Source organism: Cannabis sativa, chromosome 3, assembly GCF_029168945.1.
Source record: "Cannabis sativa cultivar Pink pepper isolate KNU-18-1 chromosome 3, ASM2916894v1, whole genome shotgun sequence".
NCBI lineage: Eukaryota > Viridiplantae > Streptophyta > Magnoliopsida > Rosales > Cannabaceae > Cannabis > Cannabis sativa.
Genome location: NC_083603.1, coordinates 42,532,622 through 42,676,800, shown reverse-complemented (window position 1 = coordinate 42,676,800; position 144,179 = coordinate 42,532,622). Strand labels below are relative to the sequence as shown.

Genomic DNA, 144,179 nt, shown 5'->3' with positions numbered 1-144,179 from the left:
TTGTTGGTTCATTGACTCTGTTAGTGCTTTCTTTTTCTATATTTTTGTATACTTTGATTGACCCATACATAAATCCTAAGTAGAAAACGGGGTGAAAATTAGAATCAAGGGCAACAACATGTGGATCAAAACATCATAACCAATGTTTATTATTGTTTTCTTTGAAGAAACTAAAATGTGAACCAATTAAAAAGAGAAAATGAGTTCAAGAACAACCTCTAAGTCTCCACATACCTATAAGAAAAAAATGATTATGTTTCCATAGTAAAAAATCAATTGAAAATTTCTCTCTTAAAGAAAAATCAGTATGAGTTGATGATGGGCATTGGAACAGTCAATTTTAAGCTTTGATGCAAATTTGAGATGAATAAGTTTTTTTTTCACATATTGTTAACCAAAATTTGTACACTAAAATCAATAATTTTAATTGTTCTTGTTCCCGAAAGATGGGCTAATTACATAAATTTGTTAGCAAGCATTTTCATATATTCCAAATCAGGAAGGAAATGTATTGTATTGTTTCTAATTTATATAATAAACTTTTACTAAATAAAAAAGAATTGATCTTAAACAAATGTGAATCTCCTCGTCAATGACTTGATAATAAAAATGTGTTTTAGCTCTATTATTTTCACAGGCAATGATAAAAGATCACAATCATTTACTTTTAAGGTTCATTTAGCACGCAGTATTACACCGTATTGTATTATATAGTATTATATTTTATACAATATTTTTATGTAAGATTATATGAGGTATTAATTTTTATCAATGTCTAAATATATAATATTTTAGTATAAAAGAAAATTCAATATAGTATTATATAAAAATATGATATATAGAATCTAATTTAATATAATACAATACAATACAACTTAATACAACGTTCCAAACGAGCCCTTATAATTATAATCAGTATAAATAGATTATATGTTGGCCTAATTAGTTCTATAATTTATAATTGTTTAGACATCAATATACACATTTTGGTATTAATTTCAACACTATCATATATTTGATCATAAAGCTATTTAGAAAAATACCACATCATAAAAATAATACAAAAATCTCATTTACTTTTGCATATAAAGATTATGATGTTGGTCTAATATTCCATGACTAAAATTTGCTAGATAATTATATTATTCTTTTATTAAGAAATTACACCATTATCACAACCCACAAAACTCCAACATGGAAAATAATGATGTCAAAGTGTTGGGTTTTGGAAACAGTCTCAACCATTTTCAGTGTTTAGTTTGAAAAACAATTCATGGAAAATTAAGATCATATCAAATAAATAAATTAAAAAATAATAAAGACTTTCTTTGTATTTTTTTTAAAACAAAGAAAAAAAATTCTTCTATAGTAATATTTTGAATAATTTTTTTTGTTAATGGTAAATTCATTTTTGATTCCTGTTTTAAAAAATAAAAACTAAAGAAGATAAACGAATTAACTAACTAACTTTTCCCTTAATCTTCTAACGGACTAAACTGACCATAACTAATATAAAATTTAATAATAATCCAATCGAAAGAAAGAAGTTATGACAAAACTAGTTATATATTCTGTATCTGTTTTTATTAAAAATTGTCTTAAAGTTGATTATATTAAAAAATAAAACTATTCAAAATTGAGCTCAAATACTATTTTTACCATTTAACAAAACAGAAAGTCAAATTAATAACTTTTGCAAAAGACAGATCCAAAATAATATTTATTCTATTTTTCATTTCCTACCAAAATCAAACATAGCTTTTAGTCATTTTGTTTATAAAAATGTGAAACTCTTCTTTTTTACATAGAATAGAGAATATTGTGTTAGACTTTTATTTGGGCTTACATTATATTTTATTGGTTTTATTAAAACTTGGGTTGATTGGATAGTTCTTTGCTGTGTTAGCCCATGTTGTTGGTGATCAATTGTTAATGGGCTTAGCATCTGTGAGTAAAGTCTAGGTGAAGCAGAAGTGTGGGCTTTTCTAGTTGACTGAAGCCTTTGATGAGCAGGCCCAGCCCAACTAGGGTTTTGTAGCTAAGTCCCCTCCCTAACTCTATAAATACCTAACTCTATAAATACATATTGTCTCATCACAATTGTATACTTTTGATAATCAGAGAAAATAAACTGCTTCTGATTTAGAGATCTAGGGAGGAAGACTTAGTTGATAGTATTGCACTATCGAATGGAGTAATTGCTGTGGATCAATCAGAGATAATTGTTATGGATCAATCAGGTACACATACCTAATTATTATATCTTATTATTGTGTTCTATGTTATATACAAATAGATCTTGGGTTAATTGTTAATTTTATCTAACATGTGGTATCAGATTGCCTATTGTATATGATTTAGAACCTATAATTAGTATAATTAATTTGTATATGTTAATTATCCATAATTTCATATCAATTTCGTTATTATTTTATGTGCAATTTTTTGTTTATAAATCTTAAAACTTTAGGGGTTTTATTGATCGTTAAATTCTCTTTCAATTGATATATTATATGCATAAAATCATTGTGTATATTAAGAGAATTTTAAATTTAAAGTTTTAGGGTTTATATGATTATAATGTGAAATTATATTTGTGTATTTTGATTTTATTGTTTTTGATCTAAAATTGATAATAGATTTCTCATAATTAATTATTTATCAATGTTCCTACATAATTAATTTCGGATATAACTAAAGTTAGCATTACAATTTTTTTTTCTTTTGTGTTCTTCAATTTTGGGAGTGATTTTAGCCATAGATCTACCCATTTATTTTTTAATACTCGAAATTAGTAGTGTAAATCAACTAGAAATCGATTCCCCATCGAAACCCATCCAAAATCCCCAATTTTTCGTCGAATTTTGGCCGGAATACGCTTGCAGACCCGACTGGGCCAAACCGGGTCGCGTGACCCGCCTCCAACCCGGCTGGAGGAAGAAGAAGAAGGCCAGCCAGCAACGCCCACTCGCGCAGGCGGCGCGTGGGGGCGCGTGGGACCCCCTCGGAGGTCGTTTTTCGACGATTTTTTTTTTCCAGTGTGATTAGAATTTAATTTCTGATTTTTCTATGATTTTTAATTAATTTTTTGACTCCGTTTAATAATTATTATTATTTTAATGATAATTATGCAGTTAAAAAATTATTAAAAATAATTTTTGATGATTTTTCGAAATTTGTCAATCATAGAAAATTTTTTGAGTTTCTTCTCGTTCCATAAAACATAGTCACTCTCTTATTTAATTTATTTTGACTATGTAGTCTCCACCAATTTTCTTATATTCACATCTTTTGATTATTTGTTGTTCTAAAGTTATAAAACTTGGTTGTTTGATACAAAAATAATGTGTTATGGTGGACACTTTATTTTTTGCTTATCAATATAATAAAAGCAATTATATATCTCTTTTGGAAATTTGGTTGAAAATTATTAATTTTCAATGATTGTTTTATCACCAAATTTCACATGTTGAAGAAAATATTATATTTTTGGTTGACTATATGTGTAATTACTTGCCCAAAGGTAGTATTTACATATATTAGTTCACATTCCATGAAGTGAGTTAATATTAAATATATATATTTTAATTATTTGCCCAAAGGTAATAATTTAAATATATAAATTTATTATTATTTTTTTTGCTTGAATTAATACATATTTTTTAAGAAATTTATTTGCCCAAAGGTAATAAAATTCTTAAATGATATGTATTTTTTCTTTGTTGTTAACTTCATGAAGGTAGATCATGTGTGTGTTATATTCTCACCCCAAAGGGGAGTTTATAATGACCAGTTGATTCTACAATATTTTCTAATACATTGCTCATATTGCTTATTCAAGTTTTAATTTTTGAATTTTTCAGTCTCCTTTTCTGTGAACAACAATAATGCTTCCATCCATATTTTGAATGCTTCCAACTACAAGACATGGAAACGAGATGTGGAATTTACTTTAGGCATAATGGATATGGACTTGTGCCTACGAGAAGAAAAACCTGCTGATCTTACTGACTCCAGTACAGCTGCCGAGAGAACTCATCATGCACAATGGGAAAAGTCAAGTCGACTTAGTCTTCTTACTATGAAAAGATCCATTCCTGAACATCTATTGAGTGGTTTGCCAGACACTACAAATGCCAAAGAGTTTTTCAATGTTGTAGAAAAATTATACGACACTGTTGAAAACGCTGAAGCTGGACATCTTATGGATGAAATGACAACCATTAAGTATGATGAATTAAAAGGAGTGCGTGATTTTATTCTGAAATTGGTGAATGTTCAGTCCAAGTTAAAAGATCATAATATTCCTCTTCCTGACTCTTTCATTATTCATCGAGCTCTTCATGCTCTTCCTGCCTCTTTCAGCCTTATCAAGACAGCCTACAACACTTACAATCAAACATGGACTATCAGCGACCTAATTTCTCAGTGTGTAGCTGAAGAAAGCAAGCTTAAAAGGGAGAAGAATGAATCTGCTAACTATGTTTCTCACCTCAAGCCCAACAAAGGAAAAGGAAAATTCAAGAATAAAAATGATGGTGCTACTAAACAGAATGGTAATGGTAAGGAGCATAAGAATAAACAGAAGAATAACAACGGCAAGTCCAAATACTCTAATGTGAAGTGTTACTTTTGTGAAAAATTGGGGCATCGGAAAACAGACTGTCACAAATTTAAGACTTGGTTAGAAAAGAAGCAAGCACAATCAGGTAATCCATTGGCATGTGTTTGTTTTGAATCTAATCTAGTTGATGTTCCTATTGATTCTTGGTGGTTAGACAGTGGTGCTACTGTTCATGTTTCTGCTTCCTTACAGGGGCTAAGGGATCTCAGGAAGCCAAGTGAGAGGGAGTCCAAGCTTAAAGTGGGCAATGATGTTGGAGTTGACGTTATCTATGTTGGAACATTTATTCTTGAATTACAGTCTCGTGATAAGATTATTCTGAACAATACTTTTTATGTTCCTACTTTTAAAAGGAATTTAGTTTCGCTTCCGCTTTTGGTTAAACAAGGATATTCTTTTCATTTTGCAAATGATAATGTTGACATTATGCTTGACTCTCGAATTATTGGAAATTGCTTTTATTCTGATGGTCTTTACAAGTTGTCATTGGCTCCTTTAGATTCCTCTTTTAATGTTGTGAATACTGTGGGTAAAAGACCTCATATTAAGGAAACATCCTTATTGTTATGGCACAAAAGATTGGGTCATATTTCCAGAGAAAGGGTTGATCGTTTAATTAAATCTGAAATACTTCCTCCTCTTGATGCTTCTGATTGGGATACTTGTGTTGATTGTACTCGTGGAAAATTGACTAAAACAAGAAAGAAGACTGCAAACCGCAGTCAATCTTTATTGGAAATTATCCACACAGACATCAGTGGTCCTTATTCCACCACGTTGTGCAGAAACAAGTATTTTATCACTTTTATCGATGATTTTTCTCGTTATGGATTCACCTATTTAATTAAAGAAAAATCTGACGCCCTTGATAAACTCAAAATTTTTCGAAATGAGGTTGAGAAACAATTAGGAAGAGTCATCAAAGTTGTTCATTCTGATCGTGGAGGAGAATATTATGGTCGTTATACAGAATCTGGACAACACATGGGGCTTTTTGCAGAGTACTTACAAGAAAATGGTATAGTTGCTCAATACACTATGCCTGGTTCACCTGAGCAAAATGGCGTTGCTGAAAGGAGAAATCGCACTCTCATGGATATGGTTAGAAGTATGATGAGTAGAACAAATCTTCCAGAGTTTTTATGGGGTGAAGCACTTATGACTGCAACTTATATTTTAAATCGTGTTCCCAGTAAATCTGTTCCCAAGACCCCTTTTGAGTTATGGACTGGGCGGAAGCCTAGTCTTAATCATCTTCGAGTATGGGGTTGTCCAGCTGAAGTAAAGATTTATGATCCTAATTTGAAAAAGTTAGATCCGAGAACAAATCGCTGTTATTTCATTGGTTATCCAATGCGCTCAAAAGGCTATCGCTTTTACTGTCCCACTCGTGGTACGCGAATTGTTGAATCTCAGACTGCTAAATTTCTGGAATTTGATGTTGCTGAGAAAATTCCTTCAACATCTCTTGAAATGGGGGAGTCCTCTAAAGGAATTTGTATTCCTATGTCATTTTCAAGAGATGATAATAGTAGTCTTCATCCTACTCCAGTTGGTAATGCTCCCATTGTTGATGAATACATTGCTCCCGATATCGAAGATGATGAAGGTCCTATTATTGATGAAGGGCCTATTAATGATGAAGCTCCTATTGTTAATGAGAATCCTGTTATTGAAGAAATTCCAGTTGTGGAAGATGTTATTCAAAACAATGATCAACAAAGAGAAGTTATTCCAGAAGTACCTCCTCTAAGAAGATCTCAGAGACAAAAGAAGTCAACAAAGTGTCATGATAATTTTGTTTATCTTGGAGAAGGAGAATATGATATTGATCATTTTGTGGATCCTGTCACTTTTAGTGAAGCACTTAATAGTCCACAATCTTCAAAATGGTTAGCAGCTACGGATGATGAGATCGACTCCATGAAGAAAAATGGTGTATGGGAGCTAGTTTTATTACCTGATGGTTTCAAACCAATAGGTTGTAAGTGGATTTTAAAGGCTAAAAGGGATAAAAAGGGACAGATTGAAAGGTTTAAAGCGCGTTTAGTGGCTAAAGGCTTTACTCAAAGAGAAGGTATTGATTACACTGAAACTTTCTCACCTGTTTCCACTAAAGATTCATTCAGAATTATTATGGCCTTAGTTGCGCATTTTGATTTAGAGTTGCATCAAATGGATGTTAAAACTGCTTTTCTGAATGGAGAATTGAATGAGGAAGTCTATATGTCTCAACCTGAAGGCTACAAGGAGAATGGAAAAGAACACTTAGTTTGCAAGTTGAAACGATCCATTTATGGTCTCAAACAGGCATCTCGCCAGTGGTACTTGAAGTTTGACAAGGTTGTGACATCGTTTGGTTTCGTAGAGAACAAGTTTGATCAGTGTATTTATATGAAGATCAGTGGGAGTCGTTATATTTTTCTTGTTTTTTATGTAGATGACATTTTACTTGCCAGCAGTGATTTGTCAATACTAAATGAGACCAAAAATTTTCTGTCTTCCAATTTTGATATGAAAGATCTTGGAGAGGCATCCTATGTTTTGGGGATTGAGATCCATCGTGACAGGAATCGAAAAGTTCTTGGCTTATCTCAAGAAGCTTACATTAATCGTGTGCTCAAAAGGTTCAACATGGATTTGTGTAAAGCTGGTTCTGTTCCTATTCTGAAAGGGGACAAGTTCACTAAGCAGCAATGTCCTAAGAACGACTTGGAAAGAGGAGCAATGAAGAACATTCCTTATGCAAGTGTAGTAGGGAGTTTGATGTATGCTCAGGTTTGCACTCGACCTGACATAGCTTTCGTAGTCAATGTTCTTGGGAGATATTTATCTGATCCTGGCCTTGATCATTGGGTTGCAGCCAAGAAAGTTTTGAGATATTTGCAAAGAACGAAGAGTTTTATGCTTGTGTATAAGCAGGTTGACAATCTTCGAGTTGTTGGTTATTCAGATTCAGATTTTGGTGGTTGTGTAGATGATTTAAAGTCAACTTCTGGCTATATTTTCACCTTGACAGGTGCTGCTATTTCTTGGAAGAGTGTCAAACAGACTTTGATCACGTCATCTACTATGTATGCTGAGTTTGTTGCATGTTATGGGGCATCTTTGCAAGCTTTGTGGCTGAAGAATTTTATTTCGGAGATACGAGTGGTTGATTCTATTTCCACACCTATGCTAATCTATTGTGATAATAATGCTGCTGTTTTCTTTTCAAAGAATAACAAGATTAGTAGTGCTTCTAAACACATGGAAATAAAGTATCTCACTGTCAGAGACTTGGTCAAGAAAGGAGACATTGTTATTGAAAATTGCAAGACCGAGTCGATGTTAGCTGATCCTCTAACCAAAGGGTTAAGTGTCGTGCTGTTTAATAAACATGTTGTTAATATGGGCATTTTAGAATCTTTTGATCTTTTGGGTTAGTGGGAGTTTTGTTTTCTGTTTGTTTTTAGAAATTATTATTTATAATTTTCTGAATAAAGTTATGAACTACATTTTATGTTTCAATATTTTATTATTGAATGGATATGTTTTCAATTATGTTTTGTTATATTCTCGAGAATGATTGAATTGAAAGCATGTGGTTCATATTGTTGTGATCATTGTCTTTTAAATTTATTTGCTTATTGACAATGATATGTTGTTGGCTTAATTCTTTAAGCAAGTTTAGTGACACTTACTTATTTTAAGTGGTGTATGTTTAATTTCACTGGCTTATTTATTAAGCATCACGGTATCAGTGAAATTGAGGACTGATAAGGATATTATGTTATTTTAAATTGATCACATGTTGAACATAATTCCTTACCACACTACTAGACTTATTGACCATGTCGATTTAATACTTTGGTATTTGTGATTATGAATGTCTTTTGTTGAGCTAAAAACAATATGACTGTCATAGTTCATTATCAAAGGTTAAATTGGACCGGTATGTTGAGATGCTATCAGAGAACTATCAGTTTTTAAAGTGGCCACAAATGTTTTCTTGTTGTTCAACCCATGAGTCGTTTTCAAACAAAATTATTTTGATATATAATATATATGTATTAAAATCAATGTAGCCCAAGTGGGAGAATGTTAGACTTTTATTTGGGCTTACATTATATTTTATTGGTTTTATTAAAACTTGGGTTGATTGGATAGTTCTTTGCTGTGTTAGCCCATGTTGTTGGTGATCAATTGTTAATGGGCTTAGCATCTGTGAGTAAAGTCTAGGTGAAGCAGAAGTGTGGGCTTTTCTAGTTGACTGAAGCCTTTGATGAGCAGGCCCAGCCCAACTAGGGTTTTGTAGCTAAGTCCCCTCCCTAACTCTATAAATACATATTGTCTCATCACAATTGTATACTTTTGATAATCAGAGAAAATAAACTGCTTCTGATTTAGAGATCTAGGGAGGAAGACTTAGTTGATAGTATTGCACTATCGAATTGGAGTAACTGCTGTGGATCAATCAGAGATAATTGCTATGGATCAATCAGGTACACATACCTAATTATTATATCTTATTATTGTGTTCTATGTTATATACAAATAGATCTTGGGTTAATTGTTAATTTTATCTAACATATTGAACAAGTTTAATCTCACATATGTTGTTACCCAAATTCTACACTAAAAACTATTTTGTTAGATCAAAAACTAATCTAATAACAAAAATCAACAATCTTTAACTATTCTTATTCCCAAAAGAGAAGCTAATTACATAAATGTATATTACAATATATAAGCAAGCAAGCCATATCCCTCTCTTTCATATATACCAAATCAGGAAATGTATTGTATATCTCTGTTTTATATATACTAAATATTTAACTACATAAAAATTGTTATAAAGGATTGATCTTAAGCAAATGTGAAGGACTAAGAAGCTTATAACTATAAGAACCATAACTATGGTTATAATTTGGGCTCAAAATTCGTTTAGCAAAGCCACTATTTATACAACCATAACCATTATTATTACTCAACTGATCATAATTCTCCATCTCAGCCAAGACATTATAGAACAAAACGACGTCGCAAGGAAGCACAATTGGACCTTCACTATTAAACCCATATTCCAGCTCAGCATCTTCTAAAAGTATTCTGAAAAGTGGGTGATTAGCAAACTCTGCTCTCACCACAAACCTTTGCTTTTCTGGGCCCACGTACACCCAGAAACAGCCTTCTGGAGCCACGTGGCTCCTCCTCCTTCTCCGCCGCCGACTTTGGTCTCCCTCGGCCCGCGGCGGAGGAAATGGGCCCACTGTGGAGCTCCTCCTCAATGAAGACTTAATAATATTATTATTAGTAGTATTGTTAATATTTGTGAAGCCAGTTCCAAGAGACTTGCACCTTCCCCATGCCTTGGCTATCAAATTTTTCTTCTGCTTTTCCTTCACAATATCCATTTCTCTTCTTCTTGTGGGAAAAAAATGATGATAGAAATGAGAATTTGACAAGTATATAAGAGATGATTATGATTTATACATGTGTGAGAAATATATGACTTTAATAATATGATGTTATAATAATAATACAAGGTAGGATTTGGAATAGCTGAGAGGGCAAAATGTTAAGCTTTAACTGGGAAATCTCTGAGTAGGAGAGGTGGTACTCTTAACTATTTATTTGCCTTAAATTAGAAATATATAAGCATGCCAAGTATAAATTATCTATAGAATTTAAATATGTAATAATGTGAAATAAATAATAATGGAAAGAATATGCATTAGTCAACTACACCTATTGGCCTATGGATTTTGAATATGTTAAATTAATTTTGTTAGAAAGTCATATGAGCAGACAAAAGAGGGCCACTTAATGTGTATTTCAACTCTCTTTTGTGTGTATAGAGTGGACCAAATAAAAATAATGTAGTATAGTATAGGTTATCAACTTGTTCTATACATGTGTTGACTCTTTACATAGTTATATACATTATGATTACATATTATTTCTAGAGTTATTTATTAGTTTTTAACACATGGAAAAAATAAAGTTAGGAAGGGACAAGTGGAAAATGCATATTTGTGTGATAAAAGATATGTATGGGCTTAATTGTTATAAAAAAGATTTATTTATTATAAAAAAAAATATTTTTAGTTACAATAAAATTTGTGACTAAACTATTAAAAAAAAAATTGTGACTAAAAAAGTTTATAGGTAAAAGTATTAACCATAAAAATCACAATTTGTTGTGACTGAATGTGTTTTTAGTTACAATACTTGTTGTAACTAAAACTAAATTAGTGACAACTTGTATTTAAATAATATGTTTAGTCACAAATAATTTTTTTTTTTATTGTAACTAAAAAAGTCATATTTGTTTTAATAAATAAAAATTATAATTATTTTTAATAAATTTATTTAACTTTGTAGGAACTTATTCGTTTGTAGTATAATTATTAGTGGGAGAAGCTTCCAAACCTCTTTTTTCTTTAAGAATATTTATTTTAATGTTAGTTCATACTTCATAACGTCTTAAAAAAACTTGTTTGAAAACTTATTTAAATTTTATTATTTATTTAAAACTTTGCTTCACACCCCATAAAAACATAAGATGGTTTGATATTAGAAGTCATACTGTGAGAGTTGTGAGAATCTATCTAAGCTAAATTATAGTGAGAATTATTGTTATTAATAGTCTAATTTTATTTTAATTACTTTTATATATTTTAATTTAATATAAATATAAATTATTTCAACACTAATACTAATTAATAACAACAAATTAAAATAAAATTGGTAAGTTGATGAAGGCTTTCCTAAAGTCATCTTGTAGACTTGTAGTCAAACTTATTTTTTTCTTTTTGGAAGTGTGTGGTAGATATATGTTTATATATTATGTAATGATTCAATCTTGTCTTGTGTTAACAAGTAGTAGTTACATAAAATATATAATCGAACAACTTTAATTATTAATTATAGCCACATTAAATAAATTGTTAGAGTATGTGGATTAGATATGAGAAATGTTAATGGGGACCAGTAGTGCTAAGCATCTTGTTATGTGTTAGTATCGTTATTGGTCTAACTAAGTATCGGGTCCCACATAGTTTAATATAATAGTTTTTAGAAAGTATTGCTAGCCAATCGCAACGTGACATATCGAGAAAGTGCTAAGTATCACTGTGCCTAATAGCAATGTTCATTATATATTACTACTAATTAATTGTGACAATTATAGTTCTTCATGCAATGTACCTTGGAGTTGGATTATATTTAAATATACATTAAACCATCTTTTGCACAAGGCAATTAGGTTTCATATATATCATTATTATTACACTTGAGAATTTAATGACCAACCGCTTTTGAATTTGTCTTGCCCTTTATTTATCATACTTTCTTCGTCCTTTCTAGCTCTAGATGACATTAATTAATTATAATTAACCCATATAAATACTATTCAAATTAAAAAAAAAGATGACATACTATTGTATTTGTATATATGTGTATACATAATATGTAAGTATTATGTATTTTTATATATAAAAAGTTGTTATTTAATTAATTATTTTTGTTGGTTTAACATAATATATTTTAAAATTAAAAAAATATTCTGTTAATAAATATTAATATTATTTATTTTAAATTAATTGAAATATATATAAATATTAATATATTATTTTTAATATTAGAAGTATATTTAATTTTAATATTTTTAAATTTTATATTTATTTTTTTGAAATTTTTAAAATTTTAAATATTTTAGAAAAATAAAAAATTAATAATTGATTTTCTTTTAATTTATAAAATTTTAAAATACACATGACAAAAATATAACTATAAGTATATGTGCATTCAATAATCTTGTATAAGTATATGTATTTTTGGTCACGTGTAAAATTTTGGATGTGTTTCGTTAAATATTAATTCTAATAATGAAAAGTATTAAATTATTGAATACAATTATCAACTTTGAGCTATTTTTTTTTTATGTAATTTCATTGAATAAGAAAATAGCAATCTTATTGATGATAATTAAATTTAGAAGAAATGATTTTTTGTAACTTTATATTAAAAGATTATAAATTTTACAGGAAACTATATTGTGTGTACGTACGTAATAGATTATATTGTATTACTGAGAAGAGATCACTTATTAATATGTAATAAAGTGACATCATGTGGTGTATCTATCTTTCATTTTCCTATAAAAATATAAGATAAAATATGGTTGTAGATTTTTTTAAAAAAAAAAATAATAATTTATGGTTATATCGTTATTTGATTTTCTAAAAAAATATCACGTAATCTATTCTTCAATATGAATATTTTAAGATTGAAAAGCATATATATGTTTTTTTCACTATTTTTAAAAAAGAAACTAGTTGGTTACTAATATAATAATTAATTATTATTTTATAATTTTTTTAAAATTTTAGTTAATATTTATTTTAGATTTTTGTTAAATAAAAAATTATATTATACAATAATTAATTAGTTTCAAAAATAATAAAATTATATATAAAATAATTGGTATATAAAAATAGTAACTTGTTATATATTACATGGCAATTTATTGATTTCAAAAATAATTTTTCAGATTATTTAAATGTATTTTGAATTATAAACTACCATAATATAAGTTAAAAATAACTAATTAATTAATTACTAAGATGTATATAAATAAGTTTTAGAGGTAACCAAAATATATCTTAAATTATATGGTATGATATAAAAATAAATTTTTTTATGTAATTAACTAGTTTCTTATCAAAATCATTAATATCTAAAAAATTATTTTTAAAAACGCAGGATTATAAAAAAAAACAAAAAACAAAAAAAAAAACAAATGTGAGAGATTTTAGAAAATGTCAAATTTATTTAGTTAATATGGCAAGTCAATAAAAATAATAATGTTATTATTGTAAATTATATATTATTATAAACTTATAGTTGTATGAATAGTGGCTTTGCTTTACGAATTTTGAGCCCAAATAACCATATGTATAGTTCTTATAACTTATAAGCTTCTTAGACCTTCACATTTGTTTAATAATCCTTAAAATAGTGACAACAAGCAAAAAAAAAAAAATATGATCATCTAAATAGAAATTTTAGATATATTACTAATTATTTTATTTATAAATGGAGCTGGATATTTCATTTCATTAGTCTAATCAAGCCAAGTATAAATTATTTAAATTGCTAATATTAATTTGAATATTCTCCTAAAAAAATATATTTAACTACACTTCAATGCATTTCACTTTCTAAATTTTTGATAATTCAATCAACTTTTTTTGAATGAAATGGAGGATATCTTAATTGGGGAAGAGAATGAAAAAAATACTATATGACCCAATATATCTAACAAGTCGCACTATACGTCAATCTACGATGCATCTTCGTTTAAGAGAGAGAGAGAGCATAAAAGGAATAAAACTAATAAGTGTATATATTTCTATTTTGAATTTTTTAGGATAAATATCATTTTGGATCCTGTATTTTGTAAAAATTATCAATTGGACCACCTGTTTTATTAAATAACAAAATAGACCTTGTATTTTCCAAAACAGTATAAAAAAAGACCCTGAACTGATTTTTTGTCAAAATAAAATTTAGTAATAAATCGATCTAAATGTGTTATAACAAAACTGTTTGCATTTTCTGTATCTATTCGTGTTAGGAATTGTTTTCAAGTTGGTTATATTAAAAAAAAAAAAATCGAAAATTAAGCTCAGGGTCTTATTTTTACTATTTTGGAAAATAAAATGTCTATTTTGTCATTTAATAAAACAGGGGGTCCAATCTGTAACTTTTACAAAACACAAAGTCTAAAATAGTATTTACCCTTTTTTTATTTTGGATTTACTTTAATCTTTGTTTGGAAAAATAGATTTTGCGACATAAATGAAAAATAAAAAATAAATTGGGAAAAATTAAACTCAAAACTATTGAATAAACGTGATACCTTTTAAAGACCAAACTAAATGTGCCAAGGTTGTATAGGGAATTTTACAAAAATACTGTTTTTGGACCAAAACTTTACAATTATACTGGGACACGGCAAAAATAACATTTTTACTGCCCCAGCCCAATTTCATTACTTTTGTACTGCCCAAGCCCAACAGCATAACATTTATACTGTGTGTGTGGGGAAACAACCTTCTTCGTGTGTGGGGAGACGCCGGAGACGGAAATCACCAAGAAAAAACCATTAAAACCGGCAAGAATAAACAAAAGCAGTAAAATCGACGTCAATAAATAATCATGGCAAAACAACAGTAAAACAACACTAAAACAATCAAACAAAACAAAAGAAAAAAATGATTAAAAAAAACAAACAATCTGCTGCACAACCTCAACACCAGATGCAAAATCAACTATATTTGCAAGTCTATTCCTAGAAAATTATAAAAAAAAAACTACTAAAACAACACTGAAACAACACAAAAACAAATGAAGCAAATATAACTACTTAGAAAAATATAAAAGAAACACACACCTCAAAACTCTCTTGTGAGTGAGCTCGTCAAATATATTTATATGAGAACCAAAAGAAAAAAACCACAAAAATAGCCAAAGAGAACGAAGAAGAAATGTATTTATAGCCTCCATCTTCCACACTCACAGACATAACCATCACAACAACACGAGAACACCCAGAAAATACCTATTAATTCAAATAAATAAATCATGAAAAACAACAGTAAAACAATACTAAAACAATACTAAAACAAAAAAAACAATAAAAAAAAATGATCAAAAATTAACTATGTTGTGCACATCCTCAATACTAAATGCACTATATTTGCAAGAAAAGTTCTAGAAAATTAGAACAAAAAAAAAACCACACTAAATCTTATATTTTTAAAAAAAACGTAAATAATAACTTAAAAAAATTAAAAAAAAAAAAAAGAAGAAGAAAAGAAAAGAAGATGAAGAAGAAGAACTAAGAACTATCACCTTCATGGTCTTCCTTCCCCTCATCATCTCAGCCATAAAAACATAGCTTTTATTTGGGTAATATTATAGATTTGGGAAAAAAAAAAGAAAAAAAAGAAGAAGAAGAAGGTGAATAGTAGAGAGAAAGCTCAAATAGAATGAAAAATAAGTAATAAAAGCTATTATACTTAAAAAGAAAAAAGATAACGTGTAGAAGATGTATATTGCTCTTCATGATTAGTTTTTTTTTTAAAAAAAAAAAAATTCACAAAATGACGAAACCATCACATCAAAACTTTTTTACTATTAAATACAATAAAAATTTTCATAATTAATTTTTTTAAAAAAAAACAATATATTTATATATATATGAGGTGACAATCAAATTTTCCATCAACCTTTATTAATTTATTTTTTTTTAAAAAAAATAATAAAAAAAAACATATCTTAAAGTGACAAAAAACATAAAAGGGAAAAGCTTCATACTAATTCAGTATACAATATGTAGATTAAATAGTAAAAAAGCTTCATATCTATATTGTTGATTCAAAAAAAAAAAAAAATTTGGCAGCCGAAAAAAAAAAAAAAAAAACAGTACAAAAGTTATTTTTGGAGTGTAACAGTATAAAAGAAAGAAAATGGGAAAACACAGTAAACTGTGTAAATTTCCCGGTTGTATATCCTAATACCCAAGCCCAAAAGTCTAACATTCAATTGCAATCCGTTCATAATATTGTTCATCAATTATATGTAGAAATTATATATATATATAACTATTAATGGAATTATTATATGAAAAATATAAATTAATATTTTATTGGGTGTGTTCGGAAAGCCACAATATAATTGAATTCGTGTGTAATTAGAGGTAATTATACAATTTGGCATGTTTGTCTGACCATGTAATTACACTGTAACTGTGTAATTAGAAGTAATTTAGGGTTCTAATTACACTCTCCAATTTTCATGGCCCCCCATGAGAATTGAATGTAATTAACTGTGTAATTACTAAAAACTTTCCATATTAAACATTAGCTACTAAAAAATATTGTTTTTCTATGCAATTACAGGGTGCGTTTGGAAAGCCACAATGTAATTGGATTTGTGTGTAATTGGAGGTAATTACACAATTTGGCAAGTTTGTCTGACTATGTAATTACACTGTAACTGTGTAATTGGAAGTAATTGAGGGGTTCCAATTACACTCTCCAATTCTCATGGCCCCCATGAGAATTGAATGTAATTACACTGTGCGTGTAATTACTAAAAACTTTACATATTAAACATTAGCTATTAAAAAATATTATTTTCCCATGTAATTACTAACTATTTTGCCAAACAAAATATTAGGAATTCATATGTAATTACCACCTCATATCCAAACACATCTTGCATTTTAAAATATAGTGTACTTACTAAACTGTGTAATTACTACCCTAGTAATTACCCTACCTAGTAATTACACAGTTACTTCCAAACAGACCCACTATTTTGCCAAACAAGATATTAGGAATTCATAAGTAATTACCACTTCATATCCAAACGCACCTTGCATTTTATAATATAAGTGTAATTACTACCGTAGTAAGTAACCTACCTAGTAATTATACAGTTACTTCCAAACATTTGGAAAGCCACAATGTAATTGGATTTTTGTGTAATTCGAGGTAATTACACAATTTATCATGTTTGTCTGACCATGTAATTACATTGTAATTGTGTAATTGGAAGTAATTGAGGGGTTCCAATTACACTCTCCAATTCTCATGGCCCCCATGAGAATTGAATGTAAATACACTATAATGTAATTACACTGTGTAATTACTAAAAACTTTCCATATTAAACATTAGCTACTAAAAAATATTATTTTCTCATGTAATTACTAAACTATTTTGCCAAACAAAATATTAGAAATTCATATGTAATTACCAACTCATATCCAAACACACATTGTATTTTAAAATATAGTGTAATTACTAAACTGTGTAATTACTACCTAGTAATTACCTTACCTAGTAATTACAGAGTTACTTCCAAACACACCTAGTGTAATTACTAAACTGTGTAATTACTACCCTAGTAATTACCCTACCTAGTAATTACACAGTTACTTCCAAACATTTGGAAAGCCACAATGTAATTGGATTTGTGTGTAATTCGAGGCAATTACACAATTTGTCATGTTTCTCTGACCATGTAATTACACTGTAACTGTGTAATTAGAAGTAATTGAGGGGTTCCAATTACACTCTCCAATTCTCTTGGCCCCCATGAAAATTGAATGTAATTGCACTGTGTAATTACTAAAAACTTTTCATATTAAACATTAGCTACTAAAAAATATTATTTTCTCATGTAATTACTAACTATTTTGCAGCATAACCTCCTTAAGTGGCCAGGTTTTTGCAACTGACCCCCAATTCTAAAATTTTAGCCGTAAAACCCCTTAAACTCGTGTTCTGTTAGCATTTTAACATTTCCATCCATTTTTAGCTGTTAACTGCCATGGTGGAATGTCTACGTGGACCCAGTGTACACATGGCACAATTTTATTGGTCCACATAAATAAATATTTTAAAAAAATAAAAAATTACAAAACTATTTACAAAAATAAAATAAAATAATAATTAAATATTACAAAAATTATTTAAAATTAAAAATAAATAAAATAAAATAAGTTATTATTTTTTCTTTTTCTTTTTCTTTTTCTCTTCTTCTTGGATCTATCTCTGGTTCATCCACCATCATCACCATAACTATCATTTGCATCACCATCCACAACCGACCACCATCATCACTACAACTGCCCATCTCCATTACCATCCATGATCGACCAACAGCCACAATCTATTCCTTTTATCCAAATCAACACCAAATTAAAATTAAAAAACAATTCTATTTTCATATCTAACCTAAAAAAACTCAAATCAACTAAATAAAACTCCAATCCCTCATTTACCTTTCTCTCCCCCAGCCACCCACACCGCTGCCTCCCATCACCGGCGATCAAAACGAAGGCCACCACTATCCCGCCTCTTTCCGTCGAAGCTCAGCTTGAAAAGAAGGAGAGATTAAGGGAACCTAGCCCAGATCCGACTGACCCCAGTCTAGATCTGACCGGACTCAACCCAGATCTTCCCATATCCAACAGCCACCTGCAAGAAGAAGAAGAAAAAATACAGTTAGACGGGCTGGGCGAGAAGAAGAAGAAGAACAGAAAAAGAGATGAAGAAGAACAAAAATAGAAAATAATGAAGAAGATGAAGAAGATGAAGTGGTGGTTTCGGAGGATGTTGGTGGTGGTGGATGATGATTATATGAAGAAGATGAAGAAGAAGAAAAATAGAAAATGGTGGTGGTGGTTTCGAAATTGCTGGTCTTCGTGGGTTTGATTAAGGAGGAAGAAGGGGAAGAAGTGGTGGTGGTTTCGAAATGGTGGTGGTGGTCAGTTTCAGTAAAACCAAAGGGTTTGATTAAGGAAGAAGAAGGGGAAGAAGAACCAGCGTTTTAGGAGAAGAAGAAGAAGAACGAGAGAGAGGGTGAAAGAAATGGGTTTGATTAAGGAGGGTTTTTTTTCTTAATTTTTATTTTTTAAAAATTATTTTTTTAATTTTTTAATTTTTTAAAAATAGAATTTTTTTTTTTATTTTATTTTTTATTTTTGAAATAATTAATTTTTATTTTTTTTAAATATTTATTTACGTGGACCAATAAAATTGTGCCACGTGTACACTGTGTCCACGTGGGCATTCCACCATGGCAGTTAACAGTTAAAAATGGATGGAAATGTTAAACTGCTAACAGAACACGAGTTTAGGGGGTTTTACCGCTAAAATTTTATAATTGGGGGTTAGTTGCAAAAACCTAACCACTTATGCCGCAAATAACTCTTCATATGTAATTACCACCTCATATCCAAACACACCTTGCATTTTAAAATACAGTGTAATTACTAAACTGTGTAATTACCACCCTAGTAATTACCCTACCTAGTAATTACACAGTTACTTCTAAAATATTATTTATTTTAGTAGAACTAACACTGTTTTAACTAAATAAATATTTAAGAAAATAAAAATTAATTATGTATTCATAATATTTATAGTTTAATTTGTTTAGTACCCATTAATAGGTAATACCCATTGAGAAGTATTTCATATATATATGAAAACTCCCATTTTTCATATATCATCTTATGCTTCTCTATCTTTATTGTCAAAAAAAAGCTTCAAAAATAGGTCATAAATTAGTTGTTAGCAAGGCTAAAGGGAAACGCCTAGTCATCGACGATGATGACTCCGATTTCGCTCTCCCCGTGGCTAAAGGTGATCATTGTCCAGTGAAGAAGAAGTCGAAGGTGTCTTTGCCTGAAAAAAATTTCAACTTCGACGGCCAGAAGAGAAAGAAGAAGTGAAATTCAAGGCAACTGTGATGAAACATTAATGCAACAATTATATCTGTTGCAAGCCAACTAACATAAAACTACAAAATAACTAATAATTTCTTATATTTAATACAAAATATATTACAACAATCGTATTTTATCTGTTCAGATCGCGTATTTGACAATTCCGAGCTCTGTTTTTATAATACTATAATATTGTAGTAGCAAAATTATTATTCAACTAATGTGCAACTTTATTGCCACTAAAAATATTAAATGTGAATGTGTATTTGTAAGAAACTATTGGTCAGTATTTTTTTGTCACTAATCGATAATTACTTGTAACTTAATAGTAATATGTGGAGAAATAACCGTTAGCAAAATGTTTATGCAACTGTTATGAAACATTAAAAATCAGAACAGTGTTTCCACGTACGTAATTCTATTTACATGTCTCTTCGTGATTTAATATGAACAAATTCACCATTAAAAATTTGGAAAATAACGAAAATGCACCAAGATAAATATTTTACTATAGTATTGATGTAATTTTTTTTTTGTTATACTTGAGTTGGATTGTTTGGGAACTCCAGTTCAACTTTTTGAGATATGCATTTCATAGATATAAAAATTAAAGTCAGGACATTAGTTTAATGCGAATTAAACTAGATCTCTTGTTGAATTTTAGTTTCGTAGTAGTTTTTTTGTATTTTTTTCATGAATTCGAAATAGCTCCCTATTTTGATTGATTTCGGCCGTCTTCTCAAGTGAAGTCGTCAGAATTAATAGTTGTTCTCTTTTGGTTGGATTTCGTTTCGGTTGTGTTAGGTTGGCGGGTGGTTGATCGAATGTTGCATCACACGAAGGTTTCAATCCCATGAAGCGTGGATCGTAATTGAAGTTGTGTGTAAGAGGTATTTGTATAATTTTTTTATTTGAATTGTATATTTATTTATTTGAAATATTGCTATCTTTTTTTGGTTAAAACTAAAAAAAAAAAACCCTTATTTTATTGGTTATAATTAATTCATGTTTGTTCTAAGATACAACTTAAGAAAAATATAGAGAGCAATCTTGATAGTTCACCAAAAGGTAAATTTTTTGTTCACTATTTTTTATTTTTTATTTATAAATATATATACATATAAAAATCCTTGGAGTGGTGCCATGATAATCATTATAAAATAGTTCTAATGCATACATGATTAAGTACCTAAAAACCAATAGGAAGAGTTTGATTGGTGATGGCCAGTTAGCACCGGCTATAGTAAGACGAGGCTACTAAGAAAGCAATACATGAGAGAGTGGGAGAGAGAGAGATCCAAGCTAAATCTGAGTTACATTTGAGAGTCGCAATGAATGTGTATGTGAAATTATTTTTTTCTTTTTAATCATGTGTGGGGCATCGGTCTGTGATATAACTATAGTTATCTGGTGTTGATAGGCCAAACTTGGTCTCATGCTTTCATTGTAGAATTGCAGATTGTAAGAGATTAGTTCATGATCCCATTGATGTTCCATTGTTTTTTGTTAAACGATTTGAGAACCAAGCGTCAGAATGGTTAACACATTTTTCTGGTTCTTTTCTTGGTTATAGTATTATCGATTGCGGTTATGTCCCCACTAGTTCGAAAGCTATTGTATTAGCTGATTCTTATTTCTTCTTATTAAAAAGAAGAAACAAAATTTGAAATAAATTATTATTAATAATAATTATACAAACATAATGGAGATATTGATATATATCTTATAGCATAATTATTAATTATTTTCTACAAAAATTTAATATATCATTTTAATTGGTTAAAGATAATTTACAAATCTATAAGTGTATCAAATATGTGATATTTATTGTTGAATCATTCACCCCATTGCATCTTTTTAGTCTTTTGCTCTTATATATGGCATATTGGGTTCCTGCTAAAACCAACTAACCTATAATAAAGTTTTGATAACTAGGAAAACCACTCATCATATACCATTTTACATCAATTTATATATTATATTGTATACTCTCACTCTAATTAATAATAAAAAAAATTGGTTTTTGATAGATTTGGCAATTAAAAAAAGTTTTTAGTGTTTTTTTTTTTTTTTTTTTTTTTTTTTATAATCATGTAGTAACTATTTAGAATTATCACTTGTAATTTTTTTTAGAAAATTCTGAATAATTTACTGTACTGAAAATAAAGTTCAAACAATTACTTACTACATTACACTTACCTCTCACAACACTTTAACCTTCATATTTCTTCATCGTTGTTCGTGATCGCATCCCCAGTACTTGCTTCTCCATCGTTCTGATCCTCCAACAAACTATCACGGTAAATATCTCTCTCTGTTTTTCTTTTTTTCTTTTTCGTCTACTGAATTCATTCCATTTTATATAGTTGTATTTCAATATTATGTAAATTGTGATAGTATTTTAGTTGGTGTATATACTGTTTGATATAATGTCTGTGTGATTCGTGAAAGAATTGGTTATATTAAGGGTCAGTGATCACGATTCTGAAGCATCTTTTTTGTAGTTTAATACCTCTTGATCATATTCATTGTTCAAGTTACCTTAAGAGTTCTCTATTTTAATTTTCTTTGTCTATCGTTTATTGCTGTAAATGAGTTCAATGTTTTTCTTTCTTTTTTTGTTTCACAACTCTTTTTTATTCTTTCTTTTTTCAATGTTTTTCTTTTTTTGTTATAGGTTTGTTTTATATTGATTTTGTTCTATTTTGCGCCATTATTTATGGCTTTGGCGCCTTACTAGGCTTTAGCACCTATTATATGGTTGGGCCCCTAATTATTTAGGGTAGTTTGTTTAAATTTTTACGTTTTTCGGTATTTAATGTATAAGAAAATTTTGACACAATAATATTTTAAAGTTAATAAGTTATGCACTATACAGATTTATTAGTCGGAATAAAAGGATTATTTTGGTTAAAGTATGATTTAAGGAATATTTTAAACTGAAATAAGGTTTAAGAGGGTTTACTTTAAACGCTAATTCCTATTAGCTATGTTTTGGTTTATATTTTTTTAGGAATTTTCAACATAAAAGGAAAGTGTTTGGAATTTTAGTATTCAGATTCTAATATTATAATTAATTAAGTAAATTGAAGAATAAGAATCTTGAGGATCTTGTAATAAAGGGAGGTGGAAACACTAATGGTCTAATGAGAATATATTGGTTCAGATATATTTGGAAAGTCAAATTATTATGAAAATTTAGTTTGTTCTCAATATTATGGGAATGTACCAAAATTATTATATTATTTGTATTTTTAAAGAATTTCTGGATGAGTGGTATTAGTTTTTTATGGAAGAAATGGACATACAAATTTGATGGATGAGTTGCGTCATGGTTTATGGCTTTGGTGCCTTTTAAGGTTTCCGTGCATGATTTATGGCTGGCCCCTAATTATTTAGGGTAATTGGTTAAAATTACAAGATATCATGAATTGTAAAAATATTATAAAATTTAATAGCTAACAATTATGGTATATAATTATGAGATTACTGCCTTATTAGTTTATTATAGATAACATAATATTAATTTTGGGTATATAAATTATAAATATGAGTTTATTATAACATAATATTATAGATAACATAATATTAATTTTGGTGTATAAATTATAAATGTGAGATTTTGTAATAAATTGGAGGTAGGGACATTAATTGTGAATTGAGAATACTTTGTTTTATTTTATTTTTTATTTTTGGGAAGATATTGAAATAAATGGAAAGTAAATGCTAATGAAGTATTGAGATTATTGACTTATTAGTTGTATAGGAAGATACTAATATGAATAGTTTTTATAATAATTTGAATGGTATAATAATTAGGAGGTTATCTATTTAAATAATAAATAAGGAAATATTATGTCATAATAACGAATTGGATTAATTAATATTAATTTAATATTATTAATTTAATGTATGATGAGGTGGTATTAGTAAATGGTACTTTTGAATGTGAAAAGTACAATCTTAAGTTTTAAGGATATTAATACAATTTTAGTTTAATTTAGGTTGAATAAAGATTATAGATACCATGTTTTACACTATAAATAAAATAATAAATAATTTGACTTATTAAGGATTTTGACATGTTTTATTCTATAAATAAGTAATATTTTTAAGAGATAAAATGAAATAATTAGTATATAATATTTTGAATATTTAAGGAATAATGGGTATTAAAAGGAAAATTTATTTATGTTTGATTTTAAAAGGGTAAAAGTAAGGAATAAGGATCCTTTGAAGGTTATGAAGAATGCTATAATTTAATTGTTACTAGCCAAAGGGTAATCCCTTTGGCTAGTTCTAGTATTTTATAGGGAGATCTAATTGTCTAGTCTTGGTGGTTGGTTGATTCTCTTCAGTTTGAATAGTTTTCTAATTAAAGATTTATGCTGTTTTTTTAATGTTTTTTTCAGGTGGAACTTCAGTAGTTTATTGAGTTAGGAGTGTTGTTTGAAGATGTTATAGCTTTATTGTCTAAATTTTCGGGGGCAGTTTTATCCCATGGGGCTCGCTCTAAGATTTTAGCGGCTCATGGTTGGCAAAGCATGCTCTGCGGTTAGAAGATGAGTTATCATGGTTCGAGGAGGTTCCAGCGCCGGTGGCGGACGTGGGCGTCGTAAATTCATGAGTGATTTTAATCACTTTGTCAAAAAAAAAAATATGTGATATTTATTAAAAATAAAAAAAGGTGATATTTACTAACAAATATCTATTTTGAAACCTATTAAAAAATTATTTTAAGAAATATTACCTCAATAATTAAAAATTTGGGGAAAAAATAAAAAAGAAACATTTTAACCCATAATAACCTTTGAGATAAAATGCAATTAGTTCTTTATTATAATAAATACACATATTTAATTTTTATATGGAATATCAATAGCCTCATAATTACTATTAATAATATTAAATGCACACATTAAATTTATATTGATAACATAATCTCATATTTTTTTTTTGTAGAGTGATACAAATTCATACATTTAGAAACAAAGGAATTGCGGCAAAATTCTTAATACTTTTATTTTACTTGTACTGAATCTCCAATACTCAATTTTTGACGGTAAAACCTTCAATACTCGTGTTCTGTTAGAAATTTAATATTTCTATCCATTTCAAGTGTTAAGTACTATGTGTGATTGTCCACGTGTATATCTACATGGACACAATGTACACATGACACAATTTAATTAGTCCATGTAAAAAATTATTAAAAAAACTTAAAACAAAATTAATTTGAAATTTAAAAAATTGTAAATTATAAAAAAAACAATTTTTTTATTCTCTATTCTCTATTCTCTATAAAAAAAAAACAATTATAAAAAATAAAATAAAATAAAAATTAAAAATTAATACACCAAATTGAAACCCTAATTTTCTATTCTCTATTCTCTATTCTTTTTGTATTAATTTACAGTGTAGTTATATAGTTGGAGGTAATTAAAATGCCTTAATTACTATAAGAATTATATATAATTACATGTGTAATAATTACAAAATCCATTACATTTTAAATATTAATTATTAAAGAATATGTACAATTTTTCATAATCTAATTTTTTTTGAAACATTTTTTGTAATCTATTTTACCAAATATAACAATATCAATTATTAATATGTAATTTTCTATTTACATCCAAGTACAACTTTCTTTTTTTTGACAAAGTGATTAGAATTACTCATGAATTTACGACGCCCACGTCCGCCACCGGCGCTGGAACCTCCTCGAACCAGGATAGCTCATCGTCTAACCGCAGAGCATGCTTTGCCAAGCCATGGGCCGCTAAATTCTCAGAGCGAGCCACATGGGACAAAACTGCCCCCGGAAATTTAGACAATAAAGCTATAACATCTTCAAACAACGATCCTAACTTGTTGAAATATATCTCCCCATTGTTGATAGACGTCACCAAAGCTAACGAATATGAATAAACTGAAAACAAATCAAAAAACCAAAAAATTTTATTAGAAAATAATCAATCCGATCAAAACACTCAAAACTCAAAAATTGAAAAACTAGATCCCCATATAAAATACTATAACTAGCCAAAGGGAGACCCTTTGGGGAGACCCTTTGGCTGGAGACCCTTTGGCTAGTAGCAACTTAACTCTTGTATTTTACTTCATCATCATCTTAAGATTACTATCTCTTACTAAGACCTTAAAACCTAAAAATTTTGATATGTAATCTGATAATAACAAAAATCCTACAATGCTTCCATCCATAGGATATCAAAAGTTTGGTTTAAAAATTATCGCAATAATAAAGTAAGCAACGAATAATGTACTTCAATAACCTTGATTATTAATGATTAATGAAACAAAATAACCTTGATTATTAAGCATTAAGGACCCTTTAATTCCATAATCCTTCCCAAAATAGACAAAATCAACCATATTAATGTCCCCATTTCTAAAATATTACAAATTACTTTATTGTACTTATCCCAAAAAAGCAATTTTTATACATATTTATTTGGTAAAACTTTATTATAATCAAATCAATCTATATTGAATTGAAATTACTTAAAATAATCCAATTTAGTTATTATGACATAATTATTCATATTTTAATTTCCAAAAGACAAGTTGTAAAACTTCCAAAAATTGTATCCTTTTAAGTTACCATAAAAACATTTATAATGATACCTTCCTATACGTCGTAGATTACAAACCAAATTCCATAAAATTTGACTTCCCAAATATATCTGAACACAATAAATTCGCAACAATTAGTATTCCCACCTCCTTTTATTACAATATCTTCGTATTTATTATTCTTTAAATTACTTGATTAATTTTAAATAATAATATTAGAATCTAAATACTAAATTCCACCACTTTCCCTTTTTGCTAATAATTCCTAAAAATATAAACCAACTATAGCTGAAAGTGTTGACCGAGGTTTTCGGCAACTAATAAAATACGAATATAATAATGAGCTGTAAGAAAGCGAGATGAAGACTTTTTACGTGGTTGGGGCGTTAATGAGCCTTAGTCCACGAGCCACTGATATTTATGGATATCTTTAATACAGATTCTACACTTGGGAGAATGTTTCTCTCTTTAATACAAAGAATGTTCTTGGTGAGTTTTTTCTCTGTTTGCTCTTAAGCAGCCAAGATTCTCCGACCCCATTAAATGAGCTTTGAGGGGGTATTTATAGTGTTTTAGTGGGGCAATCCCTAGAATTGTACTTACACATGTGTCTGTAAGTATCCATAAAGTTGGGCATTTCCGATGAATATACCATGGGTGATGCATGGTCAAATCCCTAGGTGCTGTAGGGTTTTTATGGAGAATGTCCTTTTTGTCTTATGATTGACGTGACTCTTCGCAGAGTAGCCGTCGCTAGACTTAAATGATCATTACTGTAGCGCTGCTGTTTGGGGGATGTGCCGTCAGACTTTATTGCGTGTTACAGTCCCAACACGCTTCCTCCCATGCAGCATTAAATGCGACTTGATGTCTCGGGAGAGACCTGACACATCCCGGAGTGCCTTTAAGCTATGCTCGCTTCCGGGAGTACCTTGTACTCCGGGTGCATCTTCCGGGACCCATGCGAATAACGCTTCCTGGTGTCATACAAAGACTTAGCAGTTCTTCTCAAGTAATTTGATCCACGTGTCCCTTCCTGACTGGTCCACGTATATTGGGCGATTTTAGGAGCAACATTTACCCCCCAAGCCTTGTTTACTTAGTAAAAATAAACCAAGGCTTGTTCAAGTGTCTCCAGTTGACTCCTCGTTTCCCCAGCTCGAGTCTCGAGCGCGTGGGGGCACATTAAATGATGTTATTTAATGCGACAATACGCTTGTTCGTAGGAATGTTTCCCGCCGCCTCCTCGGTCTTATGATACGACTTGGGGGCGCGTGAAGATGTGTCTAATAATGGCATTAAATGCAGTGATTCACTTTTGCAGAGGTCGATTCGTTTCACGCCCCATGATTGATGCGGCGCATTGATGGTGTCAGGCGGATACTCAAACGTTTGCACCGCCTTAATGGCGGATTGATCTGGCCCGTTGATCTGTTGGGAATTCGAATCGTGCGTTTCCCCTACCGTACGATTGGTAGGTGAAGACGCCTGTTCCTCATGCACTTTTGCCTATAAAAGCCACCACCTTTCCTTCATTTCGGTTACTTTCCATTCCTTACCACTTTTGCTTGAATTTCTCAGAGAGAAAAATTCCTCAAAGTAGCACAAACCGTCTTAACACTTAAACACTTTCTGTAATTTTCCAGTGTTTGGTTTTGCCAGTGCTTCTCAACTCTCGCTCAATCATACCCAGTACCCCCAGTTCAACAATCAACTGTAAGTTTTTCGCATCTTTAGACACTAACATGCTTACATTTATTTTGTTTGTTTTCTGGGTTCGTACTCAGAGATTTCTGGAGTGTGAGTGTTTGAGTTCTTTGAGTTCTGCTTTTACGTTGTACTGTATTAGTTGTAGGCGTACAGTTTTGTTTGAAGAAGGCCGTGTATCCTTCGTTTAGCAATTGCTTAGGGCATAGGAAGACTTTTCTTTTCCTTTTTGCAAAACCACTTTTACTGTGATTTTACTGCACCCGACACTTGTTCAGGGATTCTCTTTCGAATTTCCCAGGTGACACGTGTCCGGAGGGGGCCTCTTTCCAGCGGTTAGGGGACCCCCACTCCCTTTTTTCTCTGATTTAGGGTTTGATACGGGGCCTAACTGCTGGGTTTTCTTTCCTTTTTGTTTTTCTCAGAGCATAACATGTCTGCTTCTGGCTCGAAGTCTTCAAAGAAGAAAGGGAAGAATATTGCCACCCTGGAGGAGGTTTCTCTGGGACCTGTCGCCCAGGAGGGGTACAAGTCCCGCGCTACCGGCTGGGAAGCGGCCGAGCTTCGATCGACCCTGACCTGCCCTCACCAGCTGGAGAACATCATTAATGTGGCTGGAATCAAACCCTCTACCTCAGGGACCTTCCACCGGCCTCCCCGGGACTCGGAGACGCCCAATCTCAACTATGATGGCTTCGGGGCTTGGAGTCAGACCCATCTGATGGCCGGTGCAATGCTCCCGCTCCAGGATTATTTTGTTAATTTTCTCGTATTTGTCGGCCTTGCGCCATACCAACTTATTCCTCAAGCTTACCGCCTGCTCTCAGGCTTATTTATTTTTTACTCCGCGCGCGGCTGGGGGTCTCCCAGCCCGGCGGAGATTTTGTATTTTTACGAACTTGTGTCCGTCCCCAAGAAAGGGGACAAACTTAAGGACGGTTTTTATGGGTTCCGGATCCACCCTGCTAACGAAGGGGTGGTTCCGTATAATAGGCAGACTCATGTTAAGGAGTACCGCCACCGATTTTTCTTCTCCTCCGGTTTTAGGGCCGTGGACCATCCGGAGCTTCTCACGGAGTGGGTGCGGATCCCACCTTACCAGCGGACGCTCACCACTCAGGCGTTCCTTCGAAGGGCCCAAGCCTTCGCCTCTTACGACCATGCCGATCTTGATGTCGGGGGCCTGGTCACCACGGAGAATTGCAGAAAGGCTAAACTTATCCTTTCTCACCAATCCGTGGATGACTCCAACCTTTCCAAGGTTATCTGCCCTAACGTGAGGGCGCCAGTCGCGGAGAAGGCCTTCCGGGATGAGCTTATTGCTACGGCAGAGAAGAAGTACCAAGATTATCTCTACCGGAAGGCCCAGGAGAAGGCGTATTCCAGTGCCCAGGCTGCCTCTGGGAGAGGGCTTCGCGTGGGGAGCCCGGTGGTGCGGAGGAGCCAAGCCATCGGCGGGAAGTCCGAAGCAAAATTTTTTGACAAGATACTTCAAGAAGAGATTGGAGGTCCTTCCGCCGGGGGACCCCTTCGTCTTGAAGGTTCTTCTGAGAACCAGACTTCCCGGCCCCAGCCTTCAGTCCCCGAACCAAACTCGGGCGCTCCCGGTGCACTTCGAGTGCTTTGGTGGTAAGTCTCCTTTGATAATTCAATATGTCCCTTCCGTTGATGAATATACCAGTCGTAGGCCCATAGGGTTCGACGAGCGTCTCCGTAGGTTTAAGATGCCGTCGACCCGGTGGGGGGATCATTTGAAGGAATTTTATTTTACAAACTTAGGAGATTACCTAGGTCGGTCCCGGATGGGTCTCGGCCCTCCGGAACCTATTCCCTTAGGTCCGTCGGCTTACATAGCGTCCAGCTGGTTTCGGCCCTCGGACAGTTATCTTGGAGATGATGCTGCCAGCATTAAAGTTCGGGACTTTGCTAGGGCCGAACTAGGGAGTCCGGGTAGGAGTAGTTTATTTGCTGCACCTTTTTGTAAGTAGTTTCTCACGGACTTTTAACACTTGCTTGTTTTATTGGAACAGGTACCTCCATGGATGCCATCCTGGAACGGCTGGCTGGGGTCCATACTCCGGTGGCTCCTCCGGCTTTCACCCCCTCTCCCCCGGCCCCTTCCTTGAAGGTTTCCTCCGGCGCTCCTCCCGAAACCATCGACTTGGTGGATGACGAGGAGGTGCTTCCGGGAGAAGGCCAGGGGAAAGGGTGGGACTTCTCGGAGGAAGCCGCCGAGGGTGCTGGAGACCCTCAAGCTCTTCCAGTGGTAGCAGAGGAGGACGAGGAGGAGTCTGAAGTGGCTCTGATTCGCAAGCGTAAGGGCAAGATGATCGCCCAAGACGAGCCGAAGAGGCCTCGGAGGGCCGACACTCCCGCTCATGGCCTAGACGGCGGGGTGTCTCCGATGGAGGAAAATCCTGCTCCTCCTCGCATTGAGCTTACCCCGATTCCGGGGGATGAGGCAAGGCAGGAGCTTCGCATAGCCAAACACAACTACGCTATGGACGAGTACTCCCGGGGATATGCCGATGTGGAGGCCCTTAGGAGGATTCTGCGAGCGGAGGTTGAGGCGAGCATTAACCATCCGGACTATCATGATCCGTGGAACCTCAACCTGGATCCTTTGGCAGACTGGTTCCGTCCCCTCCTAGGGCCCACTCTGGCTCCCTTCGCCGCGGAAATGACCGGTGAGTTCGCCTCTCAGCTTACACGCTGTGCGCCCAAGCGGTTTGCCACTTGCGCTTCCCTGAACTCCATCTTCCAAGTCCAGGACCTCAGCCATTCCCTCACAGTGGTAAGTACTTTGCAACTTCTTGCGTTTCCTTTTTGGTGTTTGTATTTTGTTTTCTTCCTTTGAGAAATTTTTCCTTACATCCCGTTATGGTTCAGCTTGCAGCTGAGGCTGGTCGCCTCTCCAAGAACATCATAAGCCATGGCTTCGCTCTGTCCGATTTTGGGGACATGAACGACGTCAAGAAGGTCCTCCAAGACCTTACTGCGGAGAGGCAGATCTACCAGGAGGCCGCCGAGCGCCAGGAAGCAGCGGCCAAGGCTAAGGAAGAGAGGGCCAAGGCCAGGGAGGAGGAGGCCATCCGGAGGGAGGCTCAGGCGGAGGACATGATCCAGGCCGAGGCCCAGCGGAGAGGCAGGATGGAGGCCCATCATCAGGAGGAGCTAAGGGCTCAGACTGAGGCTGCCGAGAAGGCTAGGCGGGACCTTCGGGAGGCCAGGGAGGCTTTGGACGAAATGGCCGCCAAGGTGAGGTCTCTAGAGGAGACTCACCAGTCGGATATTGAATCCAAGGCCGCTCTGGCTGCGGAGTTGAAGGAGCTTCGGGACTATAAAGATCAGTCTATTAGGAAGGCCAAGAGGGCCGAGCTCCTTTCTCCCGTCTCCTGTGCCCGGTGCCCGAAGCGCTTTGATGATGGTGTCTACATGGCTTGGGCCACCAACGATCAGAGTATCAAGCTTTCCTTCTATCCCAAACCCGAGGACATGATTGCCAAATTTCGGGAGAAGAAGAAGAGACTTGATGCTGAGCTTGAGGCACGGATCGGACCTCGTCTTCCGCCGCGGGCTGACTGAGCTGCCATATTACTGACCCAGATTGTACCCGTTCTCTTCATAACTCTTTTTTTTCTTTGTACATACTTGCTGCTGCCTTAGAACAATTTACTTACAGGCGGCAGCTTTTATTTGAAGGGGAGACAATTTAAGGCCTGTCCCCGGGCCATTTATATGTGTATGACCTAACCTTCGGGCTAGGATATTTTATTTTTTTTTTATTTATATATATGTGCGATCTTTTTTCCACACTTTATATATTTCAACCTGTCCTTTGGCTCAGGATTTCATACTTACGCTCTTTATTTTTGCGCATGTTTTTGACCTGCCCTTTGGGTCAGGATATTTTACTTAGCTTGACCTGCCCTTTGGGTCAGGATATTTTACTTAGCTTGACCTGCCCTTTGGGTCAGGATATTTTACTTAGCTTGTTTTTGTTTGTCCGTGCGGTATACCCTAGTACCCCCCTGAGTGGCATAGAAACTTTGTTTTTAAGGCACTCAGCTTTATTTAATATAGAGGAGGCATACATTTGGACGGTACAAACCCTTTGAACAAAAGCTAAGTTTAATTCGCTACTGGTAGTATTTTCTGAGGTGATCGGCATTCCAGGCTCTTGGGACAGTAGTTCCGTCCATTCTTTTCAATTTATAAGTGCCAGAGCCGATTTCGTCCTCGATTTCATATGGTCCTTCCCAATTTGGTCCAAGTACCCCCACTCCGGGTTCTTGGGTGGCTGGGAAGACCCTTCTTAGGACCATGTCACCGATAGCGAATTTTCTGTTTTTAACCTTGGAGTTAAAATACTTGGTCACCTTCTTTTGATAAGCGGCCATCCGTATTTGGGACTCATCCCGGAGTTCTTCGACTTGATCCAGAGCTTCTTGGAGCAGGGCCTGATTGGTGGCCGGATCGTAGGTCGTTCTCCTGTGGGATGGGAATAATGTTTCCACCGGGACCATTGCCTCACAACCGTATGCCATTGAGAACGGCGAGTGACCGGTTGTGGTTCTGGGGGTCGTCCGGTAGGCCCACAATACCCTTGGCAATTCTTCAGGCCAGTTATTTTTACAAGCCAGCAGCTTCTTTTTCAAGGTGACCTTTAGGATTTTATTGACTGCCTCCGCCTGGCCGTTTGTTTGAGGTCGGGCTACCGCGGAGAAGCTTTTCACTACTCCGTGTCGGTTGCAGAAGTCAGTAAATTCCTCGCAATCAAATTGCTTTCCATTGTCTGAGACTATTTTGTGAGGTAAGCCGTATCGACACACTATGTTTTTGACAACAAAGTCCAACGCCTTCTTAGCGGTTATTGTCTTCATAGGCTCAGCCTCTGTCCATTTGGTGAAGTAGTCTACTGCTACTATTGCATACTTTACTCCTCCTTTTCCCGTAGGTAGAGACCCGATGAGATCTATGCCCCAGACCGCGAAGGGCCAGGGGCTTGTCATCAGCGTGATCTCATTTGGAGGAGCTCTCGGTATGTTCGCGTACCTTTGGCACGAGTCACACTTTTGGACATAGTCTATACAATCTTTTTTCATTGTTGGCCAGAAGTATCCCTGCCTCAATATTTTCTTTGAGAGGCTGGGTCCTCCCGTATGATCTCCACAGAACCCTTCGTGGACCTCCAGCATGATTTGTCTAGCTTCAGGGTCCGATACACACCTTAAATAAGGCATGCTGAGTCCTCTCCGGTAGAGAATTTGATCCATCATTACATAACGATGAGCCTGATACTGAATCTTTCGAGACAGTGCCCTCTCTTGGGGCAACTCACCTGTGGTTATGTATTTTATGATGGGGACCATCCAGCTGGGTTCTTGCCCAACCGTTTGTGTGGTCTCTTTTATTTTGATGCTTGGCTCTGCCAAGCGTTCCACGGGTACTACCCCCAGCTCTTCGATCTCACTATCCGAGGCTAACTTAGCCAGACAGTCCGCATGAGCGTTCTTTTCTCGGGGGATTCTTTCTATTTTATAGTCCGTGAACTCGTGGAGCAGTTCTCGGACTATTGTTACGTACGCGGCCATCCTTTCGCCGCGGGTTTGGTATTCTCCGGATACTTGGTTTACGACCAGCTGGGAATCACTGTAGATTTCCACCCTCTTGGCTCCTACAGCTTTAGCCAATTTTAGCCCTGCTATCAGGGCCTCATACTCGGCTTCGTTATTCGAAGCTGTGAAGTTGAATCGGAGTGCTGCCTGGAGCCGCAACCCAGTGGGTGATATCATAGCCACTCCGGCTCCCGAGCCGTTTTCGTTTGAAGCTCCATCCACAAATACTCTCCAAGTGGGAATGGGTGGCTCCGGAGTATTGGCTGTTGCCTCGGCTTCATTACATTCGGTGATGAAGTCTGCCAAGGCTTGGCCTTTTACAGAAATCCGGGGCACGTAATGCAAGTCAAACTGACTCAGTTCCATTGCCCATTTGAGGAGTCTTCCGGAGGCTTCAGGTTTCTGGAGGACTTGCCGGAGTGGATGATTGGTCAAAACTCTGATTGGATGGGCTTGGAAGTATGGTCTCAACTTCCGCGATGCCATCAGGAGGCAGAATACTAGCTTTTCAATGACCGGGTACCTTGTCTCGGCCCCTATCATGCGTTTACTAACATAGTACACGGGATGCTGGATCTTTTCTTCCTCCCGGACCAATGCAGCACTGACCGCATGTTCGGAGACCGCCAAGTAAAGGAACAAGTCTTCTCCGAGGACGGGCTTTGATAGTATAGGAGGTTTGGCCATATGGTCTTTTAGCCTCTTGAATGCCTCTTCGCATTCGTCCGTCCATTCGAACTTTTGGCATTTCTTCAGTATGTTGAAGAAGGGTATGCACTTGTCCGTGGATCGTGAGATAAAACGGCTCAAGGCGGCCACCTTCCCGGTCAAACTTTGCACGTCCTTATGTTTCTTGGGGGATGGCATGTCCAAGAGAGCTTGGATTTTCTCCGGGTTTGCCTCGATCCCCCTCTGGCTGACTATGAAGCCCAGGAATTTTCCCGACTTGACTCCGAAGGTACACTTCTTCGGATTGAGCTTCATGCCGTATCTTCGGACGACTTCGAAACATTCTTCTAAGTCGTTTGCATGGCTATTGCATGCTTTGGATTTGACGAGCATGTCGTCTACATATACTTCCATGTTTCGTCCCAGGAGGCTTTTAAACATCCGGTTAACCATTCTTTGATAGGTTGCTCGGCGTTTTTCGGTCCGAAAGGCATGACTAGGTAACGGTATACCCCCTTATCGGTCCCGAAGCTAGTGCACTCTGGTCTGCCGTATGCATCTTTATTTGATTGTACCCAGCATAGGCATCCATGAAAGATAGCAGTTTAAATCCGGAGGTGGCGTCCACCATTTGGTCAATCCTGGGCAGCGGAAAGCAGTCCTTTGGGCAGGCTTTGTTTAGATCTGTGAAATCTATGCAAACCCGCCAAGTCCCGTTCGGCTTGGGCACCAGGACCGGATTGGCCAGCCATTCCGGATAGTATACGTCGCGGATCATGCTGTTGGACAAAAGTTTATCCACCTCTTTCTCTAAGGCCTCGGCTTTCGCCGAGTCGAGCGGGCGTCTCTTTTGTTGTATAGGAGGCATGTCCGGTTGACGTTGAGGACATGGGTGATGACATGAGGGCTGATGCGGTCATGTCCTCTTGGCGCCATGCAAAAACATCAATGGCGCCCTTCGGTTTTTATTATTTTATCCTTTTCCTCCGGATCTAGGCCTCTCCCTATCCGGAGTACTTTGGTGGAGTCGTCGTCGCACACTGGTATCTCTTCGACGTCCTCCATTGGTTCTACGACCCTTTCGGATCCTATACGAGGATCCAACTCGTCTTCTTCAGCCTTCTCTACTTCAGGGGGCCCCCGGACCATGAGCACTGGCAAGTGGGTGGCAACGTTGTAACACTGCCTGGCCTCTCCTTGGTTTCCCCTCACCGTTCCGACTCCGGCTTCCTGGGTAGGAAATTTTAGGCATAGGTGTCGGATAGAAGTTATTGCACCAAAGTCGACGAGGGCCGGTCGGCCTAAGATTGCGTTGTAGGCTGTTGGACAGTCTACCACCACGAAGGTGCAATACTTAAACGTGCTCTGTGGAGTGTCCGGGCACAGGGTAACTCGGGAGCCCGACTTTTCCCATCGGGATTAGAGTTGTCCCGTTAAACCACCGTGAGCTGCGATCCGCTAGGAGAGAGGTCCCGGTCGGTCAACCCTATCACAGTGAAGGCCTCTTTGAAGAGCAAGTTCACGGAACTTCCATTATCAATCAGGACCCTGGCCACTACTTTATTTGCAATGGGGGTCTCTATGACCAGCGGGTCGTGATGAGGAAAACGCACCGTCTTGGCGTCTTCTTCCGTGAACGTTATGGGTTGGTCCATTAGCCGAGGCCTTTGAGCTGGGAGTTGAGTGACCTCCCACACCTCACTGTGCCTTGCAGCCTCGGCATATCTCTTTCGCTCCTTTCGAGTGTTTCCTCCGATATGGGGACCTCCGGAGATCATGGCTACCCGTCCATTAGGCCGAGGCGGTAGTCCGGGTATATGCGCGGGTGTCACTGCGGGAGCAGTGGAGGCAATACTCCTGCTGTACCCCCGGTGTTCCCGAAGGCATGCCCCGGCCACCGCCCCGGGTTAAGGTGGGGTAACCTATTCTTGATCCACTCATAGAGGTGGCCCAACCGGATCAGATTCTCAATCTCATCTTTGAGATTTTTACACTCGTTGGTGCTGTGGCCGATGTCGTTGTGATATTCGCACCTTTTGCTCGGATCTCTCCGGGAGCTGTCCCTGTACAATGGCTGGGGTCTCCGGTAATGCGTATTCTGCCTTGTGGCAAAATAGACACGTTCCTGAGAGTCCGTGAGCTCTGTGTACTGGGTGTATTGGGGTGTGTACCCCTTCTTTTGGCGCTTCTCTCCCGTTCGGGTGCTGCCTTTGGAAGACCTCTTGCTTCTAGACCCTTGAGTAGGGCCTGTTAAGCTAGCGGTTGGGGCAGCCTGTGAAGGAGCCCGTCCATTCACCCCGGACGGATTGCCGTAATGGGAAGACGCCGGGGGCAGAGCTTGGCCTTGGTTGTACCCGGGAGTGGCAGAAAACTGTATGCCACTAACCGGAGGGGTCGCGGTCGGGACAGTACCCGAGGGCGATACTCCTGGCATGTACCCTGCTATCCCGGTGGGATAATAGCCTCCGTAAGCCACGATCTGGGCTTCTTCGAGGTTAATATATTTTTGGACTCGCTTCTGGAAGTCCTGAAGGCTAGCAGCGCCTTCTTGCTGTAATTCGTTCCAGAAGGGAGTCCCAGTACGGATTCCTGCTTGGAGAAGCGCAAGCTGTTGTCCGTCGTCAACCTTCTTGGTCTTCGAGGCCTCCTCTCGGAACCTCTTGATGTAATTCTTCAAGGTCTCGGTGGGTAGTTGCTTGATGTTAGTCAAGGCACTAACCTCCAAATTGACCTTCCTGGCGGCGACAAATTGTCTCCGGAAGTTGGTTTGGAGTTTGTTCCAACATCCCACCGATCCTGGTTCTAGTTTCTTGAACCACTCCTCCGCCGAACCGCTCAGGGTGAGGGGGAAGCATAGGCATTTGGCGTCATTGTCGGCCCGCATGACTGTCATGACTCGGTTGAATCGTGACAGGTGATCACTGGGGTCGGAGTTCCCAGTATATGCCGCCATTTCGGGCATTTTGAAGTTTTTAGGGAGCTCCGCCTCCAGGATATGCTTGGCACAGGGCTCCCGGTCCTCACTATCCGAGTCGGAGTCATCTCCCTTCTGCCTCCGGGAGACTCGGGCAATATCTTTTCGGAGGATGGCAAGCTCCGCCATAATCCCTTCGTTTACAGTACCCGAGGAGACTTCGGGTCTGTATCTTTTTTGATCAAGGTGATCCGGAGGTCACCTTGATTCCCATTGATTTGATTTCTCAAATCAACGGGTGGACATCTCTGTCCTCCTCTCGCCTCTACCCCGGTTCTCGGTGCATGGAAACGCTTTTTCGGTCCCCTCGATCCTGAGGGCCAAGACTCCCTCTTTGGGGCTTGCCCCTCTGCGGACCTTTCCCTTTAGGGAAATCTGAGCGGACCTTACGCGGATCCTGCGCCTTTTTCTTTCGACCAGGGGCAGAAGTAGGGTTTTTTATTTGGTTTTCCTCAGCAGGGTGCCTTATAGGGCTAGGTTCCCTAGGCCTTTGCTGCTGGGAATTGGGCGAAGACGTAGCTGGCTCCCCATCGAGTCCAGCGGCCATTGCCTTGGGATGCACGTGAATGCCAGCTGCCTCCATGGCTTTTTGCATGGCTAGCATCACCTCATGCATCTTTTGATTTTGCACTTTCTGAGCTTCGATCTCAGCTTCGTGATCGATGGCTTTTTGTCTGAGGAGCATCAGCTCTTGGTAGCTTCCGTCATCGTAAGCGTATTCGTCTAGGTGTTCCTCGTGGTTTTCATCTGGAACTTCTTCCTCGGACTCCTCTGCTGCCCTTGAGGCTACATCCTCTTCATTGGGATCTTGAGCGTCTTCTAGAGGGCGAGGGTGACGTGTAGCTCTTGTCTCCACCATTGTTGTGAAGTTAAATGCTTGTTGTGAAGCAGCTTTCCTCAGCTCTCAATGAAAGCACCAAAATGTTGACCGAGGTTTTCGGCAACTAATAAAATACGAATATAATAATGAGCTGTAAGAAAGCGAGATGAAGACTTTTTACGTGGTTGGGGCGTTAATGAGCCTTAGTCCACGAGCCACTGATATTTATGGATATCTTTAATACCGATTCTACACTTGGGAGAATGTTTCTCTCTTTAATACAAAGAATGTTCTTGGTGAGTTTTTTCTCTGTTTGCTCTTAAGCAGCCAAGATTCTCCGACCCCATTAAATGAGCTTTGAGGGGGTATTTATAGTGTTTTAGTGGGGCAATCCCTAGAATTGTACTTACACATGTGTCTGTAAGTATCCATAAAGTTGGGCATTTCCGATGAATATACCATGGGTGATGCATGGTCAAATCCCTAGGTGCTGTAGGGTTTTTATGGAGAATGTCCTTTTTGTCTTATGATTGACGTGACTCTTCGCAGAGTAGCCGTCGCTAGACTTAAATGATCATTACTGTAGCGCTGCTGTTTGGGGGATGTGCCGTCAGACTTTATTGCGTGTTACAGTCCCAACACGCTTCCTCCCATGCAGCATTAAATGCGACTTGCGTGTTACTGTACCTTGTACTCCGGGTGCATCTTCCGGGACCCATGCGAATAACGCTTCCTGGTGTCATACAAAGACTTAGCAGTTCTTCTCAAGTAATTTGATCCACGTGTCCCTTCCTGACTGGTCCATGTATATTGGGCGATTTTAGGAGCAACAGAAAGCTATTATCGTTTAAACTTAATCCTCCTTAAACCTTATTTCACTTGAAAATATTTTTAAAATATCATTTTAAAATTTTCTTTACATCATACCTTAACTTAAATAACCCTTATATTCAAACTAGTAAAATTTGTCTAGTGCATAACTTGTTTATTTTGCAATTTTATTGTGCTAACATTTTATTATATTTTCAATACAAGAAGCCGTGAAAATTTTAAACAAACTACCCTAAATAATTAGGGGCCAGCCATATAATAGGCGATATAGACTTGTAAGGCGCCAAAGCCATAAAAATGGCGCAAATATAGAACAAACCAATAACAAAAAGATTATAATATATCCCATTATAACAATTCAACTTTACAAAACAAGAAATTTTCGGACAAAATGACATTGATTATAACAGAACAAACCTACACGATTTCATTGATGAAAAAAATGACAAAAAGACTAAAGAGAACTTAACTCTAATCTTATTATAGAGAGAACAAGATAAAAGAATGCCGAATGAACCTTACTTCCGGTGCTGAGAAGAAGATATCTGTCACCAATTTTTATCTAAGGTAACGTGTAAAAATTTTTCTAGACTGATTAGAAAATGTTTTGATTTCTGATGATTATAGATACTTTTGGATCAGACATGTGATAACGCATATAGAGAAAAGACCAAGAATTTAAAAACCATAATTATCTGTTGGATATTATTTTACCAGGATCTTAGATCTACTCACAAGTATGTTTATTGACATCCTAAATATGAACTTTCTAAAACGATAAATTAAACACATATAAAGTTTAAGAAACCTTACATTGGGTGCAGCGGAATTAAATGACTCCTTCCGTTCAGATCTCTAACCCTTGATTCCTTTCTGTAGTAGAGTATTATCAAGATCTGAACCTGGATCTTCTTCTCTGAATCCTTGATGCAGAATCTCCTTTGCTGATGATCTTTCTTCACGATCTTCCTCACTATGATTGAGGTACTGCTTGATGTGTGTGGGCACTACTCTAATCACTAAGAGAGGTTCGAAATATGAAGGAAGAATAGAGAGAGAGAGTGGCGGCTAGAGAAGAGAGTGGAGGCTCAGGTTTTTCTGATTCAGAAAGTGTGTTTTTCCTGAAGCCTTCACTATCTATTTATAGCATTCCACTAGGGTTAGATTTGAATTATATGGCATTAAAATAATGAAAAAATCAATTTAAAAAGATAAAATAGGTGGCGGCCCTGGCTAGGTGGACTGGGCCTTGATTTTTGTAATTTTGCAATTTTAACACCTTTTGTATCTGATTTTCTCAAAAATGCCAATTTCCTAATTCAATCATTTAAATGCCAATTCTAACTATTTAATAACTATAAATAATTATTAAATAATATTGTCATTTATCATATTTATTAATTGAACCATACAAAGTATCATAATTAACAAATATGCCCCTATTAACTCTTTCTTTACAATTTCGACCTTACTTAGTGAAAATTTCACAAATAGACATAGTCTAATTCGTGAATTATAATTGATTAATCAAAACCAATTACATGAGTCTTACAAGCAATATTATCTCAACTAGTGGGGGGACCATGGGTCTATATAACCGAGCTTCCAATAAGTAGATCAAGAATTTAGTACTAAAATTCACTAACTTATTAATTCTTCGTTGAATCCACGCATAGAACTTAGAATTGCACTCTCAGTATATAGAATGCTCTATATGTTCCACCATATAGACACATCATTAGTTATCCATTGTTATAATCCTAATTTGATCAATGATCCTCTATATGAATGATCTACATAGTAAAGGGATTAAATTACCGTAACACCCTACTATGTATTTTATCCTTAAAACACTTGACCCCGTATAAATGATATTTCAGCTTATGTGAAATGAGATCTCCACCATTTATTTTCGTTTGGTCAAGCTCGAAGGAAATCACCCTTTGCTTACTATTTGCCAGATAGAAGCTATAGATTCCATGTTTATGCTAGCGCTCCCACTCAATTGCACTACCGTGTTCCCAAAATGTACGTATCACCCTGACCTAAAAGTAGGCTTAACTAACAAATCAAAGAACACGAATAGCCTTTCAAGATTGAGCCTAATCATAACAGGATTAAGATCATTTGATCTAGGATCAACTTGGCGATATTGACTTGAATAGATTTTACGGTAAGTTTAATTAAACCTAAATCAAAGTTCAATATCGGTCCCTTTCAATGCATACTCCATGCATCCAACCTGAGCTATACTTTAACCAATGTTCTGGAAAGAACATAGTATTTCTCCAAATACAAGTAAACTCTTGTTGTAGATTATCATATCAGTAAACCCTGTGTCTGATAAATCTAGGAAACTTTATTCACATAGTCATGTTTACTTTCCAATGTGATGACAGCACAATAAACATGATCAAGTATGTGAAAAGGGTTTAAGATGAATTTATAAATCAATTAGACAAGCAATTGATAAAGTGAGCCAAAACATACACAAATGAATGAAAAATACTTCTGTTTCTTTATTGATGTTGAATAAAATAGATTACATTGAAATGGAGTTTTATTTAGGGCATAAAACCTAACAAACTCCCACTTGCACTAATATAAAACTAATTAGTACATATCAATTAATCCTAAATTCTGACGGTGCTTTTCAAAGGCTGTCAAGGCCAAGACTTTGGTAAATGGATCAGCTAGGTTGTCCTCTGTGTCAACTTTCTCTACTAGTACGTCCCCTCTTGCCACGTATTCTCTGATAATGTGATACTTCCTTTCAATGTGTTTGCTTCTCTTATGGCTTCGAGGTTCTTTGCTGTTTGCTATTGCTCCATTGTTATCACAGAGTAGTACCAGAGGCTTTTCCATTCCAGGAACAACTCCTATGCTGGTGAAGAACTTTCTTAGCCAGACAAGTTCTTTAGCAGCTTCGGCTGCTGCTATGTATTCAGCTTCCATAGTTGAGTCCGATATCGCGGTTTGTTTAGCACTTCTCCAAACCACTGCTCCACCCCCAAGAGTAAACACCATCCCAGATGTTGATTTCCTGTCTTCAAGACTTGCCTGGAAATCTGAATCAGTGTAGCCTATGGGATTTAAAGCACCACCCTTGTAGACTAACACAAGATTACTTGTACTCTTTAAGTATTTCAGAATATACTTAACTGCATTCCAATGTTCTTGTCCTGGATTAGACTTATACCTGCTCACGATTCCAACAGCATAACAGATGTCAGGTCTAGTGCATAACATTGCATACATTAGACTTCCAACTGCAGAGGCATAGGGAATTTTCGCCATGTCCTCTATCTCTTGAGGATCAGTCGGAGACTGTTCCTTAGATAGACGAATACCATACCTAGAAGGCATGTTTGCCCCATTGGTGTTGCTCATGGAGAATCTCTCTAAGACTTTGTCTATGTAGGTTGTTTGAGAGAGAGCAAGAGATCTGTTCTTCGGTTTCTGATAATCTGAATACCAAGAACATAGGCTGCTTCACCCAAATCTTTCATATCGAATTGAGTGTTGAGCCATTCCTTAATGTGAGTCATTTTCTTGACATTGTTTCCAATGATCAAAATGTCATCAACATAAAGGACCAGGAATACTACTATTTGGTCTCCTTGAGTTGGTAAACACAAGGTTCATCTTCATTCTGAAGAAAGCCGTAGGTTTTGATGATTTCATCAAACCTCTTGTTCCATGAGCGAGAAGCTTGCTTAAGTCCATAGATAGACCTGTTTAACTTGCAAACTTTCTTTTCTTGCCCAGGAAGAACATAACCTTCTGGTTGCTCCATATAGATGGTTTCTTCAAGTACCCCATTAAGGAAGGCAGTCTTGACATCCATTTGCCAGATTTCATAATCGAAAGCAGCAGCTATGGAGAGAAGAATTCGGATGGATTTGAGCATGGCAACAGGACTAAAAGTTTCCTCATAGTCCACGCCTTCTCTTTGGGTATAACCCTTGGCTACAAGTCTAGCTTTGAAAGTTTCGACTTCGCCTCCAGCTCCTCTTTTCTTCTTGTAAACCCACTTGCATCCTATCAGATGATAGTCGTCAGGTGCGTCTACATATTCCCAGACTTTGTTCTTTTTTATGGAATCCATTTCTGAATCCATGCCGGCTGACCATCGTTTCCGTTGCGGACTAGCCATTGCCTGTTTATAGGTTAATGGATCGTCATCAATACCGTCACCTACGACCATATTGATTTCACCATCTAAGCCATAACGAGCAGGTTTTGTTGAAACCCTCCCACTACGATGAGGTACGGTTGTCTTCTGAACAGAAACTTTAGTAGTAGATTTCTCAGTTTGTTCAACTGAGGGAGTGGGATCGTCTTCTTCACGAGTGGAAGAGGACGGAACATTGGAAGGACTTATATCTGATAGCAATTCCTCTAGAACAACTTTACTTTTCGGTTTGTAGTCTTTAATATAGTTCTCTTCAAGGAAAGTAGCATTTGTAGAAACAAACACTTTATTATCCTTGTGACTATAAAATAGTCCACCCCTAGTCTCTTTAGAATTTCCGACAAACATGCATACTTCGGTACGTGATTCAAGTTTGCCTTCTTTCTTTCTTAATACATGAGCAGGGCACCCCCAAATTCTGTAATGGCGTAAACTAGGTGTTCGACCATTCCAAAGTTCGACGGGTGTCTTAGGGACTGCTTTAGATGGAACAACATTTAGAATGTCATTTGCCATCTGTATAGCATATCCCCAGAAGGACATAGACAGAGTTGAATAACTCAGCATAGACCTAACCATTTCCAAAAGAGTGCGATTTCTTCTTTCTGCAACTCCATTTTGTTGTGGAGTAGCTGGGGCAGTGTATTGGGATTCAATTCCAAGTTCAATTAAATGATCTTTGAACTGCATATCCATATATTCTCCACCCCTATCAGTTCGCAAGATCTTTAATGATTTACCTAATTGGTTTTGGGCCAAAGCATGAAATTCTTGAAACTTTTCAAACGTTTCAGATTTCTTTTGCATTAGGTAAAGAAAACTATATCTAGAGAAATCGTCAATGAAAGTGACAAAATACTCATAACCACCTCGGGCTTTGACATTCAAAGGTCCGCAGACATCGGAATGTACTAACCCTAGAGGGATTTTGGCACGCTCTCCCTTTGCAGAGAAAGAACGTTTAGTCATTTTTCCTTCTAGGCAGGACTCGCATACTGGCAGTTCACCTAAGACGACATTTTTCAATGGACCGTCTTTGGTGAGCCTATTGAGTCTATCAAAGCCTATATGACCTAAACGTAAATGCCATAGATAAGTTTGATCATCATTATCAATCTCTTTTCTTTTAAGGTTTCTATGTCTAGCTACACTGAAAAGTTCACTATGTAGTGAGATTTGAGTACTCGGTCTTAAAACATAAAGCCCTTGTTCCATTATAGCAACACATATTTGAAATCCATTACGAGAAATTGAACAAATTGTACTCGAAAAATTCAATATATAAGATTGTGTTTGCAAACATGAGACACTAATCAAGTTTCTACTAAAGTTTGGAATAAATAAAACATTTTCTAAAATTAAAAATCTTTGTTGAAACTTGATGCGGGCTTTTCCTCTAGCTTTGACCGATACTAATTCGCCATTGCCAACTTTAAGCTGTAACTCTCCTGGAAGTAGATTTTCCCAAGTTTCAAGCAACTGCAGTGAAGAACATACATGGTTAGTAGACCTAGAATCAACAATCCAGATGGATTTGTCGTTCTCTAAAACACATGATTCAAAGACAAAAGCATTACCTTCGTTTGAATTGTTTAGAAGCTTGGGACATCGTTCTTCATGATGACCCTTTCCATTACAATTCGAACATAGAAGATTATGTCTGATAATTGTACTTGAAGAAGCAGTTTTGCTAGATCCTTCATACCTAGTCCTTTTCCTTCGATTATTGATTGCAAACCCAGGGGGGCCCATTGCAATCAAGTTCCGTTCATGGGCTCGTAATTCTGCTTCGAGCTTGTCCATGTCGGAGGAGTTAGAATTGTTGATCATGTAAGAGATAACAAATTCATTATACTCCGGAGGAAGACTATTGAGGATAAGTTGGATCCATTGTTTTCTTGATAAATCAATTCCCAGTAGATTTGCCTTTTGGAACTTCAGATTCATCATCAACATGTGCGAGTTAATGCAACTACCAGGATGCATTTTCACACTATAGAGTTCTTTTGCTAAGATAGTAACTAAGAGAGGATCGGGGGGTGGGTTATTCATAATGACACTACAACACATCAATAAAACAGAAGTAAGGTTTTGGCTCATAAATTCATACACAATTCAGAAAATAACAAGTAATGACATATGTTATAGAAATACTAAATCTAACATAGTTTATTTTCCAAGGTATTTCAACGAACTGATGCAGTGTCCCGTTTAGGCGAGAGTCAAAGCATCATCCATTGAATAGAGTTGTCAGCTCATCTAAAATGATAAACATTCTAGCAACCTTTTATTCGATCAAGATTGGAATTCAGCGTTGTCCCATTTAGGCGAGAGTCAAGGCAATTCTATCTTATGAGCTTCCACCATTGTTTCATAACTTGCAAGTCAAGTATGGTCGCCACCATTAGGGTGATCTATACAATACAAAACACTTACAAATTACTTATCATGCGAGGTTAAACGGTGCGAAATTGCTAATGAACGTTCCTCCATTAGGGAGGATTACTCACTAAAACAAACGCGGTGTAAAACCTACAATGGAGATCGAATGTCTCTTGATTAAAAGCTCATTATTTAAAAATAATATATGTATTTTGTATAATCATTTAAATTCGATATTATAATAATGAAAAATTACAAACTAAAGTTGGTTTAAATAAAAAAAACAACTTTAATTAATTTTCAATTATTATTTAAATTTGAAAAATAAATTCAAATAAATATCGAACTAGTTCCATAATATAATAATGAAAAAATTAAAAATCAAAATTGATTTAAATAAAAAAATCAACTTTAATTAATTTTCAATTATTAATTAAATTCAAAAAATAATTTGAATATAAAATGGAACAAATTTGAAAATATCTTGTTTAAGTTGTTTCAGAAGAATCTAAAAAATCAACTTAAATATCTTTCAAATCAGATTTAATTAAATTCAAAATTAAGTTGTAACCACTTAATTTTGTAGATATTTTAAGTTAATATTCAAAAAGATATTAACCTAAAAATATCTAAAATATTCCATTTTAAGTTAATATTTGAAAAAATATCAACTTAAAAAATATCTAAAGAATCTTAATAACCAATGCCTAAAATTCCTCAACTTAATTTTGAAATTTTGAATTCAAAAGATATTCAGATTTAAGTTGGTTAGTTTTAGATAACTAAATATCAACTTAAATAGGAATATTTAATGAAAAATTTAAAATAAGTTCCAGAAAGAATCTAGATGGTTATAATTCTATATTTAATTAAATACAAGAAAATACATATAGTTTAACTTAGAATATAAAATTCTTTAAACTATGATTTTCTAAATTAATTTCAAAATAAATGAAATTAATTATGTTGCTAATTCAATTTTAATTAGGTTAAACTAGTGTAATTAACCTAGTACAGTCATTCAAATCAGGCAAATGGGCCTTCACAATTGGGGTGGTTTGTGTGAGGGGGTGCTGGGTTCAGTATGTCGTACCCACTTCTATGGCTCCCAACTCTCACACAAGGCCCAAAAGAGAGGAATTTAACCTTAATAAGAACAACTGTTATTAATTGAATAGGCCCAAAAACTAAATGGGCCTAAATAAATCCTATCAAGAACTATGATAATTTATTTTAGCAACATTAACCTATATGCATCTATAATAAAATTAAACACATAGGCTCACACAGACACACTTTGGATGGGTCCTAGATTATACCTGTTACAAATTATTATCTTGACCAAGGGAGCCATCAGATCATTAGATCTGGCAAAAGGTAACCATGGCTATTTGCAATCAAGTAATAATAGGTTTTGAAAACTTACACATAAGTTAAAACACATACTCCTGCAACAGTGTTAGCTGGATAATTGGAAGTAGGATTTATTTAATTTTAAATAAATAATTTCGAATAAATAAATAATTAAATTAAAAAAAATTTAATATTCGAAACATAATTTTAAAAAAAATAATTTCGGAAATTAAAATTAAATTTCGAAAATAAAAAAAATTTAAAATTAAACCTACTTTTATCTTATATCTATTTAAAATTACATGATTATAAATATCTTATTTTAAATTTAAATAAGGTCAAAATATCTAAAAAGATTTAAAAAAAATCTTAAAAGATAAGATATAATTAAAAATCTTAAAAGATAAGATATTTTTAAATATCTTAAAGATAAGATATTTTTAAATATCTTAAAAGATTTTATAAATATCTTAAAAGATGTTATAAATATCTTATAAAATCTGACCTTAAATTTAAAAAAATAAAATCAAATTTAAAAATAAGATAGATTTTTAAGCAAAAAGATAAATACTAATTCTATTCAAATTCAAATTACACTAATATCTTGAATTAAATTAAAAAAAATTAAATTAATTCAAAATGATAATTAGAATTGAATTAGGAATAGTAATAGTATATATACAAAACCATACAAAAAATTGGAAGTTAATTCCATGAAAAAGTATGAAAAATTGAAGAAAAAAGAAAAAATTCGAAACTGTACGGACAGTTCTGCGATCGCAGGAAAATATCAGCACAGCCCCGATTTTGTCAAATCTTCAAAAAATCATAACTAATTCAAATAAAATCCAAATTGAGTTCTGTAAAAGGCTAACTTGCTTAATTTTTTCCATACTATCCAATAAAAATAATTCCAGAAACGAAATCACAATTATTTTTCACGAAAATTTCACAAACATCAATCAATCATCAAATAACACTCAATACAACATGATACCATCCAAAGAACATACAAATAATCGTTTTAAAGTCCAAATTTCTTGCAAGTAAATCAATTACCATGGCTCTGAGGCCAGTTGTTGGATATTATTTTACCAGGATCTTAGATCTACTCACAAGTATGTTTATTAACATCCTAAATATGAACTTTCTAAAACGATAAATTAAACACATATAAAGTTTAAGAAACCTTACATTGGGTGCAGCGGAATTAAATGACTCCTTCCGTTCAGATCTCTAACCCTTAATTCCTTTCTGTAGCAGAGTATTATCAAGATCTGAACCTGGATCTTCTTCTCTGAATCCTTGATGCAGAATCTCCTTTGCTGATGATCTTTCTTCACGATCTTCCTCACTATGATTGAGGTATTGCTTGATGTGTGTGGGCACTACTCTAATCACTAAGAGAGGTTCAAAATATGAAGGAAGAATAGAGAGAGAGAGTGGCGACTAGAGAAGAGAGTGGAGGCTCAGGTTTTTCTGATTCAGAAAGTGTGTTTTTCCTGAAGCCTTCACTATCTATTTATAGCATTCCACTAGGGTTAGATTTGAATTATATGGCATTAAAATAATGAAAAAATCAATTTAAAAAGATAAAATAGGTGGTCGGCCCTGGCTAGGTGGACTGGGCCTTGATTTTTGCAATTTTGCAATTTTAACACCTTTTGTATCTGATTTTCTCAAAAATGCCAATTTCCTAATTCAATCATTTAAATGCCAATTCTAACTATTTAATAACTATTAATAATTATTAAATAATATTGTCATTTATCATATTTATTAATTGAACCATACAAATTATCATAATTAACAAATATGCCCCTATTAACTCTTTCTTTACAATTTCGACCTTACTTAGTGAAAATTTCACAAATAGACATAGTCTAATTCGTGAATTATAATTGATTAATCAAAACCAATTACATGAGTCTTACAAGCAATATTATCTCAACTAGTGGGGGGACCATGGGTCTATATAACCGAGCTTCCAATAAGTAGATCAAGAATTTAGTACTAAAATTCACTAACTTATTAATTCTTCGTTGAATCCACGCATAGAACTTAGAATTGCACTCTCAGTATATAGAATGCTCTATATGTTCCACCATATAGACACATCATTAGTTATCCATTGTTATAATCCTAATTTGATCAATGATCCTCTATATGAATGATCTACATAGTAAAGGGATTAAATTACCGTAACACCCTACTATGTATTTTATCCTTAAAACACTTGACCCCGTATAAATGATATTTCAGCTTATGTGAAATGAGATCTCCACCAGTGGCGGACCCAGAATTTAAAGTGAGGGGGGGCGTAAATAAATTTAAAAAGAAAATATAAAGTGTAGTTAGTGGGGTTTGAACCTTTACCCTCTAACCTATTTACCAACTACCTTAACCATTACACCAAAGTTACTATTATGTCTATAAATATCATCTTTTAATACAAATATATGTTGTAACTAATTAAAATACATATACATTTTTTTCTCGATTTTTTTTTTCAGGGGGGGCGACTGCCCCCCCTCGCTACAATGTGGGTCCGCCCCTGATCTCCACCATTTATTTTCGTTTGGTCAAGCTCGAAGGAAATCACCCTTTGCTTACTATTTGCCAGATACAAGTTATAGATTCCATGTTTATGCTAGCGCTCCCACTCAATTGCACTACCGTGTTTCCAAAATGTACGTATCACCCTGACATAAAAGTAGACTTAACTAACAAATCAAAGAACACGAATAGCCTTTCAAGATTGAGCCTAATCATAACAGGATTAAGATCATTTGATCTAGGATCAACTTGGCGATATTGACTTGAATAGATATTACGGTAAGTTTAATAAATCTAAGTCAAAGTTCAATATCGGTCCCTTCCGATACTAAATATTGGCGATATTGACTTTGACTTGTTGCCACTCCAGCACAGCAAATAATGTGCAATAATATTGGAGTGGGTAAGCTACTCTATTTTTAGTCCTTAATAATCAATAGCAAGTTACTAAATGTGAAAGACTCTTAAGACTATAAATTAACTTATTAATTATTTGTTAAAAAGAAAAAATCTGTTGCATTTTTTTTTTTTTGAGGAAATTATTTATTATTATTATTTTGAAAAGGCTTTTATTTAGGTTATTTATTGAAAAATTTGAGGTAAAATTTCCATGTTTTAATTTTTATATATTTAATTTTTTTATTTTTTTGTGGCAAAATCTCTCTAAATTTATTTTTTTATAAATTTAAAATTTCAATTAGATATTTGAGATTTTATTATTACATATACTTTCGCTTTCGCTGCAAATTACTCTTATTTATTTTGAGTTTTCTATTTTATTTTAGAAGGGTTTTTTTTTTTTTTTTTTTTTTTATAAGTCGAACAAGTGAACGGTCAAAAAAAATGAAAGGAAACGTTTGACTTGACACGCAAGTCGAGATAGTATACAGTACACAGTAACGGTAGCGTGTACCTCTCCACACAGAATTATCAAACCGCCCTTAATTCGAACCAGGCTATAAAAGAGGTCCTAAATTATCATAATTCTCGATTTTTTCTTATTATTATTATTATTTGATTTCTTCTTCAATTCTTTATTCATGGAGTTTCCCGTTCTTGTCAAAGAAGAACAAATTGAATCAATCGGAGAACCTTTACCAGTCAAGCTCAAGCTCAATCCAAACCCATCTTCTTCTTCTTCTTCGCCAATATTAATTAACTTAGATTCCGACTCCGATTCCGATATGGCGGAGAAGGAGGACGATAATGCTTTACCGGTGGGGTTTTTTAATCCAGAACAACAACCATTGTTGTTGCCGTCTCAATCTGGTGGTGGTTTGAAGCTTGCGCGTAAGGGGGGTTGTAAACAGTTCTGGAAAGCGGGGGATTACGAGGGCTCCCCCTGTAATAGTGACTGGACATCTCCATTAGGTAATTTCTTTTCTTTATTTCTTCGCAAACTTGGTTATGTTGTTCTTGTTTTTTATTAATTTTTTGAGAAAAAATAGAAAAAGTGAGTTCTTGCAATTACTGCAGTGATAAAGTTTCAATTTTTTTTCCCATTATGTGAGACTTTTTCCAATTTGGGAAATTTTTTAGGTATTCTAATGATTGTTTATCTGTTTGGACTGTCATTGAATAAATGCATGTGATGGTTTCTGAGTTGAGTTCATACTAATTAACAGTTTTGCAAATTGGTCCGTACCTTGCACTCTGTTTATTCCCTTTTTCTTTTGGGTGGTTATGTAATGCTGTAGTTTTGACTTTTGAATGTTGGGCATTGTCTCTGGGTGGCATAAAAATAGCTTTTTGTGCTCTCTCAGTTGTTGGAGAAGTATAAAGTTTCCCACATGTTTACTGACTCAGTAGGGTGTATCCTATGAAAGGGGTTTGTTTGGTGTGATTAAATCTATCCAAAAGAAAAAAACAGATCACTCGTGGTGCTTATAAGATTTTTGACTGTGTATTGTATTGTAGGTGGCATGGATCACGTCAGGGTTCATCCAAAGTTTCTTCATTCAAATGCAACCAGTCACAAGTGGGCTCTTGGAGGTTAGTATAAGCGCATGTAACTAGGCCATTTGTATGTGACTCTTGATTATTTTCTTATACCAATTTGTTATATTTTCGATTTTGTGCAGCTTTTGCTGAGCTATTGGATAATGCATTGGATGAGGTATTTCTTTCACATTTGCTGAGCTTTTTACAAGAATACACCCCCCTTACACCCTAGATTGAGTATTCTGAAACAAAAATTATTTCAATATCAGGTCTGCAGCGGTGCTACATATGCAAATATTGATATGGTGACTAATAAGAAAGATGGGAGCAGAATGTTGCTAATTGAAGGTAACTTCTTCTTTGACTTTGTTTCCTTATTACATAATTTGGGTAATTGTAATTGTAATGTTGTGCTGTGTTCTTTATCTTTAAAACTTGTGATATCTAAGAAGTATTAATTTGATTTCCTTTTGCAGATGATGGTGGTGGCATGAATCCGGATAAGATGCGGCATTGCATGTCATTGGGATATTCTGAGAAAAGCAAATTAGCAAACACCATTGGACAATGTAGAAACTGGTCTTTGGCAAATTGTGTTATTCTTCTTTTCACTTTTTTTCTGATTATAAGATGGATTTTGCATTGTCTTTGTTACAGATGGAAATGGTTTTAAGACTAGTACAATGAGGCTTGGTGCAGATGTGATTGTGTTTTCTCGTTGCCAGGGAACATCTGGAAAAAGGTTTTCCTTTTATCTTCATTTATGCTTTTTTCTTGAACTCCGGTTTTTTCATGTTTCTTTATTCTGTATTGGATTGTAGCTTTAACAATGTATTTTTATATTTTTTCCTCATTCACGAAGCTTAGTTGAAACCTACCATGGTCGATCAGTAAGCTGTAGTCAACTTGTTTCTTTAACATCTTTATGATTTGTTTACTTTCAGCCTCACAAAAAGTATAGGCCTATTATCCTATACATTTCTGAGAAGCACTGGGAAAGAAGACATTGTAGTTCCCATGGTAATAAGATTTATTTATTCTCCTCAATTTTTCTGCTCATTATTTACATTGGCATTTTTCGATTATTAAATATGGTACTAGACTTATTCAATGTGGGTTCTTGTTTAATTTATATATGATAGCTTGATTATGAAAGCGAGGGGGAGGGATGGAGGAAGATGGTGCGTTCTTCTCTCAGTGACTGGAATAAAAATTTGGAGACTATTGTAGAATGGTCTCCATTTTCTACTGAAGGAGAGCTTCTTCGCCAGGTGATTTTTGTACATACATAAAAAGTTTTTGTCATTACTCACTGTATTTCTTATTCTTACTTTCTTCTCATAATTTGCCACATACACTCATTGACTTTATTGCTTTGCCTAATTTCAGTTCTCAATGATAAAAGGCAATGGAACAAGAATATACATATACAACCTTTGGGAGGATGATGAAGGACAGTTAGAGCTTGATTTTGATTCTGATCCACATGTATGCCTCAAGATTCCTACTCTCATTCTTTCTTTTATAAAGCAGAATTTTATCTATTAAATTTGTCTAATATTATTTTTATTATACAGGATATACAAATTAGGGGGGTAAATCGAGATGAGAAGAATATACAGATGGCTAAACAATTCCCCAATTCCAGGCACTTCTTGACTTATCGACACTCATTGAGGGTATTGTCACAATTTTAGTTTTTGATTTTGGTGATTTATCATCCTATGCTCTTATTATCCAATTTTTAATTAATTTTGCTTTAAATCCAGAGCTATGCATCAATATTGTACTTGAGGCTTCCTCCTGGTTTTCGAATTATGCTTCGAGGGAAAGATGTCGACCACCATAATATTGTAAATGATATGATGTTCTCTGAAAAGATCAAATACAGGCCTCAACCTGGTCCTGAAGGGATCTCTAAAGATGTCAATGTAATCTTTTATAAGAAGAAAGTTTGCTTAGTTTTAGTTCTCCACATATTGTATGTCATTCCTAATTACAGGCTATTGATGTGATTAGATGGTTGCTGATGTCACCATTGGGTTTGTTAAGGACGCAAAGCATCACATAGATGTTCAAGGATTTAATGTTTATCACAAGAACAGATTGATTAAGGTACTTTCTCATTTAACCTTTTTTCTAAATGTTTTACATTTATGATATAACAATACTACTCACTCACTTTATAATCGACAAGCTTCTTTGTACTTCTCTGTTCTGTTTATTTTCTGGTACTTTTCTTTAATAGTTCCATTCAATACGGTTTTTTGTTATGATGCTGTGATATGTTTGGCTGTTATAAAAGGTTACCTTGATGCTGGACAAGGTTAACAGTTTACAACAAGTGCAATTTTATTTATAGTGTACATGGTTGGAGTAAAACGACTGGAGATTTTCTTTTCTGCACATTTCGTAATGTGTAGAAGTTTCATCTTATGATATTCTTTTTTATGTTTAATTTGCAGCCCTTTTGGAGGCTTTGGAATGCTGCAGGAAGTTCGGGTCGTGGAGTTATAGGTGTCATTTCTGTTGAAGACCCAAAGCTTTCATATCGATGTTTTGTATAGCCCAATATCTGATTTTTCTTAATGTATGTTGACAGGTGTATTGGAAGCCAACTTTGTTGAACCTGCTCATGATAAGCAGGGATTTGAGCGTACAACCGTTCTTTCAAGACTCGAGACACGCCTTGTACAAATGCAGAAGCATTATTGGTTAGATTTTCTAAAAGCTTTTAATTTTTTTTATTATTATATTTATATAGAGGTGGTAATTGATATATTATGTATAGGTCTAATAATTGCCACAAAATTGGCTACCAGTCTCAACGTAAGCACCTCAATGGAAACGATAGAGGTATTAAATTAAAACTTTTCGTTTATTATTATTATTATTTATTATTTATTGCATTTTTCTTTACATGATTTCATAATTTTGCAGAAAAATCTCCTGATTCTATAATAAATAATACTCTTCCAATGAAAAGGAGAAGTGATTACTTAAGTGATAGAACTCCAGCTCATAACTTCAGTGATAGAACTCCAGCCCATAACTTAAGTAATAGAACTCCAGCTCCAGCTGCAGAAAGGCACTTTAATCAGAAAGGAACAAGTAATTTAAATTCGTCGATTCCTCATGAGCAAATCAGCGATAATAGTGATGATAGCTCATACACTCCTATGAGCGAGAAGTACAGTAATGGCGGTAATGATAAGACAATCCCAGCTGAGAGAACATTTAACACCCCCAGCCCACCCATGGCTCGGAAAGATAGTAGTGTATTCGGTGGAAGAAGTTTTCATTTCACTCCGGTGAATGTACATAAGGTAAAAAAGACTTCTTCCAATAAATGGTATAAGAATGACCTGCGACTAGTTCCTCTTTTTTAGTTGAAGTTGAAAACAATCACATGATATTATTGATCAGATACAATCATGCAACAAGTCTACCTTTCTTAATGTGCATAACTTAATTTATACGCGTTGCTAACATGGTTTAACCAATGGCTTTTTTATCTTTTCCAGAAAAGTTCTGTTGATCATACCAGGCATTCTCCTTCAGAGTCAGAGTCAAACTCCCTCATTGTGGAGCAGTTGAGAAAAGAAAATGCTGAATTAAAAGAGAAGTACTACTCGACCTTATAAAACGCTACTATATCAAGCTGTTTCACTTTTGTGTATCTTATTTTCTTTCTCACTTTGTAGATTGAATAAAATCGAAGGAGATGTTTTAGGTGAAGTACTGCAGGATTTGCAGTACGAAAAAGACAGATGCAAGACTTTAGAGATTCAGGTATGGATCTTGGTTTTAACGAACATGATTTGTTCACTATTATACTCAGTTTTTGTTAATCACTGTTTTAATTTATGATCAGCTGGAAGCATCACAACAAAAAATCGACGAGTTGAACAAGGAACAAGAGAGCCTTATCGATATTTTCTCAGAGGAAAGGGATCGACGAGACACTGAGGAACAGAATCTGAGAAATAGGCTACAGGTATGTTAATTGACTTAGTGGTTCACCTGGTATTATTCTCTGATTATATTCCTCAACAATAAATCACTATTTTCTGCAGGAGGCATCAAATACCATCCAGGAGTTGCTTGACAGAGTAAGGATTCTGGAAAGGTGAAGACACCATTTAATCGAATCTTATAGAGAGCAGTGATAGCCATGCCATGTACATACGACATAACTAAATTTACGTTCAAGATTCTGTTGGTTATGGGGAATTCCAATTGGGGGGTTCATCTTTGGTATATGGATGGCTTTCCAATCCTATTTTGAAGACTAATCTGATTAGAGAGAGAGAGAGGATCTCAATAGCTGTATAGTTTAGTCATGTCTTTTAGTTTTAGTACTTTTGACCATTATTTTCTACTGTACAAAATGAAGAGTTGGGAATGAGGAGCTACTAGAGGCCTATTTTACTAATTGGCTGTTTTGCCATTTGACCTTTTGGGATTAAAATTAGTGGTCCAATCCAATGTAAATGATTCATTTTTTACATTACAATATATTTTTATTAGCTACGAATCTATGTGTTTGGTGGTGAAAAGGAATGGATGAGAAAGTTTCTACATTTAACTTGAGACTTAGTACTAGAACACAAAAAGATTAATTGCTTACTATAATTGAATGGACATAATGGAACATCTAAAACTGTGAACTTCCTTAAATAAATGGTGTTGTTCTTTATAGTTTGTTGTTTGGTGTTACAACATGTTGACCATCAGCTTCTATAATTGTTCTTTTTAAATTATAATATTAATAATAAAACAGTCCAGATTATTATGGTTTTTTTTTTTTTTCTTTTTTGACAATTTTTTCTTTGTTGGGTTTCTTTTTCTCCATGAGGTGTCAGGTGTGGAAATATTTTGCTGTTGAGATTTTATTAATATTTTTATCCTTTAGATTAGTGATTAAATTTTTTTTGTGTTGGTGGTGGTGGGTGTTTCATGTTGTATCTCAAGTTTAGAGACCGATTCCCTATTTTTCTGAGTTTAGAGAGAATAACATGTCATTTATAAAATTTTGACTAAATTTTCAGGTTCTCATTATCAAACAATTTATTAGAGAAAAAAAAAAAAAGTAAACCTCAATTACATAGAAAAGCATTTTGAAAAAAGAAAAAGGAAAAAAGAAGATTGAAGAGAAAAACTAATACAATGTTTTCAGGATACAAGCTATATTTATTATTTAATGAAGTATGAAATAAAGTCGTCTTTTGAAGGCATATCCCGTGATTACATCTAATATTGGTTCCTTTACTACTGGTTCATTTTTAACAAAATTCCTTTACTACTCGTCTTTTAAATTGTCATACTTATCCTTGTAAGTTTTTTTATTTTTTTTTTTTTTTTTTTTTTATAATAAAAGCGTTCTTAGATTAATAGATATCAGTTAGACCTCAAAATCATTACATAATAAGTCAGAGGGAATGAAATCAATAGGAATAATCCCAAATCTCTGGTGGGAGAACGCCCACTTAGCTACATTATGGGCTGCGCAATCACAAGTTCTATTAATATTAATAAAGTTACAGCTAGTAAAAAAATGAGAGTAACTATTATAAAAAGAGACGTAGTTTTCTAATACCCAATGAGACTCCTTCCCATTAAGAGCATTGATAACTACCCTCGAGTCGCTCTCCACAATGACAAACTTGGAACCCAGCTCCTTCGCCACCGATAGAGCCAAGCAGCAGGCCGCCGCCTTACCACATAACGCATCAGAGAAGTCCAGCCTAGCCGATTGAACCCAAACCACTTTACTAAGGTAGTTTCTGGCAACAATTGCACTGCACATGCTAACTAATCCCACTTTTACATCGCAATTCAACTTAATCCAATCCTCAAGGGGAAGGGACCAGATCTCCTTCTGGCATAAGTCGGGGGGAGGGGGGAAATAAAGAAGCATAAAAATCTGCAAAAGAAGTACAAATAGAGTCAATACACTTCTTCACATAAACTGTAATATTATTGTGAACTTTTTCATTTCGGGTCTGCCAGATCGTGTCAACTACAAACGAAACATAAAGGAAAACCGCATCAGCATCAATTCCCTTGTGTTTCAGGTCCCAGATGAATTTCACCCAATCTCACATACGGATACCAGTGTCACAAATAGGATAAATGCCCCAAGGCGAGGACCTCCAAGCATGTAATGCCACATCACAAGAGAGAAATAAGTGTTTCAAAGATTTCTCGCCCGTCCCGCACAAAGGGCAGCTCGCATCCTGAATAGGAAATCTCTTCTTGATAACATCACGAGCCGAGAGAGCTTTGGAAAGGATAAACCACCAAAAGACTTTATGGCACTCCAAAATTTACTGTTCCATAGCTTGTTCCAGAGCGACGGAACAACCTCACAGGGGAGCCGTTTCCATGACCTGGAAAAGGTAGGCCGATTTACATGAAAACTGACCATTGCTTTCAAGAGTCCAAACCCACTTATCTTTGCCTTGGCCAGAGGGGGGCCCACTTTTTAAAATTGCATACACGACCCACTTATCTTATCCTCGTAAGTTAATTATATAATTAGACACACTCTAATAATTATTCGTGATGGTATGGATATTAATCCGTAAATTATTGGGAAAAAACTATAGTTAATAGTAACTGTTTTTGAAAAAAAAAATTACAATAATTTATTTTAATTTTAATAAAATCTAATCAAACACCATTCTCAATACTTTTCAAACTCAATTTCCTCAAATCCAATTATATGTATTGAATAATTAAAAATATTAGGTAAGCATATCAAAACATTATTAACAAAAATCAAACAATAACCGTAAATTAATAAAATTCTAAAAAAGTAAATTAAAGATATTAAGTATCAATTAAATTGGTTTAATATATTTTGAGAATTTTTTTTTTCTTCTGAGACAATTATTTTCTTTCTTTTTCCAGTCATTTCCTTACAACTTCTTTACTTCTTCGACCACAATGCTTTCGCCTTTCTCTTCTTCAACTCTAGCCTTGGTTCAGACGGTTCCCTCACTGACTTCCATTCTTTCCGGCATCACCACGGCTTTGACCCCACCATACACCGTTCCACCTGCCCAGAACTCCCATTCGTTCTTTACTGGTAACAATCCCTTTCTTAGAAATCAAGGCCATATGCTTTTAATGATAACTCTTGTTTTCTTGCAAATTAAGGCCTATCTCGAGCCTTTTTCAATCAACCTTCTCAAAATGATCGATATCGCTTTGGAATTGGAGATCAACCAAACATCATTTCTTTGTTTCTCTTAACTGGCCAAGATAACTTTTAGCCTTGGAAGCGAGCGACATTGATTAATATCGCTGCCAAAAATAAAACTTCATTCATTGATGGCACTTTACTCCGTCCATGATTGAATGATCCCTCTCTATCTGTTTGGGATCGATGCAACAACACTGTGATGTCATGGATTTTTCAATCTGTGTCTCGTGAAATTGGTGCTAGCATCATGTTCAAAACTCTTGCCCGTGAAATGTGGACAAACCTCCATGATCATTTCAATCAGAGTAACGACCCTCATATTCTCCAACTTAACACCTCTGTTAACAATGTTAAACAAGGTGATAACTCGGTCACTACTTATTTCACCCAGTTATAAGCCCTCTGGGATGAACTCAACGAGTATCAACCAAACACTCCTTGCACTTGTGGTGCTATGCAAAAAGTTTAAAATTACTACACCAGACACCAAATCCTTCAATTCTTAATTGGTCTCAATGAATCTTACTGGGGCATTCGGGCTCAAATCATTCTCTTTGTCTCAATGAATATGTTGGTGCTTGCGTTCAACAACAACGTTCTGTTGAGGTCTACCTACACATGAATTGTGGTGTGTAGTGCCTTTCAAGTTGTAAAAGTTAGTGAGTGTTAATTCTTTGGCATTATCACTTCTAATAGCTTTGATATTACTTTTGTATTGGATATTGAGAAAAGTAAAGAAGTTTTGGATAATGGTTGGGGCATCAGATTTTGCCTTTAGCAGGTAGATCCATGTATATCGTGAATGGTCATCGATAATAGTTAGGAAGTACCTGTATCCTTCAATTAAAGGTATGGGATATGGTCCCTAAATGTCAATGTGAATAAGATCAAAAACAGCAGTAGAAAAAGTTTGATTAGATGGAAAAGGTAATTTTTTTTACTTTGCCATATGACAGATTGGACAATGAAATGGAATAGAAGAATTTGTGGAGAAATGTAGCTGTTTATTGATTTTATTAGTAATGAGTACAGAGGGGTGACCTAGGCAATTATGCCATTGATGTTCGTCTAAGAGAACTGTTATAGTGAGATTTCTCTCACCTAGAAACTCGAGACCAGACTCCTGTTTAGAGGACATGTGTACTCAGATTTCCAATGAAAGTTGAGACGTCCATGAGAGACTCCTCGAAGTTTAAACCTCGCCTGAGATAGAGTCAGCGAGATAATGCGAGTATGACCAAAGTCTGATCGCATAGCCGTAACTCGCATTATGTGGGACTAGAGAATGGATCCAACTCGCATGTATCAGAATATGTGCGAGTATCCTTTCCATACTCCTGCGAAAGCATAGAGATCGACTCTCTATAATGTGAGTTAGTCCCAATGATCTAACAGCCTCGATAAACCAATATAGACTCGCGTGTCTAGGTTCTATTAGCCTGTCATACGATGTCCATAAATGCGACTATAAAATAACGCCGACATCCTAAACTTAATTAAATGATAGGTCTGTCTTAAGCCCACGAGCTTACATCAGAATATGAACAGTCAGCTCGCATGTTAGAAGACGCATACGTTGCTGTATTTAGTGAATAAAAACTGCTATTCATTTATTGATGTTTACATTTTTTTAGTTTAATTGTTGTAATTCAATGTGTAAACGGATTGACAATGAATGCAATCTTTGTATAACTAATTGGACACTTGCTTTGTATATAAAGGGGTGATTCGCCATGAAATGAGACCTAGGAAAACTCTTGCTACAGTGGACTAAGCAGACCGTGATCTGACTGAACCACTATAATCCTCTGTCTTCCTGTTGTTTTCCAGTTTTCTGTTAAGCATTCACGTTCCCAGCTCGAGTACTCGCCATTATAGATTGAATACTCGCAATTGTTCTTCAAGCAATTTCTTCTTGTCAATAATATTATTACATACTTTTGGTGTTGCGAATTTTGCTCGACAACAAGAACATTACAGGAAATAGAAATAGGAAGTATTTCTTGTTCTAAGTAATAGAGGTTGTCTTCTCTTTTAGCTATCCCAATCTTCATTTGCTGAACGTTTGACATGTGAAACATTTACATTAGGGAAAAAGGATAAAAGACTAATAACATCAACCATTAAATCTAAAAAAGATGAATTTGGATTGAAGGGAGCTTTCAATGCATTTGCCACCATGAGTGCATATGTCTCAATTTGCATAATTGATATTTGTTGTTGAATAGCCCAATTGAGACTGTGGAAGAGTGCTTTGGCTTCCATTTCATGGGATTTGAAGTTACCTACAATTGGTATTGACATAGCAACCACTACATGTCCATTAGAATATCTAATAACAGCCCCAACACCAATGGTACTCGTTGAGGAATTGACAGCCGCATCTACATTCAGTTTAAGGGCGCCTGGAGCTGGTGGAGACCACGGTTTTGATGATGCAGTAGTTGTACATTGCTGGTGCAAGTGTAGAAGCAGGAAACGTGTGTTGCTGGTGCAGGAATATCCGAAGCAGTAGGCTTTTGTTGAGCAGCTCGGAAATTCTGGATAAACACAGTGGCAATAGTAGCTAAATCTTGGGCAGCTCTTGCTTTAGAACCATGTACCACTTTGTTACGTTCTGTCCAAATGACCCACATTGTACAAAAAATTTGTTCCATCTCCAATTTCGTGTAGGTTGCTGAAAGATGTAACAAGTAGTCTCCACAATGCATCGATGTACACGCGTTCTAATTGAACATATAGTTTCGAGCTCTCCAAACAGCCTTGGCATATTTGTAGCTAAAGAGAGCATGTCTTGTTAATTCCTAAGCTTGTCTACAAATGGAGCAAGTGGAATCAGTAATGATATTTCTGCAAACAAGTGAAGTAGCTACCGGTAAAGCATCATGAATGACACGCCAGATAAAGATTTTGACTTTTTGTGGGATTTGTAGAGAATTTTAATCACTTTTATTAACGTTATAGAAATTACTATTATTGTTTTTAATCACATATGGTATTATTATTAATTTAAAATTAAAATTCCAAAAAGTCATAAAAAAACATATGTAAGATACTTATGTGGGACCCACCGAATTAAACTTGGAGACAAAGACGTGGTATAATTGTTTGTGGTTCGTTGGGGCAATTCCCACGTCACACGCTTGTTTTCCTTGATTGGTTTTGTCAATTAACACCCGCACGTGCACTTTAACTATTCCTTAATTCTTTTTTTTTCTTTTTTAATTCTTATATTAATATAAAATTATTTGTCAAAATATATTTATAACCGTAATAATAGTAAAGAATATTAGTTCTTTTCCAAAAAAATAGTAAGGAATATTAACGGTTATAGTGTAATTAAATTTGTATATAAGTAAAGGTAATTATGTAATTTGATATATTTGTCTCACTATTTAATTATTATAATTGTGTAATTAAAAGTAATTGAGAAGTTTAAATTACACTTTTCAATTTTTTTTGCCTCTATGAAAATTAAGTAAAATTACACTGTGTAACTACTAAAAAAATATCATTTTTTTTTGTGTAATTACTAACTATTTTGCCACACAAAATATTAATAATTTATATGTAATTATTACTTTTTGTCCAAACATACTTTATATTTTAAAATATAATAATTTTTTTTTTCAACATAAATACCAATATTTTTTGAATTATAATTTTCGTTAAGTTTCATCATTATAGAGTTTTGTTAGTGTGTTAAACAAGACACTTGTACAAAAACGTTATTTTTCATCAAAAAAAAAAAAAAAGTCTATTAATAAATTTACCTCAAAAAAAAAGTCTATTAATAAATTTAAAACTCCCAAAAAGTTCATATTAACAACAAAAAAATTACAATTTTACTAATATTGAATACTCATAATATTGAATACTCATGCCAAAAAAAAAAAACATTAATTAAGTCAATGTCATTTTTACAAACTCAAAATTTGATATTTCTCTATCTCTTCAATTCCATCAATTTGTTTAGATATTCCTTTTTCTTTTTTCTAAAGAAATGGAAGGAGAAAGATATCCCCTCTGTTATTTTTTTCTTTTCTTATAAGAATTCTTTCATTTTTTAGTAACAATTGATATGGTATTATTTTGCATAAATAGTTGATATAAGTAAAAGAAATAGGTATACATATTTTTTAATATTTTAATATTTCACAGCAGAGATCTGAATTTGAAACATTCTATTTTGAGAAAATATAGTTGCTAGTTATATAAAAAAAAATCCATATTAATTTTATATATTATATTAATGTCTACTAGTAAAATAACAAAAATATTTTATTATTATTATTTAGTCATATATTAAATTAATTAATACACCGAAACTACGGATATATAAGAGAGCTTTCCTCCTTGTCTATATTTCACTTTAATTAGCTCTCTTCTCTTATCTGAACTAAAAACACAAAAACCCTAATTCGATCAACACTCAAACATTCAAATCCCAATTCCAAAGGTATTATGTATAGATCCGTAATATTTGCTGCTGTTGTTATTGTTGTTTGTGAAATTAATCCTTGGGAATAAGGAGATATAGGCTTTTGCGATTGTGGTAGTGCTTTGTCAAATATGGCTTTCCGCTTTCCACCATTTTTTTTCTAGCTAGTACTAATTCTGCCATTGTTGTCTGATCATTAAGATCAATATATATATATATATGTGTCTGCAACTTGTGCGCTTTTCTCTCTTTTCTTTTTTTTTTCGGTTTGGTATGAATGTGGTCGTATGTAGAGAAAACATGGCAGTAGTACAATAGTACTAATAGTAGTAGTAGTAGTACTGTTACTGATCTCGGCTACTCGCTCCCTAATTTGTCCTTTTATCGAAATTTTCCTGGAAAATCTCTATTTCATTTTTCTTTGTTTTCTCTTTTCTTTTTGGCAACGCTTCGTTTTCGAGAAATATTTTATATCCGGTAAAATCATTACGACTTGATTGAGATTTTCGAGATTTGAGTTTATTATTTTTCATTAATTAATTTCTCTGTCTAGTTTTTAATGGTGTCTTCGTTATTTATCTATTCTACAGTACCACTAATCTATATATATATATAGTTATATACTGGCGGTGTATATACCTAAGCCCCGTGAGTCTTCTCAAATATTAGAGAGAGAGAGAGATTTTCCATAAAATCGACGGCTACTGTTATTCTTCTGAATTTGATTGATTGATCCGCCATTGATGTGATATATTCACAAGCAATAAGAACACGGTACTATTCACTTTCATATCTAACATTGTTTCTCTCTCTTAAAAACAGGTTTTAGAGAGAGAAAAAAAAATATGGAGATGATTTCAACACAGTCGTCATCGAAGAAGAAGGTAGCCGCGTCGGTAGCCGCACTCTTCACCGTATTACTACTCTTCACATTTCGACCTGGTAATCATACACTCTTTCCTTTCGATTATTTTTTGTTGTTCTTTCAGCGACCGCCATGGTTGATTTTCATGCTTTTTTTGAGTTTTGTATTCTTCTTTTTTGTTTCTCCTTTAATAATTAGCAATATTATTATTATTTAAACTTTCTGAAAAAGTTGTCTTAATTTCTGGTCTCTTTTTTCTTTCTTTCTTTCTTAAAGTTTTGGGTAACGAACACGAACGAAGCTCCATTAATGGTGAAGGAGAGAACATCCTGCTCATGAGTCGAGGTACAACTGAAATTCACCGCAAGCTCCTTGGTGGTAAGCACAATTGTCAGTGATTTTATCGTACGCCCATTTTTCGTTATGGTTAATGCTAACGTGCGCCTGTCCTAACTGTAACCTTTTTTTTTAATATATATATTCTTATAGTGAGTACAGATTGTGTGTATTATCCATTGAATTTGTAGTACTAGACTAATTAGTACCCCTAATTTGATAGGTGCATTCCTCTTTTTGAATAAAGAAAATGTAAAAAAGCTATTTTAAGCAATAAACTAATAATTAATTCAATATGATTAGGTTATTGTAATTTTCAAGTGTACAAGAATTTAATGTAATAGTTGAAAAAGTGGAAAGATACACATACATGTAAGGTGGTAGAATACGCAAAGCAAAAAGAAAAGGAAATAAAAGCAATATGAGTCATTTTTTTTTACACACTTTTTCTCATTTTTTTTTGTCTGATTAGTCGTATAGAGATATCAAGAATCACGTCCTAAAAGTATGTTTTGTCTGTAGACCACCTCTTCCCTATTGTTGGTCTTTTTATATGAATTAATGTATTGTATATACATTATATTCTCATATTCACTCTTACGTGTTTAATTAAGTTAGTTGTAAAGTGGAACATCATTAATGTAATTTATGCAATACATATAACCTTTTTCACTGTTACAATTTATTGCTCTCATGTTCATTGTGGAGGGGCTATTTTGTTTATTTAATTATTTAATTTGATTTACAGGAAAAGAATCTGGAAGAATAGAATTGGACCGAATTAGAGGTGGTGATAACTGTTCGAACTCTGATATAATAGTGAGCCAAAGTCCCACGTCCTCTATGCCACATGGTATACCAACCTTCTCAGTTGAAATTCTAAATAACTGTTTTACTGGCTGTAACATCTCAGGCATTCACCTCAAATGTGGCTGGTTTAGCTCGGTAAATCTCATCAACCCCAAAATCTTCAAACGTCTTAAATTTGATGATTGTCTCGTTAATGATGGGAAACCTTTGCTCAATGGTTCTCTTATCAATTTCAAGTATTCCACTACTAGGCTTTTTCCTTTATCGGTTTCTTCTGTTATTTGCGGTTGATTAGTTTTAAATATACCATAATACATAGTTATTACATAAATGATATGAAAAGGGATTTTTTTTTTCTTTTTTTCTACTGTAAATGGGGTTATTTGATTGGTCCATAGACTTGGGGATTACTACTATATATACATAGTTATTATATATGAAATTGTGAATGAAGTGATATGTTGAGTACAGTCATTTTGAGACAAAATTTCGAGTTTGAAATTATTTGTAATTTTCAGAGACAAAATTCACGCATGAAGCACACTGCGTATTATTACAAAAATCATTCTCTCTACTTATTATTAACAAAAATTATATAATAGAAAAAGATTAATTAAGCCAAAATGAAAAAGAAGAGAATGATTTGTTCAAAAATAAAAAAGAAGAGATTTTAGGATGGCAATTCAGGGTCACTATCATTCTTTTCCATTCTTTTCCAGCAGCTCAATTTTGATGATTCTAAAACCTCTAATTCTTAACTCCTCAGCTACTGAAGTATCTTTATAATCAACCTTTTCGATGTTCCAACCCTTATTATGTACCGAACCACCAACTCTTACTTTTGCATCTTCTTCAACTCCATCATCATCAATGACAAGAGCCCCATCCAAGGATAGATTTTCCAGAAAAACATTGCGACCCTTAACAATCATAGTGGACCTTTGAGATATTGAGCAACTACCACTAACTTTCTTTTTGATATCATTAAAGGTGAGACCCCATTTAGGCTTCCATGTGATACGAGGCCACACTTCAACCTCCTGTCCATTGAAGACCTCTAGTACAGGATCAGCTACATAAACACCAGCCTTTCTAAGAATGTGACTATTAGCACGGTAGATGGCCATTTCTCCCGAAGTGGCACTATGATACGGATTACCCTTTGGTACCTTAGCAGCATCCTCAGGGTTATTTTTCACCGGTGCATATGCAAACCATGCATCCATTACGGTAAATCCCACTCTAGCTGTTGGAGGCAGTGTTTTTGGGTAATCCTGCATCATACATTCCAGCCTTGTTGAAGATTTAAAGGAAGTTTTGCTTGCATCTTTATACTTTGGATTAACAAACTCCTTTATCCCACCTTTGGTTTTTGTGAGCTCCTCAATATAAGGGCCGAGTTCTAATATAAGTTGATTAATATTTCCCGGGAAAGGAGAATAGCCGGTTTCAGATGAGTTCACATCTCCATCAGGATATTCAGAAGAAGCTCTAAGCAGAGGATCAAGCTGGTTATACTCCACATTTATCACCATTGTTCTCCCATCATTAATGTGAGTAAGTTTAGTAATCCCACCAATTGCTTCTTTTGCTTTTCTAGGAACAGCTAAAGAGTTGACATGGTATTGTCTAGTGGCACTTACACCTATTGCTGCTGGAATTGCATTGAAAAGAAGCCCATTTGTGTCTTGGAAAAATAGTACCCATCTCAAACCAGCATCATGCCAAACATTGAGTAAGCCACTAGAGAACAGAAGGGAATGCACATCACCATGGCCATGAGGTTTAGTCTGAATTCTATACTTGTTTTGGGGATCCAATGCAAGCCTTGCTTCATTATCGTTTAAACAAGCAACTTTTTCCTGTAGTTAAAAATTCAAGTATATTACGAGTGCTCTTTCATCAGTAACAGTAGTAAGGCATCAATAATTGAATGTTTATACCTGCTTCAAAAGCTTTACTTGCTTAGGCTCCATCCCAAAATAAGAATTCGACTCCAAAAGTTGCAGCGTACGAGCATGAGTGTCATCAGAGGTCATTATTACAAATGGAATAATCTTTTTTTCACCTTGATCTCCTAAAGATGATTAAAAAATTACATCATTACTCAATATGAACATTAAATAGACTTTGATAACAATAATTGAGTTTAATGTATCCAGGCAAGGTTGTACTTGTATCTGACCTTGTGAGAGATTATAGGCATAGCTAGCTTCTTGTAATGCAAGAACAGATTCAATATAATGTTGTAGAAAGCAAACTCCTGTAGTAGTCTCTCTAGGAAGAGCCACCTTAATTCCATTATAGCCTAAACGTTCACCAAGTCCACCGGCTACAAGGACAAATGCAGCTCTCCCAACTTCTCTAATACCCATTTCCTCAAATTTGATGAAGTTATCATCACCAAAAGTCAAGATATCACCTTCTGGAACTGAAGGTGTGAATCCATCAAATGGGTTTTTCCCAGCTTTTGAATCTGCTAAAAGTTCTCTAGCAGTCTCAATGTATGATTCCAAACCACCTGGGTAATTTGCATTGAGCAGAGTAACCTGATCAAATAAAGCTCTCTTTTCATCGTCATCGACTCCTGGTTCAGCCCAATGCTCGAACAAATGACTCTGTCCCAACTCCAACAATGTCTTGGCAATCTCAACTTGGTGAGGAGAAAGCAGGTGGAGATTTTTCTCAAGATTAGGCACAGATGCCAAATCTCCATTGGTATATAGGTTGGAAGCCATTGATGATGAAGATCTGGTTTTCAAAGAAGGTTTAGAATTAGAATATGTTAGTATTATACTATACATGGAATCTACTATTTATATGGTTGTTATGTTGGATTCAGCATCATCATCATCATGAAGCTTAGAATTAAAATCAATATCATAAACACAAAAGACATGATCCCCAATTTATTATAAAGAATTTCAACATTGAAAACTTGTGTCTGATTTACTTTCTTCTAACCCAACTTTACAAATTGAACACTTTTTCGAAGCCCAAAAGATTATTTGGCATATCCCCATCAAATATAAACTTACATATAAATAAATTTACACCACAGAATCATACATATATATATAAACCGGATTTAGAGTTAATTACCTGATTTGGTAGGTGGCAGAGGAGAGCTAGATCTGAAATTGTAGTAGACCAGCCAGTGGATGGGTTCTGGAGAAAGGAGCAGAAGGAAGGAATGAAAGAGAAGAGATTTGATTCTGTTTTAGAAACGTAAATTGGTTCACAAATGTTGAGTCTTTGATTAAATTTCCCTATTTTTGCTCAACCAACATTATTCGAAGATTTCTTCCAAAAGAAAAAAAACATTATTCGAAGATGAAGATGAAGAACTGGAAAAAAGATGTCGCATCGTATCAAATCCTTTCGAATATATATAGAAGTACGAGGGTGACGTGTCATTCTAATATTACTTCAAATAACTTTATCTTTTATCTCCTTAATCTTATCTTTTATCTTTAATTCTTTCTTTTTCTTTTTTTTTTTATTTTTTATTAAGTTTATAAATATTTATTTATTTTCTTATATTTTTTTTATCATTTTATTATTAATAATTATATTAATTAATAATTTTAGGTTGATTATTGTTGATTATATATATACTAATCTAACAACTAACAACTAACATCTTATTATCTTTTTGGAAAATTCTACAATGCACATTCTTAAAATAGATATATTGATGCACTCCTATCTGTTTTAGCATCCGAAATAATTTTTAGTCAAATTTTTTCTCATAGTCATGTACGTTATAGTTGTTTAAGACATCCTGCAAAATTTTAAAAAATTTAAAAAAATTTAACATGTCGAAAATTATGTTCAAATACCGTGTTGCACGCGTGACTATTTTATTTTATATGCGTGTAAAATAGACTGTCTGAACATTGTTGTACATGAATATGAAAAAAGACTAGACTAAAAAAATTTTCTGGATGCCGAAACAAGTTAAGGGTGCACCATTATATGTAAAATCACCCTATCTTTTTTTATACGTTCAAAATATAATTTTTTAAAAATATCTAACCCCACTAAATATTCCAACCGTATGTATACCATTATATCTTAAAAAAAAATTGTTTATCTAATTCAATCAATTATTCAAATTATAGAAGAATATCGATTATTAATATTAATATATATTTTTATCTTTTTTTCTTCATTCAAATATTTATACTCTCTTAGTCGTTCTTTCTATTTTTCTACTATATTTTTGTTCTATTGTTGAATGTTTTATGCAGATAGTTAGGTTTCGTTTGAACAACTTGCTGGAACTGAGATTCAATAATTATTAATTGCTTGATGTACGTGTGGGCACTTCAATGAATGCGATGAGCGGTATCGATAGACGACAGATAATTTTTTATTATGATTAAAAGAATATTATTTTAGAATAAATTGCTCATTATATTTAGGATAAATACTATTTTAGACCGTCTGTTTTATAAAAGTTATTAATTAGACTTTCTATTTTGTTAAATAACAAAATGGACCATGTATTTTTCAAAATGATAAAAATAAGACTTTGAGCTTAATTTTTGACAATTTTTTTATTAAATCAACTTGAAAACAATTCTTAACATAAACAGATAAAAAAATGTAATCAGTCTTGTCATAACATCTCTAGATCAGATTATTATTAAGTTTTATTTCAACAAAAAAATAAGTTCAGGGTCCTATTTATACTATTTTGAAAAATACAGGATCTATTTTGTCATTTAACAAATAGAGAGTCTAATTAATAACTTTTGTAAAATATAAAGTCTAAAATAGTATATTTACCATTAAAGATGAATTTAACAATAAATGTTATAGTGTCAATTTAAGCATAATCTATATATATCTATATTTTTTTTTTTTTGACAAAGTGATTAAAATCACTCATGAATTTACGACACCCACGTCCGCCACCAGCGCTGGAACCTCCTCGAACCAAGATAGTTCATCGTCTAACCGCAGAGCATGCTTTGCCAAGCCATGGGCCACTAAATTTTCAGAGCGAGCCACATGGGACAAAACTGCCCCTAGAAATTTCTCATAAACCAAGAATTCTGTTATATAGCCACATTTTATATAGAATAGATATGATTTTTATTAATATTTGTGTTCTTTATAGTGGTAAAAAAAGTTACTGAAAATATATATTTTTAAATCGTATCATATTTATATTTCTTATTATATTTTTTTTATACAACTAAACATTAAAATTTTGATATAGTTTTATGATTGAATGATCAATAAATAATACACAAACGCACGCAAAGCGCGGTTTGTTTCCTAATTTATTTATATATATTATAGTTTAAGAAAAAAATATATCAATATGATAGATATATTTTAATTTATTTATTTATTTATAGGGTATAATTTTTTATTTTATTCTATTCAAAAAAAAAAATATTTTATTTTTTTTTATAAATGGATTTCTTTTTTAGAATATGAGGTATAATTTTTTTTTTAAAAAAAATTTGAAATAGTAGATTTTTCTATTGAAATTATTATTATTTTCACGAGATTTTTTTTATTAGTTTTTACAATTCTATTTTACAATTAATTTTTCAAATATGTAAAGAAATAATATTTGTACGTATTACGGTATGAGCACATATGTGCTACCATCGAATATCTTTTAGTATCTTTTTTTTTTCTTTAAAGAATATATGCTTTTTTTTTTGTTTGTCCTTTCTTTTTTCCACTAACTAATTTAATGTTTTTCATATCTGTTTACTTTTAATTAATAAAATCATACTTTTCAAAAAAAAAAAAATAATGAAATCATACATAAAAATTACAGAGAATTTATGTAGAATGTAATATAAAAGCTTGGTGTAAAATAAGATAAAGTTTAGTAATGTATTTTACTTCATCTATATTTTCTAAGTATATTTTAAATGATGAGTTTTTTCAGTTTTAACAAAAAAAAAAAAAAAAAGTAACAATATTACAAAAATATTTTTAGTTGGTCAAATAAAAAAAAAATACACAAATACTTCTTACACACACTTTTCAACTCACGATACATGCTTCCTGGAATTGAAACTTGTATCTGATGCAACCTTCAACCACCTACCTACCCAAAACAACTAAAGCGAAATCCAACTAGAAAGAGAACCACCATTAATTCCGGTAATTTCACATGAGAAGAGAACTGGAATTAAACAAAATAGGGGTTGTTTCGAATTCATGAAAAAAAAAGTACAGAAAACTACTACAAAATTGAAATTCAACTAGAAATCCAGTTTAATTTGCATAAAACTAAGGGCATTTTACATAAATGTATACATTTTTTTAAATAATTACAAAAAATGTGCAAAAAAACACAATTTTAAAAATGCACATATTTGAAAACATATTTACAAAATTTCATACAAAGTCTTAATTAAATTATAATAGATATATTAATGATTCAACTTTCTATATTTAGATTTGTATAAATATTTGTATAACTATTTTCTTATTATGTTTTGTTGTGTATGGTATTGTAATATTTTTTTAATATTGCTTATATGTTTTTAGTGTTTTTTTTAAAAAAAATTATATATGTTTTTGTTAAACTTGATGGGTTGTTTTTGTTTATTTTTTTAATGTATTTTTTTGGTGTAAGAATTATTCATGCTCCATCTATAAAGGTCCTTTTTTTTTGGTATTTTTATCTTTGTTAGTTGTTTTTTTTCTTTTGTTTTTTTTGTGGTGTTTCTTATTATGTTTTGTTGTGTATCGCATTGTAATATTTTTTTAATATTGCTTATTTGTTTTTAGTGTTTATTTTTTTTTTAAATTTATATATGTTTTTGTTAATCTTGATGGGTTGTTTTTGTTTATTTTTTTAATGTATTTTTTTGGTGGAAGAATTATTCATGCTCCATCTATAAAGGTCCTTTTTTTTTTGTATTTTTATCTTTGTTAGTTGTTTTTTTTTTTGTGGTGTTTCTTATTATGTTTTGTTGTGTATCGCATTGTAATATTTTTTAAATATTGCTTATTTGTTTTTAGTGTTTTTTTTTTTAAATTTATATATGTTTTTGTTAATCTTGATGGGTTGTTTTTGTTTATTTTTTTAATGTATTTTTTTGGTGGAAGAATTATTTATGCTCCATCTATAAATGTCCTTTCTTTGGTATTTTTATTTCTGTTAGTTGTTTTTTTTCTTTTGTTGTTTTGTGGTTTTTTTATTATGTTTTGTTGTGTATCGTGTTGTAATATTTTTTAATATTGTTTATTTGTTTTTAGTATTTTTTTAATTTATATATGTTTTTGTTAAACTTGATGGGTTGTTTTTGTTTATTTTTTTAATGTATTTTTTCACTTTTTATTATTAATTTAAAACTGTTTATTATTTTTAATCGTTAATTATTTTTTATCTTATATTTAAAATATTACATCTGTATATTTTAAATATTATTGTTTATAATTAGAATCTTATTATGTTTTTTAATTATTAATATATAAATTTTGTTAATTAGTAGGCTTACTCATTAATACCATATCAATTAGTTATAAAAAAATAGTTATACAAATCTAAATATAGAAAGTTGAATCATTAATATATCTATTATAATTTAATTAAAAATATGCATGAATTTTTGTAAATATGTTTTCAAATGTGTACATTTTTAAAATTGTGTTTTTTTGCACATTTTTTGTAATATAATTATTTTTGTTGTACACTAATGAAAAAACCCCTAAAACTAATGTCTTGACTTTAATTTTTAGATCCATAAAATGTAAATCTAAAAAAGTTGAACTGGAGTTCCCAAACAATCTAACTCAAATATAATAATAAAAAAATTACATCAATACTATAGTAAAATATTTATCCTCGTGTATTTTTATTGTTTTTCAAATTTCTAATGGTGAATTTGTTCATATGAAATCACGAAGAGACATGTAGATAGAGTTACGTACGTGGAAACACTATTCTGATTTTTAATATTCTATAACAGTTGCATTACAGTTGCATGAACATTTTGCTAACAGTTACTTCTCCACATATTACTATTAAGGTACAAGTAATAATCGATTAGTGACAAAAAAATACTGACAAATAGTTTCTTACATATACATATTCACATTTAATATTTTTAGTTGCAATTAAGTTGCACATTAGTTGAATAATGGTTTTAGTATTACAATATCATAGTATTATAAAAACATGGCTCGTTATTCAAATATGCGACCAGAATATATAAAACACGATTGTTGTAATATTTATTTGTATCAAATATGTTGTATTATTAATTGTTTATGGTTTTATTCAGATATAACTGTTGCATTACAGTTTCATCACCGTTGCCTTAAAGTTGACTTCATCTTTCCCTTCTGGTCGTCAATGTTGAAATTTTTTCAAGCAAAAGACACCATCGACTTCTTCTTCACTAGACGACGACCACCTTTAGCCACGAGGGAGCAAAATCAAAGTCAATATTACAAAAAAATTTCAGCCGGCCAAATGAATAAATATACAACCCAAATAAAAAAAAAAATTAAACAAATACCTCTTACACCCACCTTCAACCCACGATTCATGCTTCCTGAGATTGAAACCTTTGTCTGATGCAACCTTCGGGCAACCACCCAACAACCTAAAACAACTGAAATGCAATCCAATCAGAAAGAGAACCACCATTAATTTCGGTGACTTCACTTGAGAAGACGAACGAAATCAATCAAAATAGAGGTTGTTTCGAATTCATGAAAAAAAAAAAAAGTTAATAGGTGGTATACACATTAAGTGATGGTGATTGTATGTGTAAGTGATAGTGTAAGAAGTATTTTGGTAATTAAAAATACATAAAAAGTATAAATGTTGTCTACACTTTATAAAAATATTTTTGTAAATAAAAGATCAATTTGTATTAACCGTTAATGTATTTTAAATGATAGAAATCTTAATTATATAAACCCCCACCTAATTTAGTGTTGATATGATTATTAGTTGATGTGTAGTAATTTAGTAACTTACACTCAAAAAATAAACCTCAATTATATTTTTATATTTTAGAACGTTAATTTTGTTAGCAAATCATATTAATGAATAACAACTTCAAGTGCTTTACTGTACACAAAGAAGAAGGGAATACAACGTCAACATCTTTTTCTGTGAGGGGTTCAAGAGCAGTCGTCTGAGAGTGGTTTGGCTCAACGACGTCCTCCGTTTCAGATTTTTGTTTTCATTTATTAATTTACTATTATTAGTTTAATTCCAATTAATGTTTTTATGTGGTTAGAATTATAAGGAGTTCATTCCTTAATTAATTTTAATGCTGTGATCGTGTTTATGTGTTGAAACTAATTTAGTTTTCCCATTATTAGTCTTGTCTTTTGACATGGTTCTTTAGTCCTTTCCTTTTAGTTTGTCCCATTAGTCTTGTCTTTTGACATGGTTTTTAGTTTTTTCCTTCGGTTCGAGTCTTGTCTTTTGGCATGGATTGTGTAGCTCAGAATCATCATGGTGTTATGGAAGAAGCATTCAAGAAGGGAAAGTTTGGATGTGTTTAACCTGACATTCTTGAGATAATAGGCATTAAAGAAGCATTGAGTTGGATTGCAACTCATTCGTGGGATAGAGACATGTTGAAAACAGATAGCTTGGTGTGTGTCCAAGCGATTCAGAGCGGTATTTTTATGCCTTCACAGTTTGGACGTCTTATTGTTCAAGATGTTTCAAATTTGCTTTTGGCTTTATCTTTTGTTGATTTGTGTTTTGTAAAATGATCTGCAAATAAGTTGGTTCATTGCTTGGCAAGAGACTCTTGTTTCTCTACAGGTCGTGTGCTTCAGTTGGAGGACTGTTCCTCTAAAGTGCGTTCTATTATTTTGATTAAATTTATTAATTAATAGATCTTATGATTTTTATTAAAAATAAATAAATAAATAAATAAATAAATAACAACTTCAAATTGTACATGCTCTTCCAGCTTTGCTCATGTATGTACTCTCACCTCTCATCTACTAAAAGTGGCTACATATATAACTTATATATTATCACTATATATACAATATCAAATATACATCTAGTAAAGTTCAACAATGGCACAAGGAAGGTGATGAAGGGTGGAACATACCAGCTAGAACAATTTATTTTATTGTTGTTGCTGGTTTTATTTTGATTAATTTTACATGTCCTTTAATGAGATAAGAGTTATATTTTTTTGGGGCATTTCTTGATATACTTTAATAATATGATGGCATTTTTTATGCCAATAAACTTCTTGAAAGAAGTGTTGGGATTTGTTCTTTTATTTTGTTGGACCGCTACTTTATTATAACTCTTACATTAGTATGATATTGTTTGCTTTAGGCCTAAGCCTTCACGATTTTATTTTTAGGCACATTCTTAAAAAGCCTCATACTAATATAGTAAATGAAACACTTATATCCAAAACAACTTTTGCATATTCTTCTAATGTGGGAATTGAGTTGATATACCGTAACAATCCTCCCCTCAAACCAAAGACCGCATGCTCGTGGCCTCTCCTCTAGTGAAACCCCTTATGTTGCCGCTAACATCAACGGAACTCGCTGCCTAACTATCACCTTTATCAGGAAGACTTTCAATACAGGTCCTAACACCGATCTCGATCTTGTACCGCCGTAATCATCAACGGGACACGTCACCTGACTTCCTCAACATCAGGTAGACTTTCAATTCAAGGCACCATATAGATCTTTAATCACGATCACATTGAGGGCCTCTCCCACACATTGCAAATGCAACCCACTATCCCAATACTCCTAAACCTTTGGCTCTGATACCACTTGTTGGGACCCGTTCTTCCACCTTATTGGACCGCTACCAGGGTCGACCCTAAGTTGAAATGGGTCATAGGAAAAAAAAAATATTTTTGGACCCTTACTATAAAAATAAATGGTATTTTTAAAAATTATTAAAAAAATATGTATGTTTTTTTTTTTATTTGGGCCCCCTAAAATCAGTGTGCCCAAGGCGCGGGCCTAGCCCACATTAACCTAGGACCGGTCCTAACCGCTACCTTACTTGACTTCCATATTAGTATAATATTATCCGTTTTGGGCCTAAACCCTCACTGTGTTGTTTTTGGACACTTCCTAAAAGGTCTTATATACTAATAACGTAGATTTAACACTAATATTTAAGACAACTCTTGTTTATTCTTCCAATGTATAACTTGAATTGATAATTCAACAAAAAGTTCTTCCTCTGTTCCAGTAAAAAAAAGTAAATTTAAGTTATAGTTTTATTGAAATTGGTTGAAAAGGTTTACAAAAGTGTCAAATGACAAATTTTGTAATTATTTTTTGGCCAATGGCCAGTCCGAAGATGTTATGTGGCTAGAAAAACCTTATTCAATCGTGATATGAACAACATACTTTAGTTAATATTTTCCAAGAGCATTACTATTAGATACCAGTAGTGTTTAACATCTTCTCGACATGTCGCATTACGATTGGCTAGTTATACTCCCTAAAAACTATTGTATTAAATTATATGAGACACGGTACTTAGTTGAACCAATAACGATATTGATACATAGGAGGGTGTTAGGCACTACTGATGCCCTTTAACATTTCTCATTTACTAAATCTAAATATTGAATGTTTGGCTTGGACTTACCTTTTATAATATATATTTTTTTAGAAAATAGAGTTGCCTAATCAAGTTTATTTTCCTTTGGCTGAATGAGTTGCCTAATTAAGTTTTTTTTTTTCTTTTGAATTTAATTATAGCAACATATATAATTCATTAAAATGCATAAATAACTTGATCATAAGTTGATAAGGATTTTTTCTTTTTGTTGAGTCCTTTATGACTATTTAATAAATACTCACACTTTTCTTTTAATTCTTTCCTTTTTTCGGAAGGGTATAAATGATATTTATCATTTCTCTCAATGTTTTTTTTTCCAAATAATATATATTTTTCATTTTCATGGATATAATTGATTTTCCAAGTAATATTGCGATATCTAATATTTATTACACTGCATATCTTAAGGTATATTAAGATAATTATATTCTCACACAAATTAATTAATATCAAATGTATTCTTCCCTAAAAAAAATCAATTGTATTTCCTTTTTAAAATTATCATAATTAATTCTAAAATTAAATACAAAAAAAAAACATGTGCAATTTCAAGAGTAGTTACCTTTTTCTTTTTCTTCTCAAGCTATAAATATATATATATATACAGAGACTGAGAAAGAAAGATATCACCATCTTCACCATATCATTATTATCTTTCTCCATTACCGATCAGTTATATATGAAAATGTCTTCATCAACTCAGAACCTACTTCCACGACTCAGGATTTCAGCCGCCTCGGTAGCCTTCATCTCCACCCTATTACTATTACTCTTCACGTTTCTACCTGGTAATAATTGTACCAAACCATTTTACTTTTCTTTCAGATCCTTCGTTTGTTATTATTTATATTTTTGTGGTAATTAATAATTTCTGATCCTGATCTTTTTTTTTTTTTAAAAGCGTTGGAGGGAAGGTCCATTAATGGCGGAGCAAAGTGGTCTGAAGAGAAGAATACGGCGTTGTTGAAGAGTCGCAGTAGTACTGAAATTCATCGCAAGCTTAGTAGTGGTACTGGTAAGTAAGCACAATTGTCAGAGGTGCGCACGCCCCATACATTTTCGTTATGCTTCAATGCTAACGTGCGCCCTATGCCTCACTGTACCCCCTTCTTTTTATATATTTATATATATTTTAAAATAATAATAATAAAAATAAAAATGATTTAAGGCAGTTTGATGGCTTGGCATTGGCATAATTTGGGTAATCAGTATGCCTAATTTGATAGTTATACAGAAATAATAATATGTGAATTTAAAATGCATTGATTAATTTTAATATAGTTAGTTTTATTTGAAATAAATTATTGTGAATAGTAATATATATTTTTAGTGTATGTTTCGGTTACACATATTAATATTATTTTGCTCATATTCATTCTTGTTAGCATTCATATTGGCTACAATTTGTGTCTGTCACTTTTTATAGGTGACGTTTTATGATTGATTAATAATATTCTTAAAAATTACATTTTTAAGTTATATAAAATTCGATATTTAATTACACTAATAATAGTCTAACATGAAAGAGGATGTTAGATACTTTTAGTAATTCTCTTTGGAAAAAGAAAACTTGAATAAGGTCATAATTAATTCATATGATTAGCTTATTTTAAGAGAAATACTAAAGGGTAGCACTCTACTATGTGTCAATATTGCTATTAGTTTAACTAAGTATCGGGTCTTATATAATTTAATATAATAGTTTTTAGTGAGTATCGCTAGCCAATCGTAATGCGACATGTCGAGATAGTACTAGGCACCACTAGTGCCTTATAGCAATGCTCTTATTTTAATTACCCCAAGTACAAGAATGTAATTAAATAATTAAAAAGGTTGAAAGAAACACATACATCATACATAATACATACATGTACAGATAACAGATATACCATCTTTTATTATTTCTGTTTCGTACGTGTTTAATTAAGTTAACTGAAAAGTTGAACACATATACCATTAATGCATATACAGTTCCTTTTCTTGTTTCTCATTTTTGATCAGACACAATTCATTGCTTTTTTATTTATTATTTTGTTGATTCCACAGAGAAAGAATCTGCAAGAATTGAACCCCACCGAATCAGAGGTAGTGATGAATCAGCTAACTGTTCAACCTTAGATATAACAGTGAGCCAAGGCCCCACGAGCCCTCTCCCAAGGGGCATACCAACTTTCTCAGTTGAAATCATAAACAACTGTTTCACTGGCTGCACCATCTCAAATATTCATCTCAAATGTGGATGGTTCAGCTCAGACAATCTCATCGACCCAAAAATCTTCAAACGCCTTAATTTTGATGATTGTCTTGTCAATGATGGCAAGCCTTTACTCAATGGTGCTATTGTTAGTTTCAAGTATTCCACTACTATGCAATTCCCTTTATCAGTTTCTTCAGTTGTTTGTGGTTCATTAATTTGATATATAGTACTATAGTATACACATATTATAATTAGATATATATAGTTACTACTTATTTGGGGCTATTTGCTGCCAATTTTTGGTGTTTGATTGGAAATTTTTTGTTCTAGTTATTATAATAGAAAATGGTTCAGACTTACAATTTTGTTGGGAGTATAAAGTTAAGAACAATAAAGGAAAAATGATTCTGAAATGAGTGGGTGGGAAAAAGCTTCTGCTTTAACTTGAGCCTTAAGTAGTAGACGACAAAAAGAGTTATTGTTTACTAAAATTGACTCGACATAATGGACAACATATAAAACTGTGAACTTTCTTTGAAAATTCGAACTGTATTGGCATGTTCATTTAGGTCTAGGTTGTTCTGTATGGTTTTTTTTTCTAAAAAAAAAAAAGAAAAACACACGTTGACTATCAATTTATGCTACAGTTTTTTGGTTCCTACTTATTTTGACAAATGGCCTAAAGTGTCTGAAATTTGGATTTAATTAATGAGAGACCGATTCCCTCTTCTTTCTTCATTTATTTTTTGGAAGTGGACAAGAAATTGAATGTTGTGATTATAGAAATATTGGGTTTATTTTATTTGTATTTTTCTTGAGGAAGAATGTGGCAAAAGGAATGAGTTTGTCTATGGATGAATACACTTGATTTTGGTCTCTTTAAATGAGATATTATGATTCTGTCAGTGAATATATATTGTCTTTAATTAATAATATGACATTTGTCACATGTTTCAATGTCAATTTCATTACATTTCGCATGTAACAATAACAGTGAGAATTTAGTAAAATTAAATAATAATAGTACTGGCATGCATGTCAGATGATAAATATATAAATCTTATGTCACACTCATCATATTGATATGATTAAGACACGTTATTCATTAATTTGATATTTTAACATTAACAGATCATTAATGGTGGCTCTATTAATTTACAGTGCAAAGATGCTATTAATACTGGCTCAACATGTAACTTAATCTATTTCACGTTTGGTTTGGCCTTTCTTTTTTACTATATATAGAAATATTTAATCTTTTACATTTTCCAACCAATCAATTTAGTGGGGTAAATTAACAAAATTATCCCAACATTAATAAATAAAAAAAAGTATAAAATAAAGGTAATAAGAATCAATGAGGTTTATGAGTTAAAGTTGTTAATATAATTCTTAATCCATAGTTTCAAACCCCAACGAATCTAGACTAAATGAATTTGGTGTCAATTGTTTGGTCAATGAAGACTTTATAATTCTATACTTCAGTCACAGTTTTAAAATTTTCGCTTGTAGTTCAAACCAAACTAAGCCGCCTCATTCTTTATATATACTTTGATGTGAATTAAATTCATATTAAACTAATTGTTGTGATTTATAACAGTTCATAAGAACTACAAATTCAAACTTTAAATCAGAATTAAAACTTTAAATTAGAAAATGAGTAAAATAGAACAGCGTATCTCGAAATTCAATGGCAGTAAAAATGTATTCTTTATTGATTATCAGCACATTACAACCAGAGTTCTTGGAACTCTTTTACACTCATCAATGGTGTATAACGCCAGTTATAGAGATATGACTCGTCTTATTATACAAGTACTTGAGTATTATTGTTAAATTATGTTATTATCCTGATTTAGATATTTGATTGTTATATACATTTATTGTTTACTTTTTTTGCTGAGTCTTTGGGACTCACGAGTGCTTTGTAGTGCAGGTAAGGGCAAGGAGAAACTAGAACAGTCATGAGACGACAGTCCTCTTCGACAAATATACATATCGACTTTAACAAGACTAAAGTAAACTTGATCCACTTGATTACATGTAGTCTTGATGTAAATGAGCTTCCTAACTTGATTTGCATGTTTTGATACAAAGTTGACTTTTCTCGAGAGTTGGCTTTGACTTTGAGCTTTTGAAGTCCTCTTAAATTCTTGATATCTTGATGAAACTTTTACCCTTATGAAGTATAAATGAAGTAATTGATATACTTGTTGAATCCACTTCATTAATTATGTTGACTTTACCAAGCAAACATTGATACTTTGTAAATTGTCTTGTAAAATGATCAAAAAAAAAAAATTTAGTAACAAATAATAATTAAATATTTATTTATCATCAAAATAAGTGAGTGATTGACTGTTGGTTAATAACATTATCAAACATGGTTAGCTAAATCAATTTTCTAGCCAAGTTTTATACAAACATGACATTCCGATTGCCGTAAGTGTTCTGTCATCTAGTTTGAACATCATTTTTCCAATTCTTTTAATTGAGCATGTCTGACCATTTCCAAATACCACCTTGCCAATGTTTTGATTCTGAGATCTTTGATCCAACTCTTTTTGTTAGTTATATAGAAGTTACACCCTAAGTCAATTATCCATTCATTTTTTTGTTCAGTTGAGGTTAGAGCTTTAGGTACCTCAACTGCAAATACATCTCCATCTTCAAATTGTTCACTATAGTTTGTTGAATTCTTCTGGTCTTGATCATTTGATCTTGAATATTTCGGTTTCTTTGTCAATTCGTAACAAAATTTCCTTATGTGTTTTATCTTCCATAATTGTAACAAATTATTGTCGGTCTTGGATCCCTTTGATTGAGATCGACCCGTTCCCTTAGCACTTTGACTTCTTCCTTTCCTTCCATGTGAGTAATTTTCATTTAAGTTATTGCCTCTGTAATTATTTCTTCCTAAAGAATAGTGGGCCTCTAAATTGTTCTTCTGAACCTTGCCTGCTTGCTTCAAAGATAGCTCCTTCGAGTATATGATTGTATCTTTGAATTGCTGGTATTGAGATGGCAACAAATTAAGCAACACTACTAACAACCTAGAATTCCTGACATTTTTACACCATTGGGTAAAGAATTCCTGACGGTCTATAAAACTGTTGCCTATAAGACCGTCACGAATACTGAGCAGAATAGGCGATGTTGGAAAAATATCAAGGAAAAGAATTATCGACAGTTTAAAATCGTCGGCTATAGTCGATACTATAAACCACGATTTAAAACCCTTGGCTATAGTATAAGCGGCGATTTTAAACCATCACTATAGTGGATTCCCCCCCCCCCCCCCTAAAAAAATCATTGTCTTTAGCCTCCTCAAAACTACTTCTCGCATATGCCCCAGCCACTCCAAAACATTTACAAGCTTCATCCTTCTCCATCGTCTTTGTGCTCGTCTTCATCCTTCTTTAAATTTTCTTTTACAATGCTTCAAATTGCTTTTCACTTGACGATCCTTGAAACTTTTTTTAGATTGCAAGCTTCGAATTTCATTCACACACATACAGATCAAGATCAACAAACCAAATCATGGCTAATAAAAATTTAAACACTAAATAAGAGATTATTATGCTTACCATTGTAGTGCCAACCTTCCAAGAGAGAGCAGAGGAGAAGGATGGATTGAGAGAGAGTGGAGGAGAGGCATGGCACGACTCGTGGTCGCAAAGGAGAGAGAGCTAGAAAATAAAATAAAAATTACAAATAACTTTAAAAAAATGAGATCTGATTTTTTTTAGGGGAGTTATATCTTAAGAGGCGAGAAATAAAATTTAAGATTCGAGAAATAAAATTTTAAATCTAAAACGCGCTAAGTTTAAGCATGGGATAATTCCAATTTAAAAATTGACAGAATCTTTTAAGGCACGTTTAAAAACTGTCGCCTATACCTTCGAATAGTTTAAAACCATTGAGAATACCTTATTTTTCTTGACGATTTTAAACACTCGCTTAATTGTTTTAGCGATGGTTCTCCAAAATAGTATTTTTAGGACTATCGTAAACACCCCTTTTTGTAGTAGTGCAAATAAATCACTTTGTCTTCCTCTTTGATTTTAACCTCCAAACTACTAAGATCAAATCCCATTTTGTAAAATTCATTCCTATTGTCATCAAGAGATTTACCTTAGCCCATCTAGAAGCCATAGAATTTCTACTTCAAGTAAATACGACCTGACATACTCTTAGTCATGAACATTTGCTTAAGCCTATTCCAAATTGTAGAGGTCGTGGTTTTTTTAACCACAGTTTTAAGGATCACATCTTCGAGACATAAGGTGAATGCATTCCAATTCCAGTCTTTTTATTCAATTCCACTAGGTTTCTTGCCATCCATTGATAGAGCTTCAACCAATCCAAAATTACCAAGACGAGCTCTCATCTTCTCGTGCTAAAGACAAAAGTTATTTTTCCCAGTGAGCTAATTCCCATTCACGACCTTAACACTCGTCATCTTCCCAAATTAGTACAGCTTCATGTCTGTCCATCGATTCCTTCTTCTCCTTTAAAAAATGTTCTTGATCATCATTGATTGAGTTCTTTCTCCCATCACCTGGAGCTCTGATACCACTGTTGGAATTTACCAACACTAACTTGATCACGTCCCTGCACACAATCACAACACGGAAACCAAATAACAAAAATGGCAAAAATAAGAATTTAAACAAACAAAAATTAAACAACATTGATGTATAAAGGTTCGAACTTTCCCTCACAATTGTGAGGAGCCTATTCCTCTATCTCTGAACTCTCTGAAACTTGGTTCAATTCATCCATTCCAATCTTGATAGTAGCTTAATTACTGACAATACTAATATAAGCATCCCAATCTCTACTCTGTACACTTACAAAACTCTTCTCTAATTCTTTCTGATTTGTTCTCTCAAACTCTCTTTCTCTAATTTTTCAGAATACAAGTGTATATAAAAGGAAAGCTAACATGGCTTGAGAAACCAAGTGGACTGCATAAATTTTGAATGAACACGTGGCATAAATTTTAGTGAGAGTTGATCCAACACTCTTAATATAAACCATTCTAACAGCATCATCTATAATAAAGTGCTAAAAATGTATACTGTATAGTTATATTTGAGTGCACTTCAAAGAAAAAAATATTCTAAAAGGTATAAAATTTGACCCATATAATTATTATGATTCATTAATTATTATAAAAAATTATATTAATTCTTTTTTTTTTATCCTACTATTATGATTTTGATTTTTTTCTTTTTAATTTATATTTAGTGCATTGAAGCACACTTTGTAAATAATACGCCAAATATAATATAATTTCAATTTTTTGTGCTAAATTTAGCTAAGTATTAAGTTTTATATCAACATTAGAGATGGTTGTGCTAAATTTAGCTAAGTATCAAGTTTTATATCAACATTAGAGATGGTTCACCTACTCCCTTCTTTTAGCTTTAATTTATTTTTCAGGCATATTTTAAAAAACAGAAACCTCATCTTGATCTAATTTGGTCGATTTATTATTATTATTATTATTATTATTATTGGAGAAAACTACTTTCATAATATATAAATAAAACTTGTTTTTATTCTTTAATCCCTATCTCAAATACATATGAATCTGCCCTTTTTGTGAGCACCATATGTACAAAAAAATGATGTCTTTGGTTTGAATTTGATGAGATTTGTCTTGACTAAATAGTTAAATAATATTATGTTTTTTTTTTCTAACAAAAATAATAATATTATGGTATGGTTCTAAATTGACGAGATTTATTTTGACTAAATAATTAAATAACATTTTATTTTGAGGTAAAATAATTAAATAACATTGTATAAACCAAAGTATGATCAAAATTCTCAACCAAACCCATTTTATATCAACAAATAATAGTTCCAATTGGGCTTAGGCCTAAGGCGGCGGCTTCAGGCCCAAGCCCAGGCCCATCCCAGCCCAAATAAATTATCCGCATCGTACCTTAAAAGTTGAAAATAAATAAATAAATAAACGCCAATCTAAAAGGTTGTCTCTTTACCAGCCACTTTATCTTCTTGATCCATACTCCATTGACGCACAGAGAGAGAGAGAGAGAGAGAGAAGATGGCGAACACGAGTGCTGCGGTGGTCGGAGCTGGGATTTCATGTTCAAGCGTGTTCCTTTCTAAAAGACCCATTTCTCAGTTTTCGCAATCTTCTCGTCGTTTTTGCTGTGTCAAAATGGCTGTCTCACTTGATGAGAAGAAGAATTATACTCTGAAAAAGTCAGAGGAGGCTTTCACTGCCGCCAAGGTATTTCTTTTTGTCAACTGATGTTTATTTTCTCTTTTTCTGAATCTAATTTGAGTTGGGTTTTAGTTTGACCGTATTGGTTTTTTTTTTTTCCTTTCCTTGACTTGGAGTTGGAGATATGTATGGGCTTGTCACATTTTGATTGAGATGTAGGATTGTTTGGGTTTTTTGAGATTTATGTGATGAAACTGGCTTAGTTTTGTCTCTTTAATGTTATGGTTTTGTAAAAGAATCAAGAGATGAATTTTAGTTTGGGATCTCCGTTTTTGAGCTTCAATTCTCGTTTGAACAGTTTTAAGATTGCTTAAAGAAAATCTAGTGCAGAGATAAGTTGTTTAAAAGCTTATAGTGAGCTGGAAAACACAATGTAGCAGTTGATTTTATTAACATGGCAGATGCCTGAGATATTATTGACTGTGAAACTTGGTTTGAGCTTACATGTTGAAAATGTTCACTTCAAGTTCAACTATAGCCATGATGTTGTGTTTTAAATTTTTAGAGCCTTTTATGAATCTGAAAACATGGCTATAGTTGAACTTGAATTCAATATTTCGTTGAATGTACTACTACATCATTGTAATTTAGCAGTTAAATATTCCCAAATGCAATTCATTACAATATGATTTGTGTTTCCTTATGTTGTGCACATACCCAAATAAACTCGTTGAATTGTTTGGTTTCCTGTTTCTGCTTGAAATATGCATATTTGAAAGTATATGAAGCTAGTAATTGTATTTCAGGTCATTCTGTTTTGCTAGGGCCATAATAACTTTAAAATGGGAACTGTGTTTTAGATTCTCTAATTGTTTGCTCATGTTATCACTTATTAGGAGTTGATGCCTGGAGGTGTAAATTCCCCTGTTCGTGCTTTTAAATCTGTCGGCGGACAACCTATTGTCGTTGATTCTGTGAAGGGCTCTCACATGCGGGATATTGATGGCAATGACTACATTGATTATGTTGGCTCATGGGGACCTGCTATTATTGGCCATGCAGATGATGAGGTTCTATTCTTCTTTATTTGGAATTTATTACATATTTTGACATCCTTAATGCGATTATTGAAGTTTTCAGTCTTGATTTTATTAGCATTCAGCAATTGTTTTCTTCTTTATAGATATTAGGAGATATGTTATAGGACTACAGGGTGCTCTCCTGCTTCAAATTTAATTTTGGTTTTGAGTTTATCTGATAGTGCCTGAGATTTTGTACTCAATCATCTTTGAATGATACTTTCCTGCAGGTACTTGCAGCCCTTGCTGAAACAATGAAGAAAGGAACCAGCTTTGGTGCTCCTTGTCTTCTAGAAAATGTACTAGCAGAGATGGTCATCTCAGCTGTTCCAAGTATTGAAATGGTTAGATTTGTGAACTCGGGTACAGAAGCATGCATGGGTGTGCTTCGGCTGGCCCGTGCTTTCACTGGAAAGCCGAAAATCATCAAGTTTGAGGGATGTTATCATGGTCATGCTGATCCCTTCCTTGTCAAGGCTGGTAGTGGTGTTGCCACATTGGGACTTCCCGATTCTCCAGGTGTTCCCAAAGCAGCAACCGTTGATACTCTAACGGCACCCTACAATGACATCTCAGCTGTGGAAGAACTCTTTAAGAACAACAAAGGAGAGATTGCTGCAATTATTCTTGAACCTGTGGTTGGGAACTCTGGCTTCATTCCTCCTAAGCCAGACTTCCTTAATGCCATCCGCAAACTCACAAAAGACAATGACACTCTTCTCATCTTTGATGAAGTTATGACAGGATTCCGTTTATCTTATGGTGGAGCTCAAGAATATTTCGGTATAACTCCTGATTTAACAACACTCGGAAAGATCATTGGAGGCGGTCTGCCAGTGGGTGCATATGGAGGAAGGAGGGAGATCATGGAGATGGTAGCACCAGCAGGACCAATGTATCAAGCTGGGACCTTGAGTGGAAATCCATTGGCAATGACTGCAGGAATACACACCCTCAAGCGGTTGATGAAGCCGGGAAACTACGAATACTTAAATAAGATCACAAGCGAACTTACTCAAGGTCTTTTGGAAGCTGGGAAGAAGACCGGCCACGCAATGTGTGGCGGATATATAGGTGGGATGTTTGGGTTTTTCTTCACAGAAGGACCTGTACACAACTTTTCAGACGCAAAAAAGAGCGACACTGAAAAGTTTGGAAGGTTTTACAGAGGAATGCTGGAAGAAGGTGTTTATTTCGCACCTTCACAGTTTGAGGCCGGGTTTACAAGCTTGGCACACACTGCCGAAGATATTCAACAAACAATCGCTGCAGCCGAAAAGGTTTTAAGGCGGATTTAGATTGCTATCTTTAGTACTATTTTCCCCCATTTTCTTTCTTTCCTATCACTTGCATAGTTGCCATCTTTTGTAGATGTACTGGAGAGTTTGTTTTGTAGACATAAAAAAATCATGTATGATTAGAACCAGAATGTTCTAGTTTGTTGAGTGTATTAACCAGAATAAACCCTGTTTAAGAAGAGAATTGAACTCAATTGAATCTATCAAAAACACTGCATTTGTAAATTGTAATCACAAGTCATAGCTGAATTTTCATCATAATTCATAAACACAGCATTTTCTCCTTATATTGAATGTGGATCTTTACAATAATGAGGTCTATACAGCTTGTTTGACATAACATAACTGGAATGATATCTATAATATAAGACTACAAAGTAGAAGAGACCAAACGAGAAGAAAGAAACAAAATAGAAAAAGGAAATAAAAACAAACAATATGCTGAACTGAAAGTGAAAACTAATAATCTGTAAGGACTCACGAACGAAGAACACTTGACTTTCTTTCTATCAAGACAAATCATCATCACCAGCTTGTACTTTTACACATGAAAGCTGCCACAAAACATGGTCTCCAAGACTTATTCTGTTGCACAAAGCTTACAACATACTGACTCTATAACATTTTAATTCACAGTATAGAACATGAGCATACAACTTTCCTGGGAGAATCATCAATCTTCTTTTCTGTTCAGGAAAACCGAAAAATCAAAATCAAAATCACTTTCAGTCAAGTTAGTAATGATGATCATTATAACCTATGTTGAAATGATAAGAGTTTAGTTTATGCATCTCTTACCTGATTTAGTTTTTGCTGGAGATGGCTGTACAACAACATGCATTATGAGAACTCCCCCAGCAGCTGTATCACCAAAGGGTAATTTACACTGACCAACAGTCTTGTTGTTTTCCAAAATTTTACCAGAACTGATCAGTTTAACTTCATTCGCAGTCTTCGGTATGATTGTTTTACCTAAACAAGAAGCCAAATTTAGTATAAGAAAAGGAAAGAGAAGGTTAGAGAAGCAATGAGATAAACACAATGGACAAGAATAAGAACATTTTACAATATTATGTGCTAACTTCCTCTTAACCAAAAATGCAAACAAAGATATCTAAAAGTAATGGTATTTGCCATAACCAGCTAAACCTGAGACTCAATTTTAACAATGAAATATGAACCAGTTTGAGAATCAAGTCCAAATATTCATAAAAGCAACAATTTTAACATAGGCAACCAAAAATCAGATTGCCCAGAACGAAGAATTGATTTTAACATTCAAAGAAACTCAAACTACCACCAACGTGTTTCAATTCCCAAATCCACCCAGATCCACCAAATTACTACTAAAGCATATAACAGCAAAACCCATTAAAATTCTAAGCTTTATTCTCACTATAATCACACCAAACAAAAAGAAAGTTAAGCAAAATCCAACCTTTGGGCCAATCAGCCACAATTCTCTGCTTGAGCATATCAACCGTCGACGCCGACGAGTAACGAAAAGGTCCGATATCCGAACCATCGTATAAACGGAATTTAATGTCTACCAAATCCTCTTCAGGCATCTGAAACGTTGACTTTTTTTAATCCAAAAGCTTGACCAGATGATCAATTACGATAAAGCGAAACCCTTTTACTTGCCGATTAATTGGGACTCGAAAATGAGCTCATAGATCAAAAAAGAAAAAAAAAAATCTGAACTTTTTGGGTAGAATTGAATCAACCCCAATTTACAAAAACTTCACAACAAAAATGAAACAAACCCAGATTTCGAAATAGTGAAAAGAACCTTTTTTTTTTGGTGGAGTTGACGATCAAGCTATGCGGATTCGAAAGAAAACTTCCCTTTTCTTTCTTCCATGGGGGTTTTTCACAAAGGTCGGTGCGTTTATTGGTGAACTGAATAGAGAAAAAGAAAAAAAAAATATCGCGAAAAATACCAACCGCTTTGAAACGACAGCGTTTTGGAGACCTCAAATACCAAATAGCGTGTATAATGTCACGGTGACGTTTTCGGGTTTTGAAAGGTGGGTTCTTTTTGTCCTTAAACGACATGTCGCTTTTGGTGTTAGGGCTCCATTACCGTCCAAAATGTCCCAAATCAAAATTCTGAAATTGAAGAGGGAATGATGAAGAGGAAGAGAAAGGAAGGGGAGGTAGTTGAAGAGAAGAAAATAGAGATGGATATAGTTTGGCAAACCCCTGCAAACCCACCTGTGCGACACGATTACATATTTAGAAATGGTAACTCCAAGAACAAATGAAAAAGATACTCTTTTTATTGTATAATTAAACAAAAGTTTTGAACTTTGTAATGTTTAATGAGAGATTGACTTTAACAAATCTTTGGGCGGAAATTGTTTAGGGAGGCGCCATGTCAGACCGTACTACTTCGAGTTTATCGCTCATGTATGTATCTCAGTGAGCTTGAGTGTGTTAATTTGGTTATTTTAATGGGATAAAACCCTTGTTAAACCCTGATTAAACCCCGTTGCTGTTTTCTTTAGCTGAACTCTTCAATTGGTTGTTGGATAGGTTAAGAATCGTTGGGCGGGAAAGACCATTGTGGATTTGTTTGCTGAGGAGTTTAAAGGACGGCCATATGAGTACTATGTATGACTGTTCATAGCTCATGTCACTTTATAACTTTTTATTGTTTTTCCTATGAGCAGAAGAACATGTTGTGGTATTACTTGTCATAATTCTTGTTGGGTATCCTTTATTCTGTTTAATTGAATTGAATTGAATTTGAGGTGGGGCTTATTGTTTAACAGTAGTATTTGTGCTAATTCAGTGAGATTGTTAATAAAGGTTAAAGCTTTGAATGTAGGTTAGTGCTGTCAAAAGTGGAAGGATTCAAGTAGATGGAGAGATGGTACCAGTTTCATACATTGTTAAATCTTCTCAAAAGATAAGCCATTTCTTACACAGGTGTGTGGCAGTTAATTTAGTTTTATCCAGAAACCTTAGTTGGCCAATTTGCTAGAAAAGACCTACTTCTTTGTCCTCATGGGTGGTCTGATGTGTACAATACGTACTTCAGATAGTTTTGTTCATAATTCTTTATTTTGTGCTGGTGCTGATCTTGAGATTAGATTATTTTAGTTTGTTTCATGTTTGTTGTGCACTTTGTGGTTATTTTTGTTTGCTTGATTTGAATTGGTTTTGAGTTATCAAGTTAGAAATTGATTGCGCTAAGATTTTTTAGGCATGAACCTCCTGTTTTGGCTTTGGATGTTTCAATCCTCCATAAAGAACCAGAAGTGGTCACTATTTGTAAGCCTGCATCTGTTCCGGTGAGTCATCACTTATCTATTTTACATCTTTTTTCAATATGTTAACTTTGTGTTACAGTTCCAAATGAAGAACACAGATCTCTTGAATGCTTATGGCTGTCACTTGATCTTGTTTCTCATTTGGTATGACATGAAAACCAATATAATGTCTTGTCTCTTCTCTGTACTTTGCTTTGCATTTTGACTTTCCACTGGTATCTAGGTGCATCCTTGTGGTCAGTACCGTAAGAACACTGTTGTAGGCATTCTTCAAGCAGAATATGATTTGGCACCTCTGTTTCGTATCCAAACTACCAAACAAAATGCTTCTTGATATGAATTATGTCTTTTCACACATTATGTTATCTGTTTGAAACTTTTTTATCTTGTTCTTTCCCTTGACCATGGTCATGTCAGCTATTCATCGGTTAGATCGGCTAGTCTCTGGACTCCTAATCTTAGCAAGAAGTGCTTCAAAAGCTGACGTGTTTAGGCAACAGGTGAGGCTTCAACTGCTTATGTTAATTACATAATGTTCAATGGGAAAAGTTTGTAATCTAAATTGATAAAATGTTATTGATAACTGCTATTAGTTTATGTGGTTAATTATAATTGTTAGATAGCAAGTATCCATGCATCTTCGGTTTGTCTTAAAAATTATATTCACACTGGAAGAAAATGAATTATAATATTTTATTCTGGTAAATTTATATTTCTCTGTTTGCATTCATTAGTATGTAAAAACAAAAGGTACAACTCTCTACTCCAGCACCGTGTAAATTCAAGCATTTTTTGTTAGTCATGAGATATTGTTTTTTTCTCTTTAATACAAGGCATTTGTCGCAGATTGAAGCAGGGCAGGTGCAAAAGCAGTATGTTGCCAGAGTTATTGGGGTATTTCCTGAACATGAGGTCAGTAAAGATGTGTAATTTATGCATGCAAACATATATATTATATATATATATATGTAAATATTGTCCTCTTCCAACTGGCTGCAACACAGGTGTTGGCTTACCTTTGATTATCAGTTTGTTGTTTATCATAGAATACAAACTAAATTTTATAATTCTTAGAGTTTAAAACGCTATTAACTTCGTTGTTGGTGTCTTACTACCACAATCTAAAGGTCTATACCTACTGGTTGCCTTGTGAAAAATAAAGTAAATGTGTAGGAAAAGCTATCAATCTCACTCACCAAAGATAGTTCGAAGAACAAGCAAGAACTAATAAATAGAACACAAGTAAATCCATTGCATGCACAATCTAAACAAATCTGTTTGAATAGCCCTTTAGTGTATTCAATAGTAATTACGAGTATGAATCAAAGAGGTATTTGTAGACAAAGTACATAGTATAGCTAAAAAGACAGCACAGGACATAACTACCAATATGGTAGTTAGAACTAAACCGAGTTACAACCAAATAGGAGTGGCACCTAAGCAGAATACTAAGACATAGAAAATAACAATTCTCCACCTTGACTTGTATAGTTGTATTCTCCATTACATGCATGTAATATAGGTCGAGTCATTGGAAATATTTTCGAGCTTGAGGCAGTGGTAGAACTTTGCAGGAGGCTTAGTGAGTGCATCAACAACACTGTCTTTAGTGAGGATTTTGAGAAGCTTGACTTTTCCTTCAAAGATAATGTATCTGATAAAGTGTTACCTCACATCTATGTGCCTGGTCCTTTCATGGAATACATGATTCTTGACTGTCACAGTCACACATTTCTGATCTAAGCCCTGCTCCCTTATGATTCTTCCATAAGGTTTCTTTGATAGTATCTACGCAAGCTATATATTTTTCCTTTGTGGTGGAAAGAGCTACAATGGATTCGCAAATTTGACTTTCAGCTGATTGTGCATCCAGTAGATTGGAATGTATAACCTTATTGTGATTTTCTTGAATCAACATCTCCAGCATAGTCAAAGTCTACACCCAATCACGCCTACTTTTGCTGAATTTTCTCAATAGATCAATCCAACTTTCGAGGTACCATTTAGATACCTCAATATCCATTATGTTGCCTTCTAGTTCTGGCTGTCCATGAACTTGCTTACCAAACTCACACCTTAACATAGATCAAGCCTGGTACATATCATAAGGTACATGATACTACCAATTAGGCTGGTATAAGATATTTTCTCCATATAACTGACATCTTCCTCGGTTGATGGACATTGAGTTTTTGAAAGCTTGAAGAGCTGACTAAATGGGGTAGAAATTGATTTCACATTATTGAAACCAAATTTATTTAGTATTTGGAGATATAACGACTTTGTAACATCTCAAGCTTCCTTAATTCTCTGTTTCTAGTGATCTCTATCCCCAAAATTCTTCTAGGTGGACCAAGGTCACTCATATGACCAAGCTTCCTGTGCCATATCATAGTTGAGCTTTCAGCATCTGTTGAAACTACAATGATCTGTTCTTTAAGGTGACTCCATGCAACACATAAATTCCATGCACAATAGCAATTTTCATGATAATCAAAGAACCTTTTATCACCTATAACAAGCCTTTCTCAACCTCAACAGTACAATCATTTCGATCTAACATGGCTATAGAAATCAAATTTCTCTTTATATCAGGTACATGTCGAACCTGTTCCAACTCAATAATACCTTTATCCTTTAATTTCAATTTGACAGTCCCAATACCAATAATGGAACAAGAAAGATTGTCCCCAAGCTTTATAGTACCATTATGCACAGTTTTATACTTTCATGAGGACAAATATGAAAGGAACAACTTGAGTCGATTATCCAATCTCCTTTTGTTCTGTTCTTTTATATTGCCAAGACACTAGCACTATCACATCCATCACTATCTTATATTCTCTTATAACAGAACAATCATTCTTCAAGTGTAAGGTTTTAATGATAATAATAATAATAAAAAAGTGTAAGGTTTTATTACAGATGAAACATCTCTTCTCGAACTTTGAATTTGACTTTCTTTTACTTGCATTGTTCTGCACTTTGTTCTCCTCCTTCGAACATCTTCTTCGAACCAGTAAGCCATCTCCAACACCTTCTTCTTGCCTTTCTGACTTTTATGTTAAACTCTTTTGGCATTACTGCATTCTAAACTTCTTCTAATGTTAATGAGTCCTTACCATACAATATGGTGTTCACAAAATGTTTAGAACCAATTACAGCTAAAACGACAGAACGGGACATAACTACCAATTTGGTAGTTAAAACCAAACCGAGTTACAACCAATAGGAGTGACACTTAAGCAGAATACTAAGAACAAAATTAACAAAATGCATTTTAAGCTTCAAATTCATGATTCACAACTTAGAATATATAACTGCATGGTCCTTTTAAATATTGATATGGTTATTTAATTAATTTGTCTTTTTCTTCTCTCAGAAAGTAGTAGAAGCCAATATAAACTATAATGCCCGGGAAGGAAAGAGCACGGCAGAGGTTAGTTTGATGCGACATTTTCATAGCTTTCAAGAGTATAAGCTCCTCTAATTTCTCTTGAATAAGTAATTATGGGCTCATATGTAAACAAAACTAACATTTGAAATGCTTAATTGTTTGTGGTTTTCATATGAAAACAGTCCTTTATTAGTTTGTTTTGATGTTTGCTGAGAATTAATATGCCATCTTTTGTAAAATCCGACCTCTTTGTTTTGCAGGTACTCAATTCTGGTGACACTAAAATAAAAGGGAAAACTGCTTGTACCAAGTTCACTAGAATTAGTACTAACGGAATTCATAGCATTGTCTCGTGCCAACCAATCACTGGTAGAACTCATCAAGTAAGTATTTTATTTACCATAATTCAAAATCCTAGTTGCTTCTTAGCATTTTGTCCATTTAACTGTAATATATTTGGCGATTATTTGATTCGCCTATTCTCGTCATAATTTATTTACTTTATAAGTTTAGTATTAAGGTGTTTCCTACTATGCATATTTTTCTCTCACACTCTACAATTCTTTTATGTAGATACGTGTTCATTTGCAACATGCAGGCCATCCAATAGCCAATGACATACTTTACCTATCCGATGAAGTTGTTGATCGTTCGACCGAAGGAATGAGTGTCGATAGAACTACTGCTTGTTCAGACTGTTCATGTAAAAATGAAGAGAACTCCACTGATGATTTCAGCATTGATCCCATGTGTACAAATTGTCCAAATTTGGCTCCCAAAGGGTAAGATTAGATTTTTCTTTCAATGCATTTATGACATGAACTATAATATAGTGTCTTTTTCTTTCATTTGGTTAGTTGTTATAAATGATGAGTGGGATATTTACATCACAATGTGTGGTCCTCGCATACACAATGGAATTGGAATCTTATTTATTAATTAGTTACAAGACTTTGTTGCCTTTTGTCATAATTGCAGATATGGTGGACATGAAGAGGGTCTTTGGCTACACTGTGTTAGATATTCTGGGCCAGATTGGGCTTATGAATGTCCATATCCAGATTGGGCTTCACTTAATTAAACATATTATTTTTATTTATTTATTTTTTAATTATTATTTGTTTTGGGTAACTGTTTTTATTTTCATTCTAGATATTGTGGAGAAACATGTGAAGAGGAATTGGACCATTTCTTTTTCCACATTGGGCTTCTCTTAGCTTAGTCATCCTTCCATTTTTAATTATTTTTTTTTTTAAAATCTGAACTCTATCTAGAAATTTGTATTTACCCTTTTCCCATAATGTGTTCCTCTATGGAAGAGTTTTATATTAAAAAGGTTATATCCATTTTTGTTCAATAAGAAAGCAACAGCTGCTGGTAGACAAACACACACACACCTCTCATGGAAGTTGCATATTTTTTGGGGGAGAAGTTCAATTTAGTAACATGGGATTTGATCTATCTGACAAGGATTCATGAATGCATCTTTTATTTATTTATTTATTTTATAAAACAATTATAATGAAAGTATTATTATTATTATTTATCATTATATAGAAATACACAAACATTCTTGTACATATTCAAAGGTTACTACTACTGCCCAGTAAGAGGAAACTGACCCCATTTACTTTCTAGTTTTGTTTCACTCCTAAACATAACATTCCACATGGATTATTATTATTATTATTATTCTTTCAGTTAAGCCATTAGAGTTTGTCTCTGAAGTTTAAACAAAGTAGAAGTTGTTCATGTGGAGATAGATATAGGTTCAAGCATATGCACCAAAAGCAGTTGAAAACGACAGTAATCTTATTAATTAGTGTTAATTTGCTGAACTTTAATTTAAATAATATTAATTGTAGTGTAGTAGTGGGTGATTGCATCATCTCTTAAGTGATGATTATCATGCATTAAAAGGTTTTAGGGCAATTGGCACAAATAGTAGCTTGAGTGGACTTTAGTTAAGGGGCTAATTAGGTTTTGGTTAGGCATGTGTTAACGTTGAAAATGACCTTAATTAGTGGTGCCATACATCCGTACACCCACATTATATAAAGTATACAAACTTATTTGGGCATAGAAATGTTAACTATCTAAAGCTCTTATAGGTGTAATCTAATATTATGTGGTTTAATTTGAAAAATCACTACTAAGGAATGTACTGATAATGCCTAATAACAATCAAAAATATTACGGTAGTATCTCTTAGTTGTACGCTAAGTACTATTAGTACCTAATAGTAATCAACAACAATACTTATTATTTATTTATTGTTATTTTAATTATTTTCATATAATATTCTTTTTTTTTTTTTGTTTCTCTTCATAATTATGGTTAGGGACTTAACTTCACACACTACACTACAACACTTGTTTGCTCATATGTCTTCTTATTATTTTTTCTTTCTTTTATTAGGATAAAAAAATCACTACTAAGGAATCATCACTGATAATGCCTTCAGAAATATTACCGTAGTATCTCTTAGTTGTAAGTACTATAGTACCTAATAGTAGCAATGTTTAAAAATAATACTTATTATTTTAATTATTTTCATATATTATTCTTTTTTTTTTCTCTTCATAATTATGGTTAGGGACTTAACTTCACACACTACACTACAACACTTGTTTGCTCATATGTCTTATTTTTTTCTTTCTTTTATTAGGATAAAAAAATTGGTAATGTGTTAGCGCTTTCTAATTTCTCTCGTTATTTTGATGAATAAATTTATTAGTATCACACGTGGGGATAAGAAAGATCTAACTCATTTTTTCGTAATGGACATTCAGAAAGTTTAGGGTCCAACTCAAAAAAATAGATTTTTTTCTCAAAAGAAAAAAAAAACTCAAAAAATAGGTTTACTGAAAAGATAATATTTTCTTTCAAAAAAAATAATAATAACTAGTTTCGTATAAGTAATATTTCAATATTAATATATATAAGTTTCTTCAAATAAATAAATATCACAATAAATTGTATACATATATTAAAAAAATATACTTTTAGTAACAATTTTTTAGTCACAATATAAATTTAAATGTGAATTTAATCATAAAAAAAATATTATTTGTGACTAAAATATAATATTTAAATATAAGTTGTCACTATTTTAGTTTTAGTCCTAACTTGGTGATTAATATTTTTAGCTATAAATTTTTTAATTACAATATTAGAATGATAATTTATAATTAATCACAAATTTTTAATTTTAGTCACAAATTTTGTAAAATAACTTTTTGGTAGTGAAATATATATATAGTAATGATAAACTACACCTGAAATCTTATTTAAATAGGAGTGACGACATTAGTATTTCTCGACATATAGGAGTAATATAAAAAAACACTAAAAAATTTGTATATAACAGTATAAGTTAAAATTACATAATAGCTAGGTACACAATTTTTGATAACTGAAATATATGTATATAGGCGAATTACAGGTGAGACTTTTCATTTGTCACTTTAGTCTTAATTACAGGCGAATTACCAGGAAAAAAAAATTAAACCTTTTACTTATATATATATATATATGAATTTAAAAAAAAATGAGTTACTTATATTGTACGAGAAGAGATGAGTACTTTAGACTTTAAAGTTAGAGATGATAACTTATAAACATGAAAAATCTCATAACTTTTAAGAATTATTAATGTAAGTACGTTAATTAGTTAATTTGTTCTAAACCCAAGAAACGTCATCGACTCGATTATCAAAATTTTTGGATTTTTTTTTTTAATTAGAAGAAGAAAGAAGATCATGTAGTTTATATATATATAAATATATTTATAATTAATATGTAAAAAAAAGAAGAAGGCGTAGTACGGCCTGTTTAAAGATGTATTTAATCACATGCAACCATTTAATAAGAACGACAAAATACTACAACTCCAAAAACTGCCACATCAGTATTCTGTCTCCTAAATCTATCAAACTCATTGGGGAACGTAGCCACCATATTACATCAAATTTATTTATTTTATTATGTTTCCTTTTTCTAATTAATATACTAGAAATGCCAAAGGGCGTTGGTGCTTAATATTTTATTATGTGTTAATATCGTTATTGGTCTAACTAAGTATTGAGTCCTACATAGTTTAACATAATATCTTTTAGAAAGTATCACTAGCCAATTGCAACATAACATGTCGAGAAAATACTAAACACCACTAATGTGCCTAATATCAATGCTCTTAATATATTTATACTATAGTTTGTGAAAAACTGTTAGTCATCGACAATAGATGATGCCAATGTTTGTACGTACGTGTAACACAATATAGATTTTTCATTTTTTTGTTTTGTTTGTTTTGCAAGACTATATATAATTAGTGGATTTTAATTTCTTGGTGATATATATGTATAGCTTAATATATATAAATATAATAATTTATAACTATATATACGATCCCAAAGATATAATGAAATGCTATATACCCAAGAATGGGCCTTGGTTAGAGGTTTTCTGACGCAGTACACAGTGGGATCCAACGCGATTAATAATCTTACTTATAATTATTAACTAATTAAGATTATTATTTGTAGGAATTAATGATTAATTGTATATCAAAGGTACGATTCATATCAATGATCAATGATCAAATACTCTGCTACCTAGTATATATATATAATAAGGTATATTGTAATTTGTACCATCCTAAATGATGATCCATATCAATAATTAGATATACTTTTATTATTCTCAACAGTTAGCTAGAATTGTAACTGTAAAATTGTCCGTTTTGCAAAAAAGATAATATATTGTGACTAAATAATCAAATATGTTTTACCTCTAATTAAATTTACATGTGATTTTTGTACTAAAAGTATATATTTGAGAAATATAATTAATTAGTAGTTAAATATTATTTTAGATAGTATTTTATAAAAATTAATAATTGGACTATCTATTTGGACATTAGACAGATTTTATATATATATTTTTTTAAAATAGTACAAATTAATAATTTAAGCTTAATTTTTTTTTTAATATAATCAAGGAATTTTTTTATATTTACTTTAAAGTTTTTTTTTTATTTTTTTATTTTTTTTATTTTACGGAAATCCATATAGCAACTCACATAACAACCAACCGGAACAACCTAAATCGCAACTAAAATCTACATAGCAACTCACATTAAAATTGAACATGCATAAAGATCGAACTTTTTTGTACCATTTAAAAAAAATATAAAACACAACACTCAAAATAATATTTACCCATTATAATTAATTAATATCAAGTTATTTGATGAGGGTAAATATAATTAATGTATGTATACCTAGGTTTTTAGGTACCGAACATGTAAGTGTTTGGAGATATATAAATATGTCATGAAGAGTGGAGTCCTACGATGAATATATAAAAATGATGAATTAGTTGTTATGCAATCGATGATGGCCGGTCATTATAACGTAAAGCTTTTATTCTTTCATCGATCTTTCACCATTTATTAATTTATTAATTAAACAAGTTTAATTATTAATTATTACCTACTAATGTGTGAAAGCAAATAATGTATGTGGCCAAAAAAATAATTTACTTGGACTGTGTAGCTGACACACTTTGTTTAATTTGGACCTCATTTTAGCTTTTTAATGACCGCGACTGGTGCAACAAAAGCCCAAATTAATATTTATATATTGACTTGTATTACTAAATATAAATATATAAATAAATTATAATATATACTATTTATTAATAATCTTTTAAGCGTTTATTATTCCAAGATGCCGGGCAATATAATACTTTTTGTTTCATTTTTTAGCCCTTGAAACATACCTATATACTTAGCTCTATAGCTCTTGGTCCATTGTAAAGAAAATATATATATATATATCAATAAATATATTATAGCAAGCTAGATTCATTTATTTTATTTTATTTATTAGTGAGTAATTGTAAACCATCAATACTACAAAGTAGAAGAGCATGTTATTAATCATTAATATTATTGGTGATTTGATTCCAATAACTTTTAGTCAAACTAAATATTATATTATATAACTTTTTTAAGAAATAAATTTATATAAAATATGTCTGGTACTCTTTTGATGAGATATATAATTTATAGTTAGGACTTAATACGTGTGCGGTAAATGTCTCCAATAGTACTCTTTTTGCATCTTTGCATGACCAAAAATAATACTAATGGAATAATAATATATATTAATTTGTACCCAATATATAATATTAATATATGATCTATATATATATATGCATGTAATGTGTAATAAAAAATAATATATGAAAGGACTAGATCCAAGTCTCGAAGCTTTGTCTAGGCGATTGTTAATCTTACATTGTGCTATATAGCTAAAAACCCTATATTGTAATTAATTAGATTAAAAAATTGATATTGTAAACTTTATCAACACTCTTTTAATTGGCACTTGAAATTAACTTTGTAATAGTAATAGTATACAGCTTTTATTGATTATATAATAGAATCTCTATGATTCTCCACTAATTAGATTCAGGAAGATTTTGGTCACTGGGGGTCTGTACACCTAACCATTTTGGACAATATTAATTAAATATCTTAACCAAAAAAAGGTCATTTCTATTTTCTAAAACAGCTAACTCTCTAGATGATCCATCAAAAGAGTCTATCACAAAGTGGATTCTTTTTATTATTTTTTTTTTTTAAGAAAATAATTATATATATACACAAAAACATACATACTTAGTTTCATGTATTTTCTTCCTTAAATCGCTCAGCAACAATTATAGCCGACCGTTTTTATGTTTCTCCCAAATTATCATATTATGGGTCGATGCAACCTTTATAATCTTAACTACTGAAAATATATACATTTTTTTATGATTTTGAACTATAAATATATTTATTTTTTTATATGATTTTGACTGCATTTTTTTTTTTCGAGTATGCATTCATGTATCTCATTCCAATTATATATTTATATCGAAAGCCAATTTCCTTAATTTTATATCATATTCAATATATAATTATTTTATAGGTTTGGGAATTTTCTTTTGTGAAATATACTTTCCAAGAAATTGGAAAACTATACTTAAATTGGTCTCCATGGTGGCCGTAATTAAGCTTATATTTCGCATTAGTAATTAATAAATTATAAATTTATATATACTAAAGTATACATATAAAGCACAATATATATGCACATACACGCAAATGTATATATACTTAAAAAAGAGGCTTTATTATTCAACTTTAGACAAATTAATAATATAGATATAAGGAGAATGTTTGCATCTTTCTTCAGATTGAATTAAGGCCACTATCTTTTTACTCGTGTGTAACCAAATTATATATAAAATTGGAAATATATAAATATTCATTGCATTACATCATAGCTTTTTCATTCCTATAATCATTATTTAGTAAATAAATATTATGTATCTTTTAACTTATTCTTTTACATGGTTATCTTACCATACTTTTTTCTTATATGAACATATAAATATATACTAATGCATTATAAAGAGAATAAAGAAAAGAATATACCAAAAATAATAAAAGTTGGTTTTAAAAGAAATAATTAAAGGAATAACCGTACGTAGCATGTAATTACATAAAAGAAGAGGTACAAGTGGCATGAGCCTTTGAAAGTTACATGCAAACCAAGACCTATTACAATTCTTTTGGAAATTATATATATATATTAATAATATATATATAAGAAGGGAATAATAATATTGATCAAAGCTATATATATATAATATTGCTAGCTAATTAATAATTAAGCAGAGCTTAGGGGACTGATTTAAGACACCACACGTTAGCAAATTAAATACAAGCAAAATATTATTACATTATAAAAATTAATAATAATAATATAATAATAATAAACTTAGATATATAATAGTATTCCCTTCAATATATATATATTATCAATCGGTCAAACTTGAGTAGAAAAGCTAGCTAGAGCTAGCTAAGCCAACAACCACAACAGCAACTTCCTTATTGATAGTAATATTTTCTTGGACTTTATTTTCTTCAATTTTGTCATTATTATTATTTCCTTGAGCTTGATTAATATCATTATTGGTCGAAGTAGTCAATTGGTGTAGAACTACTTGATTTAGTTCAGTTGGGCAAACAAGTGTGCTGATTTTGACCACATCAATAACATGTTCAGATAATTCTTGAAGCTTGTTTGGTTGATCCTCAACTACTAATATCACACTCTTTTTGGCATTTTTGAACACAATGTAAAGTGCCATTTGAGCAATGCCAAAAAAGAACCCCAATACATTTGGAAACTGTGTATACATATAATAAGACAAAAATAATAATAATATATTAATAAGTGAAGTGAAATGGGTCAGTCAGAATTTATTTATATATAAATAAATATATATATAAATATACTTACAGCTATATTATAGTCCTTAAGTAGAAGACCATAAAAGAACCACATGACTGCGCCTAATGTCAAGAAAAATGATAACTGGAATGGCATGAACTCAACGCTCTTCGTTTTAATAACTTGCCTCTGCACATATATTATATAAAATATTAAATATATATATTATATATAATTTTAATCAATATATATATTATGGAGTATGTACGTACCATGATACAAAGAGGTGCAGCAAATACACCAAGATTAAAAGCAAGACAGATCCATCCAACGGCTTGGAGACGTTTATCACCTTTGGCTAGGAAAGTAGTCAACACAAGCATCAACCCATAACCAAAAACATTCAACAACATAAGAAGCTTCACAGTTTCAATCTGCATTAATATCAATCAATTAAATAATTAATTTTATTAACATATATATAATATAATATATTTTTTTGTGATCTCAATATTAATAATGTTTAAATAAAATATGAATAGTCGGTGGATCAAGTTTTAATACCCTAGATTTCTTGGGAGCATAAAAGATGAACAAGGCAATGTAAATAGTCTCAATGACACAACCAAATGAGTTAATAGTAATGAGAAGCAAAGCATCTTTCTTAAGCAAGGCATAGTATATCCACAACATTGAGCTCAGTAGTGCAATCACGTATGGTAGCGATTGAAATCCTTCTGCTGATTTCTTCTTATAAATCTTGTGAAATGTTGGGCTGTAAAAAATATACATAAAATCCAAATTTATGTTAATATATATGAATACTAATAATTTATCTCATTATATATAATAATAAATATAGTTAAAAGGGCTTCTTACATTGGAGCAAGGAACATCATGAACGACACGATGTTACCTACAAAATATACAAAAAAAAAAAAAGAAATTTTCCAATAATTATTAGTTTTGATCCAAAAATATTTGCACTACGTACATTACAACCTACATTATTATCTAATAATACACTTATAGAAGATCGAGTGAAAGAATGAATATATATATATTGATGTATATATACATGCTCATATAATTTATGTATAAAATACCTAAGAGACCGAATGCAAAGATGAGGTAGTGGTGAGGAGCAGCCATGTTATATAAATCTCTTGAATGAAATTTGAAGGAGTTAATAATAATATATAAGAAGATTGAGAAAATCTCTTTATATATATATTTCTCACTACACACACTCCAAACTCTCTTGCCTAATAAAGTGTTTGATATTCTTAAGAGAAGTGCTCTTAGCTCATATAACGCAACTCAGTGAGGTGTGGTCATAAGTGAAGGAAGTTAAGCTATTTATATAGGGAGATGAGAGAGCCATCGAACTCAGCAAGTTGCATAAAATATTAATATATAATTTTAAAAAAAAATGTAAAAAAGTATTATAATTTACTTAATAATATATGCTTATATATATGATCAAAATATAACAACACTCTTAAAAATAAAAAAGGAAAGAAATTGATTCCTTCCAGTTGTTTATTTTTACTTTATATTAACTTGATCCCTTAAAAGCTTTTTGCAGACCCTATTGGCTATTGGCTATATTGCCATATTTAACCGTATTTGGATTATTATTTATCTTCAAGTAACACCCCACATTCACATTTTTGATTTTTTCACCAGCTAAGCCCTATTTACTAGTACCATTCATGGTACATTCACAAACTTCATGTGGGTCCCACTAGAGCTTTTTCTGACGTGGCACCCACCAAGTGGACTTAAGGGTTTACAACTCATACTTTCAGTTCTAGGGATTTCCTAATCCCTATTTCTTCTCATTATATCTATATAACAAAAATGTTAAAAGTTATTAGTGGTTCTTAGTGTTTTTTAACGCACTTAGTATAATTAAATATTAAATCTCATATAATTTAATGTAATAATGTTTAGAATATTTTGCTAACCAATCTCAAAACGACACATTTAGAAAGTGCTAAACAGTAATACTGGTGCTAAATAGCAATGCTATGTATATAATTAGTTGGGTGTGTCTCCTCTACTTCATTAAACGTCAAAATCAATGCTGATGTGTATTAACTTCACTCTTAACCAATCAAATTTCAAGATCAATTAAATTAATTTTTCTTTTATGTATGTTTGTTATATATGGTTTTTATTCACAACAAACTAACTTTCTAACTACATTGTTCAATTAAAATGCAGTGTCTACTATATATTATATCTTATATATATTGGGGGATACTTTCAGCTTTAATATCTTTTCCATTTATGTAAAAGACGTATAGATATTTATTCCTATATAATCACAAATTTAGTACTGAAATTTTAGGCATAGTCTGACCACATACATTTCCTTTCAATATGCAGCCTCCTAATAAGTTAGAATCCCTTTTGAACTAATATATATTTCTTTTTCATTTTTGGTCATTATATATAACTACTTGTAATTTTTTTTTATAGTATTGTGTGCCAATTAATATATATGATTAATGCTAACTTCATCATCTAATAATATTATACTTACACACAATGTGTGTAATTAGTCTCAATATTATCACACAATTCAAATAATGGGATCCCACTCTAAAGGTGTAATGATTGTATATATAAATTTATACATCATTCATATTATGCAATATAATGTATTAATGTGGGTGTAATATGTGTTTCTATATCTAACCTTACTATGAATTTTGAGGTGTTTGATAGTTACTTTGCACCATGGAGCACTAAAATAAATGACAATGTTTTAGTCATATAATGTAGAATTTTTTTGTCGACTAATATAATGTTATTTTTAGTTATAACATAATGTAACTTAGTGTGATAGTCAGTAGTCTCGTAATTCGTAAGGAGAAATACTGAATAAGTTATGCAATCACACATCGCTTAGAAAGATCAAGTGGGATGATTCTGAGACTGTGTCGGTATGAGACTACATAGTTGAAGAGTGCTTAATTGGATTGATTGGTACTACCTATATCAACAAGGTGCATCTTGTTTTTCGGTAGCCCATCATGAAAGAACTCCACAGTTAAGCGTGTTTGACTTGGTCTGGACCCAATAAAAACTTAAAGCGGGAACGTTACACTTAATTTAGTCACAAATTATTGTTAGTGATAAAATTTATTGCGACTAATACTTTAAGTTGTAGACTTGTTATAATGATGACATAGGGGGTATTATGATATTTTTTAGTTATGATGACAAAAAATGAGAAGTATTTTATATGCATATAACTGTTATATAATATTATTAACCAAAAGTAGTTCTAAAAATTATTAGTGTTTAATTACAATACTCTTTCGAATACAATCAACACCTTGTCTAATACACCTTCATTCCCCATTTAGTTAGGCTTCTCACTTCTAATACTCTATTAGGGTGAGGGCTAAGAGGAATTGTTAATAACCATTAATTAGGATTCGACTGAACATATATATATATATAATTATTTAAAATAAAAAAAAATACAAATTTAACACCTAAACTAAATTACAATATTATATAATAATAATAAATAAATAGATGAGGAGGAGGGGAATGAAGCAAGCCCGTACTTTGCATCTTAATCTGTTCCATTGATCCATTTAGAGCTTCTCTAATGATGCTATATATATTAATAAAGAGTAGCACAGCTTATTTGATGTGCTATTAAGCCAAGATAACAAAAATGAACCTTTTACCTTTCGCGATTTATTACTCCTAAAATTGAGTAGTGGTACCGTTAACCTTCTATTATAGTTTTTTATAGTCAATCTCTGTGTCTGAAAATACATGACATGATATTTTTTTTATGGCGGTGATCGTTATGTTTTTAATATCATCTCTATAAATTTTTATAAAATTCCGAACAATTTACAGTGTTGAAAATACGTTTGAAGTTTTTAGAACAAACGTGGTAAACTGAAATATTAAGAACTTTATTTTTAATACTGTAAACTATTCGGAAATTATCAAACATTTACAGGAATGATACTGAAACTATAATGAATACAGTTATTAAAAAGATTTGAAACAAATATTTCACCATGCAATTTCGGACTCGGACGTGAAAATTAACTAAAAATTTATAATTATGTAGAATATATTTTTAATGTACCTAACTTTTGATGTTATAGTTGAAAAAAAAATAACATTTGATAGTTATTAGTACAAAATGATATTATAACATTGTGATTGAAAATAGAATGGCAGAAACGAAAGCACCAAATATAATGTTATTTTGCAAAAATAACATTAAAAGATAATAGTCAATATATATATATATAAATTATATAGATAAAGTAATATTTTTGAATATTTAAAAAAGAGAGAATAAATAAATATATTGTACAACATACAAAGATTCTAATAAGCTAGCTACTATGTAGGAAGATATATTAAGGATACCCTACAGTACAATAATGTGGACAATAGTAATGTTTATGATTCAACCCACTATATATGCATATATATAATCCAATAATATACAACAATTACTGAATATCCTTAAGTACAATGATATTATTACCACAACTAAAGGACCATATATAGTTATTTTCTGTGGATATGTCCAAATAGGGGAGGCCAACTTGCTTGAAGAAATTTCTGCCAGGATTCCAGAGAAAGAGGGCTTAATTTTATTTTATTTTATTATTATTTTTTTTAATTTTTATTGTGTGTTTCCTCTTCTTTTCACATATTCACTTCACTGAGGAACCCACTAAGGAGCTTTTTGATGTGTAATCGCACTTGAATAAAAATGGTTTGTAGTAACCTAATAAATCGATATATATGAATATTATGATCATTTGTTTTTGTATGAAGAAATTAGAATCCAATGGTGGAGATTCAATCTGATTGTGTGATGATGGAACATATTCTGTTTTTCCCAACAGAGAAACTGCTTTTGTGGTTGACCCATTACCCCACCTCCCAAAAATTCCACACTTATTAAAATTTTCACAATTCTGTGTTCTCTCTATCTATACAACTGTATGATCACGTGCCTCTCACGTGTACTAACCTCCTCTCCTTTTAATAATAATTTGATTAATTGATCGGATTATTTATTTATTTATTTTTTTTTTTTTGAAAAGAATTGATCGGATTATTAGTCATTAGTCTAATTAATTGGATTATTATCATCAATATAAAGAATCATGATTTTTTGCTTTGTGGGAATTTAATTGTAATAAAATTTTGTACCTATAAGTAAAAACATTTATAATCACTCCAAGAAAAAAAAAAAATTATAGGAGCATAATAATTATAAAAAAATAATTATGGGGTAATTTATATTATCTATTTTGGTGTATAATTATCGAATAATTAAAAAAAAAATTAATTTTTTAATTGTGGGCAATTCTTTTTTTACTAGGGCTACAAGCCCATATCAAATGTTGGTGCCGAAATATTGTTAAATGAAATGATCAGTAATAGGCAAATATGTATGGGCAGTGGCAACAAAAATTTGGGTTCAATGGGTTCATCAGTCTATCTTGGCACAGAATTGGTGTACATGGCATCGAGTACCAACAATTGGGTATTGGAGACATGTATTTGTCAAAACGAAAGAATAATATAATTAAATTTGATGCATTCATTAATTCTTGACAAGGAAGTATAAAATTAATTAGTAAGGGGTATACTCTCCTAAGTCTCCTTAATTTACTCGTCTAAGCAGAAAATCCCTTAGCATAGAGGTGTGTGTGGAATAGAATCACAATACCGAAGCACAGATTTATCTTATGGCTTTCGATACTTGACAGATTATCGCCGAAGAAAAATGTTGTTTAGATATTGAATATATATTATCTGTATAACATAGATCTTTAGACGTGTAGAAAAATATGTAAAGATCGATAAAATAAAAATTAATTTATAATTAGTCGTAATTGTTTTACTTTTAATCACAAATTTTGTTGTTACTAAAAGTAAAATGATTTTTTATAGTGTCAAAATATGTGTTTATCCTTAATACTAATATAGTACGTGGTTTTTTGTCATATGGTTTCTTTTACATATGATGTACTATTGTGCATGTGTTAACTGTATATATAGGACGTGGTTTTTTTCTTGGTGGTTGACATGTTATATATACATGCATGGAATATTTGCTGTGAAAATATGATTTTAATAATAATAAAAAAAGAATGACTACTTTATTTATCTTATGATTTTGTTGTAATCGTATTTTTTTAATTATTAAATGCCAATTAAGTTCGTTAAATGTTAGCTCAAAAATATGTGATGACATATTTTTTTAGTTTATTTAATATATAGTCCAATAATATGTCGCCATCTATTTTTAAATTGAACTTAATGACCAAAAATTATAACAAAATCGTAAAATAAATAACTTTTATCATCACTTTTTTAATTAGGATCATAAATGTAACAATTATAAATATTAAAAGTGGTTTGGCTGCAATAGTCAAAATTTAAATTAATTATGCTTTTTTTAATAAAAATAATTAATTATACTTAATTAAGCTCTAGTTTATTTGTAAAGTTTTTCTTTACAAGGTAATAAGGATAAAAAGGATTTTGTTGAGGATTGAACGTAATCATGTCCTTTGTTTTTAATTATTTTTAAGGAATTATTTACGTGAATATGGAAAGAGTATTTTGCAAATGAGTTTGTATGAAGAAACTATTAATTGAGTAATTAATTAAAGAAGTTGTACAAAAAGAAAGAAATAATTACTTTTGATAAATATATAATATCTCTAATTTAAGTACTCATTTTTGAATGAAAAGAGTTGACAAAAAATGATCATATATATGTCGGTCGTCATATATAATATCTTTTCTCTATCCAAAAGATATAGTACTCTTCCTTGTCTCTCAAATATTTTTTCATTTATAAATAGTTACTTAGATTTGTAGAACACATCCTTTTCTAGAATCTTTCTTTTTCATTTTTGCATGTAGTCTTAAAAAGATTTTTCTTTTTAATAAAATATATATGAAACAAGATAGGTATTTTTTGTGTGTGTATATATATATATATAAGCGTTTGCTCACCTAATAAGTAATCTATTGGCAATTTCGAAAATGGATTACAGTAAATGTATAAATTATGATCATATTAATTTCTTCTGTTTTTCTTAAGGTGATCATATTTCTTCTAAGTGAATTATAATAAAATTGGTGATTAAAAACAAACAAAAAAAAATTGTAATATATAATAAATCACCATTCTTATATTGTGACTAAAAGATACGTGACTAAAGGTATTAGTTACAAAAATCATAATTTGTTGTGACTAAATGTGTTTTTATTATTAGTCACAATATTTATTGTGACTAAAATTAAATTAGTGACAACTTGTATCTAAATACTATGTTTTAGTCATAAGTAACTTTTTGTTGTGACTAAAAATAACATTTAGTCACAAAAAAATTTATGTTGTAACTAAAAAAATATTATTAAAAGTAATTTTTTTGTAATGTGGTATGTCTATTCGAGAGTATTAGTAAAGTAGACATAATTAAATATATTTGTTACATTGGAGTGAACCTATATTGATTGTGGGTATAATAAGTAAATTTACTTTTACTATATATTCTAAATCATATCATATAGTTGATTATATATAAATTAATAAAATCTCAATCTTGAGATGGTTAAATTTTAGTTGATTGTGTTATCCGAGTTTGATGTAATTAGGGTTGAACCTTTGAGTTCGATTTGACCTGGACCTAGTCAACCCACCCAGAGTTCTGACTCGTAGAACCTAGTTGCGTTGGAAAACATGTTTATACAAGCGGTTTGGGTCCACCCCATTTGGTTTTCTCGGGTGGGTTCTAGAGTGTTTTTTGCAATTGCATGGGTTTGGGTTAGACCCGTACCAACCCGCCAGCCCAGGCATTTAATAATTTATTCATTTTCCTAAAATATTACTTTTAAACTTAGCATAATAATAAAAAAACCTAAAACTAAAACATATCAGACACCCTGACTTCATACCAAGCCCTAAGCAAGACCATACCCCTCCTTTCATTCGACGACAGTAGCCCCATTTGGCCGTCCCACCCTAGATTGGCCCTCCCTCAACTAAGATAACCAAAAGCCCTAGCTGGAGATCTCCTATTGTGGTCCTTAGAGCAGACTAGAGCTCTCTTCTTCTCTTGTAATCACCGTTGAAGCCGTCTCTCCTCCTCGGTCCACGATGTACAACAGTCGTAGATGTCGTTGTGTAATATCTTTGAAATTTTGGGATTTTTTTTTTTTTTTAAAAAAAAAAAGATTTGACCAAGCCAACTCGGTCAACCCACAGCTTGTGAGCCAGTGACCTGCAAACTCGGTCAACCCTCCCATTTCACGGGCAGGTACGAATACTATTTTTTGAGTACGAAACTAGAGAACCCAGCAAACTTGCCCAATGTTCAACCCTACATACAATTACATCTTGGGAGCTTGGTATTGTAATTAAGTAAGAATCATAGACATGGACAGCTATAGCTCTGTTTAAGAAGTAAAACGATAGTTTTCTTTTAGCTTGGTTAAAGGTGCACTACTACAAAAAGCTTATTAGCATCATTTTTATAAATGACATATATAATAATTGCGTCAGTTCATGTAACCGACGTATATACAGGGGACACAAATAATTATCCTATTATGTCGATTCGTAATTGACGACATTAAATAGTATCGTCAATTTTGAATTGATGCAATGTAAATAAATTACACCATATACGTCGGTTCATAACCGACACTCAACTACAGAAACAAAAAAAATATAAATTTTGGCACTCAAACCATCTCAAGCCCAAATCTCTATTCAAAATACCAAATGCAAATTAAAATACATAAACCATAAAATTGAATAAAAATCAAATCTGCAAACCAATATATATCTATATACATAAAAATCTTAATTACATAAACTAATATACATATACATAAAAATGAGATTTACAAACAATTAAAATAAAAGTGAAAAAGATTACAAATCTCTGAAACTCCATAGCCACTGAGCGCGAGCAACAAAACTCATATCCCCGAATGTGGTTAACGATCGTGTCCCACCCTTAGAAGACCCTCCTCGTTAATGACTAGTTCAAATGTTCAAATCCCACAACAAGCTCAAAGACAGTTATAATCCCACAAAAATACTGGGATATTATCATAAAAATCAGACTTCAACTGCCTCCAAAAATCAAGAAACAGTTGAGATAGCTTTGCGTTGGTCGCGTCTCCTGAAGCGAGAAGCACCGACCTTTTCCCCTATATAAGGGGTCACCCATGGCCTGGAAAAGGGATCCGCGATTTTGAGCACTTAAAGAAAAAACACTCTTTTATTCTTTGCATTCAAGAGTGTGTTCTTGACTTTTGTAACTCTGATTGATAAAACACAAGGGGAGTAATCTATTACCGACATCTAGGGCCGAACCTCTTTAAATTTTGATATCTTCCTTTAGATTTATTACAATTTTCGGTACCATCAATTACATTTATTGTTACGATTTTGGTTTAAATTTCATTTATTACGACTTTGCATCGATTGGCTAAAAAATCAAATTATCATTGTGGTGCTTTCATTAAGAGCTTTAACCAAAAATCTTGAAGTTTTTACCAGAAAAAATAGTGTTAACCCGAAGATCTCAAGAACAACCTGATGAGGAGGTGTATAATACCCAACAAGTTTGATCAGCGAGCAATCTTGCCAGAAATAATGGTGAGCGACCCCCGCATCCTGGTAAGGGTGGTGCAACTACCACTAATGATGCTGCCCAAACTACTGCTGGTCGTAGGACCATTGGCCAAATGTCCCTACGGGATAGACAACGGTTGGGCGTACCACAAATGTCTCTACCGCTGGAGGTGGCGCTACTGATGGGGCCACCAGAAGGAGAAATACCAAAATGTTATCCCACCTAATGATGGCACGGGCCAAACTCAAACTAATTGAGACCTTAGCGTCTTTAGACCACGAAATGAAACCCATGTGGATATCAAAAGAATTGACCCAGAGATGGATCAGTTGCGGGACGCGATAGGCTGAATGCAAGGTCAGTTTCAAACTGTACATTAGGAGCAAACTTAAACTCGAGCGGCCCTAACTAAAAGTCTCGCTAACCAAAGGAGAGAGTTCCAATCTTGGTTGGAAGATCATGCTCGAGAATTAGGTGGCGCCAAGATGACCAACATCGTCACACTCAAGAAGCTATCGATTTATTTCGAAGCTATTCCAACCAAAACATTCAAGGGTTGGGTATTGACGCCCACACCAACCAAATATCTCAAGACCACCAAACCTATCCACAAGAAGTCCATACCTTGAGAAACCAATGGGAGAGGGTGGTCTATAGACCTGAAGAACGCCCGAGGAACCAAGAGAGGGCTAGGAGTCACCCCTCCAACAGGGTTCCCCACAACAACAATTGACCGATCCCTGCCGATGAACAAGTCCTACCTCAGTCACTATATGGTTCGTCTTTTCAGGTGCATTTGTTGTCGGAGGGGCTTGTACGTCGGGAGGCATCTTAGTCAACGTTATCATTACAGCCTCCATTCTGGTCATGTTGCCAAGAAAAATCTCATTGAACTGATCTTGTTGAGATAATCTCCTTTCGGTAAGTTGTAATTATCGCGCCATAATGACCACAGGGTTCAATTCATCAAGCTAGCGTTTTACTCCAACATTATTCTCAGCGGCTACGTCCTAAGGGTCATTTTGCTGCATATCTTCTAGTGTACCATCATCGTTTACCTCGACATCCTGAGAACTACTTTCTTCTGCATCTTCCACGATGGGAGCAACTTGATCCCGATCTTCATTACGACGACCCTGCTGGCGACTGGTTACCTCTTGGGGATCACAAGTATCTCCTACTCTAGTATTAGGGCCAGTGTAACGAAGGCCAAATTGCGTTCTGGTGAGGGTCATGATTACGTGAATGCAATTAAAAGATGGTCTTCACTGCTTTCTTCAGCTCTCGATGAAAGCACCAAAATATTTCTTGAGATTTTCAGAAATCGAATAAAAATAATAAGATCTGAAGAAACAATAATTAACAGAAAAAGTATAATAAGAGACAAAAAAAATTTTACGTGGTTGGGGCGTTAACTAACCTTAGTCCATGAGTCAATTTTATTTAACGATTTGTTTACCTGTAAATACTTTAAGAGATACACAGGATGTATATTCATATGTTTGCCTGAGCAAAGTTTGTAAATGCATTCAACCCCTAATCCATGAGATTAGTCGAGTATTTATAGTAGTTAGAGAATTACATTAGGATTTTCCCTTTTCCCTCTACGTACTGGGGAGTTTACAACTAAACAATCTCTTTGGGCTTTCTCATGAAGTCCAACCCATGAAGAATATGATCTACTGACTAGGCTAATTAGATTAGACTGATCGAATCAAAACCGTGTCCGTTAATGGTGGAAGATTATTCTGAAATAACTACATCACGCTTGTTATGGAAGTTCCCCCTTTAATCGTAATATGATATTATGGCGTGATCTGAGAACTGACATTTCCTTATTTATATGCAGGATTAAATAGGAAAACTAAAAGGGTCTTCTGGGCTCAAGACACCAGAGGCGTCTTTTGGGCTCGGTCTGCCGAGGGTGGAGAGCTTTGCGAGCATATTAAAGTAGATTGACCCGCATTATCCTTGATGAGGGTCCTACTGATGGATCTTGAATGCTGACTTGGAATTCACTTGTCCAATGTTAAAAACGCGAATAACGCTTTGTATGTCACTTAAAAATCGAAGCATAAGCCCTTTTTGTAATAGTGTAATGCACATATAATCATAAATATTAATTTACTCACTAATAATCTACTAATTTGTATGTCTAAATATGTGGTCATTACAGGAGAAAAAATAAGGAGAAGATATCTGACAAGCAAAGAGAAATCTTGTTGGACTTTCGTGTGGGCAGTGGATGACCAGAGCTTGCTTGGCATTTTGAAAGCTCATCACTCGGGTATTTGGGGTTGGAGGTGGCTTTCGTATGGACAGGGGATGACTGGAGTAGACCAGTCAATTTGAGGAAGGTGGTCGCTCATAGAAAGTTAGGAGAGAGATTGAGTGGGATTGAAAGAAAATAAAGAGGGTTAACGAAAGAGAGTGAAATTTTAGAGAGAGGGAGAGGGTTTCAGAAAGAGAAGACGAAATGGAAAAGATTTTAGAGTTTTCATTTATTCAGCCTCAACATCAGTGATAACTTTATCGTCACTGATGGACAGATAAATTACGACCTGCCAATCTATCAGTAATGACTTTTTCTTCACTAATGTTATTAGAAGGAAAATTACTTTCAATGCTCTCACTAAAAGGGTATGTCTTCACTGATAGTTAAATTTATATAAAAAAAAATAGAAAATAAAAAATTGATTTTTATCAATGACGATTTATCAATGTCGTCGCTGATTTCTCACCTTTAGTGATAATTTTTTGTGTGTTGTGACTAAAAACTATAATTCTTATAGTATTTATTGAAGTTTCTTCAATTTCGAGTGATGTTATTTGTAATATCATTTAGTTTAACTATATGTATATTGGTTATATAATTAATTAGACGTTTGTTTAAAAAAAAAAAAAAAAAAAAAAAAAAAAAAAAGCTTACGACATCATAAACTTTGTGCACATAAACACGACTTTGCACTGAAAAGTGTCTCTTTATATTTATTATTTTCTTAGTCTTTTTGTTTTGTCATTTAGCTATTGGCTACATGCTTTTGTAGTAATAAAAATCATATTCTACCCTAAACCCTAATAAACATATACAACTCTTATAATTGTACAAATTATAATAAATTAGCATATACATTGAATGATTCTTGTGAAGAATTACACCCAAGAAATTTAATATAAAGATTTAAAGTAATGGAATATAATGTAACTTTTATCACCCTTTCTGCCAGCCGCACACAGTTGGGACTTAATTATATAAATATACAAATATATATATATATATATATATTAAAAAAAAAGTTATATGTAGGTCAACAAAATCAATGGTGGGAAAATGATGTAAAAAAAAAGTAAAGGGTAATAATTAAAGGACAGAAATATCTTTGTTTCAATTAACCAAAATAAATAAATTGAAGAAATTATAATGTAAGAGTGATTTGAATTCAAAGATGTGGTCTAATGAGGTGGTCAACGAAGGAAAAGACAGTGCTTTAGAATAATATTCCCTAAACATAGGAGTGGTACATAATCACATTATTATATATTAAGAAATCGAAACCCTAGTTACATTGCAAAAAATCATATTCTTGATCCTCTACTAGATTCCCAACTATATATATATATTCAAGTATTCAACATTCTTTTTTCTTATTAAAATTTTCTATTTTGACTTGTCCTAGCTAGAGTAGATATGTATAATTTATGTTCATCTTAAATAATTGTCGGAGTATAAATAATATTTCAAGATTTTTTTAAGAGAATTATTTTATATATTATTTTTTAATTTATTAAATTATTTGGGTAATTTTTATTTGAGTTGTTATTACAATTTAAATTGCTATACTTTAATTGTTACTTGGTTTTTTATATAAATTCTCGTAAAAAATATAAAAAATAACTATTCTAATAAAGTGTAAAAATAAACTTTATCAAGAAAACAAATCATCTAACAATATATATATATATATATATATGAACACAAATGTTTAAACATCACTCTACTATATAAACCTGCTCTGAAAAAGAGCATGGACCTCTTTATAACTGTGATAATTCATATAATAATAAAGAGTAGCCATTGATTTATATACGTATTATATATAATACAAATAAATCTAGGAAAGTAATTAAACAATAAGAAGAATATCGTTTATAATATATAATTCTTTTCCAATATATATGTAGTGAGACATAAACTAATAATTTATAGTTTATAGAGTACTCTACAATATGCATCATCATCATCATAGCTTTTGTTCTTATTAGTTACTTTTCTAAGGTAGTGATTGAAAGTGACATCAATTTTGTAAAAATATCTCAGCAGAATTTATTACATGCATGGCTTCTATAGTAGTGTTAACTAATTAATTATTAATTACTTCATTTGTTTACCATTCAAATAATTAATCAATTTGTGTGTATGGGCACGACACTAATTAATTATTAAATTAATTTAAGTGTGAAAATATGCACTAATTTAAATATATATATATAATATGATCTATGGTAGCTCTTTGTAAACTAATATTGCCCTATGCACTAGCCAATAGCCATACATATATTAGATGTCTCTCTTTCATTTTTCTCAATAGAGTTCAATAATTATAAATTTATATTTATACACCCATATATTATTTATTTATTTATTTTGATAAATTATAGCATAAATTATTTATTATTAATAGGTATATATATATAGGTAAGAAAAGCTAAGCACTACTATAGCAGACATATGTTGGTGGAATACACAGATACGTAGTTTAGATTTTTAATAGACTCAGCTGGAAATCAATATATATAAGCCCTGAAATGTTAATTATTAAATAATAATAATAATAATACTTAATTAAAAGTAATAAGAACACTAGTCATCATCATAATTAATATACAAACACATTACACACAATATATTATATATTATTAAAAAGGTAAAGATATATATAGTACAGGTCATGGCTATATATACTTTGCCACATTGTAAGCCGTACTGTACGGCGTGACAAAGTCGATGTACAAGCACTATATTTGGATTTTACACCTTCAAATTATAAAACCAAAAACTTTAATAATAATAATAAGCCGAGGACGATCGATACCCCTATGTACACCATCCTAATAATATTATGTAAATTAATTAAAACCCAGCAGCCAAACAGGGACTTATGAAATAGGGCTTTAATTATTAGAGAGAGATTCAATTAAGCAAAGCCCATTAAGCTACACAATTCACTGTTTGGCATGGGCTAATTGGGCTTGGGCTTGGGCCTGGGCCTTCCATGTTAATAGCACAATGGCCTGTTTGGGGTACCACAAATTGGTTCTTGCTCATCCTCTCTTCATTTTGATCATTTTGGGCTTTTTTCTTATCATCAGAAGTGTTAATTACTTGAACCTCAGCCATCATTATGGTGTGATTATGATTATCATGATCAAGTTTTTCATCACCTAATTCAGATTTCACTGCTAATTGTTCTGGAAGCTTTTGCTCTTCAAGCATAACACTCTTGTTTTTTCTATACTTTATGTATAGTGCCATTTGAAGAAATCCAAAGATCAAACCCAATATGTTTGGAATCTGCAAATTAATTAAGAATAATTAATTAATTAATTAATTAATACCTCAGATATTGATAAGATACAAATCTTGTTACACTAATTAAAAGGAGAAGAAGATAGAGCTTTATATCAAAGTTACTCCATATAGGTCACTTCATGTCGTTAATTATATATTTTTGTTAATTATTAATTAGTTCATTAATATATATGTAAATAAATATATATAATATGATACGTGTTCAAACTAATAATTGTAGTAGCACTATACATAATTATTAAAACTTTTCTCTACACTAATTGCTATCTATGCATGTTTTTATATGTATATATTTACTTTAATTATTTGCCAACTTATTTAATTTTATGGGGCACGTAGCATAAAACAAACAAAAATAATAAGTTAGGCAACCCAAACATATCTCTAATTAATTTAATTAAGTGCACTTTTTTTCTTTATATTCATGAATTAATTACGGCATGCATGTTTTGTGTGTAACAAAATAATGCACTAGATTATCATATATCATAGGTAATTAATTATAACACGAGAATTAATATATATATATATGATCAAATCAATTAATATATATGTATATCACTAAAAACAAATAAAAAAAAGTTTGTCCCCCTTCCTTTTTTTCTTCTTCATATATTTTGCTTTTTGTATCTAGCTTTTTTATCCTTCTTTTTTTTTTCACATTAAGGTTTGTCTCTTCTTAAAAGATAACTTTGAAAAAGATTTTTGAACTGCTTAATTTGGCAACTTATGAAGTATATGACCAAACCCCACAAAGAAAAAAACCTTAATTAGTATTATAATTAAGTATAATTAAATAAATTAATTACTTACCGCCACACACAAATCCTTGAGCATTATACCGTACATGAGCCACATAACGGCGCTAATTGTGAGAAAAAATGATAAAGGAAACGGCATAAACTCCACGCTCTTCGTGCGTATAACAACCCTCTATACAAAAATATTAAAATTAAAATAATTAAATATAACAATAATATAAAAAATATTATAAAAATGTTATTAATTAGTACTTAGTACTTACAATTATGCTTAAAGGGGCTGCAAAGACGCTAACAGCAAAACTTGTACAAACCCATCCCAAAACAGTTGCTCTAAGTGATTTTGATAAGAAGTGTGAGAGTAGAAGAATCAAGCAAAATCCCCCAAAGTTCACCACAACAAGTAGTCTCAAAGTGAAAACCTACAATCATAATTATATTAATACATATATATATATAAGACTATATTATTAATTATTATAGATATATATATATATATGTATAGTTACCCTTGCTTGCTTTGGTGCATAGGCAATGTACAAGGCAATGTAAATGGTCTCAATGACACAACCAAATGAATTGATAGTAACAAGGAGAAGCAAATTGGATTTGAGAGTTGCATAGTACAGCCACATCATCGCACTGAATAGTGCAACCACATATGGAACTGATTGAAATCCTTCTGTTGATTTCTTCTTATATACCCTGTAAAATGTTGGCCTATATATATTCCAACATACACATACAAATTAACTATATATATATGTGTAACACATAAATAAAAAAAATAATCAAATTAATGATGATGATCTCTTACACTGGGGCCAGAAATACCACAAAGGAAACGATATTCCCTAGAAGACCAAAAATAAAAACACCCAGATGACCAGTTGCAATGATAGACATCTTTTTTTTCTCAAAGAAATGAAAACTTAAGAGCTTGTTATTATAAGGGAGAGAGAAGATATAATATTTGTTGTATTGGTTTGTATTGCCACGAACCTAAACTTAGAAGCTCTATGGTATTTATAGTGAGAAAAAAATGATACTTTTGGTTGCATGAAGGATACTATAGTATGTATTAATTTATTAATATTAGGTGGCATGATTAGTGGTTGTACAAACAAAACCATGCACCCAAATGTGCCACCTCATCAATATGAAACAAAGACTATACTCTTACGTTACGAACCAAGAAAGGTTTAATCGTATTATTTTAACAAATCAAAAAACAAACTTTGAAGCGTTTTTCCCAGGTACGTACCCTTTTCACGTGACAATTCCTTACTCACTTGCTTTTTATCATTTCTATGTTTATAATTTTATTTTATTTTATTTTTATATTTTCCGACTAGTTATATCACTTTCTATTTATACATTTAAATATTAGTTATTGCTTTAATAGCCGTTACATACACCCCATTTGTCACTACTTTCACCCCTTCAAACCGTCAAAGAATATATATGTATTTTTAACCCCATTTTATTTTTTATTGTTGAATCAATTTTTTTTTTTAATCATGTAACTTTAACTACAACGTTTCACGTTTGCACTCATGATGAGATGATTAACAATATGCAACATATACACTTTGGTCATGTTTTAATTTTGGCTCGGTAATTACTTTTCATGCTCTAAAAAAAAAAAGAAAATATCTATTATATTTGAATGTAATTATAATCTCTTATTATAATTTTTGAATTATTAATTTTCACATTCGAAATCACAAAATATTTTTTTCTATATTAATATTTGTTATAGTTATAGTATCATTTTTGTAAATTTTTGAATAATTTACAATACTGAAAATAGACTACATAATATTCTTAATTATCATGCGCGCTCAAAAAATTTCAAACGTATTTTCAGTATTATAAATTATTCAAAAATTTCAAAAATTTACAAGAATAATGTTATAAGCATAACGAACACAATATTCTAACATGTATTTTCGAGTACAAAAATTAAGTAAGAGATTATAACAGAACACTAAGGTGGCTTTTGGATGAAATAGAATGGAAAGGAAAGAAAACAATCTCCATTCTATTTCTTTGTTTGGTTGGATATTAAAGTGTTGGATTATCATTCCAATGGGGAATGACCTTTCCACTATTTTAGTAGAATGACAATTTCATTTTGAAATAGAAGGAAATACTATTCTAATGCATGATGAGACAAAATGTAATAATTCTTTTATCAATTTTTTTATGCATTTTAAATTTTATTACATTTCATTCTTATTCTCATTCGCATTCCTATATTTTTCATTTCTCTCAACCAAACGCCACCTAATACTCTTGTACATATAAATCAAGAATTGGAAGATCTCTTCCGTCGGAGACATTTTACAAAGCAAAACATTTTTAGCTAGCTAAAAAATGTACTACACCATTTGAAGAATGAGGTCTAAATACATTACCACAAAGGTTAGTGATCGAGTAAGCATTGTTACAACCATATACTACAATCAGATTCAATAATACATACATACATTCACATACATTAAATTTAGCCAAGCCAATGTCATATCATATCATTAGAAAAAATATGTTGATTGATATATATAATAAATGTATATAATTATGGTATTGCGGTCTATCTCATGTAGCTTTTGACCATCACGCGTGAACAGAGAAATTTAAAGATTTGTTCCTCTAATTACAGGTGTCACAATTTAATCTCATGACAATAACTTGTATCTACCCTTTCTATATGACTACTCATAATATAATACCTATATCTTAATTCCCCTAATGGTAATGCTAAATTCTTTAGTTTATTTAATTCCCCTAATGGTAATGTATATGCTTAATTAATTAATTTTGTGTTTGAAATATCTAATATTCTATAGAAAATTGGAACGTATATAATGTAAAAAAAAAAAAATGTTAATTACAACTTTTAACCCTAATCTTTAACATCACCTTCCTTAAATTTTTTAGGGTGTCAAATTTTTTTCTTGAATTATTGTCATTGTTGGATTTAAAGATTTTTGCTCTATTCTATCCAATTTCACTAACACGAAGATTCTTCATGTACTAAATCGTGCCCATTGAATTTTGATATTTACCAAATTTTATCTCTAAATTTTCACATGTACCAAATCGTATTTCCTAAACTTTTATCCACGTCAGACTAATTCTAATAGTAAAATTGAAAAGAAAAAAAAAAAAAGTCTTTGAATTTAACAATAATTTCAATAATTCAAGAAAAATTTAATAGTTTAAAAAATTTAAAGGACATAATTTAGTACATGTAAAAATTTAAAAATCAAAGATCATAATTAATCAAAAAAAAAAGTGAGACTATTACACTATTAGTAAGAATAAAAATTCAAAAGACAAAAATTATAATTAATCAAAAAAAAAAGTGAGACTATTACACTATTAGTACTAATTTTTCATAAGTATTATTAATTGTGATTGCCTTATAGTGGTTTGTTTGTAGATATAGATGGAGTCTAAAGTGGTAGGTGGAGACTTATTATATGGTCCACCACAGATGATAAGATTTGTTTAGTGTATCCTGATTCGATATATTTAAGATTAATACACTATTAATTCCTATGATTAGTGTACAATTATTAATTAATAAAAATAATTAACAATGTTCCATATTAATATATTGTAATTTTAGAAGCAGGTAAGATATTTTTGTAACTTGATCATGCCGTACAACTCTGTAATTTGTCTTTATGCACACATACATATTTCTCTAATATTACGTATTTTTTTCTTATAAAAAATACATGATATACATGTGGATTCATTAATTATTTAATTTTGAGTGGGCAAGGAAATATTCGTGATTTTATTTTATTTGAATTTTAAAGAAAAATTATGAATCAAAACAAAAAAAAGAAAGAAAGAATTAATTAAGACAATAATTAAGAGAGAAGAAGAGAGGTAAATTAATATAGGTGAGGTGGTTTTTGTGTAAGTTATTTTAATTAATGATAATTTGTTATTAAATTCAACGGTTTAAAGTTATTTTTGGGTGATGTGAACAACCATATCGTATGCAAATACACGTGCCTTTGTTGGAACTATGCACAGAAATAGATATATCTTAACCTTAATAATTATTTATATAACTTAATTACTTTCCCTATTATTAATCTCATAATAATATATAAATTTTTCACTATAGTGAAAGTTAACGTCTACAGTTCCACTAGTGGAAAATACTTTTCTCCATTGTACTATAGTACTTTAAAAATACATATTTATATCTCATATAATAATATGATATTGCACATATATACATATTTATAAAGTTGTGTACATCGATCATTTGTATAAATACATATATTTATACATTCATGATCTAAATTTATATATAGCTTCAAATAGGATGTAGAGTTATTGCCTTCCTTGTTGGGATATGAAAATAGCTAACTACCCCTTTGCACTAAAAAGATAATGATTTTTTTTTATGTATAGAAAATAAAAAAAGAGAACCAATAATATTATTTGATCAAAAGTTGACACTACCAAACAATTAATGAAGCAACGAAATTTTTATGCATTTTCTTTTCGATTTTTGAAAATCTCTTTTCTTTTCTCCCCGTTTTCTTCCACCTTGTATGGTGCGTTCATCAATTTTTTTAAGAAAAAAAATTAAAATTAATTTACTTAATTATATTCAAATGCAGGTTATCAATTCAAAACCATTCACACTATATATACCATCTCTTCATAATTTATTCAATTCTAATTTTTATAGTAATCAACTCATGATGGCTTTTAAAAATTTGAAAATAACTTTGTCTAATAATTTATTATAATATGACCTTAAGTTAGTTCATGAGTCGAACCTAATTATAAGAATGAAGCCTTGCTAGCTATGTAGAATATAAAGAAAATTCTAAGGTACATCCTCTAAACACGGTCATACTGAAATTTGTTTATGTTTTTGATGTTCAAATAATTTTAATCATATTTATATATATAACTAGATGAGAGTTACGTGGCGAGCCACGTAAATATTAGTTTTATATAAGTTCTAGTAGTTTTTGTTTAAGAATTCAGTAACTAATTGTAAATTATTTTATAAACGATATGTTTTATATAACTAATTGTTAAGAATGTCATAATTGTGTATATATAAACCTATAATATACACATTGTTATTCAAATCTTATAATAGGGATTTCAACCCATCTCGCTATACATCTCCCACACATTCACACACCCAATCAATTGAGATATCTCCAAGTAACTACACACTTAATTATTGTACTCAAAAGTCATGTAATCATAGATTGGACATTATAATTAAAGAGAGAGCACAAAGGAAGAAAAGACCAGATACAAATAGATATAGCTTATTAATTATATCTTTAGAATTTCAAGCTTTATTTTACTTTCTAATTAAGCAACAAGTTATTGTTATTAATTAGTATCTAATTAATTAATTACCCGGTGGTAGCTTTCGAATGCCTATATGTTTTATGCATATAAATATTTTATTAGTATATATTTATATCTCTTGTTTTTATCGCTTTAATTCCTCTTTAGTGTGTTTTTTGTTTTTCAAATATTTACTTGGTTATACATATATGTGTTAAATGAGATGGCATGAAGCTTGAGACTTGAGTTAGCCAATTAAATGAAAAAAGGATCAACTGATTAATATGTTTTATACATTATGCAGCCTTTTGTGATAAGTGTAAAAATGTATGCATATAAAAGTTACTCTCTGGAATATACTAATAATTTGAAATATATATACTTTGATTCATGAAAAAGTTTCATATAACAGATAAATTTTGTCTAATTAATTATTAAGTAATAAAACTTCAAATACCAGGATAAAAAGTTAAATAACATACCAGAAAAACTATATATACATGTAGCAGTAATTAATTTATAAAAACCACACATATGCGCATATATTAAACTAAACCAAGCATATATAATCAAAAAGTTCAAAAATATTCTAATTGGTGAAACATTGTCATGACCCATAACAATGCAGATTAAACAGAACCAATATAGATACTTACTTTCCTGCATCTATAAGGATGTTGCTTTTCCCAGATGTTGTGGCATATCGATTGAGGATGCTTTTCCCAGATGCTGTTTTATTTTGTAAGAAATATAAGGAATCAGTTTGAACTTGCAGAAAGTGCAGAAAAAGTACATAGGCCTAAATGATGAGCATTCATACCTCGCATGTCTTCAGAGGATTAGTCAAGCAGCTCACACGAGGAATTCCTTCACTTGTTCCTGTACCCATAAAATAAATCGTGTAAATTTTAAAAATAACAAAAAAATTTCAAAAATTGGGAATATACGGTTTGTTAGAGAGATATGTGGTTAAGATGATTTTTTTTATTTAAAAAAAGATTATTTAATTTTTTGGGTTTAATTATTGGGTTTATTTGTTAACGGGAGATCAAACCTCATCGTTAAATTTAACAGAATATTCTTTTATTTTAAGTATATTCTGTTAAACCAAGAAATGCCGTTAGATAGGCACTTTTAATATATAAAGATATAAATATATAATTTTCTTAATATATTGTAAATTTTCAAGAAATTCAAAATAACTTACCGTGTCGCAAATAAATCCCCAAGAGTTAGTTGCATGCACTGTCAAGATTAATAGAATTGAAAAAAAAAAATAATTGATTAATAAATGAGATACAATGAGTATTTATACAAGATGAAGCTCAATAAAGGTAAAATAAAACTAACACAACAAACTAACAACTAACAGAATTAACTGTAACTAACAACTAACTGACATAGTCAGCTATATATATTAACTACCCTCAATCTCAAATTGGAAAAGCTTTTAATATTAAGTTTATCTCGTAGAATTGGAAACCTTGAGCTAGAAATGGATTTGTTCAAGTAGTTTGTGATTATTTGATCAAAGGCTGCTTTAAGTTCCTTGTTCAAGAAATTTCTCGCACAAAGTAGAGGTCCAATTTAATGTGTTTGATTCGAGCGTGCAACATTGGATTAGCAGTTAACATTACAGCGCTAACATTGTCACACCACAATAGGTTCACCAGGAAGAGACACTTGAAGTTCACTAAGCAAAGACTTTATCCATGTGATCTTAACTGTGATGCTTGCAAACTCCTGAATTATGCTTCAGTGAAGGATCTTTCAGATCAGCCTCAACAATCATGATAAGAGTGGGCTTATAGATTTGACAAGATGAACAAACTTTCAAAATAATTATTTCAGATTACTTCGTTTCTAAATCTAATCTTCAGCCCCCTCAGCCCATTTCTCGCATATGTCGCAACCACTCCAAAACATTTACAAGCTTCATCCTCATCTACCGTCTTTGTGCTCATCTTCATCCTCCTTGAAAGTTTCTCTTACAATCTTTAGATTGCTTTTCACTTGACATTCTTGAAACTTTTTTCAAATTGCAAGCTTTGAATTTATTTTGCACACACATAGATTAAGATTAACAAATCAAATCATGGCTAATAGAAATTTAAACAATAAATAAGAGATTATTATGCTTACCTTTGTGCTGCTAGCCTGCCACGAGAGAGCAAAGGAGAAGGATAGAGCAAAAGAAAGTGGAAGAGAGGGATGGCACGACTCGTGGTCACGGAGGAGAGAAAGCTAGGAAATGAAATAACATTTACAAATGACTTTAAAAAAATTTGATCTGATTTTTTGGGGGGTCATATCTTAAGAGGCAGGAAATAAAATTTTAGATTTGAAACGCGTTAAGTTTAAGCATGGAAATTACCGACAGTTTAAAATCGTTAGCAATCCCAATTTAAAATTACACAAATTTTTTTAAGGAACATTCAAAAATTGTCCCCTATACCTCTGGACAATTTAAAACTGTCAGGAATACCCTATTTTTCCCGACGGTTTTGAACACTTGCTTAATTTTTTAAGTCATGGTTCTCTAAAAAAGCGTTTTCAGAACCGTCGTAAATACTCATTTTTGTAGTAGTACAAATAAATCACTTTGTCTTCCTCTTTAATTTTAACCTCCAAACTGCTAAGATCAGATCCCAATTTGTAAAATTCATTCAAGTGTGATCATTTCATATTCCATTGTAGATTAAGCCAAAATAGTCAGTTTCTTAGACTTCCATAAAATAACTCCACCAAATATGCTAAAAATATAGCCACTGGTTGCCTTAGAGTTATCTGATAAAGTGTTCAAATCAGCATCATTGTACCCTTCAGGACAGCTGGAAACTTCTGATAATGTAATCCAAGGTTTAGGTTTCTTTTGAGGTATCTCATGACCTTTTCAATAGCATGCCAATACTCTACACTAGGTCTACTAGTAAACCTGGATAATAATCCCACGATATAGTCGATGTCGGGTCTAGCACAATCAGTGGCATACCAAAGACTATCAACGATGCTCGCATATTTAGATTATCTTACACCATCACTAGTGTTCTTAAAAAATTTTACACTTGGATCATATGGTGTACAAGCATTTCGAAAGTTATAGTAATTATATTTCTCTAAGATCTTCTCATTGTAGTGAAATTAATTCAAAATAAATTCCCTTTTCAAACCTAGTAATCTGTATGCCAAGAATCACATTTGCTTCACTTAGACTTTCATGTCAAAATTTTCACATAACTTAGATTTCACATTGTCCACGGCATCAATATTTGATCCAAAAATTAGTAAGTCATCCACATATAAATATATAATAGTGCAAATACTATTTTCATATTTATAATAAATGATATGACAAGATTATCAAATTTCTCATGTCATTACTTAGGTGCCTGTTTCAAACCATATAAAGATTTATCTAATTTACACACTTTATGTTCTTGACCAGGAACAACAAAACTTCAGGTTGGTCTATGTAAATCTCTTCATCTAATTCATCATTAAAAAAAGTCGTTTTAACATCCATTTGGTGCACAACAAGATTATGAATAGCAATAAGAGTAATAAGCACACGAATATATGTAACTCTAGTAACAGGTGAATATGTATTAAAGAAATCTATATTTTCTCTTTGTCTAAACCCTTTGGAAACAAGACGTACGTGCCTTGTACTTTTTAACAGTACCATTGGGTCTCAATTTCTTTTTAAGAATTCACTTACAACCTATTATCTTACAACCTGATGGTAACACAACTAAATGTCAAGTTTTTTTTTTGACTCAAGAGAGTCTATTTTATCATTAAGGCTATGTTTGTTAGGAAGGATGGAGAGTTGGTGGAGGATGTAGAATAAGAGGGAGGGAGAGGAGAGTAGCAATCCTTTTAAGTTGTTTGGTAGAAGGAATGAAGTGATGGAAGGATGAAGAGTATTTATTTATGAAATTATTATATTGTCCATAGATGTAATTTTTTAATAATATATTATGAGGGTATATTTGTAATTTTAAATAATTAAAGAGGAAGAGTGTGAATCCTTCCATTTATGGAAGGATTTTAAATTAGGGATTTGGAAGGATTTGCTCTCCATCCAACTATCCCTTCCCTCCCCCAATCCCTCTTGCCAAACAAGTGGATTTGTTGTCTCCTCCTATCTCTCTCCCTCCTCTCCTCTCCATCCACCCACTTCTCCCTCCCATCAAACATAGTGTAATAACTTCATTCCACAAATCAACATCTAGTGAAGTCAAAGCTTCTTGAAGGTTAGAAGGATCCTCCTCTAGAGTATATGGTACAAAAATTAGAGCTAAATTTTTTAGCGACTCTAGCTCTCTTACTTTTTCTAGGTTGAGATTCTATACTATCTTCATGCTCGTTATCCCTAATAACAGGACATGTTACTAGATGATGCACCCCCACTATGTTAAATGGAAATCTATGTCCGTAAAAATTAGTATCATTAGATTCCAAAATAACATGCGTATTTAAATCCTAAAATCTATATATGTTTTACTATTAATAGCATATCCAGTAAACACACATTCATATGCTCTACTAGCCAATTTAATTTTCTTAGGATTAAGAATTCTAACATATTCCAAACAATCCCAAGTTTTAAAATATGAGATATTGGATTGTTTATTTTTTAAACTTTCATATGGATAATTTTGATTTTAGATTTAAGAACTCTATTAAGCACATAACACACAGTTAATAAAATTTCTCCACACCACATAATTCAATAAAATAGTAACAACAAATTCAATAAGAGTTCTATTTTTTCTTTCAGCTTTGTCATTCATTTAAGGTGAATAAGGTGCAGTCTTATAGTGTATGATTCCACGTAATTTCTTGATCTTTCTACTAAGTTGATTTTTAATTTAAGCCACAAATAGTTTAAACATATCAAGAGCTTCACTTTTATTTTATTAAATACACAAAGGTGAAATCAGAACAATCATCAATAAAGTGATAAAGTAGTATTAACCATTCCTAGTCAAAGTTCCATCAAATTCATAAATATCAGAATGCATTAAATTTGGAGGCTCAGTTTCTTTTTCTATCACAGAATTATGTGGTGCTTTGATAATCATGGCTTGGCTACAAAATTTACATTTTTCAAAACCATTTAAGGATAATTCAAGAACAAGGCCTAAACTACTCATGTTCTTGATAATGTGTTTATTTATGTGACAAAGTCTAGCATGTCAAGTATTAAAAGAACACAACTTATAAGCAAAAGCATTAACTTTATTACCTTGAACATTCAATTTAAACATTCCCTCAGTTGCACACCCCTTCCCTAAAAATATCCTATTTTTGCTTAAAGTAAACAAATCAGCCCCTATAGTCTGTGTAAACCCTGCCTTGTTGAGAATGTAGCCTAAGACCAGATTTTTTCTCATCTCTCGAGTGTGCATAAAATCTTTTAGAATCACAGTTCTTCTAGAGATAAAGTTCATTTCTACATTTCCAGTACCAGCAACTATAGCGGTGTGAGAGTCACCCAACAATACTTTCTAACCCTCAATAGCATCAACATATATTTTAAACATAGTTCTATCATAGCAGACATGGTAAGAAGTTCCAGTATCTACCTACCACCCTTCAGATCCACCAATGAGGTTGATATCTGAAATCATAGCTGTAAATGACAGCTCTTATATCAGGTTAACATGCGGAACAGACACTACAAGAAATGTCACTTTTACCAGCACAGTTCGCTACTACGTTGGTAAAAGTAATTTTTACCAACGCATTTTGCAAACTGGGCTGGCAAAGAGGTCAAAGTTTTTCCAGCGTAGATTTGCAGTGGCTAAAATCTAACTTTTACCAGCGCATTTACGTGCTGGGAAAAGTCATCTTTGCCAGCACTTTTCATTTTATGCTGGCAAAAGTTCTTATACCAATATTGATTTGCCAACCCCCTTTTTCCAACACATCACAAGTAAATTTTATTTTACCAACGCAATACTAACTTTTGCCAGCACAAAAATGTGCTGGCAAAAGTGACATTTCTTGTAGTGAGAACTAGGCATGTTCTTATACTTTCGTGTCGTATGACCTGGCTTGTTACATTTGTAACATATGAATAAATCAGAATCATTTCTATTAGGGGGTACTTGTTGCCTATTATTTTGGTTCCTTTGGTGGTTCCAATTCTAATTGTTATTATTAGTCTGAGGTTGATTGTTGCAGTTTGAATTCACTTTGCAATTCAGAACAGCAGTGGATCTTTTATTAGTATTGTTGTTGTTTCCATCAGCAAGTACCTCTTCCTTTTGTCTTGTTTTTAAGCTTCATCCTCAATTGAAGATGAGTGATCAGACTTTCCAATAAAAACTCTTTTATTTTGTGACTGAGAGTATTTTTTAAATCTTTCCACAAAGGGGATAATTTATCAATGATAACAGTAACTTGAAATTGTTCATCAATAATCATACCTTCAGACAGAATTTTGTGAGCTATTTTCTGAACCTCGTGAGATTAGGCTTCGACTGATTTATCATCGATCATTAAAACTTCAAGTAGCGACTCACAGCGTGTTTCTTTGTTCCTGCCTCCTCTGTATCATATTTTTTTCTGTAATACTTCCCATATTTCTTTAATAGATTTACCAAAATTATAATCATACAAACCGTTAGACAGACCATTCAAAATAAAAATTTTACAAAGACAATCATTCTTTACCTAGAAGTCCCTTCACTACTACAAAAACCCCTTTTAGAGGCGGTTTTTAAGCCCTTTCAGCGTCGGTTTTCGCGAAATTTACTACCGACGCTGATTAGGGCGACGCTAAAGGGTTTATATGAACCGACGCCATAGGGGGCGTACCAACCGACGCCAAAAGCAAGCGATTTTCAGTTTTTTCAAATCTTTTGTTAATTTAATTATATAATTTTAATTACATTTTAATTATATATGTATTAATTTATATATTATTTTATTTAATAAAAATTACATATTTATTTTTTAAAATTTAAATTAAATATTATTTAAATTTGGGTCAAATACATAATTTAATTTCATAAAAGTAATTAAATATTACACAAATACTAATGTAAAATTAGTTAAAAATATTAATAAGTTAATAAATCTAACTACAAGTTAATCTATAAAAATTACATAATGAAGAAAAATTCTTGGACCTTTCAACCTCAATCGTCACCGTGAATCACCGCCATCAATTGTTCGATCCACTTTCGCTGTAGTGGTAACAATTCTGTTTTTGGATCGTATTGCTTCTTACCCCCAAACTATTAAAAAAATTAAAAATTTATATTAGTTTATATATATGTATATTATGTATTTGTTATTATAGAATTTATATGTAACGCCCTAATGCTAAGGCACGCTACAGTGCTTTTTTTTTAATCATTGTGCAAGCTTTGCTAATCAAAGAAATTTCTCGAAAAACGTGTCAAATTAAAACTTTTGCTTTAAATATTAAACTTTGTAATATAATATAATATTTACAAATCCCGGGATCCCGATTTCAAACTTTGTAAAATTTACTTTTTAAACTTTACATTTCAAAATACATCATTCACAGGTCGCACAGCGACTTTCAAAATATAATACCCAGATGTCCCGAGACCGAACTCTCCAGGTCGCGCTGCTTGACATGTACAATCTCACCCGAGCTCAGGTTCATTCCTGTTCAGCCTTCGCCTTTCCTTTACCTACACATGGAAGCAGAAACTGTGAGTCAACAGACTCAGTAAGAAATGCATATAACATACCATATAATTTCCGACCTGTAATTAGGCGCCCATAGACCTATTTACAGAGCTTAACAGATGAGTATGAACGTTCAATACCAGGGTACAACCACTATACCACATACACATCGTACCTCACTGTACGAGTGTTGGTAGGGTTTATCCCGATCACTGAGTAACACTGAGTGATGTACCACACACCTTAGCATTTTCATATGCTTGTGTTGGTATCACTGTATCGTACTCAAATCAACAACAATCACTGCACCAATACACTCTATAACTTAATCATACAAGTGTTGGTAGTGTTTAACATAATTCAAGCATGCATATATAAACACATATACACACATTCAGATAATCACATCATACATTATACACAGTTCTTACCTGTTTTCCGAATTCAAGTGTCTTTGGCCGACCTGAACGGAATTCACGTGCTAGATGGATGCCCTAATCACAATAATGGTAATACAGATGAGTGACTCGCTAAATCACTTTCCGGGACTTAAAACTTGAAACTAAAAGTTTCCCTATCAATAAACCTCATGGCAATACCCTAAATATCTCAAAATTGGCCAAAACTAGGGTTCTGGAAAATCCCCCAACAGGTAGACCGGTTCCCAACCGGCATCCCGGTTCTGGGTCACCAACCGGTCGACCGGTTGGTACAGACCACCCAGAACCGGAATTCCGGTTCATCTGCTGGGAACCAAAAAATCTTCCCCCTTAATTCAAATCAAGCCCAAACTTAACCAAACTCTCCAGTATACCTATACAATGCATACACAATGATTTCCAGGCAGTAATTCACAGAATAAACCATTACAACTCAAGTTGCCATTAATGAACAAAGCTTTGAACTTTAAACCTAAAATTGCATAAAAACCATCTACAACCATTAAAACCAGCAGCTAGGACTTAGAATCAACTCAACTAAACCCTAAAATTCGAACCTTAAACACTTTAAAACCTAACAGCCACTTACTCCCAAAATCACATGCTCAAACTAAGTAAAAAGCTCAAAAATTACATAAACAAGAGTTCTAGGGCTTACCTTAGATAAAACCACTTTGAATCCTAGCTTAGATTCAAGGAAATGGAAGGAAAAATTTCAGGTTTGATCCTTGGTTTGCCTCAGCCGAATAGAAAGAGAGAGAGAGTTCAAGAGGAAATGTTTTCTTCTAATTTCTTTTCTTTGATTTTCCAAATTGGGAAAAGGATTGATTAATCCTTGGCTGAAAATTAAAGTGCTAGGTGTCACACACTCATGGCAGCCACCTAATCCACCATTAACAAAAGACTAAAATGCCCTTAGACTTAAACTAGGGTATTTCTTTGAAACTAGGGGCAAAATGGTCAATTCCATAACCCCGCTCAATCCTGATAATTAATTTTCTCTAAAATATTTCCCACTATGAAATAGGGTTCTAAATTTACCCATGTGATCAATCTAGCCATCCATCGCATTTTCCGTTGTCGCCGAGCAAAAATTACAAAATTAACATATTTCACATATAAGCTAAATAACACCCCTAGAGTTTAATAAAATCTCCGAAATTGAGAAATTATAACTCTAATATTTATTTCTAAATATTGGGGTCCACATTTAAAATTAATTCACAAATAATAATAAAATGATAAAAATTAGTGCTAATTGCCTTTTCTAATCCACATTACTAGAGCGGTCATTACAATTATCCCCCCGTTAATAGGATTTCGTCCCCGAAATCTAACCTGAATAGCTCTGGATGTTGAGTCCTCATATCTGACTCCAATTCCCAGGTGGCTTCTTCCACCTTACTGTTCCTCCAGAGCACCTTAACCAGTGCAATAGTCTTGTTGCGAAGAACTTTTTCTTTTCTATCCAGAATCTGAACAGGTTGCTCTTCATAGGATAAGTCTGGTTGTAGTTCAAGGGCTTCATAACTCAAGACATGAGTCGGGTCTGACACGTATTTCCTTAACATAGAGATGTGAAATACGTCATGAACAGCTGATAATGCTGGTGGTAAGGCTAGCCGATACGCTACCTGCCCGACCTTCTCGAGTATCTGAAATGGCCCAATGAACCTAGGGCTTAACTTACCCTTCTTCCCGAAGCGCCTAATACCCTTCATGGGTGAAACTCGCAGGAAAACATGTTCCCCTGCCTGAAATGTGATATCTCTGCGCTTCGGATCAGCATAACTTTTCTGCCTGCTTTGAGAAGCAAGCATCCGAGTCTTGATCTTATCAATAGCTTCATTGGTCCTTTGCACTAACTCTGGACCCAGGTACTTCCTTTCTCCTGTCTCGTCCCAATGAATAGGAGAACGACATTTTCTACCATATAACATCTCATAGGGGGCCATCCCTATTGTACTTTGGTAGCTGTTGTTGTAGGAGAATTCAATTAAAGGCAAGTACTTACTCCATGAACCCTCAAAGTCCATGACACAAGCTCGCAGTATGTCTTCCAAAATCTGGATAGTTCTTTCTGACTGACCATCAGTCTGAGGGTGAAAGGCTGTACTAAACTTTAACTTGGTACCCATAGCCTTCTGAAGACTCACCCAAAACTTTGATGTGAACTTTGGATCCCTATCTGATACAATAGATTTAGGGGCTCCATGGAGACGAACTATCTCCTTCACATATAATTCAGCATACTGATCCACTGAATAGGTAACTTTCACTGGTAGAAAGTGAGCCGACTTTGTAAATCTATCCACAATGACCCATACAGAATCATACATCCCTGTAGTTCTAGGTAATCCAGTTACAAAGTCCATTGCGATGTCCTCCCACTTCCATTCTGGAAGGACTAAAGGTTGCAATAACCCTGCCGGCCTCTGATGTTCAGCCTTAATCTGCTGGCAGGTTAAGCACTTGGACACATAGTCCACCACGTCTCTTTTCATCCCATACCACCAGAAGTAGGGTTTTAAATCCTGATACATCTTGGTGGTTCCCGGATGCAACGAATATGGCGTGGTGTGAGCTTCATCAAGTATCTCTTTCTTAAGCTCATCATCACTAGGTACACAAACTCGAGCTTTATATAACAACATTCCATTACTCGAGACTGAAAAACTTCTAGGCCGACCAGCCACTACTTCATCTCGAACTTTAACTAGCTCGGGATCTTCTAGTTGTGCCTTTCTGATTCTCTCCAACAGATCAGATTGGAGGGTTAAATTATGTAATTTCCCGACCACCAACTCAATTCCTGCACTAACCATTTGTGAGGCTAGTTGAGGAGCTATCATAATTGTAGTACACACTTGACCGGGACCTTTTCTGCTTAGAGCATCGGCCACAACATTGGCTTTCCCGGGGTGATACAGTATTTCACAATCGTAGTCTTTAACTAACTCCAACCACCTTCTCTGCCTCATATTCAAATCTTTTTGGGTGAAAAAGTATTTAAGACTTTTATGATCAGTATAAATCTCACATTTTTCACCGTAAAGATAATGTCGCCATATCTTTAAAGCAAAAACCACGGCAGCGAGTTCCAAATCATGAGTTGGGTAACGCTGCTCATAATCCTTCAGTTGGCGAGAGGCATAAGCTATGACTCTGTCAGCTTGCATCAGAACACATCCCAGACCTTGTCTGGATGCATCACAATAAACAACAAATTTCTCTTGATCTGATGGCAAAGCTAACACCGGAGCTGTTATCAAACGCTGCTTCAACTCCTGAAAGCTTGACTCACACTTATCTGACCACACAAATCTTTGATTTTTCTTGGTCAATTCGGTTAGGGGCATAGAAAGTTTTGAAAATCCTTCGACGAAACGTCGATAATACCCTGCTAACCCGAGAAAGCTACGAACTTCTGTCACAGACTTGGGCCTCGGCCAATTTTTCACTGATTCTATCTTATTTGGATCGACCATAATTCCATTTTTCCCAACAATATGACCCAGAAAGGACACCTCGGACAACCAGAACTCACACTTTTTAAACTTGGCATAAAGCTTGTGGTCCCTAAGTCGTTGTAACACCATTCGAAGATGATGCTCGTGCTCCTCTTCTGACTGAGAGTATACAAGAATATCATCGATAAACACTATAACGCAGTTATCGAGGAAATCCTTGAACACCCTATTCATAAGATCCATAAAGGCCGCAGGAGCATTAGTTAATCCGAACGACATTACTAGAAACTCATAATGACCATATCTGGTTCTAAAAGCAGTCTTCGGTATGTCCTCCTCCCGAATTCTGAGTTGATGATAACCAGACCGTAAATCAATCTTCGAAAACACTGTCTTTCCCTGAAGCTGATCGAACAGATCATCGATCCTAGGCAACGGGTACTCGTTCTTAATCGTCAGCTTGTTTAATTCCCGATAATCAATACACATTCTGAGGGAACCATCTTTCTTTTTCACAAAAAGAACCGGAGCTCCCCAGGGCGATACACTGGGTCGAATAAACCCAATATCAAGCATCCCCTGAAGTTGTAACTTAAGCTCCTTGAGTTCTGCTGGAGCCATCCTATATGGAGCTTTAGAAACAGGTTCGACTCCAGGTACCAAATCAATTACAAAGTCAATCTCTCGCTGTGGCGGCAATCCCGGCAATTCCTCGGGAAACACATCAAGAAAATCTTTCACCACCCGGACTACCTCAGGCCCAAATGTTTCAGGTCTGCTGGAGTCAAAAACTACCGCTAGAAATCCTACACAACCATTGCATAGTAAATCCCTAGCTCTCAACACAGAAATAACCGGGATCCGAGACCCCTGAACCGATTCAACATAAACAAATGGGTCTTCACCTTCCGGCTGAAAAGTCACCATTTTACGCCTACAATCTATACTGGCTGAATACTTGGATAGAAAATCCATTCCCAGTATAATATCAAACTCAGTTAATTTCAATTCTATAAGATCAGTATTCAATTCCCTATCCTCGATCCTAATCGGCATAGACCTAATGCGCCTATTAGAGATAACCAATTCCCCGCTAGGCATTAGGGTTCCAAACCCCCTTTCTAAAATGTCACAAGGCCTACCCAAAAGATCAATCACTCTTGTAGCCACATATGAACGTGTAGCTCCCGAGTCAAATAATACTGTAAATAACAAGTTGTTGACGGGAAGCTGACCTGTCACAACAGAAGGACTGGCTGCAGCATCAGCTTGGGTAATGGCAAATACACGAGCAGGAACCGGTTTCACCTCGGCTTTCGGCTCCTCTTTCTTTGCCTGGGGGCAATCTTTCTTGAAATGCCCCACCATGCCACACAGGAAGCATGTCTTCCGGTTACACTCTCCCGGATGATGTTTCTTGCACCTTGGACACTCAGGATAAGAATAACCCTGGCGTCCTCCTCTGCCTTGGTTCCCACGGAACCGCTTGCTTTGCCCCGAGCCACCAGAAGCTGGAACAACTTTTCTTTTCTGCTCAATGGTGGAGTCACCACCATCCCTACCATAAACAGGAGTAGGAACAGTGGGGGTTCCACCAACACTCGGAGTCACCCGGGGCTCCTGAAGAAATTTTACTGCACCCTCGGCTCTCAAAGCCTTCTCAACCATATCTGCATACGTGGTTGCTTCAGTAGTGGTAATAACCAAATCATGCCGGATCTTTGCACTCAAACCCGCTAAGTATTTTTCTTTCTTACTGAAGTCCGTGGGCACAATTCCTGCCGCCAGCTTAGCCAACCGATCAAATTTCGTTGTGTACTCAGTGACTGACATTCCCTCAGTCTGAACTAGATCAGTGAACTCTTTCCGCTTTGCACTGCGGACCGCTTCGTTGTAATACTTGGAGTTAAATAACTCCCTAAATTCTTCCCAGGTCATCAGTGTGACGTCCCGAGTGAGGGTTATCAATTCCCACCACACGAGGGCATCTTCCTGAAACTGGAAAGTGGCGCAGGTCACCCGGTCATTTCCAACCACTCCCATGAAGTTGAGAATACGCTCAATCATCGAAAGCCATTGCTCGGCCTTCATCACATCAGGGCCTCCCAGAAACACTGGAGGTGCCTGTTTCCGAAATCTTTCTTACAACGGTTCCATACGGTTGCCAACAACAGGTTGTTCTGCTGGCACCGCTGGAACCGCAACGGCCTGAACTTCTTGAGGAGGCACGGCAGGAGGACACTGCTGCCTCAATCTTTGGATCTCTTCATCTTGCTGACGAATTCTCTCTTGCATTTCAGCAAATCTTTGCTCCCAGTCAGGAGGAGCTTGAGGTGGATTTACAGGGCGACCACCCTGAGCTCTGCCACGGCCACGGCCGCGACCACGAGGATTTTGAGGATTCCCCTGACCACCTCCGGTCTCAACCATGCCACCCTGACTTCTTGTATTTCGCGGGGCGTCCATTTAATAGGACTTAGCCTGCGAATCCATAAGCCAGGCAGGTTAGACAGCGATCAAAATTAACACCGCTCTTAATAACTTAAAGGCAACACACTTTCTTTTCTTTTTAAAGAAATATATTTAATTTAAATCTAATATGCTTCCTAACATGCTTTCTCATTCACATTTATTTAAAATACTAAACAAGTACGGGCTTACTGAACCGTGAACCGAGCTTTCTCTGATGAAGATTGTACATGTCATAGCAAGCTTCGGTAGACAAACCTGGCGGCTCTGATACCAAAATTGTAACGCCCTAATGCTAAGGCACGCTACAGTGCTTTTTTTTAATCATTGTGCAAGCTTTGCTAATCAAAGAAATTTCTCGAAAAACGTGTCAAATTAAAACTTTTGCTTTAAATATTAAACTTTGTAATATAATATAATATTTACAAATCTCGGGATCCCGATTTCAAACTTTGTAAAATTTACTTTTTAAACTTTACATTTCAAAATACATCATTCACAGGTCGCACAGCGACTTTCAAAATATAATACCCAGATGTCCCGAGACCGAACTCTCCAGGTCGCGCTGCTTGACATGTACAATCTCACCCGAGCTCAGGTTCATTCCTGTTCAGCCTTCGCCTTTCCTTTACCTACACATGGAAGCAGAAACTGTGAGTCAACAGACTCAGTAAGAAATGCATATAACATACCATATAATTTCCGACCTGTAAATAGGCGCCCATACACCTATTTACAGAGCTTAACAGATGAGTATGAACGTTCAATACCAGGGTACAACCACTATACCACATACACATCGTACCTCACTGTACGAGTGTTGGTAGGGTTTATCCCGATCACTGAGTAACACTGAGTGATGTACCACACACCTTAGCATTTTCATATGCTTGTGTTGGTATCACTGTATCGTACTCAAATCAACAACAATCACTGCACCAATACACTCTATAACTTAATCATACAAGTGTTGGTAGTGTTTAACATAATTCAAGCATGCATATATAAACACATATACACACATTCAGATAATCACATCATACATTATACACAGTTCTTACCTGTTTTCCGAATTCAAGTGTGCTGGCCGACCTGAACGGAATTCACGTGCTAGATGGATGCCCTAATCACAATAATGGTAATACAGATGAGTGACTCGCTAAATCACTTTCCGGGACTTAAAACTTGAAACTAAAAGTTTCCCTATCAATAAACCTCATGGCAATACCCTAAATATCTCAAAATTGGCCAAAACTAGGGTTCTGGAAAATCCCCCAACAGGTAGACCGGTTCCCAACCGGCATCCCTGCTCGGGTCACCAACCTGGTCGGCCAGGTTGGTACAGACCACCCAGAACCGGAATTCCGGTTCATCTGCTGGGAACCAAAAAATCTTCCCCCTTAATTCAAATCAAGCCCAAACTTAACCAAACTCTCCAGTATACCTATACAATGCATACACAATGATTTCCAGGCAGTAATTCACAGAATAAACCATTACAACTCAAGTTGCCATTAATGAACAAAGCTTTGAACTTTAAACCTAAAATTGCATAAAAACCATCTACAACCATTAAAACCAGCAGCTAGGACTTAGAATCAACTCAACTAAACCCTAAAATTCGAACCTTAAACACTTTAAAACCTAACAGCCACTTACTCCCAAAATCACATGCTCAAACTAAGTAAAAAGCTCAAAAATTACATAAGCAAGAGTTCTAGGGCTTACCTTAGATAAAACCACTTTGAATCCTAGCTTAGATTCAAGGAAATGGAAGGAAAAATTTCAGGTTTGATCCTTGGTTTGCCTCAGCCGAATAGAAAGAGAGAGAGAGTTCAAGAGGAAATGTTTTCTTCTAATTTCTTTTCTTTGATTTTCCAAATTGGGAAAAGGATTGATTAATCCTTGGCTGAAAATTAAAGTGCTAGGTGTCACACACTCATGGCAGCCACCTAATCCACCATTAACAAAAGACTAAAATGCCCTTAGACTTAAACTAGGGTATTTCTTTGAAACTAGGGGCAAAATGGTCAATTCCATAACCCCGCTCAATCCCGATAATTAATTTTCTCTAAAATATTTCCCACTGTGAAATAGGGTTCTAAACTTACCCATGTGATCAATCTAGCCATCCATCGCATTTTCCGTTGTCGACGAGCAAAAATTACAAAATTAACATATTTCACATATAAGCTAAATAACACCCCTAGAGTTTAATAAAATCTCCGAAATTGAGAAATTATAACTCTAATATTTATTTCTAAATATTGGGGTCCACATTTAAAATTAATTCACAAATAATAATAAAATAATAAAAATTAGTGCTAATTGCCTTTTCTAATCCACATTACTAGAGCGGTCATTACATTATATACTATAATCAATAATTAAAACTTACAACTTTTTGATCTTGTATGTAACGGCTGGGGTTGGCACGTGCGACGATGTCAGTGATATATTTCAAAACATAAAAACCGCATTCTTGGCTTTTAGGTTGTCTTGGGCAGTTTGCTTGGTTAATTCCTAGCCACGGGCCAAGATACTCATGTGCGTTCCCTATATACATGAATGCCCTATTTTGGAAAATTATATTAGCATTTTAATTCGTTAGTTAATTTAAATTCGTTACATAAGAAGTCATTAAATAATTACCTTCCAATCATTTGTTCTATTACTTCGGGAAACGGGCGACCACTTAAAGGGTTTAAATGGATAATTTTCCTTGGCGTAACCACCACTAGCGTCCAATGCATCCTAGAAAATTATATTGGAATATAAGTAAGATAGTATAAAAATAATTTGAAGACATAATATAGAAATGAACAATTAGCACTAAAGAATTTAATAAAGTTTACCCAATATTCCAAGGAATAAAGAATATTTGGTGGTTGTTATTCATTAATGATAACCAATTAGCCAATCGTCTTGCCGCATCGTCAAAAGACTGACTCTTTTCTTCATCGGTGATCCCATGCACTATGAGAAGCTCTGGGTCGTAAAACTTGAAAATTTTCCTCAGACCGTTGATGCTCTCCCATATGTGCCTGCCAAAAAAAGTGTTAGTGTCTTATAATAATTTGACTATAATTTGATATAAGGTTAATTAGATTAAAGAAGAGTATACATCATTCCAAACAACATTCCCTGGTTGCCAATGTAATCACATGTAGCAACCTGCTGCAAATCCTCTCCAGATAACGTGATCTGGGTACGCGGTGCAATGAATCCTCGGGGGACAGGAATTGTGATTATATCACGTTTATCTTTGAGCCTCAGGAATTCATGAATCATCCATTTTAGCGAATTAGGGATCAACGCCATCTTCTCTTCCGTTAACAAGTCATCTTCCCGTGCACCACGGCCTTGTGGAGAAAGCATCGGAGCTTTCCCCTTTGACGCATCACGTCTTGAGGGCGGTTGAGCGAGTGGACCCTAAACAAAACAGAACATAATGTATATATCAAATTTTATCCAAATTCTACCGAAATTTTGGCAGCATAACGGTTGTAATTGAATGACCCCAAAAATTTTAAACATGCCTGTATAACGACAAATAACACATATATAACAGTAGTTTTTTCATCCATCCCACCGTAGCATATATATTCGCAGAACCTACTTCACTACGGATGAATATTGAAGATATTCAAACTCCATTAATCATTAATAATTAATTTATAAGAGAAGTTACCTCGGTTGTTAGAATTAAGTGTTTAGGCCAAGGAAGGAACATCTGGTATACTTCCCTAACATATCTGCACTCTTCAATTGGGACTGGGATTTCAGCGTCCTCTTGCAGGATTTCCAAAACCATAATCCGGGCATGTGAATCATCGTAGTTCTGGCAGTGAACTTGGATTATACCAACATGCTCGTACAAATACCCTCGGGCCACAATGTTGTCGATGTTGTCATAGCAAAGATGTACTTGCTGATTAAGGGCCGCATGGTCATCGAAATTGTACAGGATACCTTGGTCGTTGAGGGAAATAAACTCCTCAGCATAAGTTTGTGGTTGTACCTCATCCTGAGGAGCGTATGGTTGTGGAACATACGCCTCACCAGCCACCTCTCCTTCTTCCTCTTGTTCGGCAGCGTTTCTCTGCTGCTTAAGGGATTGGACTTCGGCTTTTAATTTTTCAATCTCCTTCGCTTGCCGAGCCACAACATCAGACACTTCCCTTTTCTTCCTGCCGAACAGTTGAGATGCCCTGGTCAGGAACCTACAAATCATAAAATGCAAATTAGCTACGATTTTATTTGTGTAACTAAATAAATAACATTTCAAGTAATAGCATACCCAGTAGCCCTGACACGTCCAGGATGCTCTGGTGTCCCGAGCGCCTGCGTCAGGATATCGTTTTGGCCCTGGACCTGACTTTGTCCCTGACTAAGCTTCTCCTCTAATTGAGCCTAATGCACGCATATATTCAAGCAATTAGTATATGAATTATATACACTAACTCATGAGTAGAACTGAATTAAGGATTAATATATACTTACTATCTTCTCTGCAATTTCCTTGTCGTAATCAGTGACAAGTTTTCGACTCTTGGTGCGAGATTTAATCCAAACACGGTGGCGGGGGGGATCTGCAACTTCGAGATCCTTTTTCTACATCACGTTATAACAATTAAATGAGTACCAATTAAATTTTATAGCAAATTATAGCACATTAAATTTTAAGCATTACTTACCACAGCTTCCCGTACGTTCACCATTCCACTCCGACCACTACGATGTCTGGATTGAATTTTCGATGAACGTTCACGTTGCACCTTACTCAATTCCTACAATGCCAAAAAAATACATTAGATACATGTACTTGTATTTAAGAGTTTATCTTAGTGTTAATATAATTAGCGTACCTGAAATTCAGGAGTTAGTCGACTTTCAACAAAAGTGCACCAATCAGCAGCGTCGATCTCGGGGTGCTTTTCAGGGACTTGTGCCAGTCGTCCCAGATCCTTCTCTTGCAACGCGGGCATTATGATGTCTTTTGTCATCCTATTCTTGAAGTCTTTCATTAACTTCCCAGCTAGGATGAGACAATCATGTTTGAAGGAGTCCGGCACAATGAACCCCGTCTAGTTTGAAGGGAAACAAACACGGTTAGAGTGAACATTTGAATTAATAGAAAAACAAATCAAAATTCTAACAAATAACAGCTTACTTGTATGTCGTTCCAAACTTTATTTTTCAGAGTCGGGTTGACTTCTTTCCAGTTTTTATAGGACAACCCTATCGTCTGCCGGCATCTGACACCTAGAGTGGATACGAGCTTAGCATAGCTTTTCCCGCAGTATTGTCCTTTGTCATTAACCTCGAGGGCCACTCTTTTGCCTTGATCCATTAGCTTGGATATTTCATTCATTTGAGTAGGCCCTCTTGTAGGTATTACTGTTGGACACTTTGCCTCTGGGTCTGAATCAGATCCTGAACTCGAGTTGGTCATATCTACACCATTAACAAAGAAAATTGATAATCATGCTACTAACACTAAATTCTACCGAAATTTGATCCAAATTCTACCGAAATTTTGGCAGCATAACGGCTGTAATTGGACGTCCCCAAAAATTTTAAAAGTGCCTAAAGTAACAAACAAAACAAATATAACAATACAGAACAAAGAAACTAACATAAACAATACAAAATTTATCCACCAATCCGACCGCAGTACATGTATTCGCAGAACCTACTTCACTACGGATGAATATTTAAGATATTCAAACTTAACTAAGCATGCATTGATAATTAATTATAATAACAAAAAGTTAGCGGATGGATATACCTATTGCAAATCCGATCAACACTGAAATATGTCGATCGACTCTTAAATATTAGCACACAACCTATAACATAATTCAATATACAACCAAATTAAAATTTTAATTATTAAATTACTTACTAGTTATTAAACAAAGTAGCAAGTTACTAGTTACTAATTTCCATAGTTTTTTTAAAAAATAACATATACATATATATATATAGACATATATAATCAATTAAATATCACACTACCATTATTTTAAAAACTTTAACTCTAAACTAATTAAATTCCTACTACCTCTCATTCTCATTCACAACAAATATATATACAATACAAATACACAAAATACACAAATAGTATACACACAACATATATATAAACACATATTCAATAATAAAATACAAAATATATACATATATATAATATATCAAGTAAAT

General features: G+C 33.0%; 11 protein-coding genes across 13 annotated transcripts; 6 read left to right on the top strand and 5 right to left on the bottom strand.

Moving 5' to 3' along the window:
* Positions 1-9,269: 9,269 nt before the first annotated feature.
* Positions 9,270-10,265, bottom strand: LOC115708816 (auxin-responsive protein SAUR71-like). The gene has a single exon (XM_061111179.1). It carries the CDS (start codon positions 10,018-10,020, stop codon positions 9,457-9,459), a length of 564 nt encoding a protein of 187 aa, XP_060967162.1. The 5' UTR covers positions 10,021-10,265; the 3' UTR covers positions 9,270-9,456.
* A 19,594-nt stretch (positions 10,266-29,859) lies between these two features.
* Positions 29,860-32,793, top strand: LOC133035743 (uncharacterized). Its single transcript, XM_061111900.1, has 2 exons — positions 29,860-31,012; positions 31,108-32,793. Exons 1-2 carry the CDS (start codon positions 30,257-30,259, stop codon positions 31,801-31,803), a joined length of 1,452 nt encoding a protein of 483 aa, XP_060967883.1. The 5' UTR covers positions 29,860-30,256; the 3' UTR covers positions 31,804-32,793.
* Positions 32,794-50,606: 17,813 nt separating this feature from the next.
* LOC115708813 (protein MICRORCHIDIA 4) lies at positions 50,607-56,094 on the top strand. Its single transcript, XM_030636831.2, has 20 exons — positions 50,607-50,987; positions 51,534-51,608; positions 51,698-51,732; positions 51,827-51,905; positions 52,034-52,126; positions 52,215-52,299; positions 52,502-52,577; positions 52,700-52,828; positions 52,947-53,045; positions 53,135-53,236; positions 53,327-53,488; positions 53,577-53,672; positions 54,023-54,074; positions 54,160-54,271; positions 54,349-54,413; positions 54,498-54,883; positions 55,082-55,182; positions 55,262-55,349; positions 55,432-55,554; positions 55,634-56,094. Exons 1-20 carry the CDS (start codon positions 50,657-50,659, stop codon positions 55,688-55,690), a joined length of 2,346 nt encoding a protein of 781 aa, XP_030492691.2. The 5' UTR covers positions 50,607-50,656; the 3' UTR covers positions 55,691-56,094.
* Positions 56,095-63,098: 7,004 nt separating this feature from the next.
* On the top strand, positions 63,099-66,572 carry LOC115709731 (protein TAPETUM DETERMINANT 1). Of its 2 annotated transcripts, none has more exons than XM_030637911.2 (4): positions 63,099-63,226; positions 64,031-64,150; positions 64,350-64,451; positions 65,158-66,572. In XM_030637911.2, the coding sequence occupies exons 2-4, from the start codon at positions 64,054-64,056 to the stop codon at positions 65,508-65,510; spliced, it is 552 nt and encodes a 183-aa protein (XP_030493771.2). In that variant the 5' UTR covers positions 63,099-63,226; positions 64,031-64,053; the 3' UTR covers positions 65,511-66,572. The 2 variants fall into 2 exon arrangements, with proteins under 2 accessions (XP_030493771.2, XP_030493772.2); XM_030637912.2 differs by lacking the exon at positions 63,099-63,226 and having other exon boundaries at positions 63,236-64,150; positions 65,158-65,228; positions 65,323-66,572.
* LOC115709730 (UDP-sugar pyrophosphorylase-like) lies at positions 65,694-68,614 on the bottom strand. Its single transcript, XM_061111177.1, has 4 exons — positions 68,322-68,614; positions 67,405-67,970; positions 67,163-67,296; positions 65,694-67,081 (listed from the first exon to the last, which is right to left on the bottom strand). The coding sequence occupies exons 2-4, from the start codon at positions 67,955-67,957 to the stop codon at positions 65,915-65,917; spliced, it is 1,854 nt and encodes a 617-aa protein (XP_060967160.1). The 5' UTR covers positions 67,958-67,970; positions 68,322-68,614; the 3' UTR covers positions 65,694-65,914.
* An 8,581-nt stretch (positions 68,615-77,195) lies between these two features.
* Positions 77,196-80,160, top strand: LOC115710357 (protein TAPETUM DETERMINANT 1-like). Of its 2 annotated transcripts, none has more exons than XM_061111315.1 (3): positions 77,196-77,585; positions 77,699-77,806; positions 78,844-80,160. In XM_061111315.1, exons 1-3 carry the CDS (start codon positions 77,477-77,479, stop codon positions 79,212-79,214), a joined length of 588 nt encoding a protein of 195 aa, XP_060967298.1. In that variant the 5' UTR covers positions 77,196-77,476; the 3' UTR covers positions 79,215-80,160. The 2 variants fall into 2 exon arrangements, with proteins under 2 accessions (XP_060967298.1, XP_030494587.2); XM_030638727.2 differs by having other exon boundaries at positions 77,699-77,812.
* Positions 80,161-84,919: 4,759 nt separating this feature from the next.
* LOC115709828 (glutamate-1-semialdehyde 2,1-aminomutase 2, chloroplastic-like) lies at positions 84,920-87,798 on the top strand. Its single transcript, XM_030638063.2, has 3 exons — positions 84,920-85,262; positions 86,093-86,266; positions 86,506-87,798. Exons 1-3 carry the CDS (start codon positions 85,074-85,076, stop codon positions 87,571-87,573), a joined length of 1,431 nt encoding a protein of 476 aa, XP_030493923.2. The 5' UTR covers positions 84,920-85,073; the 3' UTR covers positions 87,574-87,798.
* Positions 87,799-87,822: 24 nt separating this feature from the next.
* Positions 87,823-89,502, bottom strand: LOC115709830 (membrane-anchored ubiquitin-fold protein 3). The gene is made up of 4 exons (XM_061111176.1): positions 89,367-89,502; positions 89,012-89,143; positions 88,372-88,545; positions 87,823-88,259 (listed from the first exon to the last, which is right to left on the bottom strand). Exons 2-4 carry the CDS (start codon positions 89,139-89,141, stop codon positions 88,204-88,206), a joined length of 360 nt encoding a protein of 119 aa, XP_060967159.1. The 5' UTR covers positions 89,142-89,143; positions 89,367-89,502; the 3' UTR covers positions 87,823-88,203.
* A 52-nt stretch (positions 89,503-89,554) lies between these two features.
* On the top strand, positions 89,555-95,612 carry LOC115709829 (RNA pseudouridine synthase 7). Its single transcript, XM_030638064.2, has 12 exons — positions 89,555-89,820; positions 89,942-89,985; positions 90,112-90,189; positions 90,407-90,507; positions 90,785-90,872; positions 91,075-91,153; positions 91,269-91,351; positions 91,698-91,763; positions 94,234-94,290; positions 94,509-94,631; positions 94,822-95,030; positions 95,227-95,612. Exons 1-12 carry the CDS (start codon positions 89,703-89,705, stop codon positions 95,327-95,329), a joined length of 1,149 nt encoding a protein of 382 aa, XP_030493924.2. The 5' UTR covers positions 89,555-89,702; the 3' UTR covers positions 95,330-95,612.
* A 6,477-nt stretch (positions 95,613-102,089) lies between these two features.
* Positions 102,090-103,885, bottom strand: LOC115710321 (bidirectional sugar transporter SWEET10). Its single transcript, XM_030638688.2, has 6 exons — positions 103,649-103,885; positions 103,422-103,458; positions 103,107-103,317; positions 102,815-102,976; positions 102,612-102,731; positions 102,090-102,498 (listed from the first exon to the last, which is right to left on the bottom strand). The coding sequence occupies exons 1-6, from the start codon at positions 103,692-103,694 to the stop codon at positions 102,154-102,156; spliced, it is 921 nt and encodes a 306-aa protein (XP_030494548.1). The 5' UTR covers positions 103,695-103,885; the 3' UTR covers positions 102,090-102,153.
* Positions 103,886-117,109: 13,224 nt separating this feature from the next.
* Positions 117,110-119,572, bottom strand: LOC115708908 (bidirectional sugar transporter N3). Its single transcript, XM_030636933.2, has 5 exons — positions 119,385-119,572; positions 119,077-119,287; positions 118,831-118,989; positions 118,620-118,739; positions 117,110-117,788 (listed from the first exon to the last, which is right to left on the bottom strand). The coding sequence occupies exons 1-5, from the start codon at positions 119,471-119,473 to the stop codon at positions 117,426-117,428; spliced, it is 942 nt and encodes a 313-aa protein (XP_030492793.1). The 5' UTR covers positions 119,474-119,572; the 3' UTR covers positions 117,110-117,425.
* Positions 119,573-144,179: the final 24,607 nt, after the last annotated feature.

Bases quoted from the DNA above. Each gene is read 5' to 3' on its own strand.
- LOC115708813 (XM_030636831.2), top strand. From the start codon at position 50,657: ATGGAGTTTCCCGTTCTTGTCAAAGAAGAACAAATTGAATCAATCGGA. The intron at 52,578-52,699 runs GTAATAAGATTT...TATATATGATAG, and splicing joins AAGACATTGTAGTTCCCATG to CTTGATTATGAAAGCGAGGG. The intron at 54,075-54,159 runs GTGTCATTTCTG...GTATGTTGACAG, and splicing joins TTCGGGTCGTGGAGTTATAG to GTGTATTGGAAGCCAACTTT.
- LOC133035743 (XM_061111900.1), top strand. From the start codon at position 30,257: ATGGATGCCATCCTGGAACGGCTGGCTGGGGTCCATACTCCGGTGGCT. The intron at 31,013-31,107 runs GTAAGTACTTTG...GTTATGGTTCAG, and splicing joins TCAGCCATTCCCTCACAGTG to CTTGCAGCTGAGGCTGGTCG.
- LOC115710357 (XM_030638727.2), top strand. From the start codon at position 77,477: ATGAAAATGTCTTCATCAACTCAGAACCTACTTCCACGACTCAGGATT. The intron at 77,586-77,698 runs GTAATAATTGTA...TTTTTTTAAAAG, and splicing joins ACTCTTCACGTTTCTACCTG to CGTTGGAGGGAAGGTCCATT. The intron at 77,813-78,843 runs GTAAGTAAGCAC...TTGATTCCACAG, and splicing joins CAAGCTTAGTAGTGGTACTG to AGAAAGAATCTGCAAGAATT.
- LOC115708908 (XM_030636933.2), bottom strand. From the start codon at position 119,473: ATGTCTATCATTGCAACTGGTCATCTGGGTGTTTTTATTTTTGGTCTT. The intron at 118,990-119,076 runs GTAACTATACAT...TTATGATTGTAG, and splicing joins ATGCACCAAAGCAAGCAAGG to GTTTTCACTTTGAGACTACT. The intron at 118,740-118,830 runs GTAAGTACTAAG...ATTTTTGTATAG, and splicing joins CAGCCCCTTTAAGCATAATT to AGGGTTGTTATACGCACGAA.
- LOC115710321 (XM_030638688.2), bottom strand. From the start codon at position 103,694: ATGGCTGCTCCTCACCACTACCTCATCTTTGCATTCGGTCTCTTAG. The intron at 103,459-103,648 runs GTATTTTATACA...TATATTTTGTAG, and splicing joins CTTTGCATTCGGTCTCTTAG to GTAACATCGTGTCGTTCATG. The intron at 102,977-103,106 runs GTATTAAAACTT...ATATTAATGCAG, and splicing joins ATGCTCCCAAGAAATCTAGG to ATTGAAACTGTGAAGCTTCT.
- LOC115709828 (XM_030638063.2), top strand. From the start codon at position 85,074: ATGGCGAACACGAGTGCTGCGGTGGTCGGAGCTGGGATTTCATGTTCA. The intron at 85,263-86,092 runs GTATTTCTTTTT...ATCACTTATTAG, and splicing joins AGGCTTTCACTGCCGCCAAG to GAGTTGATGCCTGGAGGTGT. The intron at 86,267-86,505 runs GTTCTATTCTTC...ACTTTCCTGCAG, and splicing joins TTGGCCATGCAGATGATGAG to GTACTTGCAGCCCTTGCTGA.
- LOC115709730 (XM_061111177.1), bottom strand. From the start codon at position 67,957: ATGGCTTCCAACCTATATACCAATGGAGATTTGGCATCTGTGCCTAAT. The intron at 67,297-67,404 runs GTCAGATACAAG...AATCATCTTTAG, and splicing joins TGCCTATAATCTCTCACAAG to GAGATCAAGGTGAAAAAAAG. The intron at 67,082-67,162 runs GTATAAACATTC...TTTTAACTACAG, and splicing joins AAGTAAAGCTTTTGAAGCAG to GAAAAAGTTGCTTGTTTAAA.
- LOC115709829 (XM_030638064.2), top strand. From the start codon at position 89,703: ATGATGAAGAGGAAGAGAAAGGAAGGGGAGGTAGTTGAAGAGAAGAAA. The intron at 89,986-90,111 runs GTATGTATCTCA...GTTGTTGGATAG, and splicing joins ACTTCGAGTTTATCGCTCAT to GTTAAGAATCGTTGGGCGGG. The intron at 95,031-95,226 runs GTAAGATTAGAT...TCATAATTGCAG, and splicing joins CCAAATTTGGCTCCCAAAGG to ATATGGTGGACATGAAGAGG.
- LOC115709830 (XM_061111176.1), bottom strand. From the start codon at position 89,141: ATGCCTGAAGAGGATTTGGTAGACATTAAATTCCGTTTATACGATGGT. The intron at 88,546-89,011 runs GTTGGATTTTGC...CTTCTTGTTTAG, and splicing joins TGTGGCTGATTGGCCCAAAG to GTAAAACAATCATACCGAAG. The intron at 88,260-88,371 runs GTAAGAGATGCA...TTTCCTGAACAG, and splicing joins TCCAGCAAAAACTAAATCAG to AAAAGAAGATTGATGATTCT.
- LOC115709731 (XM_030637911.2), top strand. From the start codon at position 64,054: ATGGAGATGATTTCAACACAGTCGTCATCGAAGAAGAAGGTAGCCGCG. The intron at 64,151-64,349 runs GTAATCATACAC...TCTTTCTTAAAG, and splicing joins ACTCTTCACATTTCGACCTG to TTTTGGGTAACGAACACGAA. The intron at 64,452-65,157 runs GTAAGCACAATT...TTTGATTTACAG, and splicing joins TCACCGCAAGCTCCTTGGTG to GAAAAGAATCTGGAAGAATA.
- LOC115708816 (XM_061111179.1), bottom strand. From the start codon at position 10,020: ATGGATATTGTGAAGGAAAAGCAGAAGAAAAATTTGATAGCCAAGGCA.